The sequence below is a fragment of the Dermacentor albipictus genome, chromosome 2, assembly GCF_038994185.2.
Source record: "Dermacentor albipictus isolate Rhodes 1998 colony chromosome 2, USDA_Dalb.pri_finalv2, whole genome shotgun sequence".
NCBI lineage: Eukaryota > Metazoa > Arthropoda > Arachnida > Ixodida > Ixodidae > Dermacentor > Dermacentor albipictus.
This window is the reverse complement of record NC_091822.1, coordinates 128723543-128858469: the sequence shown is the minus strand read 5'-3', so window position 1 is coordinate 128858469 and position 134927 is coordinate 128723543. Positions and strand designations below refer to the sequence as shown.

Here is a 134927-nt window from a genome sequence, read left to right as displayed (position 1 = left end):
CTGAGTATTTACATTTTTTGTTTGCTTACGAGACATTCATTGCTCACTGGGTTATGAGCCATTGATGATGACAGCTTTCGAAATGCTGTTCTGCATTTTGCAAGTGTAATTAGAAAGAATTTAAGCACTGTTCGTTTCACTTTGCTGAATGCTTGTCCCCTCTGCCTTACGGGGCCATGAGGCATTGCATTCTTCGCTTGCTTGTGGGAGCATGAATACTTACGGGGGTATGAGCCATTGATGATGATAGTTTCGTTCACGGAAAACAAAAGGCGGGGATTCCTAGCCATATACGTCTTCGCTGTAATATCATCTCACGCATACATGACATGTATGTGATTCTTATCCCGTCATGACATTTACATTATCATATATATCCACCTCAAGGAACAACCACGAATGCATCATGACCACGCACATGTCATGTATGTCATATGCATGTCATGTATGCCATATGCATGTCATGCATGTCCGCAAAGTTGATGACCGGTACACAGTAACCTTACCGCAGAAGGATAACCAGGAACATATTTTGAATAACAGCAGCGAAACAACTGTCAATCTTTTCAGAGGCTCATGAGGAGGCTGTACAAACTAAGTTTTGATTCAGCATTACGATAGCGCTTTACGACAGTACTTGCTTCTGGGACATGCTGAGGCTGTACCTAAAGTGACTTCTGATTAGTGAGTTGTCTATTATATGCCACACCTAGAGGCAATGGGGGAAGACTCATTGACAAGAAAGTTAATAGTGGTTTTCGATGCGTCATGCTATACCAGATATTTTTTGTCTCTCAGCGACTGCTTCAAAAGAGGATTGAATCTCAATCCAGAACCACTGTACATCTACTTTGGGTTTAACGGCTCCCGATCACCTTAAACACTAATATAGAGAAAGTATCCCAACAGATGCGCATACAAGAACCGGATTGGTATGCATTCCGGTTTCTCTCGTATGACAGAATACTAACCGGACAACATTATTGAGTGCCAAATGATCCGAGTGCCATTTGGATGAACGCCCAGTTCTTTTCTTCCGATGCCGAGACTACATCATCCCTTGGACACCGTCATGAAGAAAACGAAGAGGCTTGCAAGTGATTTTCAAATTGGATTGCACGTAGATGATTTACTTATAGGAGCAGACAGGGCTTTGACGAAGGTCTCGAGATATAAAAAAGACTGAAGGCGATTATGGAGCACGTAGGAGTAGGCCTTCGCAAATGGACAATAAACAACCACACACTGCAAATAGTTTTTACTACAATAAAGAATGCGTAAAAGGATCATCCAACAAAGCTGCAGTTGTAAGCATGCACCGGGACACAGAGATTGACTACTTTCATTGTTCTTCAAATAATCCTATTCTCTTTCTGATCACCGTTAAGAGAAGCAAAAGCGCAGATTGCTAAGAACTTCGTCTAGGAAGTTAAACACCCTCGGCATTTTTTCACCTTTTAGCGCAACATCCAAGCTGTTATTTCAGAGCTTGTGGTCATTGAGAGTAACGTGTTATATTTAGTTGCCAGATGGCGTTGAAAAAAGATAAAACAAGTAGCATGGTGATTTAGTTCACCTCTGCTGAAATTAGGCACGGCGTTGCATGAGGAAGCCGCTTCAAGGATATCTCACATCGCCTCAAGTGTACATTTTCGTTGACGCCAGCTCAAGAGCTTAATATGGAGCTTGTACTTACATGAGGGCAGTCGATCGCTGCAGTTATGCTGTGGCAGCATTCACTGTGGCAAGCCACGTGCAGAACCCATGAAGTACTTAACGCTACCAAAGCTCGAACTCCTGGATGCCGTTACAGGAGCTCTGCTGCTTAAGCAATTAAGCATTTTAGTCGCAAAGATTGGGGGTTATTCCTGATTCTTTCTGCTGCAGAAACGTAATTGCGGCATCCAGACTAATTGGTACTTACTCCGAAAGCTTGCTTGATTTCTTTATCACAAATAGTTCGGACGGATATATGCAGTCTGGTGTAATTCAAGAAAACATAGGAGACCACTTGCCCGTGTACATAATGTAAAAGGTCAATCGCGTATTTTGGAAGTCTCATCGTACTGAGCCATTTCAGATTCAAATAATTAATCAGAAATCTCTAGAAAGAAAACGCGAAGTTTTATTCCACTCGAAACACGCCATTCAATCTGCGCGAAAGAAAAACCCAGATAGCGCACAAGGGAACGCACGGGAGAAAAGTGCCGATGTAAGGCCTTTTTCTTTCTTTTTTTAATGCAAAACGTGCGTCCTATACCGAATGCGATAACTTTGTGGGCGATTTTTATTTCTATGATATTGCCAGGGCACCGATTTCGCAGCTGCTCCAGGGTTGGGTAAGAACAATAATACAATTATTCTCCGAAGGCGTTGACGTGTTTCTGCTTGGCAAGTATCGCAGAAAGTATCCCCTTTCAGCAAAGTTTTGCCGATCCTATGAAACAATGAGCTCTGCGTTGTTATTTCCGATAACTATGGCGGGTTTGCCACTCTCCTGTTTAGCTTGCACAGTGCAAAGGCTCACAGTGACATAAGCTTGGTTCTTCGCACCTGTGCCGGCGTGACCCTAACCAGAGGAAGTTCCAGAGCGAATTATCTATGCTGCAATATAAATTTACATGTCTTGGAAAAACGCTTTGATCCAAGCGAGACGGTGGGTTGCGAATGGCTGTTTTCGGCTGACTCATAAACGTGAAGTTCCATTCCGTGCCATTCTTTAGGAAAAAGAACGTTTGCAAGAAAATTGGAATTATTCCTCAATAAAAGCGAAGCTAGTAACGGCTGACCATCTTCTGATTCATTATTCCCAAGAAGTTCTAGAATTCTTCAAGCTCAATCAAGAATGAAAGTTGCTCACATTCGTAGCGGACATACAATATCTTTATTACTCGCTTCCACATAACTGAATATTAACTGCCTTAACAAAAGCACTGTTATACTTGGTGAGCTAAAATGACAGGACTGAGCTTGTTTAAGGACTCGAAGTTTCCTGAATCTAGCGCAGTTACACCTAACGTCAACGTACTTGGAGTGGAACAAGAGCACTTATCCCCGAAACAAATTTGTGCCGATCATGCCACGCAGCGCACCTTTGTTAAGCGACTTCTAACAAATGTAAGTAGGCCTTTGAAACAGCAGTTGGAAGGCACCCATGTTTTAAGAAAATAACGTCAGTTATGTGGATTAATTTATAGCGGCATTGCAGTGTGACCCCGCTTCTTTTATTAATGGCTCATCACAAATGGCACATAATTTTCATGAGTGCATCTCGCCTCTTGTGGCGTAAAGCATGAAATGACAAAAAAGAGCTCCATCCCTGACCTCGACCTTAGACTTCTTTTTTTCCACTGGCCCTGTGCGCTGGTTTTATTAACTAGGCACGCACAAACGACTGCGGTCATTCTCGACAGCAGATATTCAATTTCTAAAAGCGGGAATTCTTATAGTTTGCTTCTCCAACGAATTATACCGTTATTGCATTACGCAGTGTGCTCCAGCTTCATTGCACAGGCATTATGCCAGAGGTCCTCTTGCTTTCTCGATGTTTTCCTTGCATCAGAAGCTGAGGTAATCTGCAGGTGAAAGAATGGCACCGAGGAAGTCACCGTAGCTGTAGAACAACCAACACATAATCCCAAAATGGTCGCTGCAATTCTGTTCAAACATCTAGTAGCACATGGGCTAAAGAAGCTAGGCTAGCGCATAAGTGTTCGGTTTTTGTTTCCGGCCCCCTGCACAAACTTTCCATGCTTACAGGGAGAAGCATCCCAACCAAGAAACAAAGATGTGACGTGCAGCATGTGACGTGACCATGTGACGTGAAGCACCCTAATCGGTACGTGGAATTCGCTCAAGGGATCGTGTATAGAAATGTCTCGAGCTGTGGCGCTTGCTATGTGGACCAGACGGGCAGGTGCCTAAATGATGAGTGCATGAGCAGGCGAACAACACCCCAAAGAAACGGCAGCTTTTTAGCCCGCCATTGCCGCTCACGTGGCAGCGCACCCGTGTTCCAGCACACAATGGTCATGCTCCGACATAGAGATCATCGCACTCGCATCATTCCCGAAGCAACCAGCAGAGCGTTTGACATAAGCTCTTGCCTATTTAAGCCATCATTCACCCAATCGCAAAAGGAGTCGGCGTTTCTTCAGAATGCCATCCCGCACTGCACGCGATTGTGATAATCTGCCGACTCTTTTCCTTAGCACTTTGTTCTTGTTACTAAATTTGATGCGATCTTCTTGCAGATCTCTGAACTCTCCTGCCTTTATTTTATTATATAAATGCCTGTTTTCCAGCAATAAATTTAACTTTTAGTAAGCACTTCTTCGTGTCTGTTTTATGTCTTCCTGTCGTCTCTCGCACTGCACCACTTATTAGACTTTTTCGCTCCTATTCTTCTGACCAAGCTCTTGTTTTATTAGAAAAGAGCTAAAAAATTCCAAACTTTATTTCGTTGTATCTACATGTTTCCCGTTCTGAGCTCAAAGCTGAGAATGCAGTAAGCTGCAGGCCAGATGTTATGTCTCACAGACAAGTGTTTTTTTTATTAAATGCGTATTATCTTGCATGTTCATCGAGCTGTTGCCGAAAAAGCAGCGAAGGGCAGCTGTGCGTATTGCTGAAGATTCCATTCGTCGAACAATTGTGAGCTTTCGCCACGAAGCGAAAGTATTGCCGCAGAATTTACATTCACCCCTGGAAAGAACGTAAAGAAAAGGCAGGCCACTTTTATATCACTTCGATTTTCACGACGTCTACCACTGGTGCGTATCTTTTTGAGGATGCTCACAATTCGACCTAATTAACACAGTTATTCAGATGACAGCCAAGTCCCGGTGTCGTGAGGCCTTGTTAGCACACGTTATATGACATGTATACTATAACAGACTAGGGTTAATTACTTTCATGAACATAATACGCCATGCGTCACAAGAACATTCCTTAAGCAATCTCAGGGTAGCTCAAATTTGATTACTCTCAGTTGAACTTCGAATATGGACACCGCTTGCACATGGAGAACTTCAGAAATACGTCACTATTTTAACTGAGCATAATGTTTGGAAGTTCCTACTCAAAGACTCCATACATATGCCCCTAAGTTATCGTATTCAAAAGTCAAAACTTAAAATCTGGAACAATAATGATTTCCAGCATAAGCCGCACATCCATTATATCTCTATATGAATGCACCATTGTCTGTCGGCTTCATGTGGTCGTAATACCAAAAGAAAGATACACAAACTCAGTGCCCTTGTGAAAATTTATGCGGAGCTATGCAAAGATGGTAATACAATGCTACACAACTAAGTGAGATTCATACCATTGTGTTCATTTTCATCCTATGCCACGTGTAACTCTTGCGATCCTAACGGTTATGCACCGCACAGGCTACACCAATTATATCATGCAACGTGTATTCCTATGCAATACTCTACATCGCTAGCAAATTATGCTCAAATTCAAACACTAAAGCAGATATGCCCCATGTGAGTCGTCTAGCGACGCTGTAACAACGACGAAAGAAATTTTTGGTGCCTGCGGTCGATGACTTCGAAATACAATGAAGTATTCTATGCCCTTTGTATCAAAATATAACTGCCCATACTGAAGTGTTAGCCTGGAATGCGGCCATACCCACTGGTACATACGTAAAGGCTCAAGACTGAGTTCGTGAATATATAACAAATTTAAGAACATAACGGAGGCCCTTGGTTATGACGCGCTATTCCGGTAAAAGCTCCGTGTACTCTAGAGATAGCTGAGAGCCTACGATTTATATGCAGGATCTGTCTTATTACTTATCCTTCTATATTAAGGAACAGAGGACCGCGCACAGGCACCAAATTGGTAGTAAGCAGGCAGTTCTACATATTTAAGTCACATTGCTGGAGCATGTCTGGTGTCGCCTAGTACGTCAGAAGCTGACGCCCTATCAGCGACGCACGGCAAGGACAGGCGTGGGGAGGAAGGAGAGGTTCGCTTTAAAAATCGAGCCCTTTCGTTCCATTTATTTTTCTCGCTTATTGCGTAATCTCACGTAATCTTGGACTGTAGCGCCGGCAGCGATTGTGCCTCCGCAATCAAAACTGATAGGCAGTTTATTGTTTCGTCCACTCCTAAAGATGCCCTCTCATGCAGTGCCAGCCACGATTGACGTAGGCGATCATGTACAAAAAGGCTAAAATTTCCCCGCAAGCGGTCGCTGAAGCATCGAAATTTTGTGCCTCATTTGAAGTGACCTTGTCCGTATCAAAGGCTCCCGTGTTCGTGTTTGTTATCGCCTCTACGATGATGATGTCAGTAAAGTTGTGTATGTGCTCACAAATCCGTAGATACTTAAAATCTCGCACCACAATTTTTGTATAGTGTTGCAAGTGGCATGCTCAGATTTTTCGCAGTACCGGCCGGCAGAATATTATCGCAATGCTAAACAACTGTTAAGGGTCTGTGGTGATTTAGATATGTTCAGTGTCGTTGTCTGCGTAATGTGAATCACAGATTTCTGTTTAGTTAGATCAATGCAGTTGTGTAATAAAATGACCCGATATGCATGAGTTTTACGTGGAACATGCTGCGCCCATAGGAGAAGCACTGTTAGAGACCAATAAACGAGAAGAAAGAGAAGCGTTGGGCCCCGTTTTTATTAATCATATAAGAAGCCAACAAAGACACCAAGAACCATATAGGGGAAATTACTTGTACTTACTTATCGAAGTAAAGAAATGATAAGTTTATGGAAATTGGCGCCGATTGCAGCTAATAGCTCTGATTCCTTAACGGATGACTTCGCGAAAATGATTGCACCTGAGCTCACATCGGCACAGGCCACGGACATACACTCCGGCTTGAATCGTACAGTGACATCTTTGATATCGGTGATAGGCCTTTAGGCCAAACTTCTGTTGTTCTTCACCGTATAAACACTGGAGACACGGATCCTATGCGTCGGCGCCCCTATCGGGTATTGCATGCTGAACGTCGAGTCATACAATCAGAAGTGGACAAAAATATGATTGTGAAAAATAAACATCGTACCTGGCGTTTTTGTGTTCATTATCGCCACTTAAACAAGATCACGCGAAAGGACGTCTGCCCATTACCACGCATCGATGACGCCTTGGACTGCTTGCACGGATAGGATAGGATACGAATAAACTATATTTGTCCAACGGTTATTGCTGTTGTCGCCCGGGGCGAGGCTGCCACGGGTCCATCGCCCGAGGAAAATCTTCCGAGACCCTCGGCAATGGCCCTGGCCCGCTGGGCGGCCCACTTCTCATGATCGGGTGCCTCGCTGACGAGGGTGGTTTGCCATCTCTCAGCGAGGCGGCCCTGCTTCAAAGGGTCCTGCAGTTGTCTTTCACTTCCCCTTGGTCCTTCTTCCTCATGGCGCTGGTATTCCCAAAGCACATGGGCCATATCGGCCCGCTCGTGCTGGCACCACGGGCAGCCGGGCGACGGGTGCAGTGCGGGCCACAGGCGGTGCAGGTGGTAGGGGTTGGTGAAAGTGCCCATCTGCAACCATCTCAGATCGAACGCCTGGGTCCTGTCCAGCCGCCCGTGGGGTTGTGGATATTTCCTTCGTTCTTCCCTGTAGTGGCCAAGCACCTCTCGGTACGTTGCCGGAAACTCCTCGGCATCGCAGTCGGCGTCCCCGTGGTCCCCAGCTCCGTCCGTCGCGATTTGGGTTGTGTTGGTAACGACAGCGGCGGCTCCGGACAAACTGGCCGCCGCCGTCGCTGTCACTCCTCCACTCGGGACCCGCACAACAATGGCAGTGGCTGCCCTCTGGGGGACCGCGTCGCGGCGGGTAAGCTGCCTCGCAACGAGGTGGGCGCGCTCATTGTGCTTGGGTATGGTGTCGGCGCGTCTTCGGCCGTTAGCATTGTTGTTTTCGTTGTTGTCGCGGCTGTTGTTGTTGTTGTTGCCAAGCTGCCCGACGTGCGCAGGGAACCATTGGAGGGACTTGTTTGTAATCGTGCCATGTAATCTGCCATTTGTAATCTAGGACTGCCATGAAGAAACCGGGCGCCACCGCCGTCGGCCGACCATGTCGATGTTGCCGCTGTCGCTGCTGCCGTTTCTGCCGTAGTAGTAGTAGTGATGGTGGTGTTGGTAACTCCGGTTCGTCTCGCACATTCCGTTGTAGCGGCGGTGGTAGTCGACGTCCCTCGTCAGCACCAAAGTTATAGGCTGGCCGCGTGTACCTGGCTGCAACGACGCAGAGGACGCTTTATCACCTTCCGTGCTTCTCGGGGATTGCTACCGCCCTGCGGATTAGTCTTTGCGCGTCATACATCGGGTGCATTTTCTTCGCCATGTTTTCCGTCTTTATGGAATTCCTGACTTCCGGTAGCAGTGTTTGCATCAGCCCTCGCGCCTCGTGATATCGGATCTCGAGCAGGTCTAGGATTCGCCTTCCCCTTTTGGTGCTCGACAGCCTCTCCAGCTGCGCGATACTCTGTGCCTCGGCAATCTCCTCGAGCGTGTTGTGTACGCCCAGAGCTTTATACTTCTCGTCCATCGATCTTCGATCCGGCTACTGGCTGATTTTAGTTGATGAAATGGACCACGAGAAGACGGCCTTCATCACGCCTGATGGCTCATACGAGTCCAAATTAATTGCCCTTCGGACGATGCAATACTCCTGCGACATTTGAGCGTATGATGGACTCTCTTGTGCAGGGCTACAAATGGACCGGCTGCCTTTGTTACCTTGATAAAGTTACTGTTTTTTTTTTATCCCACGTTCGGCAGCCACTTTACCGGACTGACTGCAATTCTTGCTGTCTTCCGAAAAGCCGGCTTTGAACGGAACTCCACGAAGTGTCAATTCGGGCGCCATGAAACCTCATTGACGCGTCCGGCGTCCAACCAGATCCGGAAAAAGTTCGCGCCGTACGCAGTTTCCCTGTGCCACGTTCTGCCTCGGACGTGCGCTGCTTCGTCGGCCAGTGTTCTTACTTTCCCGCTTTTCGTCAAAAACATTGGCGACGTTGCTCGGTCTTTGACAGATCTTCTAAAGAAGAACACGCCATTCTCATGGGGCCCGGAGCAGACGGACGCGTTCGCCGCTCTCATCAGGTTTCTGACCACCCCTTCCATACTTGCTCCCTTTGATCCGTCTGCACCGACCGAAGTACACACTGACGCAAGCGGCTATGGCATCGGCGCTGTTCTCGCCCAACACAAGATGGTACCGAGGGCGTGATAGCTTACGCCAGCCGCCTGCAGTCACCTGCCGAGAGAAATTAATCGATCCCCGAGAGGGAGTGCTTGGCTTTAGTTTGGGCTGTCGCCAAGTTCCGGCCATATTTGTACGGCCACACATTTTCGGTCGTCAGAGACCATCACGCACTCTGCTGGCTGTCTTCCTTACGGGACCCGACTGGACGGCTTGGTCGCGGGGCTTTGCGGCTCCACGAATTTTTATTTAGTGTCCATTACAAGACTAAATACCAAGTGATAAATACCAGGCTCTGTAGCCGAGTACCATCCGTGCGGTATAACCGAGCTCAGATTGGTCAACCTTGACTGATCAAATAGGGCACCACAGTAGGTTAAATGAGGCGTACAACTCCTGCGGGACCCGCCGTGGTTGCTCAGTGGCTATGGTGTTAGAGTGCTGAGCCCGAGGGCGCGGGATCGGAACCCGGCCACGGCGGCCGCATTTCGATGGGGGCGAAATGCGAAAACACCCGTGTACTTAGAATTAGGTGCACGTTAATGAACCCCAGGTGGTCGAAATTTCCGGAGTCCCCCACTACGGCGTGCCTCATAATCAGAAAGTGGTTTTGTCACGTAAAACCCCATAATTAAATTTTATAATTCAACTACTGCGGGGACGGTAGAGTATCCGTCTCCCGTGCAAGGGGACCGTGGTTCAAATCCCGGTGCCGCGCAATTCTCCACCGGAAAATAAAAAAAACGTGTGTTGAGAAAATTGCACAAACAGGCCTGGAGTGCGGCCTGATCCCGGTGACCAGAACCGGTAAAGCACTCTCTCACCAGAGCAGGATTGGCCACCCTGATGAAGTACTTGGCCACAACCTCCCATATGAATACAATCAAACCCCGGCCCTCAGTCCCCAGCATCCGCGAAGCAACTTACCACGGCGGCGGTCAGATCTGTGACGCTGCAGAGGGTGCTAAGAATACCTGGCTCCGGACAGGCCGCCATTGGAATCTGAACCTGGCAACGTTTAACGTTAGAACGTTATCTAGTGAGGCTAGTCTAGCAGTGTTATTCGAGGAATTAGAGGGTAGCAAATGGGATATAATAGGGCTCAGTGAGGTTAGGAGGACAAAAGAAGCATATACAGTGCTAAAAAGCGGGCACGTACTGTGCTACCGGGGCTTAGCGGAGAGACGAGAACTAGGAGTCGGATTCCTGATTAATAAGGAAATAGCTGGTAACATACAGGAATTCTATAGCATTATCGAGAGGGTGGCAGGTCTTGTTGTGAAACTTAATAAGAGGTACAAATTGAAGGTGGTACAAGTCCATGCCCCTACATGCAGTCATGATGATCAGGAAGTCGAAAGCTTCTATGAAGACGTGGAATTGGCGATGGGTAAAGTCTAAACAAAATGCACATTACTGATGGGCGACTTCAATGTCAAGGTAGGCAAGAAGCAGGCAGAGTCAGTGGGGGAATATGGCATAGGCACTAGGAATAGGAGGGGAGATTTATTAGTAGACTTTGCAGAACAGAATAATATGTGGATAATGAATACCTTTTTCCGCAAGCGGGTTAGCCGAAAGTGGACGTGGAGGAGGCCGAATGGTGAGACTATAAATGAAATCGACTTGATACTCTGCGCGAACCCTGGCATCATACAAGATGTAGACGTGCTCGGAAAGGTACGCTGCAGTGACCATAGGATGGTAAGAACTCGAATTAGCCTAGACTTGAGGAGGGAACGGGAGAAACTGGTACACAAGAAGCCAATCAATGAGTTAGCGGTAAGAGTGAAACTAGAGGAATTCCGGATCAAGCTACAGAACAGGTATTCGGCTTTAACTCAGGAAGAGGACCTTAGTGTTGAAGCAATGAACGACAATCTCATGGGCATCATTAAGGAGTGCGCAATAGAAGTCGGTGGTAACGCCGTTAGACAGGAAACCAGTAAGCTATCGCAGGAGACAAAAGATGTGATCAACAAACGCCAATGTATGAAAGCCTCTAACCCTACAGCTAGAATAGAACTGGCAGAACTTTCTAAGTTAATCAACAAGCGTAAGGTAGCGGACATCAGGAACTATAATATGGATAGAATTGAACAGGCGCTCAGGAACGGAGGAAGCCTAAAAACAGTGAAGAAGAAACTAGGAATAAGCAAGAATCAGATGTGTGCGTTGAGAGACAAAGCCGGCAATATCGTTACTAATATGGATGAGATAGTTCAAGTGGCTGAGTAGTTCTACAGAGATTTATATAGTACCAGTGGCACCCACGACGATCGTGGAAGAGAGAATAGCCTAGAGGAATTCGAAATCCCGCAGGTAACGCCAGAAAAAGTAAAGAAAGCCTTAGGAGCTATGCAAAGGGGGAAGGCAGCTGGGGAGGATCAGGTAACAGCAGATTTGTTGAAGGATGGTGGTCAGATTGTTCTAGAGAAACTGGCCACCCTGTATACGCAATGCCTCATAACCTCGAGTGTACCGGAATCTTGGAAGAAGGCTAATATAATCCTAATCCATACGAAAGGGGACGCCAAAGACTTGAAAAATTATAGACCGATCAGCTTACTGTCCGTTGCCTACAAAGTATTTGCTGAGGTAATAGCAAATAGAATCAGGAACACCTTAGACTTCTGTCAACCAAAGGACCAGGCAGGATTCCGTAAAGGCTACTCAACAATAGACCATATTCACACTATCAATCAGGTGATAGAAAAATGTGCACAATATAACCAACCCTAATACATAGCTTTCGTTGATTACGAGAAAGCGTTTGATTCAGTCGAAACTTCAGCAGTCATGGAGGCATTACGGAATCAGGGTGTAGATGAGCCATATGTAAAAATACTGGAAGATATCTATAGCGGCTCGACAGCCACCGCAGTCCTCCACAAAGAAAGCAACAAAATCCCAATAAAGAAAGGCGTCAGGCAGGGAGATACGATCTCTCCAGTGCTATTCATAGCATGTTTAGAGGAGGTATTCAGAGCCCTGGAGTGGTAAGAATTGGGGATAAAAGTTGAAGGAGAATACCTTAGCAACTTGCGATTCGCTGATGATATTGCCTTGCTTAGTAACTCAGGAGACCAATTGCAATGCATGCTCACTGACCTGGAGAGGCAAAGCAGAAGGGTGAGCCTGAAAGTTAATCTGCAGAAAACTAAAGTAATGTTTAACAGTCTCGGAAGAGAACAGCAGTTTACGATAGGTAGTGAGGCACTGGAAGTGGTAAGGGAATACATCTACTTAGGGCAGGTAGTGGCCACGGATCCGGATCATGAGACTAAAATAACCAAAAGAATAAGAATGGGCTGGGGTGCATTTGGCAGGCATTCTCAAATTATGAACAGCAGGTTGCCACTATTCCTCAAAAGGAAAGTGTATAACAGCTGTGTGTTACCAGTACTCACATATGGGGCAGAAACCTGGAGGCTTACGAAAAGGGTTCTGCTGAAATTGAGGACGACGCAACGAGCTATGGAAAGAAGAATGATCGGTGTAACGTTAAGGGATAAGAAAAGAGCAGATTGGGTGAGGCAACAAACGCGGGTAAATGACATCTTAGTTGAAATCAAGAAAAATAAATGGGCATGGGCCGGACATGTAATGAGGAGGGAAGATAACCGATGGTCATTAAGGGTTACGGACTGGATTTCAAGGGATGGAAAGCGTAGCAGGGCGTGGCAGAAAGTTAGGTGGGCGGATGACATTAAGACGTTTGCAGGGACAACATGGCCACAATTAGTACATGACCGGGGTAGTTGCAGAAGTATGGGAGAGGCCTTTGCCCTGCAGTGGGCGTAACTAGGCTGATGATGATGATGACAAGACTGGACGCCTGCACAAGCACGCTAAGTGCCTCCCGCGTCACCCCGTGGATTCTCCCAATCCTGTTGCGCATGATCCGGTGACCTGCGTGATATGCCTTGGACTGACATGACCGACATGCGCGCTGAAGAAGGCGACGCAGCGTTACAGTCGATTAACGCTTGAGTGCAATCTGGCAGCAACGACGGCATGTGCCGCTTGTTCGTGCTGCATGATGGCATCCTCTACCGCCGCAATATCAACCCTGATGGCCCGGGGTTTCGCCTTGTCCTTCCTCGTCATCTGCGACCCATCGTTCTCGAACAACTTCACGATGCACCGACGGCAGAACACCTTGGAGTTTTGCGTACATACGACCGTGTACGCCGCCGGTTCTTCGTAACGGGCCTCTACCGCTCTGTGCGTCATTATGTCGCAGCTTGCGAATTGTGTCAGCGCCGGAAGAAACCTCCCCTGGCACCTGTCGGACGAATCCATCCCATTAAAGTTCCCTCTAAACTTTTATTTTTCGCGTAGGCCTTGACCTGCTTGGCCCTTTTCCGACAACGACTAGAGGGAACAAGTGGATCGCCGTCGCTACTAATTACGCGACATGCTGCGCGATAACAAAGGCATTGCCGACTAGTTGCGCAATTGATGTGGCCGATTTTCTCCTCTACTACGTCATTCTCCACCACGGTGCACCTCGACAGTTACCTAGAGACCGCGGCCGCTCGACGTCCTCCGCTCTTGTGCCACTGAGCACAAGCTGTGCATCGCCTACCACCCATAAACGAACGATCTTACGGAACGTTTTAACCGAACAATCACAGAGATGCTGTCGATGTACGTCTCCAACAATCACCGCGACTGGGACGCCACGCTGGCTTACAGGACGTTGGCGTATAGCTCGTCCCGACGTGACACCGCAGGATTTTCACCCTTTTATCTCTTGTGTGGTCGCGAGCCCACGCTGCCGTTTGATATCATCCTCCCTCCTGTGCCACGTGTTACAAATGAGTACGCTCGTGAAGTCATCCGTCGCACTCAGGTGGCATGTCAAGTCGCCCGATCTCGTTTATTAGCATCGCAGCATATACAGAAAGAGCGTTACGACCGCTTCCATCGCGATATTAAGTTCGCACCAGGTGCGTGGGCACTCCTGTGGTCACAATATTGTCGGGTTGCCTTTCCCAGAAGCTTCTCTCTCGTTACACAGGGCCTTATGAAGTCCTACGCCAACTTAACGGCGTAAATTACGAGATTTCACCGCTACACTTTGATGAATCCTCAAGTCAGACGCCTGTTGACGCCATGGACGTTTCGCGGCTAAAGCCATACTTCACTCGTAATTTTCGCCTGCCATGGGCCGACACGGCGCTTCGCCAGCCAGGGGTCCTGTTACGGAAGGATGAAAGATGAAAGAGGAAGAAGATCGGAGACGCTGGCGGCTGCATGTTGTTGGCGGTCAGTCATCTTAACTCCTGTGACTCTTCCTCGATATATATATTCTAAACATACATAGTTTTCTGCACTCGCAACATCCCCGTAACAATTTTGTCTGTGCCGTTTATTTTTGATGAAGTGTTCGTGTGTTTCATGTGTGTTTTACAACACACATGAATTGGTTTCACATATACTTAATGGGTTATAAGTTCAAGCAATAAGTCCTTCGATATATTATCGAGCCCGCTGCCAGTCTTTTGTTATTGCCAGCAGTCTTGAAGCTTAGACATTATTTATCCACCTGCGCTAGAGCAGCTGCGTCATATAAAATTTTTTCAAGAAAATTGTGTTTGATTTGTAGTTACAGCTTCAAATATTCGATATTCATTTGTCCAATTACATGTAATATTCTTGGAAGCAGCTTAGGAGATGTAGGAGATATGACAGATGTTGTCAAGAGTAACTTACAACTTATTACTATTTTCGTAAACATAAAAGCATATAATCAGTGTATTTTGCGAGCACTCACCTGAGGGACTGAGGCTTGTGGAACACGAAAAGCTTTCAGAAGGTAAGTATTATGAACAAAATCTTTTCACGTGTTAAATTTTTCCGCATTTCACGTATTCAATATGTAGAAATCTTCCACTTGATTGCCAAATTATACAGATATGCTGCTTTGTAGACAGATTTCACTCTTATACCTGAATCATTGTTTATAATAAAATATTTTTCGCCATCATATTTTCTTATTATTTGTATTATTTCACCTCTCAGTCAGTCCTTGGGCCCTTCAAGCTCTTTTACACAACTTTCTTGCCAAGGAGGCCACCACCAAACGGGCCATGGAACGGAAAATCATAAGCGCAATGTGGACAGACACGAAGACGTTAGCATAGATTCCGTGCTTCAATATAAGCTCTATTCATTTTTTTTTCCTACCAGCCACTGGGAATTTGAAGGTCGAAAACAAAAATAAAATGTTCTCGATTGGCCGTACCACATTAATGTTAATGGCAAATTCTCTATGAACCCTTGAACAACTTCATTCCGTAAAGCTGCTGCACTGCTGCTGGTATTCAGCATTCTGTGTTTACGTCGCACTTAAGGAAATGGGCATGTTCGTATCTTAAATTTTCTTCTTAGGTATACATCATGGAGTATTGTAGTAAACGAGCATGTTTTTACCGTGTAATAAAGCTATAGATAGTGCAAACTGCTACAAATAAACATCACCCAATATTAAGAAGCTTAGTAGTTTTGCGACAATTTCTTGTCACCTAGCAACCACACATTCTTTTTTTCTTGCAGCTGTGCGCTCGCGTTTGTGAAACTTGCCAAGAAATGTGGAATTTTGCACAAACAAGTCGCGAAATTTAAAAATAAAGATATGTATTGAAAACATACGCCAGATGTTATACTTGGGTCATATGCCCAACCGAGTTGCATATCTCACATTTCGTGTTCTGCCATGCGCGCGAACACCTGTTTTCATATGAAAGTCCTGAAAGTTGTTTTCCGACTACATGGTAGAAATATTCGCGCGATGTATTTCCGCTCAAACATTACAATGACATTTGCTGACAAGCCACCAAAACGATATCTAATCGGCGTATTGTTGTGAACGTAGAATAGCCATTCCGTTGCATACACAAACTAGGCTGAGCGATTCTATAGCCAAGCAAGTGATGATACAGTTCCACCGGCGACTATTGTTCTCACTACGACCGGACATGTACACGACATCGCGATTCGGGTCACTTCGCGTGGTTCTCTAGTAGGCAGTCTACATCCCGAGCGACCAGAAGCTACACAAGTGGCGTAAGGCTCCGCGCTAACGCTAGCTTCAACTCGCAAGACACGCTATCTCGAACTTAGCTTCAATTTTCGTTCTTTGCGTTGGATGCAACCAAAGCTGTGATCTTCGTCGTTCTTGTATTTGCTGTCGTGCTAATGTAAGTAGCCCAGCAAATTTCCTTGCATGATTAAGGCGCATGTGTCCTCCGTCTGCACCCCTCCCCCATTTGGCTTTAATATCACCTTATATCGGTACAAGGTCTTCATCGAAAAAAATTTTTAATCCTTTAGCTCAAAATCCGAGGTCCAACTTGGCTCCTCTTAAACGACGGATGGCAGCGGAAGATAGATTATGAATAACGGAATAGTGGCGTTTCTTTTAAAATGGCGAACGTCTTTGGCTTATGTGGTTCCTATATCAGAAAAAAAGGCTTACGATCCTAATTGGAACCCCCCTACGAAAAAAAATTTAGGAGATTAAGCCAGACCTTGTAGTTTCGCATTTAATGTATATAAAGCTGCATTTCATCTTCATACGCTAACTCCTGATAAAGGAGAGGCGAATATAAACCTCACTTTTCTAGCCAAAAAGGTCACTAGCTTTGCCATCATGTCCTAATTGCATTAAAGTTCCCTATATTTAGCCCCATTAAACGAACTATACTATCGAAATGTCGAGATTCGGAATATCGATTGCATATCAGCGCACCAAACAAACGGATGAACACAAGCACTCTGTTTTATTTATTTTGCTTGCTACGCTGATTTACAATCAAAATACAATACTAACTCACCCCGTATTGTGCTGTTCATATAGGAGGTTGTGGCGAAGTACTGCACCAGGGTGGCCAATCCTGCTCTGGTGAGGGAGGGCGTTACCGGTTCTGGTCACCGGGATCAGGCCACACTCCAGGCCTGTTTATGCAATTTTATCAACACGCGGATTTTTTTTTTAATCCGGTGGAAAATTGCCGGCACCGGGATTCGAACCACGGACCTCTTGCACGCGAGGCGGGTGTTCTACCTCTACGCCACCGCTGCACGTCTGCCCCGTAGGTGAGTACTGGTAAGACACATAATAGCTGTGTCTTACCAGTACTCACCTACGGGGCAGAAACGTGGAGGCTTACGAAAAGGATTCTACTTAAATTAAGGACGACGCAACGAGCTATGGAAAGAAGAATGATAGGTGTAACGTTAAAGGATAAGAAAAGAGCAGATTGGTTGAGGGAACAAACGCGAGTTAATGACATCTTAGTTGAAATCAAGAAAAAGAAATGGGCATGGGCAGGACACGTAATGAGGAGGGAAGATAACCGATCGTCATTAAGAGTTACAGAATGGATTCCAAGGGAAGGGAAGCGTAGCAGAGGGCGGCAGAAAGTTAGGTGGGTGGATGAGATTAAGAAGTTTGCAGGGACGGCATGGCCACATCTAGTACATGACCGGGGTTGTTGGAGAAATATGGGAGAGGCCTTTGCCCTGCAGTGGGCGTAACCAGGCTGATGATGATGATGACTAACTCACCCAAACCGCCACTTTCTTTAGAGTTCACCAAATGACGTAGCATAATTCTTGCCGCTGCGTGAGTCAGCCCGCTTACGGTCTCCTGAATCAGATCGGAAAGCTGTTGCCTCCTCGCCTAATGCTCTAATGAACGCTTGTAAGCGCACCTATACTGAAACTGCAAAAGGAAAGGTACAAAGAATGAGACTACGAATGCAAATATTGAATTGTACTTGGAAACCAACCCTATTCGGTTCACTCGTCTCAGCAAAGGCACCAACCAGCCTTCGATAAATTTTCGCAGCTCTTTTCAGCCAACCATTTTCTACAAACAAACAGCGCCGACGGTACTCGCATTAAGTGAAACAATGTTGGCTTGATAATTGCATAGGGGCTGACGGGCAGCGTTTTAGTCAGCCCTTAATTGTATGACGATTGCTACAAATTTATTAATAGGCGTTACCATTTAAACGAGAAAGAAAATTGTGCAGATTCGTTCACAAGGCGAATCAGTGCTGAGCAAAGCATCGAATTTACAGTTATTGTCGCTATATATGTCTGCGTATATGACCCTATCGGTGGAGCATCTGGCTATAAGCTAAAAGGTGCTTGTTCTAATCTCACCTCTGCAAAGTTTTCTCTTTTATTGAAGAGGCCCCAAACCAGGTTGGAGTCTGACCTGATTTGAGGCCTCTTTAATTAAATAAAGAACAAAAGCAAACGGCAAAATACTGCAGTAACTAGGATCCCATATGACCTCAGACGTGAGCCTCACAACTGCAGTGCTGTGCAAATGGACAAAAAATGTGTTGCGTTAGAACTCGCATGCCTACAACCGACCCACCACTGATCGGGGTTCGCACAACCAACTAGAAATATGGTGGTGTTAGCGTGGAGCTTGAGGCCGCCCGTGAGAATCAGTGTAACTATTCACTCCTCATCAGCTCCGCGCGGAACAACACTCAGTGCCACACAATCTTGTATAGCGATGCCTTCCACTCCATTATATCCAACTCTGATGCTCCAGCATTCCCGGCCAACTGGTCCAAATGATAACGCAGGCGGAACGTCGCTCCCACGCGAAATTCGCGAAAGGGCACGTCACCAGAAAAGGCGCCGCTGCAAGATTACGGTCCTAATACTCCACCTGCCGGTTTCTGCAGGTGATCAACATGTTTAATTAAGACATATGGTTTACGTCTTAGTGCGACCGTTAATTGGTTGCCCCGTATTCAGCTATACTTCCTGATCTCAAGTGCTGCGAGTATACTGTGTGCGCATTGAGTGCAGCCGAAATTGGAAGATAACGTGCCGACCAGAAGACCGCAATACAAGTAGCCATTAGAGGAAGTAATAAAACTTAAGCAGCTGATTGTCTGGCTCATTAGCCATGAGAATAACCACGAAACACGGGTTAGTGCTCATTGCCAGCTTGAGGATATCTACATCCGGGTGCCTGCGGAAGGCACCCGCAAGGGCGTGCATGGCTCTAGACAACTGTGACTCTCACTCCGTCCTGCCGGAAGCGTCGAAACCGCTTCGAAGTATTCAAAACCAAAAGGCATTTCAAATTCCATTTGAAGTCCAGTAGCAATGAAATCTGAGTTAGGCTAGGTTGGTTATAAATGGCTAGCGCACATGTATGTGCTATCATAGCAATATTAGCACAGATATGAGACTGGTAATTGTCAGATTTTTTTTATTATCACAACCAGAAAATATCACTTGAGGAGACGGTGCATAAAAATCGCAGTGTGCAGATATGAGGGAAGCCCCAAAAGTAGCCTCAATATTCTGAATTTCTTAATGTTTTAAATTTTGAGTTATTTCAGCGAGTGAGTAACGTTTTTATGAATTGCAGTGTCGATAACGTCGGTTTTTCTAGCTTAGCTTAATGCAGCAGAGATAAATGGCTGACAGCCTATTTATCTCTAGCGCAGTTCTGTCCAGTGGCAACGCGCTCAAACCTCTACAGATACACGTGGAGGTCGTTGCGTCATTCATCGAACAGCGGCAGTAACTTCTGGGGATTGAAGCAGGTTTGGCTTCGTGACGTTACCGGAGCAGTTGGGGCCGATGTCTGACTCTTCGCTCCTTCTTGAAGCTTGAGCTTCAGCTGCAAGATTTGTAGCTGTCTTGCGTCGACTAACCGCTGACTTTCTGCTGCTTCTTTGGCTGCTTTTCGTTCAGCTGCTCGTTCGTCCCGCTGCCTAGCCTGTTCTCTTTCCATCCGCTCACGCAATTCAGCGCCAGACAAGCCTAGCTGTGTTGCAGTGGAGGCTAACTTGTCTAGTCCACATCGGTCGTCTAGAGTTGCATGTATACACCCGAATGCTGGTCTCCGCGTTTGGGTTATTACTGGTACAACCTGGCATTCGCGTGTATACACGCAACACTAGACGACCGGTCTATACACGCCACATTAGACGACAAAATTATTAAAGATTGCATGTGGAAGAGAGTACAATTGTCAACCTTTAACTAACTTACTCAATGAGGCGGGCGTAATACTTCTGTGAGCAATCAGAATACTCGATTGAATAATGAATTTAATTTGACTCATTCACTTTTAAATAAATACTTACTGCATACATTAAAATTTACGAATTCTGGCTGGTGATCTAGCAAGGCGTGTCTACTTGTAACGAATCCTCACAATAATACCAGCTTCGAGACATCTTTTTGATATCGGCCGCTTGGGGCGCTACTTGGCACGTGCACAGAAAAGCTGAATACTGTCATTGTAGAGAAAGCCAACCCCGTTATGTTGCTCATGCCGCAAACAATATTTCGCTAACTTTCCCATGCCAGGGTATTACAAGTGCATTTGGTTTTCGTAATATATACCTCCGTGCGTAACAGTCACAACATATCAAAAACGCCTTACACTGGTGGCGTGTACCAGTGGCGTAGCGAGAAATTTCGCTTGGGGGGGGGGGGGGGGGGGGGCTCACGTTGCAGCTTGACCTCCTCCATAAGAGGAAGTTTTATCTCGGATGCTCCTATCTAAATACATGTAGAAGGTGAATTAGTCCTTCTCGGCAACCACTGCACAAAATTTGATGAGGTTTGGTGCATTTAAAAGAAAAACGTAAATTCTACTGTCTTGAGGTTCCGAATTTTTCATTTAGGTTGTCAATTTTTTATTCAAGTTTGGCACAAATCACAAATTTTCAGTAAACGAAACTATCTCGTTTAGAACTCTGTAACTCAACAATGAAAAATAATGTCACAATTCTGTGAATCACACATAATAGTACATCTGCAGCGGAAAAATTTGATATGTTACAAATGAATCTGAATTTAGCATTACCGAAGTATGGCTTTTGCAAAACCCTTGTGCACCACGTAACTAATTCACGTAAGGTACAAATTGACATACTGAATTTGTCCGCTTTGACTCTTATAATAGATGCCGTTTGAAAAACCGCGATATCTGTTTTTGATGAAAAGCTTTTAGTTTGTAAACGTCGTGCTTCCATTTTTTTTTTGCCCATTAAAATTTTTCAAAATATTTTAAACAAAATTCAGGCCCTAAATCGAACTCCGCTTCCAACAGATACTAGAAGCTAGCTTTCTCAAGTTCAACAAATTTGAATAAATATGATCCAGAGGTTATCTCAGAAAAGCGTTTGTGCGTTTTACATTTATTTGAATGGGCCGCGTCGGAGTTGGGCCCGAGCTAAAGCTTCCACTTAAACAATTTGTCGAGAGATCAAATACATGAATAATAACTGCATTTCCATTGCCAAAGATGCTGCAAATGAATTCTTCAACGCTAAGCACTGTCAAAACAAGTAATATATGTATTTTTTAATAAAAAGATATACTCGTATGTGCCAGAAATTGTGCTCAGAATAACAGATATTAATGCTTTCATGTTTTTGTCTATTTAATAAGTAAAGAAAATATCACGCGATTCTCAGAACTATATCAGTTCGAAACCAGCAAAGCAGGGAATTCCACTCATATGAAAAATGTAAAGTCCATGAAATGAACAAGTTGAGGACAAGCATGTTAATGAAACTCTGTCAATCAACAACCTTGTTAATATTTTTTTACATATGTAATGGCCAGTGAAAAATCTCAATGACGCTGTCATTTATTCCAATGTATTACGCAGGAGCAGCTGTGATGGGTCGTGTATCGTGAGTAATTGCACCGAAATTATTGTCGCAACAGAGAGCACCTATGCAAAGCCGTTCTGCAAGATATACGAGGACGAGTCAAATTAAAGTGAGCCAATGCAAATATGTGACAAACGGGGTATTTCATTTAAAAGTAGCATCCATGAGCATTTAGACATTTATCCCTTTGACTAACGAGTCGAGTGATTCCCGTCTCATAAAACTCTTTAGGTTGCTGCTTCAACACATCCGCAACTGACTCTTTCACGTCATCGTTCGACACGAATCTGTTTCTTTTACGCTGTTTTTTTTTCATTTGCCCCAGAATGTGAAAGTTCCAAGGCAACAGGTCTTAGCTGTATGGCGCATGTTGCAGCGTTTCCCACTTGAACTTTGCCAGTTTTGTATTAACCACATCGACGACGTGGGGACGGGCATTGCGGAAAAATTAAAAATTAAATTATGCGGTTTTATGTGTCAAAACCACTTTATTATTATGAGGCATGCCGTACTGGAAAACTCCGGAAGTTTCGACCACCTTGGTTTTTTTAACGCGCACCTAAATCTAAGTACACGGGTGTTTTCGCATTTCGTCCCCATCTAAGTGCGGCCGCCGTGGCCGGGATTCGATTCCGCGACCTCGTGCTCAGCAGGCCAACACCATAGCCAGGTCGTGGAACAAGATGACCCCATTCGTCAATTTTCCACGCCGTTTGTTCTTAATTGCGACACGCAGCCGATCCGGCGTTTCACAATATCGGAAACGATTGATAGTCTCTCCGGCTTTAGAAAATTCTATCAGTAATGACCCCTAATTATCGAAAAGAAATAGTAATTACACAACACCTTTCCGGCGGATATGACGGCCTTTGCTTTCTTTGGGGGCGATGAATTCGAATGATTTCACTGTAAGCTTTGCCGTCGTGTTTCAGGCTCGTAGTAGTGACACCATGGTTCGTCCTCGATCACAAATGCACACAAGAAGCCGTCACCCTCATTGTGATACCACATCAGATGAGTCAAGGCAGCGCAGAACCTTCTTCTGGCGGTGGTTCAAAATCTTGGGCATCCATTGCGCACACAAGAGCCGATGACCAAGATGGTAATGAATTATGGTGTGAACCGAACCGCGAATGATGTTCACATGCTCTGCCAGTTCATCGATGTTTATCCTCCGTTCTTGTCTCATCAGCTTATCAACTTTTGCGCTTGTGTTGGGGGTGATTGCACGATGGCTTTGGCCCCGTCTTGGATCGTCTTTGGAACTTTCACGTCCTTTTTCAACCGTTTGCTCCAATGCTTCACAGTGGCCAATGAAATGCAATGTTCAGTGTACACGGCAGCCATACGGCGAATAATTTCCATTTGGGGAACACCTTCAGCTGTCTAAACATTCACGGCACTCCGCTGCTCAACTTCTGAAGCGTTCATTACGTCACGCAAGCATGTTATATCCAGTCTATGAGAGCATTGTAGAGCATTTACCCTCACATCTGCGTGTCACTTTTGTAAATGAAAGATGCCTGTGTTCTACGCGCATGCCTTGCAGATAATGAACCAAACCATTATTGCGCGGGGTGGGTAGACTCACTTTCATTTAACTCACCCTTGTTCATTAGAAATGCGAAGATACAATGGAATATTCAAATGCTTGATAAAGGCCAAAAAAGTGTCACTGGAAAGAAAGTTCACTGCACGTATACACAAAACCTCGCAACAAGATATTTAAATATACGTATAAGTCTCCAATAAATCTAAGTATATAAGAAAAAGTCCCTGTATATAATGCGTCAAACAAGGCAAATAAACATGTAGTGCAATCACAGATTCACAGAATCCTAGATGCCACCCCCGTTCGATCCACTCCATCCGATGTATCACGTGCGACGGATGGCGGCGCGCTTGCTCCCTGCTTTTCTCCTTAGCGCACGCAAGACTGAGCCACCATCGTCGGCTCACCCATTCCACCCCCCCCACGTTTTCACTAGCGCATACAGCATGCGGCGCGCGGTCACGGCGTTATTGCGCTGAGACTTCATACGAAACTTGAGGGCGACGGCGACAGCACGAATGCGCCTGAAGTCATCATATAATTGCTATCACAATAATATACTAATAGTATCCGGCAACCGAAGCGTGCCGTGGCCGATTACTTTCCGCAATAGAAGTAACAAACTGTCACGATGCGACAATTCACTACGCCGCAACAATGTATCTATTTTTTTTTTCTTTTGTGGGGCGGGGGCACCGAAATAAAGTAAATAAACGCAAAGGAGAGTATGTTGTCCACAATCCGATGCCTAATTTAGACACTTAATGTGGCTACTGAATGAATACCGAAGAAAACGTGAGACGCTTGGTCCACCGAGAACCATACGCATAGAGCTCGGTCTTTTACACCGGCGAGACAAAACTTTCCGAGAAGTTGCGCTCAAGCGAACACGGTGTAATCCGTCAAGTCTTCACAGTGATGGCGCTGAGCGACCATTGTTTATTTTTCTTTTCTGCTAGCAAGAAGGCGTCGGAAATTCTGCCAGGCGAAAATTCACTCGGCCAGAGAAAACAACACGCGTACCGAAGTACGCCGCGCGGTGGTTTCGGGGCAGCACAAGAAAAACGCATGCGCTCTGGCTGGTTCTGGCAGCCCGCGGGTATAGGGTAGCGCGAACGAAAAAAAAAATTTTAAGAAGCTCAATGTGTCCTCACGAATAAAAGTCAAAGTAGAAAAAATAAATAAGAACGTAGTTGCCCTGGCTGGCTTTAGTGTCGTGACATGGATGCTTTGGCGTAGGTGAAAAATAATGTTGATATTTTTTTTATGCGACACAACTGCGACGGCACAAATGAACCACTTTAACGCTTCGTCGCATCGTATCTCGCTGCGTGTTTTGTCAACTTGTCTGATAGTGTGTTGATTTGGCTTGTCTCGTTGTATGTTCCGATCTAAGATTATATAGTCAATGCACCTTTGGCGTCAAATGTTTATACCAACATTAAGCCCACAATGTTCCGGAATTGAAAATCTAAAGCACGACTTTGGAAATATCAATGCACCTTTCGCATCAAAAGTTTATTAAAACTTTATACCCATAAAGTGTCAGAATTGAAATCCAAGCGCTCCCAATTTCGCGGCCTCAGTGAGATGCCGCGGCGAGCTCGGCCGCCACGCCCTTGGAAATTTGTGCTCGGATGGAGCTCCTTGCGTTACGGTATGTGACTCCCGGTGCATGGGTGTCACCGCGAAATCCAGCCCGATTTCGCAATGTTCGCGCTAAAATGTTTTTTCGAGCGGGAAAAGGACATTCTAGACAAAATCGGGCATGATTTCCGGCGCCGGGGGTTGTTTTGGCCGGCGGCGCATGGACACTACGAAAAAATTTCGGGGGCGGCTGAAGACCCATAAGACCCCCCCCCCCCTCCCATGGCTACGCCTCTGGCGTGTACGTACTTATTTCCGTGGGTATTACACAGCGCTTCTACATAATAACCTCAAGGGTAACTGCTTCAGTTGTGTAGAAACAAAAGGCATTTCTCGGGAGTCATTTATTACAAGTTTAGCAATAATAGTGCGAAAACTGCATATTAATGCTTTCCTAAGAAATTGCAGTGGCAATGTCACTGAAATCTTGGGAAACATGCATTCATTTCGCGCAAACCCTGAGCCCATCTATTCTTAACAGCTTACGCAGCTGCAGCTATGGCATTGGACGTCTGCCGTATTATGTAACCTAGGTAGGACATTTCATATTCATCGCTTTAAAAATATACGTGGTTGCAAGAGAAAACGCAGGAGCGCGATCGCGGGTGTTACATCACCCCGAAGCACAAGCTTGTCATCTTGGAGGTCTCTCTTTAAAGCATTAACTTTTCTTAGATCGTTCGTCAGCTTTGTGCCGTCGGCGCCGTCCGCAACATAGACCTTGGCAGCACGCTAGAATGTGATATCTGCTATCCCCGTTTTCTCTTTATTTCCCACCGCCCTCGTCCTGACTCTGAATGTTAGACCAAACATTATTCGTTCCATCGAACTTTGCGCAGCCTTTAACTTGTCTCGAGCTTCTTTGTTAACCTCCAAGTTTCTACCCCGTATGTTAGCACGGGTAGCATGCAATGACTGTGCACTTTTTCTTTACAATGGACAGTATTAGGCTCACAGCCAAGATTTGGTAATGCCTGCCTTATGCACTCCAGCCCATTTCTATTCTTCTGTAAATTTCTTTCTCATGATCAGGGTACCCTGTTACTAATTGACTTAGCATAGTCCTGCACAGACTCTAGGGGCAGACCAGCGATTACTGAACTCGTGTTACCTTTCGAGACTATTGAACATAATCTTTGTCTTCTGCATGTTAATGTTCAACCCTACCCTTACACTTTCTCGGTTAAGGTCATCAAACAATTTTGAAGTTCACCCCAGCGTAGCTGAATAGAACATGGTCATACGCAAACCGAAGGTTGTTGAGAAATTCGCCGTTGATACCGACCCCCAATTGTTCCCAGTCTAAAAGCTTGAACAATTCTAAGGATGCCGCGAATGGCGTCGGAAAAATGTTGCCTTCTTGCTTCACTTCTTTTTTATATGTATTTTTCCAATTTTTTTGTGGAAAATAAAGGTAGCAGTGGAATCTTTGAAGATATTTCCCAAATAAATTCTGGTATGCCCCCTGCACTTCTTGCTGGCGCAATGCCTCCATCACCACTGGTATCTCTACTAAATCAAATCTATTTTCATAGCCTAACGGTCGTGATAACGTGCTAAAAAAAGAAATTGAGAAGAGCGGTTTAGGGCTGTTGAATGATGAGTCAGTGGCATTCGCACGGCATTTTGTTTCCTGCAGCTGCTTAGACCTCACAGTGCTCTACCTTCTAGGTGGAGAAGAATGGAGAACAAATATGGAAACGCAAGGCAGGGGCCCCTTTCTTGTCCTAATAAGACCCTATCCTAATACGAAATTCTCGCTTCTGTGTTTTGTCTCAAAATCAGGCTACAAAGATAACACCTCGGCAGGCATTTTGGTCCTACATTACTAGCCAAGCTTAAACGGTCACTGACGCAGATAACGGTCTATCTCTCATTCAAGGCTGCATAAACCGCTTTTCCAAGCTTGCTAAAATTTCTGAAGACAATGCTGGTACAAATTGTGAATTAAATCGGCTTTAACACATGCTTTAAAAAGCTGAGAGAAAATATAGATTCGCAGGTCTTCTTGAGGATCACAGAGACTTGCGAAAATACTCATGATAGCATGAGTCGGTAACTACTAAAACCAGATAGGAATTCTACTCTTCACTTACAGCACCAAGATCTGAAGCAAAATTATGGAAGTTTCTGCTCTAGTGGGCCTGTAACGCTGCAACATCGATTCAGGACCGCATCTTTAGCTCACAAAGTGTCTGAAGCAGGCATCGCGGAATAATTCTGGCAGTTAATTGCACACCCAGGTACAGCATTGAAAACCCCCCATTCATAAATTCTGTAAAGCAGTTTAAAACATATGTGAGCTCTTTCATCGGTCGGTAACAACCCGAACTAAATCAACTATTTGAACTATCTCAAGAACACACTTGGGTCTCGCCTTCAGAAAGCTGCAGCACGACATAACGGGCTTACTTACGCTGCCTCGAGCAATCTGTCCCGTGGGCACGAATATTTTATTGAACATACCTAATGGCCTCTGTACAACAGAATGGCTCCCTACATCTTGTCAAACTGGACCGACAGTTCCTGTAGGTAAACATGCCAAGTCTCCGCTATCTATAGATTTATTTCGACCTCTGAATCTTGTGAGCTACCTGTGTAAACCAGTGGAGAAGTTGACAGATGTGAGACTGCAGTGGTGGCCAAAATTAAAGGAGTACTGACTGAAAGCGTGGCAGGTTTCCGCATCTACCAAAGTACACTGAATTTATTATAGAAAAAGCAGGGAATGAAGATGCGGCTTGATCACCGCTGCTGTGTTTCTGTGCATTTGTAATCATCATCAGCCTATTTTCATGTTCACTGTAGGACAAAAGCCTCTCCCTGCGATCTCCAATTACCCCTGTAGCGTGCCAACTGATTCCAACTAGCGCCTGCGAATTTCCTAATTTCGTCACCCCACCTAGTTTTCGCCTCCCTCGACTGCGCTTCCCTTCACTTGGCACCCATTCTTTAACTCTAATGGTCCACCGATTCTCAATCCTGCGTATGACATGGCCTGCCCACCATTTTTCTCTTAAAGGCAACTATAATATCGGCTATCCCCATTTGCTCTCTGATCCATACCGCTCTCTCCCTGTCTCTTAGAGTTACGCCTAACATTTTTCGTTCGGTCGCTCTTTGCGTGGTCTTTAACTTGTTCTCGAGCTGTTTTTGTCAAACCTCAAGTTTTCGCCCTATACGTTAGCACTGGTAGAATGCAGTCATTGTACACATTTCTTTGCAATGATAGCGGTAAGCTCCCAGTGAAGATCTGGCAATACTGTCGTGTGCACTCCTCCCATTTTTATTTTTCTGTAAATTTCGTCTGTTGATCAGGGTCACCCGTGGGTAATAGACCTAGGTAAACTTACTCCTTAACTCTTGTTCCCTTGCTCGGCTATTGATCATTATTTTTGTCTTCTGCCCAAGTTTGCCGAATCCAAGGACATGGCTTGACCTTCGCCCAAGTTTTATTCTGCATATTAGTCTTCAGCCACAATCTTACACTTCCTCAATTAGGGTGCTCAATCATTTGTTGTAATTCATCCCCCAGTGTTGCTGAGCAGAACAATGTCGTCTGCAAACCGAAGCTTGCTGAAATATTCGCCTTTGGTCTTCACTCCTAAATCATCCCAGTTTAATCATTTGAATACCACTTCCAAGCATACAGTGAATAGCATTGGAGAGATTGTGTCTCCTTGACTGACCCCTTTCTTTAAAGTTAGCTTTCTACGTTTCTTGTGGAGAACCAAAGTAGCTGTGAAATCCTTGTAGATATTTTCCAAGATATTCACGTATGGCTCCTGTACTCCTTGATTACGAAAGACCTCTATGACTGTTGGTATCTCTACTCAATCAAATGCCTTTTGATAATCTGTGAAAGCCATATAGGAAGTTTGATTGTACTCTGCAGATTTTTCGATTACCTGATTGATGCCATAGATGTGATTTATTGTAGACTATCCCTTCGTGAAGCCAGCCTGCTTTCTTGGTTGACTGAAGTGTTACCCTTATTATATTGCAAATTATTGTGGTGAATAGTTTATAGAATACTGAAAGTGAGCTAATGGTCGTATAATTTTCCGATTCCTTCAGGACTGCTTTTTTGTAGATTAGTAGAATATTGGCATTCTTCCAGTTCTCTGGGACCCTTGAAGTCGATAGACAGTTCATATGAAAGGCCGCCTGTTTTTAAACATTATGTATGCTCCATCTTTGTATAAATCCACTGTTATTCCATCCTCCGCCGCTCTTCCCCAGGTAATGTCTTGCAAGGACCTTTTAACTTCATCGTTAGTTATAGAAGGAACCTTTGTATCCTGTCCATTACTACTTGAAATGAAGGCAGCGTTGCTGCTCTGGGTATTGTGGAGGTCAGTATGGAGGTATTTCGCTGCTTTCACTATATCTTTGAAATTGCTTATGTAGCGAAGAGATTGTAGAAGAGGCGCTAGTGGGTTCAGCGCTACTGGCTCTAAACGCTAGTGGGTCGAGCGCTCCTGCTCAGCAACGGCTCTCGTGTTTGGAAGCTGTGACTGCCCTGCCCGTCGACGTTGCGCTGCTCCCGAGCTCTGCCAAATAAACCCCTTTAGAATTGGTGGAGTGTGCGGGGTAACCTCAGACGATCATCCTGGAACTCCGGTCCCGTACCCTACCATCTACCATGCCCCAAGACGCCTCCCAGCAAACGCCTCCTCCTGCACCCACTGCGTGTCCCGGGGTGCCTCGTCATCGCGACCCTCCTATCTACACTGGAGCGGACGACACTGACGTGGACGAATGGCTCACGGCGTACGACAGGGTAGGTGACCATACCAAGTGGGATGAAGCAGCCAAATTGAGCCATGTTCTGTTCTACCTCGCTGGAGTGGCCAGCCTGTGGTATAACAACCATGAAGCGGAGTTCCAGACATGGTCGGAATTTAAGACTTCCCTCGCCGATGTATTTGGTCGCCCTGCTGTTCGCAAGCTGCGTGCCGAGCAACGTTGGCGAGAACGAGCTCAACAGCCAGGCGAAACATTCACCAGTTATATCGAAGATGACCTGGATCTATGCAGGAAAGTCGATTCGACCATGGCGGAGTCTGATCGAATCCGAAACATACTGAAGGGCATAGAAGACGGCGCCTTTAACATGTTGCTGGCCAAAAGTCCACGCTCTGTGGCTGAAATTGTCACACTGTGCCATAGCTATGAACTCCGCAGGCAGCGGTCACTGACCCGTCGATCTCTACCGCGTGACGAACACCTCGCTGGTTTGGCTGCCATGTCCAACCAGGCAGCGTTGCTCGCAGAAATGAAGGCGTTCGTCCGCGAGGAAGTTGCCCGGCAACTCTCGTTGATGGATTTTGCACAGCCGCAGTCGGTACACGCGCCTACGCCAAGTTTTGCGCCTCCGCTTCGCCGCGTCATAGCGCAAGAACTGCACGAGGTTTTGCCTGAGCACCACCAGCGTGTTCCTGCGGCTGCGCCTCACAGCTACGCCGAAGTCATGGCCAGGCCCCAACAGATCCCGACGGCTGTGCCACTCAGCTACGCGGAAGTCGTCACCCAGCCTCAACAACTCCCTCAACGGGGACCTCTCACGTACGCCGAAGTCCTCGCTATGCTCCGACAACAGCCTGCTATGCAATCACTTCACCAGGCGCCACGTCCAACGCGTCCTTCCACATGGATGGGACCTGCCGCAACGACTCGGTGGCGTGCAGCGGACAATCGACCAATATGTTTTGCGTGCGGCTATGCAGGCCACGTCGCACGCTACTGTAGTCGCGTGCAGTCGCCTAGCGCTACACCTTATGGGGCAAGTTCTATGGTGGGTTCTCCGCGCCCTTATTACGACGACGAACCTCGGGCTGCGTCACCACCATTCCGCCGGTCCGCCAACATCCGCCGCTCAACTTCTCCACGCCGACGCTCCCCATCACCGATGCGGCCTCGTCCCGAAGCTCGGGATGAGGAAAACTAATTGTCGCACTCCATGAGGCAAGGGCTGCGACGCTGTCGAAACGCGGAAGTCCTCAACGTAGCCCGACCAATGTGATAGACGTGTTAGTGGACGGTGTGCGCACATATGCCCTCGTGGATACCGGAGCCGCTGTATCAGTTATGGACGCAAAGCTTTGTCGCTTCCTTCGAAAGGTTACGACGCCCATTGCTGGATTCGCCCCCCGCATAGCAGGCGCACAGCGTATTCACCCGATTGCGGCGTGCACCGCTCGTGTTCTCATCGAGGACGTTGTATACGCCGTCGAATTTATTGTGATTTCCTCGTGCTCCCACGAAGTTATCCTGGGGTGGGACTTTCTCGCCCGCCACGATGCCGTCATTCATTGCGCACGGGCTGAACTAGAACTGTCGCCGATCGCACATATGACGCTTGCCGATAATGCTTCTTTTGCAAACAAACTACTCGTCAGGCACGACACCAATGTTCCTCCCAACTCATCAGTGATTGTATCAATGCAATGCAGCAGCCTCTCTGACGCCATCGCACTACTTTCTCCATCAGGCCGCTTTTACACTCGAAAGCGTCTACTGCTGCCTTTTGCGACTGTGAACGTCAAACAGCGCTCCACAGCTATTTTTGTTACTGTTACTGTTACTGTTATTTTTGCTACTGGCTCTAAACGCTAGTGGGTCGAGCGCTCCTGCTCAGCAATGGCTCTCGTGTTTGGAAGCTGTGACTGCCCTGCCCGTCGACGTTGCGCTTCTCCCGAGCTCTGCCAAATAAACACCTTTAGACTTATGATATTTCCCTGCTTATCTTTTAGTGCATACATCTTGGTTTGTCCTATGCCAAGTATCTTTCTCACTCATTTCAGACTGCGTCCAATTTTACGGCTTCTTCAGTCTTTCTCAAGTTATTATTTCGAGTATCCATCACTTTCTCCTTGTAGATTAGTTTTGACAGTTCCGTGAAGTCTTTCTGATCTCATGTGTTGGACACTTTCATGCTTTGTCGTTTCTTTATAACTTCCTTTGTTGCTTAGGAGTGCTTACCTGCGAGTTTTCTTGGAGCCTTACCTCCCACTTCAACTGCAGCTTCTGAAGCCAGCCTAGTCACGGTTTCGTTCAGTGCCTCTATGTCATCATATCTCTGTTCTAAAGGTGCATGTTTGTTCTGCTTGGCCTACTTTCACAGAGAAGCTGTATACGTCTACTGTCCAAGAAAATTTTCGCGTCGTTGTAAGAAAAAAACTCCCCATAGTGGGCCGATCTCGGAGAAAGTGCAATACCGGCCCGACCCGCGGCAGAGGTGAAGCATGCGCGAAGCACTCCCCATACGTGGGCCGATCCCGAAAATGGTGCAATGCCGGGCCGACCCGCGGCGGAGGTGCACTTCGCCAGTAAGGGGTCCACATACACAGCTTCGCTGGTCATCCTTCTTCCCAGACTGGATGAGCACTAAGATATCTTGGTTTGCTTTTACCTTTACTGCGTGTAGGCTGTCCTGCTTCTTCTTGACTAATTTTACTCCTGCTTTCTTAATATTGAGGGAAATTCTAGACCTAACTAACCTATGATCACTGCAATTTACCCTACCTAACACTTCTACATGCTGCACTATGCTGGGATCGGCAGAGAGTATGAACTTGTTTCTCTATTAGGGCTTTTCCACGTACGCTTTCTGTGGCTACGCTTTCTGAAGAAAGTATTCGTTATTCGGAGCCTATTCTTTTCCGCGAATTCTACCCACATCTTTAGTGTTCCTAAAATCGCTGCCATAGCTGCCAAATGCTTGTTCACCAGCCTGCTTTTCCCCAGTTTTTCATTGAACCCACCCATGACTAAAGTATACTGACTTTGCACTTTTCCCATCGCTAAGCCAACATTTCGTAAAACTGTTCTATTTCTCGATCATCGTGGCTGCAGGTTGAAGTGTAGGCTTGTACTACTTTTATTCTACACCCCTTATTCAGGTTTATAACGACTCCTGCTACCCTGTCATTATTGCTGTAGAATTCGTCAACGTTGCCCGCTATGTCGTTATGAATTAGGAATCTTGCCCCGTTTTCTCTCTTATGTCGAAGTCCTCTGCAGCGAAGGAGGTGGCCATTAGACAGCACTGTATAAGCCTCTCCAGTTCTTCTAACGTCCCTAAAGCCAATAAACTTCCACGCAATAGCTCATAATTCCTCAACGAGTCCTGCTAAGCTAGCGTCACTCGAGAGGGCTCGTGTGTTAGATGTTTCCAGGTGCAGTTTTCACTGGCGACCTGTCCAGGTCCAGAGATTCTTAGCACCCTCGGCCGCGTCACAGGTCTAACCGCCTGCTTGGTAAGGTGCTCCGCAGCCACTGGGGACTGAAAGCCATGGGTTAGTTGTAAGAGTCATGTGGAAGGTAGTAGCCGAATACTGCACCAGGGAGGCCAATTCCTGTCCTGGTGGGGGAGTGTATGTTCAAGCGAAGTGAGAATGTGACACAATATGTATGACAGGTCGAACACTTAGATGGATCGCTGAGCTCTAAAGGGACAGTAAAATCTTTATAGAAAGTCTGATTAAAATAGCAAGGAACAAGTAAGGAAAAGTGTTCTGCAAGGAAATGTACTTCTCAGTCCATTTCTTTCTAACAATGTAATGGCTGAGTTGGCCCATATATTGCCTAACTTGCGCTATTCTCTTAGCCCAGACGACTTGTGCATTTAGCATCTGGCCTCAGTACTCGCTGAAATTCAGCAGGGCCTACAAGAGGGCTAGAGTTTCTTAATGAGGTATTAATAAGTAAAGGCATGGGCCTTTCAAATAAAGAGAAACTGCTCCTCTTCCTTTTGCAAGTACTTCTGTTTAGAACATGACTTTCAGCTCCGGGTGCTTGTGCGTCTACAGAAATGTCTGAGCACTGTTTTTTACAGGCGGCTGTCATGGGTTCCGCGCGTAAAAACACTAGAGGAGAAAGTGAATTCGCTTACATTATAAAATTCGTTTGCTGCTTTGCTAGAATCAAGGTGCGACGACACCAGCCTTAATATGTGTTCACTAGGTCATTATTAGACGAAAGGATAGCCTGTTAGGCTCCTGTGCTTTACAGGCAATGTCGAACCCTAAAAGAGACACATCAATGACTATTCTCAAGAAGCCTCCGAATATTCATGAGGGGACCCCGGGCATCTGGAAGAGCGTTGGTTATTGCCGACTCTCACCGGTTCGCTTTTCAGACGCTAAGATTTGCCAGAACATGTCACCACTTTTGTTTAGCAACTCTGCATGCCAATCATTCTCTTTGTAAAGTCAATCACGATCGAGATGGGGCTCTCAGGTATGAGATAATAGTTCAGTACCGAAATCTGTTCATGAATACTGGCCAACATATGTATCGTACCTCAGTGGCTACTCCAAATTACAAAAATCATCACTTCCATTCCCTAGCTCACATGTGCGACATGTCAGTAATTACGATCAGACGGGTAACCTTGTCACACCTCTACACTGCATACAGGAACCGTATTCAAGTCTTCTCGGATCATTCGTGTAAGAATGGGAGCTATGCATCGGTGTCCCTTGTACCACCGTATTATACACGAAGAACCTTCGCACAGTGTTATTAAACATCTACGACGACAAAGCTCCTTGCTATACTTCCCGAATTACGCTTCATATGTTCATACAGGATAATTTCGATGCCTAATTCTGAGTGATATGGAAGCTCCACTATCCTGAATAGTGAATATCAGCTTGGGGAAACTAAACAGTGCAATATTATACGAAATACAAAAGGCTTGCGCTACAGCAGAGGGTCTTCTACATTATATCGTGTTCCAGTGGGTACCAAGTCTTTGCTAATCACAGGAAGCGTTACTGTAGGTGACATAACGCGCGAAGCCCGCCATAATGCAGCACTAACGCTACTGCCCCAAGCGGTGAGTGATACGCTTTGTACTTTAATCAAGCTCTGTGGTCGAATGTCCAGAGAAACTTGCTTCACAAATGATGCAGAAAGCTGCACATTATATGCGCAAAACCATAGCATGCAATTCACCATACCTTCAAAAACAAGCCGCTCCAGAGAAACAACTCCTAGGCTTCGAATAGGTACAGTCTATGCTAAATGTTTCTTGTACAAGACAAAAAGACTGACAGTGCTATGTGCTCTTGTGAGGAGGCTGGAGAAGACATAAAACATGTGCCCTTAGATTCGGAAGGATCATGTTACTCGTGGTAAGAAGCTTTTTGAGAAGAAACCTGCTCTGTGTAATGGACCAGTGTCAGTAGCTAAAATACCGCTTGCATGACCATCAGAATGATTGCAACACAGCGCAGCATGTACGTTCGTACAAGTTGTTCAACAATCGTTACTATCTAAAAGGTAATAAATTTAGTTACTGTAACTTTGGTGGAGACGTATTTGCCACGGTGACTTACTTTTTCAACAACTTCATATATACGTTTTTCACATATTCGCTCATATTATCGCAATTATGTGCTTCTTTTGTGTGTGCTTTCGTGCGCTCCGTTTTTCCCCAACGAAGGCCGTTGGGCGTGAGCCAACATGAACCCCCTAACGTTTGTGAAGTGCTCATATACACTTGTTTTCACTCTGCGTATGTGGACTTCAGAACTGTTGCCACAACAGTACTTTTGCTGTTCTTTGTAAGGAGATTTTTTTCAGCTCATCGGTGCATTAAGAGAATACCCGTAGGTGGAGGCATCTAATAGGAAAGAACATCTCCTTATGCGCAGTTAATAAAAAAATATATAATAATGATGCCGTGTGGGGGAAAACACGTGCTAGAAAAAAAAAGCTCTTGGTGCAACTAATGTTCTGGTCTGAGCACGTACAAATCATATTGAACATATTCGACAATCCAGGTATTATTACCGTCGATAATTGAAGTTCGTAAACATATATGTACTATAAAACAATCTGCAGCTAATGCAGAAAACATTATATATGGCCCTACCAACGTACACATTGCAATTTTTTATCCCCTGTGTTGTTAGCAGCTCAATTTTTGTTTAATGTTCTTAAGCAATGCTTTTGTGATGCGCAACAAACGACCAGGGGCGCTATAACGTAAAACTATTCCAAACTTTTCTATTCCAATTCTGCTATCAGCCCTCCGCGATTGGTCAAAAACTTTTTTCGACCACCCTCCACTTCACCTGTCTGTCACGCGACGTTACAAAAATCGCAATACCTCCCCATCTGATATGATGTGTGCACACTGATTATGCATGATTTGACAGAAAAAAGAAAACAGTTATTTCTGATTCGACCCCTTTTCGCCATTAGCCCTCGGCTATTGGTGAAAAGTTTTCGGGCTGCACCCACTTCACCTGCCTGTCACGCGACGTCACAAAACCGCACGAACTCACCGCGTCAAAGTGACGTGTACGCAATAAAGATGCATTAATATGCCGAACAAAACTGAATTTTTTTCGGAATAGCCGCAGGCTGCCCCGTTCCGAAAGGAATAAAAGATAGCTGCCGCCGATCGCTGAGACGCTGGCTACTCGCACCTGCCGGAGAGCATGGGTGTATTTGCGTATAATAAAACTTCTTGCGTGACCGTGTAACGTTTTCAAGCACTTTCGGCACGTTTACTACCTCATTCTGCCAACTCTTCTTTGCTGAGGGTCAATTTTAGCGTCATTCTTAAGCTTCCGTTGCATGCCGCCGCGATTTTCGACCAGCCACCACAAGCTAAGTAAGGGAAAGCCGACCAATCGGAGACGCCAGCACCACCCTCTTCATCCGGTTATCGGTTTTCAGTGCAGTGGCTCGGCCCCATCGAATCCCTCTCCACTTGAGCGTTCTCCTCGCTTCTTGTGAGCCAATTAGATACAACAAGCCGCTCAGTGTAGGCAATGTTATTCGTTTTTCAAGCAAACAAAAGGGACGTCCTATGAACGAGGAGAGCGTTTGATTGGTCTGTTCAGACAACCCTATGGGTGACCGCCCGGTGCTTGCGTCGGTGGTTACGCAAATTTGACGTCAGGAAATTGGAATAGAAACATATTGGAATAGTTTTACGTTATAGGGCCCCAGGACTATCATTTTTCAAGGGGCTGTTCAGTTGTTCAAGGTACTTTGAAGTGACTTCACCGAATTACAGTGTTTTATGTGATGCAAACAAATATCTCACAAGGACACTTCGTTTTCATTCTTTTACCATTTGGCCATCGCACTCCATGTGAAAGCTTTCCTCCATTATACCTAGCAGTCAGAATTTATTCGGGCTTTGCTCCAGAGTCCAATTATTTATTTTACTATTTGCAGCGAAAATACACGGTGCCTGCGTTCACGTCTGCACTGCAGTTATACCTGTGTTAAAATATTGAGTTCATTTATGTAAATGATTCATTTGATACTGTAGGTAAAGCATGATATCGTATGACTTTCATACGAAAAGCCCTCGAAGCCTGCTGCCTAAACAATGCCCAGATTATAAAATATTTCAGGCCACTACTTTATCTTCGGAGCTTCAGGCGGGCACCTATTGTCAACAGCCTGCAAGGACAATAACTGGTTGCTGTGACATTATATTCTTGGTGCGGCGCTCTATAAATGCCCATCGCAGACGCACCGGACTCAAATGCCATCCTTACCTTATTGACCATTGAATTTCCAGCTGGAACTCTACCTCAGCACTACAGAAGACTCGCCGCTATTGGCCGTACAATGTCTGTGTTCAAGGCATTGCCCTTCATCTTCGTTATAGTGACACTGGCAATTATGTAAGTCAAGGTGCAACTAATGTTGCGTAGTTAGATCTGAAAATAGGAAATGTGCATGCATTTTTTTTAATGGTAGCTATCTGCAGGATTCCCTTCTCGTTCTGAAGTTATTCCGTTCCCTCATCGTGCGCATGTACCCCACAGCGCTGAGTGAGGCGTTAAGTTACTTGCGTTTCTTGCGATTTCTGTAAGAAGTTGAGCCACTTTTGGCTTGTGTTGAGCCACATGGCTTGTTTTTCGTATGGACAATTCAATATCTGAGAGACACTAACTATCATCTTTTTTACGTTTTTTTACTGGTGCTGCCCCTACATTTGCAACAACAGAAATGTATTCGTTGTTCCCGGCTTTCATTACTCTGCTTACTGTACATATACGCAAATTCTGCTGTCAATGTACAACAGTTTGCACCAAGAGGCTCCTTCACATCTCAAACGTTCATGCAGCGACTCTGACTTTGTTATGCATCTGCGCCTAATCTCATTGCTTTACTGAGCGTGCTTCCGCACTTTTGAGCAGTTACGACATTGATGCTTAATGGGTTATTTTCCACGCCTTTGCCTTTATTCTTCACATTTTGCTTTAAGGTAATCTCGAAAAATTGTTTTCTTACATTTTACTAAGTTTGCCTTGCTTTCTTCCGCACCTAACTTAAACGTTTCTGTTTTCTCCGCTTGTACGTAAATTCTGCATCATTGTTTATTGAACTATAGTTTCATCTTAAAAACCCGGTGACCCCAAGTATCTACTCGTGCTTTCTTTTTGTCACTAGTTTACTTCAGAATTTTATAGTTGTAATTTAGCCAATTTATAACCAGTGGCCTTGATAGGGAGAAATAGCAATGATTCCCTTAAAGGCTTAAGAAGTGTAGCTGCCACAGTAATAACATTTCGTTCACGATGTTACAGCTTCCATGTAGCTTGATGGCAGAAAGTACTTCTGATTAGTACTTCTGATGAAGTACTAATATACATAGCTTCAACGATATTAATTGTTCAGCCATGCTCCTTAATGCTGTGAATCGGGTTAATAGTTCCGCAAAAATGTTGGCCCTGGATGCGTGGCCCATTGCCCTAACAAGAAATTCGGACAGAAACCTTCCTAGATTATTTTTTAAACCCACTGATAGCTTTCTCACATTACCCTACTGCCGATCTCTTTGCCATCTTGTTGAAGGTGAGCGTAGGCCCCCTCCTCCTCTAGACCAGCCGTGGCTGCACATGGCACTGCTTTCTCGGCTGAGCGAATATGCGGCTACTGCGCCCTATCTTGTAGGCAATACACGGCGGTTGATATCCATTTCGGGTGGCCAGAGGTGGGTATTGGCTTGACATGCGCTATCTTCTCGCGCACCTAGTACTGAAGGTATCATAATCTCAAGTTTTGGGGACGCATTGAAGTGACTGGCAGCAAGAAGCGTTCACTCCCCTCTGTTTGCGCACCTCCATCCCGCCAGCGTTGTGACTGCGACTGTTCGCGGTCTGCTGTGCCGGGGAAAAAGGGTACAAAAGCAACCGTCGGACCAACTTGGGTCACTGGGTATGTGGCAACGTGTACCTATGTGCTGCTATTCAATGAATCTCTTTGACTCTGACATAGGCCACAGAGGAAGCTGCATTGAGAATCTGACACTCCGTATTACTGTTCTCCAACGAACCCCCTTGTCGGCGACTTGGAGCACACTGGATATGCGTAACTCGCTCTGTGTCGCTTTTCAATGAACGACTTTGATACAAGCTTAGGTCACGGGGTATGTTCCACTATGTGTTTGTCGGTTTTCAATGAGGAGGAGCAAAGAGGAATAGACAGAAAGACAGGGAGGTTAGCCAGTTCTCAGACTGGCTGGATACCCTGTGCTGGGGGAAGGGGGTAAGGGTAATCAAATATATTATTTAAAAATGTTACAAAAAAGGGGGGGAAGAAGAGCACAAAAGAAAGAGGAAAAGTAAAGGAGGATACGGCGTAGCGTGTGCAGTAAGAAGCGCGAGTGAGCCCGGCTGCATACACGTTTTGGCACTGGAAATACGGTGTGCCGCTACTTTGCTTCAATGCTAATCGCGTTAGCGTCGACATTCATCGTGAAAGCGGTCCTGCCGGATTTCCTGGTAGCGACTATTTTTCCAAACAAAGTAAAAAAAAATCATAGTGCTAAAGAGACGAAGCCATAGACACACTGCACTGGACAAGCGCTGAACTCAAGACTTGCATGTTGAAACAACAATCAGGTCGGTGATTGAGATTACGCTGTTATCCTTGGCTTTTTCCGACAATAATTTTTCACCATTATTTTAGCTTTTTCGTTTGAAATCAACTTGTCAGAAAAAAGCGCCTTCCTAAGCCCTATTTTTCCTACGACTTTTTATATTCATTCACCTTTGACTCGCATGACACCACACCTCCGTTCTCCCCGGAACAGGCCATCCGACACTACTGGTTCTAAAGCAACCGTGATGGTTTTCTGCACAATACTGTCGTGCGGCAATCATATAGACTATAAACAAAGTGTATGTCAAATATAAAGTTTAACTGTTTGTCAGCGCACACAGTAGACTCCCGTTAAGACTAACTCGAAGAGACTGTGAAAATATGGTCGTCTTATCAGAAGTTAATCTTAACAGAAGTGTTCCGCAGTACTATGAATCTGCAATGCCTGATGCACACAAATCCACGACACAAAATAGCAAATTAAGCAGTAATAAAACTAAATAACAGACATTATATTATACTTTTCTTGGCTTTCCGGTAAACAAAGCATTGCTTTAGGCATGTTTAACGGACAATAAATATAAACCCTGAATAACTCTGTACTAACAAAGCATTCTTTCACAAATACTCTCGCGAACAATGTTCTAATGGGTATATTACTCAGACAGAAAATTATGCTCAGGTACATTTCTCTTTAATTTCGCCTCGAGCACCTAACGCCGGTTCATCAACGTGGCATCATAGATTCGAAATATTTTTTCATGTTTGGTTCACAGCAACTTGGCACAAGCTTTTATTGCTTGGCAAGTTCCCTCATTGGCTCTTTTAGATTAGTGCATCTTTCATAATTAGTGATAAAAAAATTGACTAGGCACGAACAGACACCTTCAAAATTCTTGACGTGATAGAAAGCTGGTGCAAGAACTTCAAGGTGGTCTTGCCACCCGTGTTTAGTTTTTGAACCTCTTGTGGCTTACCAAGCCCCGTGGTATGAGCGACTTTTAGCACAATGTAGAATGGCAATTCGCTAATGCAGTGGAAGGTATTCCTCATTGTATTGTCCTTTTAAGTAGTTGAGTTATCGATGCTTGCCGGTGCTGTGACACACGAAAGTCGCAGTTTCGCTCGAAAGGCGAAGTATCGATTGCTATAGCAAATAATTAGAAAGCCACACAAAGTAAGAATAGTAGCTTTATTGACCGTATAATATCCTAAACATTCGCTTAATAAATAAATTACCAAGCATGGTCTCACCAGCACACAGGAAAACATTGGCACATCTCACTCGACGAGCCCGGACACTAGCTGTGTAAACGCTGCCGTTAGGAAAATCGGCAGCAGCAGCGAGCGAATTGACCTTCGTGCTGCCTAGCGCGTCAACGCAAACTATTAGCGGCGAGAACACAGCGCACACTAAGCTATGAGCGCCCGGCGAAGGTAGACTCTGTACTCATCGCAGATCGCTTTCAAGATAGGACCGGCGCGACTGCGCGCGGCCGCGACATTCGATACAGCCGCCGGAGTTGAACACCCCGCCTCCTGCCCTTGGCGCCTTATTAGCGACGGAAGGCAGCGCGCTTACTCCTCACTTTCCTCCCTTGCATTCGAGAGATTAAGCCGCCATCGTCCTCTCACCGTCGCACGCTTTAATTCGCACATGCAAAATACGGCGCGCGACGACGATGTTATCACCCTTGGGCTTCACACGGAACATCACAGCGACGCCGGCGGCGACGGCAGAAGTGCACCTGCGGTGTCGATATAATTTCTATAGCATGAAAAAGCGCGAACATGAACTACGGGTGCCGACGCCGCCTTCAAGTTGGCGCACCCGCCCGCCGTGACGTCACAGATGTTGATGTCGTCTGGCTTAGCCTAGTTAAGCTTCTATCGGTAAAGATTGAGTGTGCATTGCTTTATAAAGAAGCCAAAGAGTGAATCTGGAAAGTATCAAAAACTAAAGCTTGGCAACAACGGCCGAAATGCGAAAGAATAATTTGCAATCTACAACGTAAGACTGACAAGCAATCCTGCGGTTTCGGAGTGACATTGAATAAATGAAACTTTGACCGTCATTCTTTCTTCTAATAATCAACCGACATGGAAATCAATGAACTTAGAGTTGTTCAAGGATACTTTATAGATCTAAGCTAATGCGCTGTTTCACTTTAGTGTCCCTTTAATTATGATTTCCACGTTGTCAGCCGTGTATGTTTCAACGTCATCCTTGACGCTGGCGTACCTGTTCACAGCTACGGTGCATGCTCACAGAAACATGTTCATGGTGCACGTTCACAGAAGCATGCACCATATGGTTTTCCGGTGATTAGCAGAATTGCTTCGTTCCAACTCAACCAATCTGTGCCTCTCGCTGAGCCGAGTAGCAACCGTCAGTGAAGAAAGCAGAGGTGCTGCTTATCCGAATGAGTGGTACGTGTTAAACTGACTTTTTCGAATTGGCTCCATGTGAACTCAACCAAATCTTCACGCATTGTTCCCAATAGCCGAAAATTTCGCTTAACCAGCCTCCTTTTAACGGGTGCCTATTGACTATTGTTTTTCCCACAGGTACAGGCACACCCACAGCCAGCTTCTGCAGCACTGCAACCAGCCAGTAAGCATTTTTTTATATATTTCTGTTACTTCCAAGCGTCGTCTACAGAAAAGTCGTGCCCAGAGAAAAAGTTGACTCGGCATCCCCACCATATGAAAGTAGATGTGCAACGAAGCTGTTCAAAAGCCCCACTAAAACTGCTGAGGGGGGTGTGCAATGCTTTATGTCTTTAGAGTAATGGTAGTAATGCTATTTTAGAGTAATCGTAGTAATGGAAGTAATGGTAATTTTGACAGCATGTCACCACCGAAAGCGGTGCTGCGACGGCATTAAAATCAATTGCTAGGCTGGTTATTTACATACAAAAGGCTGGAGACGTCACTACCCACGTCGCAAGCTGTCATCCCCACGGCAGCTTGCCAACGGTAACTTTTACCGGGAAGTGTATTAGGGGAGCGCTACATGCTTCGCATTGTTATCAAGAGCGCCTTAACTTCAATTATGTGCTTCGGATGCTTGTTTCGAGCTTGTTCTTTATTGAAACGTATGCTGTTCGGTACGTTGCATCCGTGATTCCAAAGAATGTATGCACTGTTCACTTTCCTGAATGCGTGTAGCCTTTGCCTTACGGGGCTTTGCTTACGGTGGTATGAACTCGCTTGCTTACTTGCTATATGAACTATTGTTCTGCCCTTAACTGTTGCCGAAATCGGCCCACCTTTGTTTTCTGTCGACGTTACGCCTCGAAGAAATCCCGGAACCCTAGTGATAGAACGCTTCGCTGTAAAACAGGCAAAATGGCACTATGGAGCATGCGGGCTTATGAACATACCTATGAGGGATACCGTCTTGGTGTCTCCTGATCAGTTCAGACTAGCAATGTGCCCCGATATTCAAGCACACGAGTGTTGTTTTATAGCGTCCATATGTAGGAATGCTGCCGCAGCGGCCAGGAATTTAATGTGAGACCCCGTGACCAGAGCACAGCGCTACAGCCGCTGAGCTACCGCAGTCGGTGGTAAAGTAAGTCTAGCATCCCTCTGTCTCCTGTCCGCTACTTGCGTAGCTAGCAAGGTCTTACTGCGTAACAGCAACTGATCATCAAGAGTTAATCTATTCACGTGCTTATAGCTTTCAAGTTTTTGTGTGCCACATCAATACTTTTTTTAGGCATTAGGCACGCCAATCTAATTGCTGTCTTAATTTTGCTGTATTAAAGAGGGGCAAAGAAGAAGATGTAAAGATAGAGCGCTGGCAAGATGCAAAGTATGGGAGAGCAAGGCGTGCTATAGGTTAAATCACGATATTTGCAAAATTTTTCAGAACATCCTTGCGTTAAAACTTCATAACTTTCTTGCCTGATTGAAATTAGATTTTCATAACTAAAATGCAAAATATATATTCTTTGAAGCGGCCGTGAACTAGCGCTCGCTCTATCACAGGTACAATTACCATCGAAGTACCTGACAGAGTTCGGAACTTGGTTGCTTATTCCCTGGTAGGTATCGCCGACTCATTCGTCCGTAATGTAACCACCAAAGGTAGCCACAATGTTAAGCTGAAATGCTTTAGCAGCGAACTTTAGCACCGGCGAGCTAGCGGTGAGCTGGAAGCAAGGCATTTTCGTACAGCAGATGTTCAGTGAGCACGGCGCCCTTCTCAAGCGCAAATACGATATGATAATCGGCGTGTCGGATGAAATCTGACGTGAGTGGGAAATCGAAGTTGGTTCACCAGCAACGAAGGCCAAAATAGTGGCGCAAATTGCAAACACTGCACATCCATCGTCTGATACCAGTCTTCATTCGATGTGACGAAGTCTGCTTCCCCATATAAGCTACTATCGGTACCACTATCCACATCACCATCATTATCATCACCAACCTAGTTTTATGTCCACTGCATGACGAATGCCTCTTCTAGCGAACTCCAATTATCCCTGTCTCGCAGTAGCTGTTTCCAATTTGCATCTGCAATTTTACTCATTTCACCACCCACCCTTATTTTCAGCCGTCCTCGACTTCATGTCCCTTCCCTTGGCACACATTCTGTAATTCTAACGCTCCACCAATGACGCTATACGAGTATTTAATTCGTTACAAAGAGTCAGTCACAAAGGCTTAGTGCGCTTATCGACGAAGCTGGCAATGACATGGAAACGGCTGATTGCATCGCTGATCCGCCAACAAGTTGTGGTTGGTTCCACCTAAGAACTTACGAATATAAAGCTTTCCGTATTTCCGTATGTCTGTCCTATGACAACTTGTTTGCCGGTGCATTCTTCGTCACTGTAGTTATTTTAATGCATGGGAGATTGAAGGACTCAGTGTAACTCCTCGACGGTGGCAGGATGTTTTTACACTACGGTATCTTATTAATATATATATATATATATATATATATATATATATATATATATATATATATATATATATATATATATATATATATATATATATACACCGCACTCTCGAGTCCAGATATGAGATCGATTCCCGCTGCTTTATTACATCATATGTGGCCTTCCGCAAGGCTCAGTGTTGTCGCTTGTTCTTTTTAACATAGCCACGCATCGTCTCTCGTATCATCTCGCAATAATAGAAAGGTTGCCTCATTCAACATACGCAGACTATCGGGCTACGAGAGGGTCACTTGGTGTGCAGCAAGATGTCATCCAAGCAGCTCTACATGCAATACAGTGTCATCTTTCAGCACTCCAGATCTCTCCTTCCCCGACAAAATCGCAGTATATTGTGATTGGTCCAATAATGGCAAGGGGAGAAGTAGCAGTCATAATGAATGTGCCGTAAATACAAGGAAGCCTGATAGAAAAAGTACGAGTAAAAGTAAATCCTACGAATGATCATATTGAACACAGGCAACCACACAGCGTGCCTTCACGACACAGTGAGCAACTGCCGAGCAAGAGAAGGGATCCTCCAAAGACTCACCTGCCGTAAGTGGAGCCTCAGAGAAGACACCCTCGTTATCATGGAAAACCTCATCACATATAGAATTCAGTACTGCTTCCCTTACACGCGAACCACGGCAATGATGCGCTGTTGCTTCGAAGCAGCTCATCGTCAAAGTATACGTATGGCCTATGGTTTACCGAAGCACATTCCAAACCGCGTGCTTTCCTCGGAGGCACAAATTGACACACTTGAACTGGGTGAGGGCGCAGGATGTGCTCAGATGCTGCGGCTAGCCGCTACGTCTTCAGGACGAAGAATACTCGCCCAGGTCGATCGGAATCCACAAGTTTGTTTTCTCCCAACACCTTCGGCGCCACGGCTGCCCGTGATGGCGGCTATTGTTAACCTCCTTCCAACCAAGTGGAGGAAATGAACAAAGTTGGAGGCTTTAACATCATCGCAGAGCCATTCTTAGCGATTATACGTTCAACGCAATAACAGCGATGCCGCTGTTTCACAGAGTGGCGTCAGTACAGCCTGGATGAATAGCGACGGTGGCAATACGGCAATGCGGCAAGAACTACTCATAGCACACTATTAAGTTTGACAGGTGCAGAGCTACAAGCGATTTTGGAGGTTGTCCAAGTAGCCAGAAATGGTTCCCTCGAGCATCGCAGCCCTCTACAGGTAGTAAACATGGATGCGTAAGACGCCTCGCGTGAACTAAGCAAGAGTGACGCACACCCTCTGGCATCCGCCTTCCAAGACGAAGCTGTAGTTCTGCGGCACAAGTGAACTGAGCTGCGCATTCATTCGACACCGAGTCGTATGGGCGCAGCAGAGGATGTGCGAGCGAATGTGCTAGCGCGGGGAGCAAATTTACAACCCCTCATTCTCCTTGCCCCGCTTCCGCTGCAGCCCGATCAGCAGAACATGTGGACCCTGTCAATGCTCACCTGCAGCTCCGACAGCATAGAAAGTTTTCTCTACAAGAACTTTGGCCCGAATGACATGACCTCCTCCCTCCTATGCGTCCACGCCGGGAACGCGTAGCACTCCGCCGTCTGCCCACCGGCACGGCAGTCATGCCTGCTTTCAAAGCCCAATACGTTGACAAGTCGCTTGACCCAACCTGTGGAACTTTCGACACGGGTGTGCCAGCTACAGCACACCATCTGCTATGGATAAGTCCTGGCCTGTCCTCACTGCGAGGAATCGGCCTTGCTGGGCCACAGAGCTCGGTCATTGCTCTAAAGGCTGGATTCTTCCAAGAGGGACGCCTGCACACAGCAAAGCTATATTGACCCTTTTCGTGAAGCACTCTGCTCTAGCGAAACGAGGTGGCGCTTTCGGCGGTGCGCCGCACGTTGCCTCAGCGAAAGCGCACGAGTACAAAACCATTACCTCTTCTGCCCTACTTCTGTGCGATCAGCTTTCGAAATAAAACTGGGTTTTCGCTAACGTGCTGTGTTCCAGTCACGCTGAAAAACTGGAGCGGTGGAGGGAAGATGTGTGTAGTAGGTGGCTGCAACATTTGTGACGGGCATATTAATGAACGGAACAAATCTGTGTGCCCAAGTTCACGCACCACTGCTACATAAGTAGTGCCTGTGTTTCCGGGTCTTCGCGGTGCACGGCTTCACTCGAGGATAAACAGAGTTCACTCACTCGCCAGCCTTGTAGCGCTAACTTCCATGAAAATTACTTCAGCATCGAAATGTCTGCGTGATTGAGCACCACTCGTTGTGCGGTGACAAAGGGAGTAGCGCTGCTTCTTGGCATAAGTAAGTTTCTCGCACGTGTTCTGCACACATCCACCCCAACTCTGACGCAAGCTTACAACCGCTCTATCACCAACGTATCAAGAATAAGTGAGTGGGCGCACACTTGAACCAATGCGCCGAAGCATGGATGACGGTGACTACACCGACAGCACACTACTGCCCGAAGCTGAACGTCTCGTAACGGTCCGCACAGTAAGCGAGTGACTAGCAATAATACGTATTTGCTACAAGCTATTACGACCTACAGAATATCTACGTTACAAGCCTTGTGCCCAGCAAGAACTAACCTGTCGCAACTGCGCACACCAGCAAGCAATCAGACAGAAGATAATAATCAGACAGTAACAACCCGTGGAACTTTACTGAGTCAGAAACCTAAGAAGGTGCTGCTTAAAAGTGTTAGCTAAGTAAAGTACGAAGAGCTAAACACACTGATACTGATTCAATAATTAAACGGAGTGTTAATATAGCTTGGAATATATTTTCATACAACATACATACATACAACCGTTGTCTAGTTCCTTTCTAGCCCTTGAAGATGAAGCACACGATATATTGGTTTCACTTACTGCTCGCAAAGTGCACTTCTCTGTACGATGCATCTTTTGCATGCTCTTTCGGAACATCTATGCTCAATATTTAGTATAGTGATTAGCATTGCTTGTAAAATTGACGCACGATTTCCATATATCATCCATATGTAACCTCTTTAACGCCATCTTGGCCCCCTGGGTACGGGCCCTAAATTAGTTTTGTTGATTCGGGTTGGTGACAACACTGAACCCTATTGGTACCTGCCGGGGAAGGGCAATTCCTTGGTTAGATCGGGAGAAAGCTTTACTTAAACATGTTCAGTGGATAGTTTTCTGTGGCGTCATCGTACGAATAAATGAGACTTTCAGAAAATCTACTGTTCTACGACATTAAGCAGAAAAATGGCTCAAGGGCAACCATGGTGAATCATTTTTTGACATTCAATGATTGCCACAAGCTGCCGTGAGTCACAGTCCTTCTTTTCGAAATAGCGCAATAAAAAATCCTATAGTACCGACATCATATTCACAGCCTTCTTGAGCTAAGCGCTGACCTTCAAACCTCTGCACAAGGCACCGCCGATCTTCATCTAAACCAGATTCTGCATGGCGAATTCCTCCAATGTGGGGCTTCTGAAAGCATAACAGCCACTAATCAAAGCTAAGAGCAAAAACTTGGCAAACTACGGTTGAACCTTGATATACTGACCACAACAAAGAAGATGAAAAAGAATTAAAACTAATTATGAAGTTTTACGGGCCAAAAACATTATACGATTATAAGGCCAGCCACAGTGGGAATAACTACGGAATAATTTTGGCCACCTGGGGTTCATCAAAATCAAAGTACATGAGTGTATTTGCATTTCACCCGCATCGAAATGTGCCTGCGACACCTGGGATCGAACCCGTCACTTCGAACCATAACAAGAAAGGTGGGTAAAAAAATTAAAGCAGGCTGACTATGACAAAAAAATAATGCATCAAATTCACCTAGCACTCTGTTTTCAAAGAAATATGCTCAGCTAGAATCTGCAAGGTGGGGGCCATTTCATTAAAAAAAAATTAACGCTTGCAATTCACAAAGCTTACTTACTTTGCAGAATGACGCCATTGGGCAGATGATAATTTCCAACCAAATGGCAGTTCGGGATAGTTAGGGTGCTATAACGTAAAACTACTCCAAACTTTTCGATTCCAATTCTGCAATCAGACCACCGCGATTGGTGAAAAATTTTTGGAACCACCCCCACGTCACCTGTCTGTCACGCGACGTCACGAAAACCGCGATAGCTCCCTATCTGATATGACGTCTATACACTGATTATGCATGATCGGACCGAACAAAGGAAAAATAGTTATTTCTGATTCGCCGCCTTTTGTCCATCAGCTCTCTGCTATTGCTCAAAAGTTTTTGGTCTGCACACAGTCCACCTGCCTCTCACGCGACGTCACAAAACCGCGAAGACTTACCGCGTCAAAGTAATGCGTAGGCGTTAAAGGTGCATTCATATGCAGAACAAAACTGAATTTTCTTCCGAATAGCCGCAGGCTGCCCCGCTCTGAAAGGAATAAAAGGTGGCCGCCACCGATCGCTCCGGCATCGGCTACTCGCCCCCGCCGGAGAGCATGGGTTTATTTGCGTGTAAAAAACTTTTTGCATGGCCGTGTAACATTTTCTAGAACTTTTGGCACGTTTACGACCTCGTTCTGCCAACTCTTCTTTGCTGAGGATCCGTTTTAGCGTCATTCTTAAGCTTCCGCTGCATGCCGCCGCGATCGTCAACGAGCCACCGCAAGCTAAGTAAGAGAGAGCGAACCAATCGCAGGCGCCGGCACCACGCTCTTCATCCGGTTATCGATATTCAGTGCACTGGCTCGGCCCCGTCGAATCCCTCTCCACTTGAGCATGCTCCTCGCCTCTTGTGAGCCAATTAGATAAGACAAGCCGCTCAGTGCACGCAATGTTATTCGTTTTTCAAGCAAACAAAATAGACCTCCTATGAACGAGGAGAGCGTTTGATTAGTCTTTTCAGACAACCCTGCGGGTTACCGCCCGATGCTTGCGTAGGCGGCTACGTAAATTTGACATCAGGAGATTGGAATAAAAACATATTGGAATAGTCTTACGTTATACGGCTCTTAGTCAACGTAGATGTTTCGGTTGTTTGGAGCACAAGTATCAAGTCAGGGGTTTAGAATACGAAAGTATAAAAGGAGTAAACATTTTCAGTTGAATTGGATATGCACAACTCGGGTTATTAGTCATGGGCAACTGGACATGTGCCACTGTATATGTTCTCGAACAGACAACTTGGGCCGCTGGACACATGCGACTGGGCATATACCGCTGGCTATGTGTCCCACCGGACAACTTTCTTTGCTGGGCGCGTGAAACTGTGCATGTGACACAAGCATGAAAACGTTCTTGGCCAACTCTGCAGAATTGGTCTGCGCCACTGGGTAGGCGTCCGGATAGAGAAGCAGAACAAGAAGCAAGAACTGATGAAGTCGGCAGCAAAAAATGGGAGAAGTCAGCTACACAGAAACGAAAAAAGTCGGCATTAAAATCACTCGAGTGGGGAGAAAACAGTGAAGCGAACACAATGTGACCAGATTGTGCATCGAGCATACGCTCTTAGACAACATTGCTTCCGTGCCAATTGCAATAATGTGGATATTCATCGTGAGATTGGCTCCTGCCGCATTTTCTTCACTAAATTGCGAAGTATTTTGGAATTATCAGGAATGAGCAAAGAAATCGCGTCATATGAGTTGCCATCAAGAGCGCCAACTTTCACTTTATTCGTTCTCTAAGAGGCAGAATCATATATGACGTCTGAAATTCATCCCTTGTGTTCCGCATACGGTGATTTTTTGATCGTAGCTGCTTCTGGTTGATTTCTTTTTAATTATTTCAATCGCTGCACTTTGATCACTCGTGAAAATACTTGTGTTGTCCTTGTCTGAACTCAGCCTCTACGTCTAAATTATTTGCATTGCATCCACATCGTTGATACGTGAGGTGGACCAGAAAACACAGGGTGGAGGTGCTCGTCTACCTAGTGCATTGCTCCCATTGAACAAATCAACTTGTTCCTAAGTTTTACGCAAGTCTTCTGCGACTCTCCACGATGATATATATGATAACTGTGGTTTCCTTATAACGGGCAAAAGATTTACTCCTGATAAAAAGGATGCAACAGTCGCTCACTCTCTACCACTTATTCTTCATTTGTTGTTTTATATTGAATAATGAATAGCTCTGTGGTATTAAGGTATGGCGTCTCTAGTTCCTAGAGTATACGTTGTGCACATAAATTTCATGATTGTAATCTGTATCAAAATTGCGCGCTGCTCTGGGTTTATTTTCTGTTTACGTCGTCTCAGTTCCTACATGCTATTTCGCAACAAATGTGCTTTGCATACAAGCGTGATTAGCTTTAACAACTTGGTTCGCAGGAGACTCACCCTCTCTATTTAGATACTTTCCTGATACCTGTAGATACTTTCCTGATACATGTAGTCACTCAATGTAATCATGTAGTCACTACTTTCCTGATACCTGTAGTCACTAATGTTGGACAGCGGTATTCGTGTATTGTAGTCGTTTTGCGGGGGAAGGCCTCACAAATAAATTGGCCCTTGCCTAGCTGAGGGGCTGCTTACGGGTCCGAAGCAGAGGTAAAATAAGTGCCAACAGGAATGCGTACCTCTTTCCTTTCTTTTTTCTTCTGCTACATACATTTTTTTTTCATGGCATACCTCGGCGCAGCCACATGGAAAGTTTACTGCATGGAGTCAATTTTTGTTTCCGGAAATTCCGTGTGTTGTTCAAGCATTGTCTTTTGTTTGCCGTAAGTATTTCATTTTTTATATATTTTACTTGTCTATGCAGTGTACCATTTACCAGAATAACAGCCGGACTCCTTGCCCGGATGGATGCCAATGCGCCCACAAGACCACCGGAAAGCATTACGGACCTGGATTTTGCTGGAAACTATGAAGCCATTGGGAACGCTCACTGTTCCTCCGATGCTCCGGAGTTGAAGAAGAAATAAGACTACTCTTCCTTTTGCAATAAATATACAAGTGACCAGCTTTTCATGACCAAACAATAGACTGGCATAACGTATCGTACGGTATTTACGTAAATGTATTATAAATTCCTACAAACTTTAGGGAATACCATCCGGATTGCTTTACGTCGCCAGAATACATCTCGAAATAATTCGAGAATCAACTAAATAAGTAAGTATTCAAATTAAACTAATAAGCTATATGACAGAAGGCTTTCAATTGATCCTAGATAACGCAAAACTTAAAGCCCGGTGCCCCTGGAATTCAGAATTGCTTTCAGATACAGAAAATTCTGATGTTGCTAAGTTCTGCAGCTGAATGAATTCCGGCCAATTTTACACAAAAACATCAAAATTAAATTGTTTATGGGGAAAACTGGCACACCATTAGCAGGTGCACTTGAGTGACTCTTTGCACCTCACCGTCAGGCGAGCATGAAGAGATCGAAATCACAGCTTGATAAAGACGTACAGTCCCTGCTCGCCCGGCGGTGGAGCATAAGCGGTCCTGTTACCCATCGGCGGCTTTTTACGGGTGTGTCACTTACGTGCTTAGGTATTTCAGTTTCGGCTCTATGCGCTAAATTGGCCGGAATTTTTTAGGCTGCAGAACTTAGCCACATCAACTTTCCTGCATGTCTGAAAACAGTTATGAACACCTCGGGTGACGGGCTCAAGGTATTGCATTAAAGAATCTGGCTGGTTTTGTTACGTTTCGTGTAATTAACGTACTTACCGGTCTAATTACTACTCCAAGTCATTTTGATATTCACGCCTTTGTGGTAAAAGCAATCCCAATAAAATTGCCTAATTTTCGCACTTACCTGACTGTCAAGGAACTTGGCACGTGTTTTACAGCGAAGCTGTTAGCCTCCCCCTAGTTCGTCAGGATTTATCGCGGTGCGTCCGCACGGGAAAAAAAACCTTCAGCGATTAAAAAACACCAACAGCGATTGGAGTAAAAATTGCATAAATTCTTTGCTCACACGCATACAACATGCAGCCCGGCAATAGTTTCTATAAGGAACAAGCACAAAACAAGCACCCAAACCATATCAGTGATGATAAGGCACTCCTGATAAGAATTGTAAGCACGTAGTGCTTCCAGCATACGTTTCCCAGTAAAGATTACTGTTGGGCAAGCTGGTGGCGAGTGACGTCACTAGTTTACTATATATAAGAGAACCAGCCTAGCAACTGATTATTTGTTGTTGCAGCACTGCTAAGGGTGGTAGGCAACGCCTAGTTAGGACTCCCAAGGAGCAGAGTGAAACGAGGAGCAGCAAAGGGAAAAGAAACGGCAATACGACAAGAGGCGTCGTGCTGTCAAATCTACCGTTACTCTGAAGCAATGAAGCCTGACGGCACAGCCAATGAGGCGGAGGTGGCGCCACGTGATGAGTGTATAAAGCGAGTGTATCACGTAAAAAATTACACGCAATATCTCCTGTGGGAATCATCTAAATGATGCCTAAGCATTTGCTGCTAATCACCTCCTGTTTCGTCGTTGTATCTTGCTATATTTGGTATAAGTGCGAGAAACACCGCGAAAGAATCATGAAACAAAGTGCGGTCGCAACACCAAAATTGCGACGCAGACCACACGAACAACTTGTCTTCGAAATTAGAGAACTAATCTATGGACCCTTTCATTTTACAAGCATAGGCCCTGGACGACTCATTGACGTAGCTCGCTAAAGTTAGCGAGCAAGAAAGGCATTGGCTTCGATATCGAGTAGCAGTAGTGCGTTAAAATCTGAGGCCGCCGATTTCTAGCACTTTTCCTTTGTTCATAGCAACCATTTTACAAGGGAATATTGACGTGAGCTACGCGAAAATTTTACATATTAGCCTTGAGGCGCAATTCGCATGTCTTTTATCTCAAAACTCAAAAATAGACTTTCCGCACAACGAAATAACTTAGAAATGCGCTTTGTGTTCCAACGTAGTAGAATGGTAAGGCCCGTGACCGGAAGTTTCTTGGGGCCGGACTCTCGCTGCTGTTGTGGCGCAGGTGAAACCGTCTATACCTTGGCTGATAAAGAACACCACGGGACACTTCAGTGACTTCCAAGTACCTGCAGTGTCATAGGTACATCGAGCACGCCGAAAGCGCTGCTCGATCAGCTCTCTAAGGCCACAAAGAGGAGTCGACACAGTTTATGAAGGACAGATTCTGCTAGAAAACTTCGAATGCTCTCCCAGAATATCACATTGTCCATGTGGAACACACGAAATTTTCAAAGCAACCGGCTGTACCACCTGGGCTCTTTTCTCCGCTTTCGTATCTCAGCTAGACTCTGCCGACGACAACCTACCCTGCATTGGCGAGTATGCCGAGGAGTGGCCTTAGCAAAGTCTTTCGCTTGCCGAATTGGATGGACCAACGACGAGTCGTATGATGACTGTGGTAAAGAGGAGATTTTTCAGTACCTTCTCCGTGACTGTCCTCGCTACAGTTTACAGGGACTATCACTTGCAATTGCGATAGCGCACTGTGACCAAATATTTTTAACAGAGGAAGATTTTCAATTCCGACATCATAAGCCATCGCAGCGGAGGGCGACGAGGGCTCTGTTGCAGTTTTTAAAGACAACAGACTTGGCCACGTGGCTGTAGCCTGATGTTTACAGTGAACAAGGAGCTACTGTGTTGTGCGCTGATTGTATGCAGTGATAGTGACAGATCATGATTGCATATCTGTGCTCCCTTTCTTTCTCTATCTTTATTTTCCTGTCACTTCGCCTCCCCTTCCCTCTCTCCGCAGCCTAGGATAGCAAACTGGATCTCCTCTCTGATTAACGTCCTTACATTTTCCCTTTCTTCTGACGCTCTCCTAAATGAGCCCAGCATGAGGCGACGAAGAAGAGGCGAGTAGTAGCAATGTCGACTCATGTTATAAATAACTCCCAGAGGATGTGGCCTTGGGATGAAAGGATAAGAGAAATATTGTATATGAAGCAGCAAATACATGCAACATTTATTGTATACACTGTCTCTTAATCGGTTCTTCTTGTTGCGTTTTTTCTTTATCTTCAAATTCTTTGGTTGTGCGCTTGCATGATGCCGCTGCTACGTGGAGGATGAGCACTTGCCTGTGCGTGCTGTACTACGTGACGTAATTGAACAATGTGAACGAATTCTTGGGTTTTTAAGTGCCAAAACCACGATTTCATTATGAGGACCTCCGTAGTGGCGGCTCCGGGTTAATTTTCACCACCAGGCGAATGTTTACGTGCTCCCAATGCACGGGACACGGGCGTATTTGCATTTCACCCCCATCGAAATGCAGCCTCCATGGCCGGGGTTCGATGCCGCGACCTCGTGCTTCGAAGCGCAATACCACAGCCGCTAAGCCACCGCGGTGGGTAATCTATTAGTGTCACGTTTGACAGAACTCGTGCGTACACTGCCTTCAGCGCTGAATGCCTACCCATGGGATGAAGCCTGATTACTGGTAGAGCACAACGGGTGACTTCTCGAAGCAGGGACTCCTGTAGTGAGTGGTCGACGTCGGGGAAAACGCCGATTCTTTTCATTGGCCCATGTTGTTCCAATATATGGACGGCTTCCCCACAAAGAATCGCCTGACGCGGAAGTGCTCTTGTAATGTGGGCGTTCCTTGCTCCCAACGTTTTCCTTGGCTTTCCACCGAACATTGGGGATGCAATAAGGTAACAATTGTTTCAAGTTCATTAGTCAAACGATTGCGCTTGAACGTCGACATAATTATACTTTTTCTGGCCGGCACGATCCCCACAAGTGTACCGACTGTCGACATCGACTCTAACAGGACGCTGTTGTCGCTGTCCGTAGATAGAGTATTGCTCTTACGTCGTCTCTTATAATGGCACTCTATTTGGGAATCGTCTTTGTTCGACGACTTTCGAAGACGTCCATGTCGGACCCCGGTAGCCAATCGACTGCCGCGTATTCAAGGGAGGAATATTGAAGGCTCGGTGGTACGTCGGCAAATGTGTTTCTCTGGAAGGGTTTTCAATCGGATTGTTGCTTAAGCATTACAGCAGGAAGGGTTGAAGAAGAAATGGGGAATGGTGAAGTAGTACGTGTCTTATGCTACAAAAACAAAGGGAGTTTGGGGAACGAAAAGAGGTATGGGGTCTTTCGAAGAAAAATGGACGCGATTTTCATCGCGCTGCTGCTCCTTGGCTCCTTCAGTATTTCAATTTATCTCGGAATTCCACAGTTGTCATGATGTGTCTTCAGTAAAAACGTATTCGCCAGATTAAAGAGGTTTTTGTGTTTATGGTCGATATATAGCCAACAGTGCTACTTTTATGCGTATATATGTATATATATATAATCATATAGTCATATCATAAGAAGCCAACAAACACTGACACCAAGGGGGAAATTACTTGTGTTTAATAAATTAAATATTGAAACGATTAATTAATGGAAATATAAAGTGGATGAAAAAACAACTTGCCGCAGGTGGGAACCGAACCCACAACGATTATTTCACTTTATTAAACACAAGTAATTTCCCCTATGTGGTCCTTGGTGTCAGTGTTTGTTGGCTTCTCATGATGTGACTAATAAAAATCGGGCCCATCGGTTAACCCCCTTTCTTCTCGTTTTATATATATATATCTATATATGTGTGTGTGTGTGTGTGTGTGTGTGTGTGTGTGTGTGTGTGTGTGTGTGTGTGTGTGTGTGTGTGTGTGTGTGTGTGTGTGTGTGTGTGTGTGTGTGTGTGTGTGTGTGTGTGTGTGTGTGTGTGTGTGTGTGTGTGTGTGTGTGTGTGTGTGTGTGTGTTACGGGGATCATGACGAAAGGCGTCTGCGGTAAAGAAAGTCTTATTCAAGACGAGAGGAGGAGTTAGACAGGACGGGGCGCTGTTTTGAGACGAGCATCGAAACGAATATATAATCACGGATGGTAATATGTATCCTGCAGTCTTCAGCTAACTCGCCCAGGAAAAAACTCTACTGGAAATCTTTAAATTTCATGACCTATAACATCCAAATCCGGAAGATTTCCTGTTATAGGCTGTCAGAAGTGGGTGCAATACTTTTATTTCTTGTTTGTGGACAGTATAAGCCTGCTTCTCTCAGGGGCCGTTTGAAGGTATCACTCTTTTACAATTTGAAGGATTATCTAGGCATTTGCTTATGAAAAAAATTCCATTGAAACTTGAAGCCTCTGCCTCAAATGTATACAAAATTTTGGAATAAACTAAAATTGTTGAGGGTGAAAAAGAAAGTTCAGTGAGATCGCATTCCCCTTAAGCAGGCGAAATGTTTAATTTACGTGTACCTACACGGAGTTTCCTAGGGGTAAGGTTTGGGGAAGTTGGTATTGCATTATAAAACTGTTACAGCACAATATAGAAAGGAAGAAACAAGCCGAGCTGGCCAGATGAACGAACAGATCACTGTGTAATACAGCGCTGTGTTCTTTCATCTGGCCGGCTTGTTTCTTCCTTTCTATGTTGTGCTGTACCAGTTTTATAATACAAGGAGTCTGTTTTCTTGTTGTTTTTTTTTTACTAGAAACTGAGTGAAACCATTTACCTTACTATTCCCTCCTCAGCCAGCTACAAGTGAAGGAAATACAGTGTACTTGCGGTAGAAGCAGGTAAACTACAATATAGTGATGCCTGGGAGCCCCCGCCTGCCACACTTCATTATTATAGTGCAGACTTGTAATGTTCTTATCAGCTCAGAGCCGCCAAGTGTTGATATAGAGCGACAGGTGTGCGGGAAAATGGAAAGGCATAGAGGTTAACTATGTTATGTCCAGTTTGCTAGCCTTCACGTGGAAAGGGGTTGGGCGAGCAAAAGAGAGATGTAAAACATTGCGTATAAGTCGTAGAGAGCCGCCGGGACTCTAAGCGGGAGGGGAGTGCTCAGTCCTGGAGGGGGGGAGGGGGGGCGGTATACTGTAAGAGTCCACCTAATGGACTGTGCATTTCGGCCGCTGCTGATTGGACGCAGCTGTATGAGAGAGGAGGAGACGAGTGGCCCTAGCCAATCAGCAGCGGCCGAAGTGGACAGTCCACTAGGTGGACTCTTACAGAATACCTCCCCCCCTCCCCAGGCATCCAGGAGCCATGGCTGCCCAGTGCGCTATCCCGACCAGGTCGAGCTGGCTCTGCGAGTCGACGATGGACAGCTGTTCATTCTCTGACCACATCTTTCAACAGAAGACGTCCTCTAACAGCTCAAAGATCTCCTGGCAACGTCACACACAACAGAGCAGGCACAATATTGGCTTTAGACGTCAAAGGGGCCTCCACACCCTGCACACCCTGGTCAGCAGGGTCTGCACACCCTGCTAGCTGCTATGTTCGTTTGTGCAAGAAAAGTTTGAAAGCGCTGCAATCACGACGCTCAGGCGGGCATGTCACGTGGCATTCTTTTTTTATTTCGCCGGCATCTGCAATAAGCAGGAAAAGGGTAATACCTAATAGATAGACAGTTAGAAACTGTTTAATCAAACGCTTTGCTAAGTGCTCTACAACTTTCTCATTAGAATTCCTTGCCTAACTTCGTTGCTTCACATGTTGAATAATTATTCTTGACTAATTATACACAATAATAAGCAGAATACAAAAACTTACGGCATGCAATATTCAGCAAGATGCATTTGGTCGCGTCGTCTTCTAGTGCATCGGCAAATTTTTTAAACTCTGGCTAATGTTAGCTGGGACACCCTGCATACCACAGCGGCGTAGTAAGCGGCGAGTTCGGATTCCGGAGATGAAGTGATGTGTGAAGCCTTGAACATGAACAGGTCCCACCTCGCATGTAAACATGAATTCGGTTTTTATTTGATTCGGCCTGATTCGGCCGTCTATAGAATATGCTTGTATCGTGTTTTTATGCCGCAAGTTAGAACACACACAAAAGGAAGACAAGTAAAGACAACATGGGCGGCGTTTGTATGTGTTCTAACTTGCGGCAAAATACATGCCGTTTAGCAAGCACCAGCTAGGCCAACAAGCAGTTCTGTTGCTTGTATCGTATGGCATCCTCACCTGACAGGTCTTACTAGTATGCTCGAAATGGTACAGAACAAGGCCGCGCGGTTTCTCACATCATCCTATTCACATTGCATAAGCTTTCGTCACTAAATGCCGAACTTAATCTATTTACACTTGTCATGCGCAGGCAACAAACTCCGCTATCGTTTTTTTTTTACTCACTTTACCATAGCAGCAACACATCGTTAAACTAATCGCACATTTTTCCAGCCCCTCATACTTCAACGCGTCTCGATCACGCGCACAAAATATAGCCCATTTTTGCCCGGACGAAGGAGTACCAAATTCGCCTTTTGCATTGTATATAAGCGAATGGAACTCCCAACCATCCAACATCGCCGAGATGTCAGATCCTTCAATATCTCACTCAGTGCTTCTGGGCCATTTACAAAATGAAAAACATTGCTAACCCGTATCTGCCTTGCCTGTCTTCTTTTTATATACAGTCCTTGTGCGCTATATGTATGCAGTGTTCTTTGCAACGTATGTATGATCAATGTTTTAAGGGCTATTTAAGAAAATGTTCTATACTCGTCTTCAACGTGTTTGATTGATTTTTCTTTTTAACTATGCTATTGTGGCCACCTTCGTTCAAATCAATTTGCTGTTTCTTATTTCTTGTTTTGTTGTTAGTATTTTTGTCTTCGATTTGTATTGCTTATAAATGATAATTATGTACTCACCTGAAATCTCCCCTATATAATGCCCACTAGGGCCTTTAGGGTATTGAAATAAATAAAATAAATAAATAAATTTGAAATATGCAAATATGTATGTCGATGTAAATGCAAACGCGTCATCACCGCAGGCTCTGGCATAGCAACTGTTTGATGTCTGTCACAGTTATTAAGAAAGACTCGCAGTGCTTGCCGAATACCTTTATGACCCCCTATATTTTATAAATAAATAAGCGCTAATTTGATTTTTGTTGGTAACCTTGCACACCATGTGCTCTAAGCGAAATGCTTGAAATTCCTCAAACCCGCGAAAAAATATAATCGACCTAACATCTTTGCAAATCGTTTTTTTCTGCGCAATAGCCCATCCACGTTTCGACCATTTCCCCTGACTGCCCCATTTCACACTTCAAAGATCATTTCGAGCGCTCTTTTCGCAGCGAAAGTCTGTAGCGCTCATGTCTGTGGGTTATGGCATTAATATGCGAGGAAGATGTTCTACGGGGCCAGGAAGGTTACTTGGCCTTCTTTTTGTCCCATTAACAGCGTCTGCCGCTTAAGAACTGCAAATGTACCATTAGTAGCGCTATAAATTCTTTTTGCTGTTTTTTGATACGTTTACGGAGCAAAGGAAAACATGTTCCTTTCATAGCATTTTTGAGAAACACCAGACATAGTACGGCAAATCAGTTCTGCGGGAGGCCGCAAGGTGGAGAAATAATCACGAAAGGGAACATTTGGCATTCGCCCAACTGTAGCACAAAGTTACGAAGGAAACCTGTACAGGTTTCTCGGAGAGAAAACTTCGCAGTTGAAGAAAAATTCGTTCTGATCCGGGGATAGAACCCGGGACCAGTGCCTTTACGGGACAGTCGCTCTGCCATCAGTGCTAACCAGGAGGCCAGCAGATTGCAGCGCGAGACCAAATTAATCGGCACGTTGAAGCAAAGGAGCACGAAATATGGCTAATAGCTGTTCGGCCCACTTGCTCCCGATCTTAACGTAGCTGCTGACGACATCGAAGGAGAAAGCAATCAAGTTTTAATGTTTTTTTTTTTACACGAACTCTTACTTTCTCTACTTTATGTAGCTCAATATTATTTGGCTCACATATTCACGGAAGCCTTGCCAACAGATCGACAATGCTTTCTTATTATGTCCAAAAGTGTTGCAAGGCCTATTCAAAAAGCTTTGTTCTGCGCCATTTGTAACACATATCTGTTAGGAGTGAAAAGGCATTCGTAAAAGCAATGTTTACTCTCAGTGGACCCAGTAAGTTTCTTCACGTCGAATAAGATCAAGTAAATGTCTTATTTTCATGTTTGGTTCCTAACCATGCCGACACCAGTTAGTGAAACCTCATGAATTCTACTTTCTTAGCGCAATGGTACAACTAATAACGCTCCATTCTCGACAACGGAATTGAAACGTACTCGTCTTCTTCATGTGCTGCGTGGACAACTTCGTCAGCGCATTTATTGCCCTAGGTACCACAGTGCCCCAATAGTCATTGAAATAAAGTATGCTGTAGCTCCTGCCAACCATCAATCCGCAGTGGATACCAATCACCGACACTGGTTGCTCATAAAGGACGGAATGGAGGGCCGACAAAACAGATTGTAGCGCCACAGTCGAACTGAAGAATATAGCCCAGCGATTGGGTTGCTTGTTGAGCAACATAATAGGCTGCGCTGCATTGCGCAACAAGTTCGAACATTGTCGATGTCGTTGAGTAAAAGGTCCTGTGCTTATTGCAAGTCCTTCTCGACGGAATAACCTAGTGGACCTCATCAGACAGTTGAATCAATCCGGTTTAATGACACCAAAACAAGTTCGACTGTGCTGCGCCATCCACAAGAAGCTTATCAGAGTTAGCAGCTCAAATTGATATAACAAAAAGCAGTGAATTCTTGAATTTGCCGGAGTTTGCCGGAGTTATTCTTGCCGCACGGCTACTCCATTGCATTTTTAACGTTGCACAGACAATTGCTTACAGCCACCAAGAAAGTCATTTACATAGGATACTCTTCGTGGCGTAACTTAAAGCAATCTAGGACGCACATTGGCGTAATTTCGAGGTCACTAGTGTGAGAAAAGTGACCTTTCACCGAAGCTATTATTCCGTAAAAAAGAAGTCGTCTGCGAAAGAGATCGACTGTGAAAGAGAGTGACCCCCGATATTCCTTTAAATTTTATTTTTGCTTCAGCAAGCGACGAAGCATATCCAAGTACTCTTCCCACAGTACTTACACTCGCACTAAGGAATTGAACATATCACAATTATTTGCTGGATACAGCATGCAATATTATGCAACAGCGCTTTCGACTTGCGAGGACTGTGATCACTGAATTTCACAACATGCACCACATTATACAGGTGAGGAAATGAAGAAAAGTTTCTAAAGGTTATTTTCAAAGGCGCATTTGAATGCTAAGCTTCGGCGACGCACCGCAGCGAAAGACAGGGCCGAAAAGAAATAGGACGAACGCTCAACTATATGTTGCTGATTTTAGAAGAGAATGCGGGAATGCATGGACACACGTGCACCATTCTTCAGGAGTGTGAACCATTAGTAGGGACAACGAAACCTCGCACATAATACAAACTTGCGAACGAAGTCGCAGACGTGCACACATGAACACTTGAAAATACACAGGCCTACATTTCACTGCGCAACAAGTTTTTAGGTGGGAACCATGGAGAGAACAGCTAGGAAACTCGCAGAAGCAATCCATTGTCAAGAAAATTAAAGGACATGCATATACCTGAGGTATATACCCAATATACCTGAAAGCTGCAAGTAAAGTGCCTAAAGGTACGTCCAATGTATCTAGTTGATGAAGTGTAACGGCAGATCCTTGAGGAGAAACTGTTCCTCAAACGTCCCACAGAGCTTCAAACATCCTTCAGAGTACAATGTTTACAATTGTCATAGAGCTGTCCATCATATGCGCATACCTTGCCGCCACCACGTGTGCTAAGCTAAATCCTACGCAAACAAAATGGCGAGATGGCAGCAAGCAGTGCGTCCTCAATAAGAATCCACAGCCACCATTATTAGACCCTCGGGTTTTGCATTGCGGCGCGTTTACTCAGCTGTTTTTACATGGGCCCTCGTGCAAAAAACAAGCGCAATGAGGTTGCCTAGCCACATGACTTCTTTTAAAATACACTTATAGAACACATTTTACGTCATTATTTCTTGACAATGGAAGAGCCAATTCTTAACAAAAGAAGTTCTGCTAAATCAACTGTGTGTGTAAATAGTAGCATGCCGGTGCCATTACTATCTGTGGTTCGTAAACTGACTACCTGTATTAGTCGCATACACCACCTATTTGGAGTAGTAAATGCAGCTACCGGAGCCGTTACTAACTACCCCAAAGAGATTCTTAGTCAACATTGTGTCAAGCAGTTACTGGTTTTTTGTTACTAACTGATGCAACCCTTTACTAACAGTAAACATTAGCTTTTACCACCTGAAGTTATTTACTAGGCTTATATTTATATATTTGCAAGAATGGCTTTTACACCGAAGAGCCCTTAATGTGGCACTACTTGCTGAATGTGACATGACTTGTATTCTCGGTAACAACAAACGATAATCATCATGCAGTAATCAAGTACACAGAATTAAATACAAAGGTAGAACAAAAATCTTTGGGGATACCTGCACTAGTGCAATCAGTATAACTGAAGCTTTAGTTGGTGTTCACGACGCACAGCCTTCCTTGGAGACAATCTGCAAGTACAGCGCACAACAAAACTGGAGACGCTTTCAGCAGGAATCATCTCGCTCAACATAAACGAGTGATGCTCCAACAGCAAAGACTCGGTCGACTGGAACCAGATTCTAAAACGCACATTTACCAACGAACTAAACTCGCCCTGCACAAAATACTGATCAAAGCATACTTACTTACTTCCTTAAGTAAGTATGCTTACTTAAGTAAGCATACTTCGACTCTGTCTCATCCCTGCGTACCTGCGTTGGCCCGCTCCTCGTTTACGAGCAAGCATATACTCGCGGTCCAGGCCATCGTCCATCGCGCATCGATGGTTATCTGTGCTTTACAGTACTGGATAAAATCTTCATTGCGCTGCTCAATCACAGGCACCATTGGCGCAGCCGGAGTAGGGGAAGGGTTGAGCCCCCTCCCCGAAATTTTCTGACGAAACACCCCCCCCCCCCTACCTATACCACAGAATAGAAATTTTCAGCAGGTGGGCTCCGAAAGGGCGACATGGATGAAAGTGAAAGCTTGAATGTGAAATCAAAGTGAGTGCTAGTGGCAGTCCGAAGGGGGAGGAGGGGGTTGTCATGTCACCCTACGCAAAACTTAAGTTTTTCCAGTTTCCCGGCAACCGCTGTCGTGTTTATAGTAGGAGCATTTCCTTGCCCTCTCCTGTCACCTTTTCCCTATTCCCTCCCCTTGCATGGGCACTCCGAGCGAACAGTGGCAAGGCTATTATTCACTCGCTTTGCGACAGCGTTGATTCTACCCATTCTCTGCCTCCTCATTCTACCACTCTATCTAGCTCCCGTTTTGGGTATAGAGAAAGGTAAGCGCTGCAATTTCTGCAGTGGTTCTGCGGGAGGTCACGGATAATTACAACTGTCAAGAAGCTAATGTGGCGATCGACATGGTGCAAAGGTCCAAACGAATTTCTCGCATGTTCTTTCCTCTCTGCCACTCTCCTTCCATGTATATACACACTCTGAACCATTCCTGACGCGGGCAAACTTTCTAAAAGAAAGGTGTGCTTAAAGGAACGCTGATTTTCGCACGGCAAAATATATCAAGGACACTGGTGCTGGGCCAGGGAAGCTAAGGAACCGCCTCAACTAACACGCGAGTTTGCAGGTAGGAGAATGGCCTCAAAGTCCACGCACACAGATAAACAAACCGTTGAATGTTGAGGAGTGTGACAGTCACTAACGAAGAAGAATGTTAAGAATGGGAGTGCCATGATGGGTATATGGAGAGACGGACGCGCATAGTAGGCGTCAAGGACAAAGTTCGTGGGTAATTATGTACATAGGGTGAGCGTCTCGTCACTGCCCCATCGCTCAACACCAGACAGCCTTGGCCAGTCGCCTAGATGAGGTTCACCTACCACGTGGTAACACGTGCTGCTTGCTGTGGAGAGCCCACCTCACTAAACGTCTCGGCAATTTTCAGAATAGACGGGTGTCAGCAGACACGACGCTTTGAAATCTCTCTGAGCTACTGGCCCTTATTTTACTGCGGGCAACGGATGCCATAATTTTGACAAAGCATTCTAAGCAGGAAGCAGCCCTGCTTCGGACTGTCTGCTTCATAAGTTCCCGAGTGTGATGAATAGATGACAATATGCGTCGCGTTGTGACTACAATACCATGATCACAAGTTAATTCCAAACAGCTTTTCAATTAAGACGGACGGCAGGTCACCAAAAGTGAGTGAAACTTGCATCATATATGATACCATCGAAGTTATAGCGCAAGGCTTCGTTCCTTTATTTTAAAATCTAGAATGATACACCATGGCCACAACGCCGGAAGCGTGACTGAGTGCTAGGAAATTTGCAAGATAGTGCCCGCCCTCTCCCGTACGTAGCTGTGGCCGGTGCCACTCACTAGAAGGTCTGGCTGGAATACAACGGCGAACTCCACCGTTACCTGCGCTGCGACTAGTCTGGCCTGCAAACGAGAAGAAACACGATAGTGCGCGGTCTGGTTTTTGTATGGCCCCATTTTTTGCGCAGTTCGTTTTTCCAAGTCATGTACCAGCTAGGTCATCGGCATATAGAATATGAAAGCGCTAATTTGCAAACGAATTTTTTTAATACCGTCATTTTCTATATACCATAAGGATAATAGCATATTTCGACGTGAGAGAGAGAAAGAGAGACGCAAATGAGCAAAAGGCAGGAAGGTTAACCAGAGTTAAAGCCTCCCGTTTGCTACCCTGCCCTAGAGGAAGACGATGCAAATGTGCATCCTCGTTGTTAAGGCATTCTTGTCCGTTTAGGTTTAGTGCAAGGTGTTTTTCTTTGCGTGGTGTAAAACCTCCCTGTATATATATATATATATATTAGGGGTGTGCGAATATTGAAATTTTCGAATACGAATCGAATACGAATAAGGCAAAAAACTGTCTTCGATTACCCAATCGAATATCGAATATGTACGTACGTAGTATTAAAGAGTTGCAAAATGTGGTAACAATAGCTTTATAACGCTTGTTAAAAATATTGCATTTTACAAGGCTGCTGCAGGTTAAAAAGGCACTCATTACAGATAATGCGCTCAGCTAATGACAGGTAATGCTCTCAGTCAAGTAATGCACTTTTTAGTGATTATCATGAAGGAAAACTAACTGATCAACATGTTCGGAAAGTAAACGCGCTGTATGCACTGTGACAACAATTCAAACGGTAGAAAAGACTTTCACTTGGAACTGAGGTGGCAGCGATGGCGAAGTACTTGTGGAAGAGTGTACTTAAAAGCGGGTACGTGAAGCGGCAATGGACTGCTACCACTCACAAGGATCCTTGCCCCTTTCGAGAAGATGCTTTTCCGTATAGTCTGTAACTTCCCTCTTAGAGGCAGATACCAAATGTGCGTTCTCCTTGTTCATCACTAGACCGTCAAAAGCTTTCCATACACTGGACACCAGCGGACGCGAACTCGACGCTGGCATGGCAGCGTCCTCACTGGATTCTACGCCAGCTGCGCGGAGCTCCCTTGTTGCAATGTCTTTCAGCCAGATAATCTAACCAGATGCCTGATGTACTGTGTCCTTAAAGCTTGTATCAAGAAACAAGGCCAGATTGACCACTTCGTCAAATTCTCACTCAGCGAAACGAGTCTTGACAGATTTTGGGAGATTGTTAGCAAACGCTGAGTTGCCTTTGCAATCTTCGAGGCAATGCAGCATTCCAAAAATAATTGTAATTTGACAGGACAATGAGGGGTACACTGTAAAAAATTTCCGTAATTTTACGGGGGATTTCTGTCATTATACGGAGAACTGCAGATAAAAATACGGAAAGTATGTCATATTTCAAAAATACGGCAAAATCTGCCGTTAATATACGGAAAGTGCTCTCCGTATTCAGCTTTACGGACATTTTCACTGTAATCATATTACGGCTATACACTGTTTTGGACGAAACAGAGAGAATTCCGTATTTTTGTTATGTGAACATCCGTATATTGTGAGAAAATTTAAGCTGTCTGAATGAGCGCTCGTACTCATAAAGTTTCAGCTAACAATACATTATTGAACACGCAAACTGTACGCATTATAAAGTTGCGTACAAAATGTGAGAGCTAGCCTTCTACCAAAAGCTGCAATAACAGATCGTATAAATATATATACGCATCTTCTATTCCGGTCGCAGTTTGCCGCGCATATGGGCTTTGTAACGCTGATCATATGCGCAAATATATGCGTGTTCTCGCAATGTTCTCAAATTAAGCGCTTTGTAGTTAATAACACAGCATATATGTTTAAGTGAATGAAGAGCCTGGGACATATGTGCATACGTAAACAAGCTTGCGGCACTCAGGTGCTGGTGCACTGGGAATGACATTGGTGCTCTGTACGCCAAAAATTGTGCGCACTCTAAATCAGTACCGAAACGCAGGGAGTGGTATAATGACCGTAACTGCGTTTACATTTGGCAATAAATGGTCTCGAAGGGGACTGGCGGCCTATAGATCCAAGTATAACGGTAGGAGGAAATTTTCGAATGCGGCAAGCAATTAACCCAAGTGTCAAAGGGCACTGCTGAACTGCAATGTAGTTGGTTGAACTCATTCCCATGATATTTACAAAATATCTCGTCTCTGACAATAACTGCCCATTCATTGAGACAAATCGATTACGCATAATCTTCGCTGTTCATGTGTTAATTCTTGCGATAACATGTAATCGCAAACATTTGGCGCTTCATCTTGAAACAAGACCGGTAAGCGCGCTCGTTCTTGTACGGTAGAATAAAGAACGCGAACACGCACCGACATGTGTGTAAACTACTGGAAGGTGACTGAAGATGAAGGACCTATTACCGTGCTAGTACTGTGTATACTGTCAAAAAGAAGAAAAAAATAATACGGAAAGAAAGAATGCCCAGTGTCGAGATGTAACGATTCAAGCTTTATTTCTTTTTGACCTAGAATGCAACACCATTAGTTCCATGTGCTTTATGCATGGGTAATGTTATGACACAACTCATTATTTACCCGTTCATTACATGCACCAACCAGCCCAGATTATCACTGTACTAGAGCTTATGGACGCATCGCAGTGCACTGCTTTGCACTTCATTGTAGCACAGGGGTTTGCTATCGCCAGTAGCGAATGCTTTGGTTGACCTCCCTGCCTTTCTGCTTTTTGAATTCTCTCTCCCTTTGTATAAAACGCACTAACTTGTGGGAGAGAAAGCGTTCTCCTCTTTTAGAATTCAATTAATTGTCAAGCAATTATATTGCAGTTCCAGTAACTAGAGCACAAATGCGAAAACGAAACCGATTCTGTTCGGTTCTCCGCGCTCAGAGTGCGGCACCAGGGGGCAGCGCGTGCTGCGCGTCCGTTGGAGTGGCAGACGGAGCTGCACATGTGTAGTCAGCCGGCATTTTTCGAGTCGTGTTGTAAATGTTGGTAATTCGCCGTAAATATCTCTTGATTCGTGCTCAAGAGTGGAGCAAGACCGCAAGGAAGAGAGTTTGATGCATCGGGAGCGAAGAACAGAAACGATGGATGGTTACGCTGCTTGGGTCTCGGCACGTTCGAATTGGCAAAGTTCCGAATTTGTCGCTGTGTTGTGTACGCTTGTGCGCTCGTCATTTGCCGTCATCGCGCGGAGATATTTGCGCTGGATGTCTTTCACTTCGTGTGCAAAACTCTGCACGCTGCGGCATCGAAGAAGTTTTCCTGTGTTTGGGTGCACGTATGCGCTTGGACACGGATAGCCTGCTTGCTCTCAACGGGTGTTCAACAGTCCACGCGCGCTCGTAACTTGCTCATGAGGTAAGCCCATTTTAATCTTATTTGGTTTGCATAACGTAGATGTTAAAATGATGTGTGGTAAGCCGGTGTCGCGAACAGAAATATTGTTTCAAAAGACCACTATGCAACGTCTTAGGGCAAAAATGACGCATGAATGGGGAAAGGGATCAATCACCCTATCTTTTCAGATCGATTCCAGTCGTAGCGCGATTGGCTCGATCGCAATTTCCGTGAGGTACTTCTAACCTTTTGTTTACTCGCGTTAAAAGCGTAGAATAAAACTGCGTTCAGTTGAGCTCTTGTATTGACGCTTGTATTGGCTTGAGAGCATACTGTATCCGATACAAGAACTTTAAAATACGGAAATAAATGTTCGAGGCAATAGCAGTCGCTCACTACCTGTGATCGTTACTTTCTTGCTTGGGTGCACGCAAGCAGTAAACGGGGTATCAGTGCGAAAAAATTTGGACATACAAGAGAAGCGAATGGTATCATCATAGACTCTTTTATTTGACGAATAATTCAGTTGTGTTACTAAAGCGGAGAGTGGATATGCATGAAAGTCAGATTGTATTGATACTCAGCAAAAACAAGGTAACTTATCATTACTAATCAATCCTTTTCTTTTACTGAAAGGCAAGTTGCTGTTGTGCTGGAGCTGAGAAGAGGTCTGCTGCCTGCAATGGGTCCATCTCTCCCAAGTTATTGCAGTATTGTAGCTCTCAAGGTGAGTGGATTTTTTTTTCTCTTAGCCATTTGCCACCTGAATCATGACCGTTTACTTAGCTGTGTAGGTGATCACTGTTAGTGACATTGGAGTGCTGGTGGACCAGCACTCATTTATGATTGCAATGCGTATGACAGGGTGCAGCTGTGGCAGTATGCAAATGTGTTAATCTATAAGCCAAATTAGGTTCTTTGAGGTAATATGTTAATATATTGATGACATTGGATTGTGGTCTAGCAGGCAAAAATGCTAAACAAGAAGAAATTTTAATTTGCACTTGGTAAGATGTGCAAGCAATTCAGGCTGTTATACATGAAATGGGACATTTGTAGATGTCTTCTACAGTGCTGCAGTCCTGAATTGCTTCAGAGTTGAGTGATACCACTATAATTTCTCTGTAGAGCATGCAGCACAGTTTAGCATTGGGGGAGGCTGGCGTCAACAGGCGTCTACTTACTGTGAAGTTCAAATGAGGTGTTACTGTTAGGGTGACTATATATAATTTATGGTTTAATTCTAATCTTTGTGTCAGGCAGACATAGTTTACCCAGTGGGTAAACAATAGAGATGTAATATCTATGTATACAAGTATTACCCATTCATTTATGCCATTTAGACAATGGCAGAAATGCGTGGGTAATACTTGTGTACATAGACAATACATCACTATTGTTTAACGAAGCGGTGCCCCTGCATGCTAAATTTTACAGGGCTATTATTAAGTAATGTCAGCTTTTGTTGTAACATTAAGCCACCTTTTATATTATTACAGATTACCACCATTGTGCACCATCATAGTGTGATATTTACACTAAATGTATTTGACTTTGCTATAAAACCCTGCACAGCGGTGCATCATGAAATTTTTTTTTTATTGTTTCTGGCCTCAGAATGCACTTCACGTTATATTCTTGTTTGCAACAAGACTATAATGCAGGTTTCTCTCCTTATGTGTTGTGGCACTTCAAACTGCGGTGAGCTAAACCACTGGGCAGCAATACTGGATACGCTACTGTGTGTGGAGCTGTCTTCAAACACACACAAGGAATACATCATTGCTTTTTTAGCACAAAACAACGGACACAAGAAAGACGACAGAACAAGGCGCTACTCTCAACTGACATCACTTTATTGTGTCCCTCCTTTATAGACAGCAGAATCTAGAAGAACATGCGCTGTGAACACCCATGTGCAGGAACCACCAACATCTGATCAAAAAAGCACACTCATGCGACAGAATCCAAAAAAAACCATATTGAGCACTGTACAAGGTTAACTCTTTCGTTACCGCGAGAAAATGGCCGTTTTTCATAGGTCTCGGAAGAAATTTTTTTGCCAGTACAAATAATATTCCAGAACACGTTGCAGCATGCCAAATTGCACATAATGAAATGCTCTTTCCAAAAACATAAGTTACAAAGCAAACAATTTATTAGGGAACATACAAAAAATTCGGAAAAGTGCCATTTTTGTGGCGAGTTGATAAAAACAAGAAAGAAAAGGCACAATATCTACATACACATTATTTAGAAAGAAAATTTAGAATATACATTTTGAAGATCAATGACTCAGGAATACTGTCTAAAAAAATTAATTCTCTGTACCGCGCCGTTCTTCAGCTACATAAAAAAAACTAAAGGCCGGGAACAGCTTCAGCGCTCGTGCCATGCGGTGAAGCAGTTGCGCGTTTTCGTGAGGCACAGGTGCACTTCGCAGTTTTCGCAGAAAACGTTTGTCTTTTGTTCGATTTTGCGTTCCTGATAGCACATCCTGCAGTTTCGCCTTTTCGGCATCTTTTGCGGATGGTGCGGCACTTCTTTTGGGACAGGATGTACTCTGGGAACCTCTTCATCATCAAGCTCGAGCAGCTGTTGGGTGAGCTCCATCCGAAAAGAAAGTTGGTCGAAGTGGGCGCTCCTCTGCAATTCCGGTGTTGAGAGGTGTTGCTGGCGGTGCTCTTGAAAAAGAATGAAGCTATTCACAACAGCCATGTCAATACAATGAAAGAAGAGCGTCTTCCACCACCTCACGCACTTCATCAAAACGTTATAGGATGCAATCAGCTGATCGGACTTATCAACTCCAAGCATCCCGGAATTATAGTCGTCAATCAGCACCGGCTTTTCGATTGGGATGATAGTCCACACGCCGCCTCTTCTCTCTTTCCTTGTGGCTGTAACATGCCTGTTGGCAGTGTGCGCTGTTGACATCATGTGAACAACCTTCCTGTCCTTCCATTGCAAATACAGGATGTTGTTCCGTCGGAGCCACCGAACATCACCTCTCTTTGCCTTTTTCTCCCATGACACGTCCTTCAATTCAGATGGGAAGCACCGACGATCTTTACGTGTCGTGCCACAAGCGAGGGTTTTTGCGATTTAGCAGGTGAGCAAAGAGAGACGCAGATGTGTAAAAGTTGTCCATGTAGATGACATATCCTTGATTGAGGTATTTATCGCACAGTTGTGTCACCACATCAAATGCTAGTCCACTTGTACTAGCTGTTTCCCGTTTGCCTGCGTACACATAAAATTGAACGGAATAGCCAGTCTGCGAATCAGCAAGCACCCACAATTTATATCCCCACTTTACAATTTTGTCCCGCATGTATTGCCGAATACCCGATCTTCCTTTCGATTTGACCATTCTTTCATCCACAGAGAGGTTCCGCGCAGGTTGAAAAAGTTCTGCTGATGTAGTGTTCACGTGTTGCAGAAGCCACAATACGCGGTGCAGCCTGCCGTGCGTAGCTACAGTAGTCGCCTCCGGATCAGTGACACTTAGGAAGCGCAGAAGTGCAGAAAACCGTCTCCTTGGCATAACGTTCCGAGGAAGAAGCCCTGAAAAAAGCCTACTGGTATTCCAGTAAAGGTGGATGCGTGCCACGTTCACAATGCCCATATAAATGAGCAGTCCAATGAACTTCACTAGTTCGTTGGGAGTCACTTCCTTCCACGACCCATCTCTTTCAGCATAGCTTGGAAGCTCCAAAATATGCATCCAAGCATATTTATTCGTGTTCTTGCAGATAGTATTTATTACTTCTGCGGTGAAGAACAGGAGGAAAAAATCGCGCGCCGTTGTAAAGCGTCTTGCGCTGCTCCGAAGTGCTGGGCCGAGATGTGCTCCGGGCGGCCTTGTTGGCGTGAACTGAAGTTTCTTCACAGCCGGTGGCAGCACATCCTGGCCTAGCGACGTACGGACCCTGCAGATAGCAAGAATAGCTCTAAGCTTGTGCACAAAGGTCGGCAGATAAGCGCGCGCGACGCCGGTGACTGCTCAAGGCCGTAAAGGTAACTCACCGGTGAGCAGCTGCGGATGTCCCGGGCTGACTCGAAACATCGTCGCCGTCAGAGCTTGAAGCAGAAGTACTGTCATCTTCGGACTCGAAGCTCGGATCCTCGTCACTAAAATCAGGTGCGGGTGAAGAATACTTTCGAGCAGAACGCTTTCCGCGCGGCGCAGTTGCGTCCGACGACGACGCCATGGCAGAGACCGGAGCGACTGGCGTTGTTGCGATAGTAACACCGGATGCGGCCCTCTGGCGGATTTAACAAGAGAAGCGAAACCAAAACTGCTGCAAACTGGCTGTAAAGGCTAGGTATACATGTTGGACATGCGGCGGACCTTCAGGAATGCGTTTTCGTGGAATAAAACCACCCGGACTCCAAGTCAAAGCTCACCAGTGAATAGCTGGCGTCATTTTCGGGTAATTATCCCCACTCAACGCCGCCAGATAACAAAGCCGACAATATGATTCAATATTTGACTTGCTGGGAGCCTTTTGATCACAAAAATTTGACGCTAATGCTGAATTACCACGAGTGGCAGTATTTTTTCTCAAGCGCGGCCGCCACGCCCCCTTTTGCAACAACACGCGCACATTAGTTCTCAAAAAGGCGCATCAAAAATCAGAACGTCGCCAGAGCGGGAAAATTTAAACTGGTTCTACAAGTGCACTGCCTAGACTAACCACTGGATGGCGCTAGCTGCACGAGAAACGATTCCAACATGTCGAAATCGGCCGTTTAAAGCATCGATCACCGGTGATCGATTTGAATAGGCGTGGTAACGAAAGAGTTAAAGAAAGCACACTAATGCACTGTGACCCCAATGACTGTATGAAGAAAACTTCCGATAACTCTCTGGCGGTGGTATCACGGCTCTTTTTCAAAATCATAGCATCATGGAACATTGCGAACCTAAGCGATCCATACCAACAGGCACAGGTTCCCATTTGGCTCAACATTGTAAAATATGGAAGTGCAAAGCCATGTTTCGTGATACTACGATTTTGAAAAAGTGTTGTGATACCACTGCCCGAGAGTTATCGGAAGCTTTCTTCATGCAGTCATTGGGGTCACAGTGCATTAGTGTGCCTTCTTTAACCTTGTGCAGTGCTCAATATGGTTTTTTGGATCTCGTCGCATGAGTACACTCTTGTGATTGGTTGTTGGTGGTCTCTGCACATGGTGCTCACTGCGCATGTTCTAGATTCTACTATTTATAAAGGAGCGACGCAATAAAGTGATGTCAGTTGAGTGTAGCGCCTTGTGCTGGCCGTCTTTCTTGTGTCCATTGTTTTGCGCTTAACAAAGTATTTATGGATTCACACCAACTAGCCCGCCTACACACTGTGTTGCGGGCACTTCTGAAGTACTGTCTGTCCAATAACCTTGGTGGCATGGAAGCGCCGTCCACTTCTATGCGTTGCTTTCTGTTTCATTGTGGCATCACATCACATTATAATAATGTGTGTGTACTTTTTCCAAGAGACCCATATTCCTATCCTTGTGTTATATTTGCTGTCGCATTATTTATATGCAAATGACCAGTGCTCCAAGCTCCATTTTATCGCAAAGTAAACTACTGGTACCTAAACAGTTCTGTATATCAGAAAACCAAAGCTGAACTGCCGAACAGTACCAAGCGGCAGCCTTAGTGCAGTGTCAAGTGCTCAGATTTTATTGGTCATGCAGAGGTGCACAGGATAGCTCTTTATTACTTGCTGAATAGTTAAGCTGTGTGAAAACTGAGTATTTATGTAGCTTCACCCACATGCTATTGGCCATTGCTCCTGCCCTCATCAAATGTGGAAGATTATCACGGCATTTCCTATTCTCTTTTTCCTTATTACAGTGTGATTACTGCATGCGTAAGTAGGAAACGGGTCACATAGGCAATCAAAAGCCAACAATGTGTAAACTTGGAACATTGATTGTACAGTTTGATGACCCAGAATAAGTAGAAATACACCATAAATGATTGACAATTAACTTTTACTTGACACAGGGCTAAAGCATACAGTAAGCATACTGTAAGCATAATGTATGCTCATACGGTGTCACATCAATTTAAATTTTAGTGTAGCTTTACAGTGTGCGCTTCTATTGTTGCATTCTGTCAGAGGAATGGTAATGTTTCGCGCGTATAGCAACTAGACTGTCTATATACAGTAGTAAAAATGTGGGAACTGTATTTCTTAATGATTTGATAGAATATGTAGCACAATAAAGCCATACAATCAACGCACAGTGATGTGACTTTCTCTGCACATGTTGCAGGTTCAAAAAAAGTATGGTGGAAGCTGTTGCCAAGGTTCTGACCAGAAAAGACAGCCAGTATAAAAGGGTCCACGCCACTGATCTCTACTACAGGGAATGAACAGCTCATCGAGCACCCTCGATTGAAGCCGGCCTTGTCCCGGAAGTTGGTGCTTCACAACTTTGCGGCAGCACTTTGTTGCACGGGTGTGTGGCATTTCTTCCCCTAACATGCCTGCCTGATGTGCCATAAACTACCCAAGCAGTGTTTCGAGGTGTCCAGAATTTTTCCATTGTAGTGTCTACAGTGTCGCTAACATAAGTGGCGTGCAATGGAAACACTGGTAAATCAGAAAAAACTTGATGTAAAAGAACACTATCGTATACGGGTTCGGATTGCCATAAAAGTGCTTACCAGACATCTAGAGACCTCCTAAAATGTGAAAAACCACAAAGAAAAGTTTTTCGGGAGCAATATTATCTGATTGCACGCACTAGTTAGTCCACCATATGCCCTGCTTCCAGGACAAGCAACTGCATGACATCGCATTTCCACTGGCTTCACCTGCATCCGGTGCGGTGTGCTGCATCCAGCGAAACATGTTAGAAATCAGTGGTGCACAGTGTTTTCTGTCCCCTTTCTCGACGCCTACTGAAGACATGTTAAACTGTTTCCAAAGCAGACAAACAGAGGGAAAGGGCTCTGAACACATTGCATTTTAAAGTGGCTGGTACTGGGTAACGCAAGTACTGTGGCATAGTAGATTTGCACCAGGCAACCTGGGCACCCAAAAAGGCTGCTGTTTACTTGCAAATGGCCAACATATTGTGAGCATGTTGAAGTTCTTTTTTTATTCTCATCGCTTATTTAGCTAATGGAGACAGCTTTCACAACTGAAGAAGCCTTGGAAGCATGAAACACTTCAAAAAACCAGCTTCAATATATCGTGTCTGCATCACAATTTCATGGCTGCATGAGTGAACCCTCTGGTTAACATGTAAGAGAGTTCATGATGTTTGCCATGCATTATCCACTTTACAGGTCAACCCTGTCTTGAGATTTAAGCTGATGTTGCGTTTAGAGAAATTATGGCCGAGAGCCAGCTTTTGAGAATACAGATTGAGCTTGACAGATTAAACGCCAGAACAAGTCGTTGAGGATTTCAGATCAAGTATCTTCAAAGGCCAGTTCATTTAGTGGTGTTAATATTCTGCTCGAAGTTGTTGATTGTTACGTTCATATGGTGCCCAAGCATTGCGGTAACAACTTCACTTGGAGTACATAGCAAGGGTGTATTCGATGTAAGCTGCTCGCTTTTTTTCTGTTTTCAAAAACTGGTTTCTTGTTCAGTTTAAATTTTCAAATTTTGCATTTTTTATTAGGTGTTGTGTCCTGTTTCCTTTTCCTGCAGCTTCTTAGTTAAACATCTGAATAGTGAACACAACTTGACCTTTTGCTTGATTGTCTAGATTACATGCCCTCGATGCAAAACAATTTCACTTCAAAACTGCTTGTACCATACTGAAAGAATAACTTGAAGCAGCCATAGCCACCAATGACACGCAAGAGATGATTATGAAAATTTAAATTTGGTTTTTTATCTACAGGGTGTCTTAACTATCATGCACCAAGATTTAGAAATATGTAAATGCGATGTAACTAGACAAAATGAAGGTAATGTTTGCCATCGCTTGGAGATACTCTGATAATATTGTGCATTCTGCCTAATTACATAATTCTTAATTAGTTATTAAATATCTCAAATAATTAAATGAAATCTGTCAATGAAAAGTTGTAGAGCAACATGAAAGCCTCCTGATACACTTTTTTGTTACTGTTACTCATTGTGCGCTACATAAAAGTGCTTTTCCAAGGAATAAGCCTGCGAATACACATAAAGTGTCTTGAGTGGCCAGTCATGTGTCAGTTTTGTGGTGCAAAGCCACGAATACAACTTAAATGGGTTCTTTTAAGAAAAAGACTTAGCAAATTATCTTTCTTTGTGCAGCCTGTGGAGACAAGGTTTCTTAGACATGGCCATGGCTGTCAAGGAAGATGCCGAGGCCACAGGCAGTTCTTCCAGTGACCGTGAAAAGGTCCCCTGGGGCACAAGTCTGGTTTGGCACCCCGACCTTTCTCCTGCAGCTTTTCTGACTACTTAGTTAACCAGGTGGGTCAATGATGGCAAAAGGAAAGAAGAATCAACAGCATCAAACGCAGAACTTGCTCAAGCTCAATGCATTTTTGGTGTGAAGTTTTTCCCTTATCATTTATCAAAAAACGGGTAATAAGTATATGATATGGTCTTCATACGGACACCTCTTTCCCACAGAGAATTAGCAGTAAAAAAAGCAGCTTATGAAGGCTTGAATATTAGCTAGGATGATGTGGCATAGATAGGATAATGATTATGAATGTTTCTAATGAAGGTAGTGGTAGTAGAGTGAATAATCAGAGTTTATATATAGATGGAAAAACATTTCATTCCAATGCCAGAATTTTAAATCATCCCAAATAATTCTTGCATTTTATAGTCTTCATTTTATAGTTCTTGATGCCTGCTTCTTGCTGACATCATTCTTATGCTGCATAATTCACCTGTTATAAGTTCCCTATTTTTCCTGTTCAAGCAACTTTACATTCATCATAAGAAACCTCGTAGATGAGTTCCAGAAACTTGCTGATGAGATTAAGGGGCGGCGTGTACCCCAGGCTTAGATATGCATTCAAGAGCCTCATATCTTGCAAATGTTAGAAATACTCCTGCTAAGCAAGTTCTTGGTGTCATACAAGGTTATTTGCGAATACGAATTTGCCTAAATTTAGAAAACAGTCAATATAAAACATGTCAAGCGATATCGCTGACGATAGACACACATTCCAACTGAACTAAATACAAATAAATATAGCACCAAATGCAGAATCATTGGCATGATGCCATTCTTTCAGTGGAATAAAATCTGTCCTGCATTGTAAATCTGGAATGCTTTATAATCCAGACTACTAAATACTTATGAGGGTTGTGACGTAAAATATGCATGTATTTATTCCTCGTTTTTTTTACTTTAGGACCCGATAACGCTTAAACAGCAGTGAAAGAACTGAGATCACAGTACCTAATACTTTATATTGCTCCAGAAAACCGTTTCTCTGCCGATCGCAGCATTCGACACTAAAAAGAAGGCACATAACACTTAGGGTGGTGCTATTCACTTTGATTGTTTGGGAACGAAACCCATAATGTACATGTTATGGCCCTACGTGTCATTACGTTTGAACAACAAAAAGGTAGGGGGTTTGCGTTTTGATAAACTGCGTGGAGGTTTTCACTGTGTGCAATTAAAATTAGGAACCTTCCCAGCTCATACTAAATGCATTCTCCAAAGCTTTAGGTTATACAGGTGCACTACTTTACACGGAACACACTCTTTTCCCTCGTCACGGCTCACACTCTTAGGCAGAGTTACACCCCTTGAAGTGCCCCTTCTTCCACACAACGATAATTGTCATCTGCCTTTATGCATTTCCTTTCTTTAACGCTGCGAGCCCTGTGCTTTCCAGTAACGAACGGCATGCGCGTTATCAGCATGATAGCATTCCTGACAGCAAAGTAGCGGGCGTGGCGTTTTCAAGAAAGGAAACGCATCAAGGCAGATAACGATTATTGTTGTGTGGCAGAAGGGGCACTCCAAAGGGTGTAACTTTGCCTGAGAGTGCAGGTGGTGATTCAGATTCTTCAAAGGTGTTTCATTGTATGGGATGGCACATCGCGCTTCACTTATTTGCAGAATATTGCATTCCAATTGTGTCATATGAGAAATCCATTTGAGAGCTTTAGCTTGCCCTAAATTTATTACAGCTGTGTACTGGTAAACTGGCCGCAGCTTGCAGTGCTTGTGGAAAAACAATTGTAACTGCCATATTATATGTCACTGCTAGTGCACAGGCATCGTCAGTAGCAATGGTTAGGGTACACTTGTTTCTTCTATTCTGCAGTATGCATCCTCCACCAGAAAGTAGTTTTTTTCGTCTTCCTCTTCTACCATATTGGAATGTGAAATGGGGTGTAATTTGTAGGATATACTCTTGCATAAACTTCATGAGCATTTATTCTTGTCTGTGCCACAGATCATTGTTGCTACCACTGTAAAAGCAGGGTGCCTGTTTACAGCACCCGTAGGGAACAATCTGTTAATCTTTAACGAACAGTAAGGATAATGAATAATCGAATAATTTTTAGTAATTTTCAACAAATTTAGCACTCTTTGCTTTCCACTATGGTGTTTTTCAAACTCTAATGTTGGCACAAGGTTTGAGTGCAGGGTGTCATTTTGTGTGAAAGAGTACACTTGTGCGCATAACACCTCATCGTCAACATTCTGCTGCACAGAATGTCATTAGCTTTCGTATGCATTGGTCACTATCTCACAAACCGGTTGCTCCTTTGTTAGTTGGAATGTAGCATTTATGTAAAGCGCATTTGGGGTGCGATCTTGTACGCGTTCAAAAATAGAACGGAGGCGGTCCGTTCCACCGAGCTGCACACGGTTGGTCAGTTTGAACGGTGAAGAACGCCATGACGTCAATCGTGAAGTGATATCTGCTGTCAATCATTCCGTGTTGTCTGCTATCGGACGAACGCAACGGAACGGACCGCCAATTTCGCGACGGAAAGAACGGACCGCCTCCGTTCGAGTTTGGAACGCGTACAAGATCGCACCCTTGATGTTCTAACAAAAAGCATTGTGCCCTCTTATCCCCTAATTCTCCTCACTTGATGCCTAGTGTTGTAATAGCATGGTTGACACCATGAGAGTCAGTGTGGTGAATAATTGTGTCTGGTGGAGTAGGGGGTGTACGTTAACTTAAGCAACTTTTCCAGATGACTTGAATCAGTATTGTGGAATGCTGTTTTTTTTTTCAATCACTGTTACCAAGTTTCACTTTGGTTGTGGCAACAAGTATAATGTAGTTCGCTAGCACTCCAGCCAACACATATAATGTGCAGGCATCTGTGTTGAAAAAAAGACCAGCTAATGGTTTGCCAGGAGCTAAGGTCCATTTAGACCATTAAATTTTGAACTACCGGTGGAAATAACTGGTGAATGAAAGCACACCCAGGAGAACTGACCATAATATTTTCTTTCATTATAACACTGCTGAAGCTTTGAACTGCATTTGAACTGGCTTGTTTAAAAAATGACCCGTTTCCTTGTTCAAGTAAGACAAAGGTTCCACAGGAAGACAGAAACTTGAAGCCATCAACAGCAGCATGAATATAAACAGCGCTCGACGTTTTGCAATCTTGCACCTGGTTATATTATCCATCCCATTTTTTTCCACAGGCTGTTCTTTACTGTTTTATGGTCATACCCAGTTTAATTTTAATGTCCCTATTTTTTAATATTTGGTTAATAGATATTTTCTTCATCGGCTTTCAACAAAATATATATTCATAATGTGCCTTCATTTACCATTTGCAGTGATCTTAACCAGATGCATCTTGATACAAAACTTATTTTCCTTAATTCTTCGTTTTCCTTTTCCAAAAGTGCAAACTGTTTATCTTGATACCTATTTTGTCTTCTGGGAAGATTTGGTCTACTGGATTAATGAATGCCTACATGTGTATATCGTTTTCTGTTTTGGTCACCCCTACTCTTGGCAAGTACTGACAGCATTGCTCATACCCGCTCCATCACAATCACCACTGCTAAGCACACCCTTCCTTCCTTTATTTTAACACTTTGGCTTCTCTTGACCTATTATATGCACCAGTTGCTTCTCCCCCAATGAGGCTAGGGGCCAGTGAGATATGCACAATCCAAAACAACACAGCCAAAGAAAACATTTGCTACCCTAATGACAAGCACCTATGTCGAAATGTTGGCTACAGCAACATCCCTTGTTCCAACAATGTTGATCTACTTACATGTTTTTCTAACACAGAAGTTACTGCTTTGTCGTGTTCTGTGATTATACTTTTTTGCCGCTTTCTTTAGGATGGATATTCACGAATACTATTTGTTTCTCCTAACAGCAGCAAGTTTATCCTTGCAAGCGTTTGGAGTCGAGAATAACTTTCACCAGGAAGAAGTGCAAGACGAGTGATTGAAGAAAATAAAGTTGCTTCTGTGATCTAAGAACTTGAGGACTGAAATGTTGCACCTTTTTGTATATATGCTATGCAGTGCATTCATATCACAAAGTGCAAAGTGTTTTATCTCTGCAGCCATGTCAGTGTGTTGGCAAGACAATTTTCTCAATGGTGACCTGCTGCTTTGATTATGCGCTGCCTTCATGACATCTGCATTAAAGGAGCTGTACTATCGTGGACAAAAGAACCCTGGAAGTGCGAGCATTGACCAAATTGCATTTCTGCTCAAGACCGCTGAAAACAGTGGGTCACGTATGCACATTCCGAACGCAGATGGTGGCACGGCTGATCCCAGCAAATAGCACACCAATAAAATTCGGTCGACTCTCGCACGTCCTGGGCAATTTTCTCCCCGATGGCACATTCTTCGAATAATGGATATGCTCTGCAAGATGAGATACGGGAAGCACCTGTACTTCAACGGATATAGTACAGATTTAGCATACGAAGTCTTTCGTTTTCTGAATACGGCAAGCACCTGCTTTTTAACGGTTATAGTACAGATTCAGCATACAGTGTGTTCCGTTTTCTGAATACGAGAAGCACCGTACTTTTAACGGTTATAGTACAGATTCAGAATACAGAGTCTTCCGTTTTCTAGATACAGAAGCACTCGTATCTTGTACTACGGTCTCTTTTTTTACAGTTGTCCGTTCTACGGAAATGACCGTTCTTAATTTACGGAAGAGTGTTCGGTCACAAATTACCAGCAAATTTTCTGTAAAGTAAGGCAATTTTTTTTTACAGTGTACTTTTCAGCACTTAAGATCACAGTTGCGTCAAATAAGGTCTTCGATGCCTCCAAAAACTCCACTGCGTCTCTTCACTTTGCAGAGTTAAAGGTATCCAAGCTCGTGTCCGAAAAAATGAGTTCAAGTCTGATGGACTCTTAGAGTTCAAGGAGCCTTGAGAGGATGAGGTACTGACTGTTCCATCTTGTGTCAACATCCTACACAACACAGAGCACGTTTTTGTTCAGCTACATCTGCAGATCGATCGGTCTTTTGTGTGCACTAGGGCTATGCTTGTAGTTCCCTACAATCGCTTTAGCCTTCTTGCAGAGTGTGTTGATTGCCGGAGTACACGACTTTTCACTGCTGATCACTAGGTGCAGAGTGTGCGCAAAGCAGGCTCGCTGGAGCCAAGGCAGTCTCCTGGCAGCCGCTCAGATATTGCAGCCGCTCGGATATTGCGGCCACTTGGATATTGCGGCCGCTGTTCGTCACGATGTACTTCACGCAGTTGATTGGTATCTCCCAGTCGGTGCATAGCTGCTCCATTGACGCAGCTATGTTCTCAGCCGTGTGACTCTCCGGCATATGTCGCGTGTTCAAAGTCGACTTTTTCCTGTTGAACTTCACCGCAGGAAAATGACACGTGAGGCTTACAAACCCCTCGTTGGCACGCGACGTCCAGATATCGCTCGTAATAGCGAGAGTGCTTGTTCCATGTTCAAGTACTTTTCGCAGCTCGTGTCCTACCTTTGCTGTTGTGTCGTCGTACATGCGCGGGACGAGCACACGCGACAATTTTGTTCGAGGTGGCTGACTGTAGCACGACTCTACAGCTGCTTCGACCAGTGCTTTAAACTGATGCAGCAGAAATGGTGAAGAAATGAATGGCTGCCACATTCTGGGGAAGTGCGTTTTCTTTCTTCTGAGACAATGACTGCTGTCTCTGCTGAAGTATATCGTCCAGTGTCGGTTGATTCTTCAACGGAGGATTTGCAGTGGCCTCGTTTTTGTACTCTTCCATCAACAAAAGGTGCTGCTTCATCTGATTTTGAATAGTAGTGGTCATTCCCGTTGGTATTTCAAGAGTATGTTCGCGCGACTTGCACCGAGCTGTCGACGGCGAGAGCTTTGTGTAGTGCCGCCAAAGGAGACTTATTGCGGCTTTCTTTTCTTGCTTGCTCGGTGGCTCATCATCCGCAGTTGATGCCATTCTTGGAGAACACGCCCCATCGGGGGCTGTATCAGCACTCAGATAGTTGCAAATAGCGCAGTGGCGAAGTTAGCGCGTTTTGCGTTTGTCTCAAGAAGAAGAAGCGTAGCAGGTAGCAGAGAGCCGGCGATTACATGAGAAAAGCGGGAACACAAGGCGGGGGTCGGCGATGGCGATGCAACGTTCTCCTCGGGCATATTTATTTCTTTTTAATTTCCAATCATCTAAAGATTGTCCAGGTAACACTTTGGGGGTACATATTTCATCGCATATAGTTACAGAGTCTTAAAGGACATCATATATGGTTAGGAAAGAACCATAGAATAAAGCTTGGTAAAAATAAACTGAAACTGATCGTGTCTCACGGGCGTCATGCAGATAGACTGAAACAGAGCATACAAATAATGAGCCGGTCATGCGAAGTTCTCAATGAATAAACATGTTCTGAGGAGAATGCGGAGCAAGCATATAATTCGTTACTTGTTCAATTATTCCGCCTGTCAGAATATTCGCCGTTTCTACCGTTATTGGGCCATATTCGAATATTCGGGAATTTCCGAATATATATATATATATATATATATATATATATATATTTGCACTGAGTACGAAAATAATTGGGCGGATGCCATTTTGCGCATTGAGATCCCGTGGACGTAGGCATTAGTCTGTAGTCGTCTGAATGTTACTGCCTCCTCCCTGCTTAGCTTGGGAAGTGGCGAGGGGTAAATTTTTGGGTCTAATCTCATCTAGTGTTGCAAGACACCGGTACATTTCTTGGGGACATCGTCTCTGCAAGGCATGTTTGGCAGGAAAGATTGTTGTTGTTGTTGTTGTTGTTGTTGTTGTTGTTGTTGTTGTTGTTGTTGTTGTTGAGCTTCACCTTGTGTTTAAATCCCCGTTGAGCTTAGGCAGCTAGACAATCAGGCGCCAAACAGTTAGGAGGTTGAAAGAAAGCATCACTTTAAAGGGAGGCAACGTAACCGTAACTAAACCAAGACGTTTTTCTTCTAAGATTTGGCGCTTCAGTCAACCACACCATGGCTAATGCTGCTATCATTTTGTTCGTCGAGCACCACTGCGACATAGACGAAGCATGAACGCAATAGGCTGACGAACCACTTGTTCTCCCTCGCACTGCAGTGGACGGCGCAATCTTGAACCAGCGGCGAGGGGCTAGAAAATTAGTGTGACGTCATCTTTTCATCTAATGATAGTAATCCAAGATTTAAATGTTAATGAACCACAGAGTTTCGATATTGGTATACTTACCTATGTCCCATCACTGCATCCGGTAGCATAACTCCTTTTTGACCAACGATGTCCAGCCAGAGAAAGATGCGCACATGTCCCAAATTCTCTCTGATTGTCTCTCTGATTTTCTTTTTCCTTTTCTTTCTCCATGTCGCCGTAGCCGTGGAGTTCATCTGATTGTTCTCAGCAGCAGAAAGCCATAATTGCTGGCCTACAATGCCGAGCTGCACAAAAAGACGACAAAGCGCGCTGACACCACGTGGGCGCACGCGGCAGGTGCTTTACGTGGAAGCAGATGAAGAAGAAGCCCTGCGCGATACGGTGTCCACCAGACAGCTGCTTCGATGCCCAACCTGAAAAGGAGCTCCGAACACAAAGGCAAGTCACACCTGATGCGCCACCACTGTCAAGATTCTTTGCTATACCTTAAGGTGTTCTTTCGGAAGCGAAACATGGAGGCTGATCTACAATTCGCAAGAAATAAGGACGAACTGTCGTAACTCATCTGACGATCCGCATGACATGCATCAACGTAGCATTTCATATGCTGAACGCGGCCAAACATTGGAGAATTTTATATTAATTGACGCCCGGCACCGTTGATGCTCAATGGTGACTTCATTCAGCCTTTGCAATTATGTCCCATTCAGAAACGCACCTCTCGCTGAATCTATGAAAGGTGTATTCACTCTGCTTTCAGCGTGATAGGAGAGCGGAAAAGGAAATAGGAGGGTATATGATTCACCATGTCGTGATGCACAGTCCAGGGAATGGTCCACCAGAAAAAGACCAAAGTGAAAGGAAGGCAAAGGATGATATGTTGTGATGAGATGAATTTACAGTTGTGGAGCTGAACCGGCTAACGCAAGACAGTGTGATTTAAGATTCGCTGGGAGCAGCGTTCATCCTGGAACGGACATGAATCAGGCTATTGATGATAATAATAATGAGCACATTGTCCCTTGCGAAGCACTTAAGCGTCTTGTTGAACTCATACACATAAAGCGCCCACCTTTAGAAGGGAACCACACTGTGACCCGACGATGATTAGGCACTAATCAAGCGTTCTGCACAGGGCCCACACAAAGTGATTTCGCGTGTTCCCGTGCGCTACGTATGCTCGCATTCTAGTGAACGTTTTGTGGTTATTCTTCAAACTATCAGCCTTAGAAATCTCTCCGTATGCGGCTAGCATTAAAAAAGAAGGTCGTTGCTGTCGTAGGAGAGACATTGCTTAAGTGCAGGCTGGCATGTTTGTGCAACATTTCTTTATGTAATCTCATCCGTAAATGAGATTCGCCATATTTCACTACAAAATATCCGATCTGTTTGACTCTCATACTCGCTACACGTTAACTGACGTAACTTCAGGGCAGTTGGAAGGTGCCATATCGCCGCCGCTGCGCAGGGCGATCTGGATTCAGGGAGCGACGATGTTGTAGCTTCCCCTCACGTCGAATATGCTTGAGCATGCCCTACGAGTGTCACAACGTACATGATACAATTGGCAGCATGGTCGCCAAGCTCACCACTTGTAATATCGTTTTCTACAAAGGTAATAAATGGCAGCGCGAACTGTCATCTCAGTGCCTTTGTGACGCCCTTTGTGAAGCTCAAGGGGACAATACGTTGTTGCTTCTCTTCGCAGGGTACCAACATGACTTCCGAAACATTGGCTACCTGATGCCTTTGTACCTGTTGCCACTGCTGTTTTACGGGACACACGTGAGCGCACATAGCCACTAAATGCTGTGGAAGTCACTTGTCATTGAGAATAGTGCAGTTTACCTCGACTGTGACGCAAACAAATATCAATAACGGCAGCAGGCTGATATATAGGTTTTAACGTGCGAAAGCCGCAATTCGGCCTTGACCGACGCCGTGGATGAGTGCTACAGATCAATTCTGATCAACAAAGATTATATTTTGCATTTACTGTTTGCTTTCAATTTAGTAAATGAATGGTACTATGGAGGTAGCGCTCATACTCATAGTAATGGAACAAATTAAGAACGTTGACGGAGGAAGAAGAAACGGAGCAGTTGTCCTGTTCCTTTCTCGCCTGTAAACGTGTATTGTTTGTTTGAATTTTCACAATTAGGTCGGTGAGCATAAAAATCAATATGTATTTCCAATATTCCCTGGAAAGCACGCCACTTTGAAAGTGAGAGCAACCACCACTGTCAGTCACCTAGCTACTGCGAAATAATAATTTACGATTCTCTGCCAAGTGATAAGCGTCAACTGCTCCTTATCAAAAACAGTTGGCTAAAATCATTTCATGGTGCAAAGACCACTGTTATTGCTACGGGCTGCGTCAAGCCATTTTACATTGCGATGCGTAGTTGATGCAGCCGTACTTCTTCGCAGGGTTCCCGGTCCCTCTACTGTGTGATTTTGGTCATGAGCTGGTGGATATTCGGTCCTTTGCCCAAGGTGGCCAACGCCTTCCTGTTGCTGTGCTGCCCCGCACTCCTCCAGGTCGCCGACCCGGAGCGCCTGGCTGCCAGCTTCTTCTCGGTACTGCGTTAGCATTGTATGCGAATAGCAGTTAATGCCGCTTACCTCACCGATGCTGTACCTCGATGTTGCCTCGTGTGCTCCATCGCGCCTCAAGAAAATACGGCCCGAGGGAGACGCTGCAGCAGTGTTCGAAGCGACGCAACTCGACAGCTTGAATGGCTCGTCCTGAGAACATTCTGACACACCGATGTCGGAGAAAATTGTCGTTTTTAAAGCTGCTCCATGCTAATGTCGCCAAATATGCCATGCGCCCGACGAGGCGAGCGCTTGTCGTGCAGCCTGGACTCCCAAGCAGCGGGCGGTGTGCCTTGAGTATCTGGGAATTCTGACATCGTGGGAGTGCGTGGTGGGCGTAGTCGAGGGGTACATTACTTCCCCATGCACCTCACTCAGTGTAACGTGAGCAGCACAATACTTTTGCCGAGGGTTTCTCGTCTGTCTCACCTTGCGCACCATTGGGGTGCAACACCTGCAACGCCGCTGGCGACGCTCATCACGCTGGCGTTGTGAGACGCCTGGTAACTGATAAGGCACTGTTCCTTCTGCCCAGCTGTAGTTGCCTTGCGCGTGCGTTGCTCCATGATGTAGCAGCCGCATATAGTAAGAACGCCATCCGAGGAGTCCAAGCTCAACCTTAAAAACCCTGCTATAATTGTCGATGCTGTGGCCTTACGGCCAAAACTGCCCATTTATGTGATAATTTGAGAAACGCGTTTCAAAGTGCTTTGACACGCTTAAAACACCAAGTAACGCAATATTTTCCTGAAGAATTTAGATTTCATACACAGCTCTTTTCGCACGTAAAAAAAATATCAATGTACTCGATGGTAGAGTGCTTTAGCCATCCACTACCAATTTACCTTTGCTTAGCTATTGTCCCTGTCATCTGCCTGCTTTCCGTGTAACAGCTATCTTGGGTCATAGGTACATATAGACCGTCTTAGTGAGAACACTCAAAACTTGCATGTGGCGGAATGGTTCTGGCATTCTAAATCTCAGTACATTACATACTACAGAACTATTTTCTTGACCAGCTGTCCTGACCGTTTATTTCTTTGAGAATGCTTATATATCCGACCTTAGTCGCTCACGTCGAAAGCAATGACGAGAATAAATACACGGACGGAAAAACGACATGGTGCGTATGCTGCCTTTTGTTCATTACAAAAAACTCATGATCCTCCGTTCTTTTCCGCAGCCAGCGAAAGCAAAGACTGCTATTTAAGACAGTTAGCAATATGCTTGTGAGAGTCGCCAAATGTGGAGGACACCGGCTGCTCTGCTGCAAAAGTTGGCGTGCTCAATTTATGTAGCCAAGGCCCTTCACATGTCCCAGTGAAGCGTGATGCAAACATCTTTGGCAAACATTTTGTGCTATTGCGGCAAGCTTATTGGAAGGATATTTTGTAGTTATTCATATTTAGCCGTCCAAATTAGCGCACGCTCAAGGTCCTCCTTCCATCGGCGTGTTCATTTTCGGTATTGTTTGCATTTAAGCTTATCGTAGCGTTAGAACGAAGTAAGTTCTAGATTAGGCCTGCGCTATGGAGACGTTGGTTGCTTCTCAATCGCACGCGTTCCTAACCCAGGCGGAGGTGCTGGAGGCCACGCTGCTGCTCCTCCTGTCGACCGCTGACCGTGAGGTTCGCTCCCGGCTAGCGCCGTGGCTCGGCCTGCGTTCCCAAGCCGAAGGAATGCGGCTGCGCTTCCTCTTCCCCGCCGTGTGCCTGGGCACCTTCGCTCTGGCCACGTGCGTCTCAGCGGCTCTGATCACCGTCGTGCTCTTCGCGATCGTGGACCACGCGCTGCGTTCCCTGGAGGTGCGTGTTTACTGCACGCATCGAGCACTCTCCGAAACCCGCAACGCCTTTGGTCGTATATTATGCGTTGCATATTGCAATCACTTAGTTCAGCCCTTGGGCGCGGCCGGGCAGCCACCATTTAACCACGTGACGCGACGTCACGACAGCCGGAGGATAAGCTGCACCCCAACTCGCGCGGTCGCGCGCGACCGCAGCCACCACCTGACTCCCGCTCCTCCCGCTAGGGGCGCTGCGCCGGCGCGTGACGTCACGGAGGAAGAGCTGGGCCCCAACTCGCGCGGCCGCGCGCGGCCGCTGCCACCACCTGACTCCCGCTCCTCCCGCTAGGGGCGCTGCGCCAGCACGTGACGTCACGGAGGAGAAGCTGGGCCCCAACTGGCGCGGTCGCGCGCGGCCGCATATCGCGCGGCCGCGCAATATGCAATGCATTCTTGGCTTAACCAAGCTAAGCCTGGCCATTTTTTTTACTTACCAATTCTATACAGCCTTGTAAAGTAACTATACATCAGCTGACTATAAGTTGGTTTCTGTTATCGGTTGCTTTTCTGCCGAATCACTTGTAAAATCTTTTGACTTCCTTGCCGTGAACACGTCGGCAATCGCACGCGTCCCGCCTTCCTTGGAGATCCTGCCAATAGCGCTCGCCTCACAGCCATTTCTCGAATACGAATTCCTCCCGACTCGAACGCAGCACGCGGCAGCACAGCGGAAGAAAGCCCAAGTCATTCTGTCACCTGAAGATGCTGCGATGATACCCCGCGAAATGGGCTAACTCGCTCGCCAGCCCTCCCCGCGGTTGCTCCGTGTTGCCCACTAACACCACTACCTCAGAAATGCTACTTAGAGCACCATACAGCCTTGAACATTCTTTTGAATAGAAACTGGTCAGAAAAAAAATAACTCGCCATTCCGGCCATTAGAAATTGCATGTCCAGCGAACCTGTTGAAAACCACTGATACAACAGCTGAGGAGTGTACGCAATGCTTTATCGTTTGTTTTATAGTAATGGTAGCAATACCATTACTATTAATGGTATTACCATTAGTATTAATGTCAGCAATGGAACTAACGGTAATTTTGACAACACGCCGCAGCCCATATAGTGGTGCTGCAACAGCATTGAAATCAGTTGCTGAGCTGGCTATTTTATATACGAAAAGCTAGGGACGTCTCTCCCCCAGTTGCAAGCTGGTGTCGCAGTGGCAGCTTGTGCAGTAGTCTGTGCAGGGAAACGCATGTGGGCTGCGCTGCGTGCTATGCATTGTTATCAAGAGCGCCTTATCACCAGTTATGTGGTTGGGACGCTTGTTTTGAGCTTGTTCTTTTTTTAAACATATGCTGTTTTGTATGCTTTTTGCATGATTCGAAAGAATGCATGCACTATTACTGCGCTCAGTACTCGTAGCCTCTGCCCAACGGGAGTACGATCCATTGCTCTGCCCTGCACTGACGCAGATCGACCCACCATTGCTCTCTGTCGACGTTACCCCACGAAGAAATCCCGGGATCTTAGCCATAGAAAGCTTCACTGTAATTTAACTTTGTTACCTACCTCTATACAATGCCAAAATAAAAGCCACTCTTACCCCAAGAAGACGCTTGCTAAGCCAGAAAAGACGCAAAGTCGAAAGACGGGTGGCTAAGCCGCCTTCAAGCTCCCGCACCATCTCGCCGTGACGTCATAGCTATTAACGTTTTCTCGGCCTGTAATATTTTTTTTATCGGCGAAGTCAAACAAATTGTATTCTAAGCCAAAGTATCAACCGAGAAAGTTACAAGAATATCTGCTATGCCACAGCGGCCCAAATAATTGAAAAAAAAAGAAGTTGAAATCCAAGACGCCTCCCTATCGCACAGGCACTATGGTCCTGGCGAAAAATTCCAACAAGCTAACTTCACCTTCATTTTCTCTTCTAATACTAAAAAAATTAACGCCATTGCGTAATGGACGACAACATATCTAACAGCTAAGTCTATCAAAATGGCTATCCGATATTGCTCAGCACAACTAGAGTTTACTAGATTTGGAGAGTGGGTCCAACGAGGGCTCCGCGCTGAGGCATTTTTTATTGAAAATCCAGAGGGCGCCACCATCGCCTTCTTCTGGAGGCCACGCCCCCGCGCGCGGCGGAGGCCGCGGCGGCGCCGGCCGGAGAGCGTGCCCAACAAAAAAAAAAAAAAGCACGGCCGCGGTCGAGCGCCGCGTTGCAGTTGCGTTCGAGGATGACTGTGCCTGGATTAGCCGGAGCCACGAAGTCAGATGGATGGCGTTTTCAGTCTGCTTTCCTCTTTAAACCTTATGTGCGTGTTTCACTGTGTCAAGAGATAACGAAATGCAGGGCTCATATTCCGAAGAAATGGGGATCATGTGCAGTGGATGAGGTACAGGAATTAAAATGAACTGTGTGGCATAATAAGGGGTCAAATAAGAATTGGTAAACCTTTGTTTTCTTCCTTCGTAAGGTCGATATATTGAATGCTAACAATTTCCCCGATGCCCTAATAACGGCACCAATTTCACATTTAGGGAGAATGTGGGTCACGTACATTATTTGTTACGTGCAGCACTTTTTTTGCGTGTGTAGGATGACTGTGTGTTTGGAAAATATTTACGCAATAGCCATTTTTTCCGTATTTTTATGCCACCTGCACCCGAGACGCACTTGCTTTTCGAGGTCCCCTCGGTAAATAATGCAAAACGCATTGTTTATACTAGATTGAAATATCAAATGCGGTAAAAATAGGGGAACATTATGGCGGGTACGCATATGAAATTAGATGTGTCTCGGTGACGTGCGGCCTTAGCTAAATATTGCATAATCAAGGGCTTCAAGGCGTGTTCGAGAAGGCCACGTTTCAAAGGGTCAATCATACAGGCGATGTTTCAATTAAACTATCTGGTTTAAATGCAGGCAACTGATATTACTAATGCAACAGCTTGAAAGTAGCCGCTCTGATGAAAGCTGGGCTGTTTTTATGCAAGGTCGAGTAAGTTTGCTATTCCTTTTTTATTTCTGATCTTGTAGAGTAAGTCTGTTTTTCTTTTTGTATTTTTTTCTCTTCTTATTACGCGTCCTGCAACGCGCTCATTCTCACCAGCAATCGTGCCACGCGGTGAGCATGATTTTTTCGGGAACTAATGCGGTCATATATACAATTATTATATCAAAATATGCAGTTATCACTATTATAATTATTGACATAATTTTGGTATAAGAGGTTGTATAATAAGCCATGCAATTCGACCATTTCCTGGAAACACGAAAATGTTCTCACAGATCCAGCACAAAAAGACAATGACAAAAGCGCTGAAATCAAAGACGAGGTATGATACTTTATTTACAAGTTCTGCTATTTACAAGGATGCACTAAAAACAATATTAAACTCTTCGAAAAACTAAAAGCCTTCAGATAGCTTAGAAATCGTCCTTTAAAAATGTGCAGGGCATAAAACAAACTATAAGGCGGGAGTAGATTGATCTATATACGATCCGTCTACCGTGAAACAATAAAATCTGAAAGAAAGAACATGAACAGACGAGCATATTCCTCATGAGGAAAATCATTTGTCGAGTAGCCACGTCTTCGCGAGACACTGTACTTACCGATGCTTTATACACTGACGCACTGGAATCAGACTGAACAAATCTAACAGAACGCATAGGCGCATGTGCGGAAACATGAGCCTCTATTTAATCCTGCTTAGCTTTAGGTGCTTCGCCCTCTCTCTCCTTGATGTGTTTTCACTGTTGATTCCCTTAACTAAAAAGTGAAGGCGAGTGAGCACGTAGAAAGAAACTAGCTTAATGCTTACTTCTTCTTTGTGGTCTGGACAGCCGACAGCATTCGAGTTCAGAAAATTTGTTTTTACCAGAGAGAGGATATCGGAGATACTCTCTGTGTGCAGCTCTGAAAGGCTGAAACATTCACTAAACAAGTTTTCAAGGGCGGCAATGAACTTATAGAGCTCCCGGGAGGGGTATAGAAGTCCACCCCAGTCGCACTGTTCCGTAAATTGTGAGGGTAGCCGCTCAGCTGTGGCGACAGATTTCTCAAAGAGAAGTACATCTTTGCATTCCGAGCATGCTAGCTTTAAGACACACTTCCTCGCCACATACCCTGCAGTGTAATAAATTAGCCTCGAGTCGCTTTTCTCCACAATCACACCAGCGTGCTCCACAGGTTCAGCTGGCATTGCGGCAATCGAGCTTTCAACCTCGTCTAGCTTACCCTGGGAAAGAAGTGCGTTGATCCTCTTGGTCATTGAATCAGAACCTTGTTTGTCATGGACGGTCACAAGAGCGCTTAATATGTCAGGATTTGCATTGCAACTATCGACACTGCGGGCCAAGGTATAGAAGGACAGACAATTGACCGTAATTAGGAACTCATCTGGAGAAGGGTGGGCGTTGCAGCCACTTGACTGGCGAACGATGCCGAACAAGTGCTCTACTGGATCGGTGCTAAGCCGTGAAGTCATTAAATATTTGAACCCAAGGCTCTCTGTGAGGTACTTCAACAATGAAAGGGTACTGGCTATCGTGACCCTTAAACCTGTTGCAGTGGATTCACTTAGAAAGTGACGCTTGTTGGGATCACACGCTTCCCACTTGTCGAGGTAGTCCAGAAATTCAGTCAAAAATGCAGCATCAGAGGAAGCTGGCCTGAGTGCTTTGACGCGATATCTTGATGTCATCACGGTGATCAGTCTGTTGATCTTCCTGGTTAAGAAATTGAAGGAATGCACGTCAGAACTGTGCTCATGTGTTTTTTTAATTACGTTATGTAAATGAAGTATGAATGGTCACTCACGCGAACAACTCTTGCGTTGCTTCAATTCGGCCGCATCTTTTCTCAATTTCTTCCTTGTAAAAGGCCAGGCCCCTCAGGATATGTGATCCGAAAAGTTGGAAGGCGTACGTAACTCGCATCTTCTCAAACGAGTTTGGATCCAGGTGTGTCTCAGTCAACTTTGGCATTACTTTAAGTGTCCGTACGCTGCAGTCCCGTAGATATGCTTCCCGAACTGGCCGCACGGATACCTAGAAATATAAAATACGAACAATGCAATTATTTCATGAGTACAACCTTTTCTTTCGTCTGTGTGAAACGGGAGTCACGAACGTACCATTCCCTTTGGTGTTGCAAAGCCATTCTTGAGTAACCCGTTTCGCAGGCATTTAAGCAGATGGGGAAAATCGGAGATGAAGTGCAGTTTCCTCTTTTCGTTGACAGGGTGCTGTATAGCACACTTTATTTCTTTAGAAGACGCGGAAACTCCAGCTAGTCTCCACATCTTCCGGTTCCAAGAGGCCCCGTCACACGTGATGTGATCAACGAACAAGTCTGCCTGTTCAACTAGGATCACTGCTTCAAGAAGAATTTTCAGCAGCATATCTCCTTTAACATTTCCTTTGGTAGCAAAAACGCCAACAATCTGGCTCCATTTTCCTGCGAATGGAACAAACATAATGATCATCCCGTGATCACACTGCTGGTACCGGTCCTCGGGCCTTGTGAATTCTCCGAGGTTAACAAAATCTTGAATTTGTCCAGAGGCCGTCACACTGAAGTGCTCTGATAACTTCATTTCGTCTACCAACAATCCACCATGTTTCTCGAGGTCTGTCATGCTGCTGGCTTTTTTCTTTAGGATGCCCAATGCTTTGACATTAAAACCGAACGTCGACCGATATGACTTCATGTACCTTTTCAGAGTGGTCTTGCTGGGCATTACGAGGATCTCGTTCTTTCTGATGTGCTGATAAAGTCGAGGGCTTTTCAGTTTAATCAGGATACATTCAAGTATCCATTCCTGATTGTAGCACATGCCCTTCCTACTGGCTCTTTTTGAAGCTTGGAAGCATGCGCGAACACTGGCCTGCTGCTTTTGCGGTAACGATGAAATTCTTTCCTCCAGTAGTTCCACCGCCACACTCGCATTCTTAGCCCTCATTTCTTCGAGACGACCTGCAATATCAAGTAGCCTTGCCGCCATTCGTTTGTTTTTCTGACTAAGGGACCGCACTTTTGTGGAGGCTTTGTTTCTTTGTTCCTTGCGTTTTACATAGCTTCTTCTCGTCAGTATGATCTTTCTCAGGTACTTGCATGACATGCACGCAGAACCTGGAAGTTAAAGAAAGACATTTAGAATCGCTTAACATGGGTGCATGGGCGCGTATATAGGTACTCATGCTCACTGGTACACATGCTCATATGTGCTCATATGTACTCATACTCACTGTCTAGAGGCAAGCCATGTGCTTTCGAAAAAGTTTTTTTCTGAGAGAGTTGGTGCATGGCTGTGTTAGGAAGAGCTGCGTGTATGAAAGGACGAACACAGGATATGACCACGCACACACACACACACACACGCACGCACGCACACACACACGCACACACACACATTATATATATATATATATATATATATATATATATATATATATATATATATATATATACCGCTTCCAAACCAATAACACCAGTTGATAATTGCGCTCTTTCCATCTACCTCGTTCCTTCCCTCTGTTCGTCCTCTTACACGCGCAACTGTCCCGAACATAGCCATGTACTGTTCGTGAATAGTCGCATTGAGGGTCATACGAATTCGTTCTTTGGCTAGATCTTGCCGACGATTAGCTAATTTCAAAATGTACGTGCAAGCAACACCTCAAACAATTTTTGTATATATTCACCTGCTTGATTTACTGCTCCTGTGCACTTGGTACTGAAGACAAGGTCATCTGAATGGGAGATTTGCTGCTGGAGTGTCTTCGTAAGGGCTACCTTTGTGAAATCGTTCGGTTTCCCTGCACCTCTACAAGGATGGAGGGAGTCTGCGGCGTACAGGACCTTCTTTGCATCATCAACATTGTCGCATATTGTTTCGGACACTTGCTTCTTCCGAACATATGTCCGACAAATGACCACACTTGGATCAGGCCCGTAATTCATGAGCACGGTCTTTTCAATGCTGACGACTTCAGTATCACGGCTGAGGGAGGCCGAAACATAAGCAATTCCATCGTAATTACAAAACTTGTGGATTGCCCAGTGCTCGGTTGGCGGGAGGACATCCCCGAGCTCAAATGCCTTGTCTTCGAGCTCGCGCAGCTTTCCATTTTCATATGACTCCAATGTACGTGATGGTTCAGCTCTTAGCTGGGGCGTTCTCTTTGGTGGTAGGCCTTCATCTATTGTTTGTGAGGCCGGTCTCTTTCGCGTGGCCTGTTTGTGTGGGGGCTGCTCGTTGTGACACTCTAAAAGAGACGGCAAGATTGTGGGTACGGCATCAGGCCGCAGTGCAGGCTTTCCACGCTTCACAGATACTTCTTGGCCGTCAATGATATGAACATAATGTCTCAGTATGTACTCTGCCTCAAAGTGCCGCTCACAAATTGCGTCGGTAGCTTCCAAGGGCTGATCGGTGCGGTGAAGATTGCGCTCCCACACTCGGCGCCTTTCTTCATCTTTCGGGACGCCGAAGAGCGAGAGCTTGGCCTCACCTTTCAACCTACTGTATGCGGATTCACAACCCGCTACGCAACAGTAGTTCTTTCGCCGGGATGTACTAGTTGTGGTCATCCTCTCATATTTCAAACACTCTGCCGAGTTACCAGACAAACCATAGACTTGCGCGCGGGCCGTCTGCGCGCGTGTACATCGTGCAGACGGCATCGTTTGACAGAAGCGACGAACCTCCAGTCATGACGAAGCAGTAATTTTATTGAATTCTCTCTTTTTTTTACATACTAAGTACAAAAATCAACTATGGAGAAAATGCCGAAATAAACAATAAACACAAGCACGACGGCGTGTTCAGGAGACGCGGCGCGTCGAGCAGGCGACAGCTGGGCGCCGCCGTAGCCTCCGTCGGTAGGCGTGGTTCCGCCGGGCCGCCGAGGCACCGGATTGGCCGGAACATCAGAAGAAGGCGACTGCAGCGCCGCCGCAAATTTCAATGTTTTTTGCTTCACCCTCTCCGCTTGTCCGGGCCTCCGTTGGACCCACTCCCCCATTCTAGTACACTCTAGCACAACCTAACCTCGTGTTAAGTACTGGACGAGCGTGGCAGACTCAGCGCCTGATGCCAGTATATTTGTTCCGGGCCGACCACCAGGAGGCGCACTTGGACACCCGTGTGTCCGGCGAGTCAGTTCCCTTGATCGCCGACGACACGGAGCATCTCGGAATGCTGCTGCATCACGCGGCCCCATCTCCGCACTCTACTGCGGGCCCTCCCACGCCGCACCTCATGGTCGACCACCCGCTCAACAAGTACTCGCCATCCCGACTGCTGGAACGTCCGACAAGTGCCAAGGCTGCGAGGCCCGCAACCAGCTCTGGATACAGCGGGGAAAAGATGCCACTGGGAACGATGCCTGGGCCACAGGCCTCTCGCGACAATGCGGTACGCGTTTAGTAACACGAACTGGAAACGAAATGGAAGAGCTACGACGTGCGCGCGCGCGTGTGCGTGCGTGTGTGTGTGCTTGTGTGTGTGTGTATGTGTGTGTGTGTGTGTCTTCGCGTGCGTGCATGTGTGCGTGTGTATGTGTGAGCGTGTGCGTGCGTGTGTGCGTGTATTTGTGCGTGTGCGTGCGTGCGTGCGCTTGTGTGAGTGTGTGTGTGCGCGCTTGCTTGCTTGCTTGCGTGCGTGCGTGTGCGCGCGCTTGCGTGCGTGTGTGTGTGCGTGTGTGTGTGTTAGTCTTCTGATTTCACGATTAAATTTTTACTCTATAATGATCTCTGTTATTCAATTATATTTCTCAGTAAGCAACTACATGTAACCAGTTTATCTTCGGAACACGCTCTCGTGGTCACTCGCGTCGGCCAACGCGCCCGCCTCGTGGATGGGCCGGTTTGCACAGGCAAGCCTCACTTTTGCATGACACTCTTGGAGGCCCTCTTAGGCCGCATCCATAGGCGTAGCAGTTGCTACTCAATACTTCGCTTAGCGCAGTCTGATTTCTTTGGTAGAGACAACTGCTTGGCCCTTCAACGTACGTGTACACTCATTTATGTATGCATGACACGTGGCTTACAAGCACCTAATGATTGTAACACAAACAGTCTATGGACGCCTGAATGATAAAAAGGTATATTTTTGTTACATTACCGATTTGGCCACCTTTCATAGCAACGTGAACTTCTTCTGGTGCCCCTTATAATTCTTCGATTTAAGTCTCAATGGCTAGCGAGTGAAAGAGGCACAAGGTCGCGGGCTCGATCCCGGTCGTGGTGGCCTCATTCCTATGGGGGCATAATGCAAAAGTGTTCATGTACCGTGCAAAATGGTCCGTGCAATGAGCGCACGCTAAAGAACCACAGGTGGACAAAATTATTTCCGGGGTCCCCCACTACAGTGTGCCTCACAATCAGATCGTGCTTCTGAGTCGTAAAAACCCCAGAACATATTTTTTTATGGTTCCAGTACCTGTATCAGCGAAAGCTGCGCGGAAATACTTCTAGTGCTGCATTTGTCAGCAAAATACGGTACGCAGAACGCGCTGAGTGCATGACACCGCGGTGCTTGCCACTCGCGCACCTGTCCTTTTGCAGGTTACTCGTTTTCCTTAAAAGCGTAGTTTCAGTGCCCCACTTTCCTTCCCTTAAAATCAACAGCGCGAGTCATATCTTTCGCAGAAGCAAGAACCACAGAGCTGCCGCGCAGTTCTCCTGCCGCTTCGTTAAGCACTGAGAAACTTTGTGCACTAAATCACACCAAAAGGCTACATTTGTCGGAGCTCCTTCACTCATTCCTTGCTTTCAATAAGGTTGTCAACTAAAGATGCCGCCAATTTTTCATGGATATGCGCCTTCCCGAGTCATGCGTGATGCATGTTCCCCCTCGGGTGACACGTGACGCGCTTATAGCAGTGACGCATCACTTTACTGCACGTGTCAAGCTCCCTTCTCCAGTTCTTTCACAACGTGCTACCTAGAACCAGGCACATTGTTAGGTTCCTACTAAAACACTTTTGCACTAAACCGTTATGATATGTTTCTTTCCCTCTCTCAGTAATATCTCCACAGATTGATTGATTGATTGATTGATTGATTGATTGCGCGCATATCTGTGCCCGAAGAGCGCTCCATCCCTCATGACCACGTCGTACCCCTCATGTGCAGAGGGTACCTTTGACGGCCACCGACCTTGCGAGTCGAGAGCCTTCCTACGTGCCCTGTGAGGAGCCGGTCAAGGACGGCACCCTCGCGCCTCAAGTCAGCTCGCAGATTTCCGGTGCCAGCTCGGTGTTGGCAGAGCCACGACGCCACGAACCCCCGCTCTCCACCGAAGCCAGCAACCGGTAGTGTGTCACCGTTAAATGACTAGCGGGAAAGCTGCTGATATCACTTACGCTAGCCGCAGTGCGACATCCTGATGAGCATGAGTAAGCTGCACAGAATTCTAGCGTGCTCTGGTATAATATAATACCACAACTTATCTGAAAAACACTTTAGAAACACTGTGCTGGCTTTCTGTATCAATTCTTGTTCAATCATGCATTCTTACCAAATTCTCTGAAGGGACTAAGCGTAGGTTTCATTTAGGTTCTGTGTGCTGCCATTTGGCTCACGGTGAGCTCAAGGTGATGCGCTTCCTCTTCGGGTTTGCGACAGGCGCTGCAGTTCCTTTCAATCAGCTGTTTTGAGGGCGCTGCTTCATGATGCGGGTGGGAGCGCACTCACGTGGTATTTTTCATACTTCGTGAAGTTTATTTGCCAGCCGGAAAAAAAAATTTTTACGCAATTAGTATGTCGCTGAAAACACCGCAGTTGGATGTCACTTTGGGGACAAATGCCTCATTAACACTTTGAAAATTAGGACAGTACTTCTCAAATTCGATAATTAGTTGCAATTACCGAATTAAATCTTAGTAACAAAATAATTACTGGCGGCTACCCCACTGTACTGAAAACAATATGCGGTAGGTTTTCTTCGAGTAGCGCAACTGTTCTTTTTTTAAGCCTTGGTGCATGGTAGTTGGGGAACACTATAACTCACTCAGTAACTGAAATGAGGCCAAGTCGGATTCGCTCGAAATAAGAAACAACAGCAGTCATGCGCAGCAGCGCTTATACTCGGACTCACAGAAAAAAAATAAAAGGAGAGAGAGACAGAGGCTGCAGTTTCACCGGAAATTCGAAGCAGTATTAGTGATAGCCAGCTATGCGACAATTACACGAAGGAGCATTACACCTCCGAGAGGACTCAGGCTGTGAAATTTGTCTCCTACTACGAGGTCTTGTATACGCTCATATAACGCCGTCACTTCAACTCTCTATTCTTCGAGGTCACAAGAAGTCCTTCAAGTGTAATGCATACATATATATATATATATATATTGCCACATCCTATATGGTCGCCGCGGGTATGTGCCAGGCGATGAGAACGACGCTGAAGTGGCGCGCGAGTGGAAAAACAGAGACGACGACGACGTCGCGTTGACTGCTCTCATAAAAGTGCTTTTACACGTCCTCTACGCCGGCTTCCCCGTCTCCTAATAGGTTGCGACACTGGTGGAGGTGCGGGGTAGGATTGTCTCATGCTCGGCACCCCTTCGCGGAGCCATACCTCGAAAGCGGAATCACCTTCGTTCATCGAAACTCCTGTTCACCGGTACAGTCGCCGCCTGCTAGGCCTGACGCCCGAGTTCAACCCTTTGCAGGACCCTGCTGGAACGCGTCAACCTACTTCCGCCATGGCTACTGCAACTCCATCGCAGGTGACGCTGCAGAATCCTAAGATACCAGAAAGTTTTCACGGCGACGCTTTTGAGGATGTCCAAGATTGGCTTGACCAATTTGAGCGTGTCGCCACTTATAATGACTGGGGCTCCCAGCAAAAGCTGTCTAATGTCTATTTTGCGCTTCAAGACAGTGCGCGGACGTGGTTTGTGAACCGGGAGAGAAATTTGACCACGTGGGATGCCTTCCGCACCCAGCTGCTAGACACGTTCACTAGTAGCGACAGAAGAGACAACGCACAGCGCCTACTTGAATCTCGTATTCAAAAACCAAACGAGAGCGTTGCCATGTTTGCAGAAGATATGGCCCGCCTTTTCCGCAGAGCAGACCCTGAGATGGCCGAAGAAAAGAAGTTGCGCTATCTCTTGCGCGGAGTGAAGGAGGAACTGTTTGCCGGGCTCGTGAGGAACCCACCGACGACAGTGGCCGAATTTACCAAGGAGGCTACCGCTATAGAACGGGCACTACAGCAACGGTACCACCAATATGATCGCAAGAGCTCGCCGGTGAATGCTTCCATTCTACCTGAGAGCTGCAGCACGTCTCTACGTGAAGTCATCAGAGAGATTGTGCGAGAGGAGATCCGGCAGCTCGGGATCTCTCCCATGGCACCAGCGGTGCCTTCTGTCGCTGATATCGTTCGGCAGGAAGTTCGAGAGGCCTTTTCGTCGCCCGACTGGCAGGCGGTGCCGCGACGATTGACCTACGCGGAAGCTGTCTGCCGTCCACCTCCTGCCACTTCGATGTTGCTGACACCGTCGCCCACTACGACGCAGCCATCACCGCCATCCCCGACGCCCTATTTTCGACAGTCACAGCCGCCGCCAACTATGCCGTATCGCCGCCAGTCGATCGCTGCGCCTCGTTTCTACAGTGAATCCTCTGCCGGCTACCCGCTTCGAAAGACTGATTTGTGGCGCACCCCTGACCGCCGGCCGCTATGCTTTCATTGCGGCGAAGCAGGACATGTTTACCGCGCGTGCCACTACCGCGCGGCTGGGTATCCAAAATTTACCAGCTGCAGTTACCCTGTGTCTGATGCTGCACGTAGCCGCGACGGAAATTCTACAAACTTTCGGCCAGAAGGTTCAACGACGCCTCGATCGCGTTCCCCCTCTCCTGCTCGTTACACCCCACCGACCCGTCGCGATTTTTCTGACGCCTCTAGGGGCAGGTCCCCTAGCCCGCGCCGGGGAAACTAGACGCAGCGACCTCCGGGGGTGAGGTTGCAAACCGGCTAGCTACCCAAGAGCCCCCATCTCCGACGATCGACGACTCTACAACTCCGACGACTCCAACCACACCTCCTGTAACCGACGCCGTCAGCGCCGATCTTGTCGTTTCCATTGACGGCCACCAAGTGGCCGCTCTCGTCGATACTGGTTCGCATTTTTCGATAATCAGTCAAAAGCTGGCCGACAGGCTGCGAAAAGTGAAGACGCCGTGGACCGGGCCCAACATCAGAACTGCCGGTGGCCAGTTGATGACGCCGATTGGCAAATGCACAGCCAGAATAGTAATCGCCGGTGCAACCTTCGTCGCCACCCTCGTCATTCTCTTTGAGTGTTGTAAAGAACTTATATTGGGGATGGATTTTTTGAGAGAGTATGGTGCAGTGATCAATGTCCGTGACCTCGTTGTCACATTTTCTACGAGTTCAGACGACGTCGACCCCGCGGAGCACCAGCGACCCCGCTTACGTACCGCCGACGACGACGTCACGCTTCCGCCGCGAAGCTGTTCCCTCGTGCCTGTCATCTGCGACAACTTCAACACTGGCACTGGCGTCGCTGAACACATCGACGCACTGGTACTGCGTCAAGGCGTTTCCATCGCCAGGGCCGTAATTAACGTACGTGACGGACGTGCTGAACTCCTGCTGACGAATTTTACCGGGGAACGTCGACACATTGTTAAAGGCACGGCTGTTGCTTACTTCGACGAATTTACATCAATACAGGACTGCCTCTCAGTGGAGCACGCGACGTTCACTGGGGCTATGCCTGCCCCTGTGGTCGATATCAGTCCCACCTTATCGCCCGTCGAACGCAGCAGCCTTCTTGAGCTCATCGATGAGTTTAAGAGCTGCTTCTCATCCACGTCACGAGTTAGCCAGACGCCGCTCACTAAGCACCGTATTATCACCGAAGCCGACGCCAGACCAATTCGGCAGAACCCTTATCGTGTAGCACCAAAAGAGCGCGAGGCAATCCAAACACAAGTGAAGACGATGCTTGACGACGGCGTTATTCGGCCATCTAAGAGTCCTTGGGCATCGCCTGTCGTATTGGTGAAAAAGAAGGATGGTAGCCTGCGCTTCTGCGTCGACTACCGAAAACTCAACCTGATCACAAAGAAAGACGTTTATCCGCTACCGCGTATCGACGATTCACTGGACAGGCTACGAAACGCACGTTACTTTTCGTCGATGGATTTGAAAAGCGGCTACTGGCAAATAGAAGTTGATGAGAGAGACCGTGAGAAGACCGCTTTTGTTACGCCCGACGGACTTTATGAATTTCAGGTGCTCCCCTTCGGTTTGTGTTCTGCGCCGGCAACGTTTCAACGACTCATGGACACTGTACTCTCAGGCCTCAAATGGCAAACCTGTCTGGTCTACCTCGACGACGTGATTGTTTTCTCCGTAACGTTCGAGGAACACTTACGAAGACTAAAGATGGTCTTCGAAGCGATACGCTCAGCTGGTCTAACTTTAAAACCTGAAAAGTGCCATTTTGGCTTTGAAGAACTTCAATTTCTCGGTCACGTTGTTAGTCGTGAAGGTGTCCGACCTGACCCTGATAAAATATCTGCCGTTGCTAATTTCCCAACGCCATCAGATAAAAAGGCCGTGCGACGTTTTCTCGGCCTTTGCGCCTACTACCGACGGTTTATTGCGGAATTTTCGCGCATCGCATGGCCATTGACCCATCTTACCAGAGAAGATGTCCCCTTTGTCTGGGGCGAAGACCAGCAACGGGCTTTTGATGACCTACGGCAACGGCTGCAGGCGCCTCCCGTCCTCGCACACTTTGATGAAGACGTTCCTACGATTCTTCATACCGACGCTAGTAATGTCGGCCTTGGCGCAGTGCTTGTACAGCGGCAGGACGGCACCGAAAGAGTGATTGCTTACGCCAGCAGGACGCTATCCAGGACGGAGGCTAACTACTCCACTACAGAAAAAGAATGTCTCGCTCTGGTGTGGGCCGTCCTGAAATTTCGGCCATATTTGTATGGTCGGAGTTTCACCGTTGTCAGTGATCATCATGCACTTTGCTGGCTGACTAATTTAAAAGATCCAACTGGTCGGCTTGCGCGCTGGAGTCTTCGGCTCCAAGAGTTCGACTTCACGGTTGTGTACAAATCGGGGAAACGACACACCGACGCCGACTGCCTCTCTCGGTCCCCTGTTGAGACTGCAGTCCACGACGATGATGACGCGGGTTTTCTAGGCGTGCTAGATACTGTCGACGTTTCCCGCCACCAACGCGAGGACGCAGAACTGGTTCCTCTTTTCAATTACTTAGAGGGAAAAACAAGCAGCGTGCCGAGGTTATTCGCGAGAGGGCTGCCTTCGTTTTGCTTACGCCACGACGTTCTCTATAAAAAGAACTTTTCACCTAATGGCAGCAGCTACCTACTCGTCATTCCCGCATCTCTTCGCGACGAAGTCCTACATGCCTGTCACAACGAGCCGACCGCTGGTCACTTGGGATACACCCGCACATTGGCAAGAATAAGGCTAAAGTACTATTGGCCAAGACTTGCGTCGATCGTGAAACGTTACACACAGACATGCCTAGATTGCCAGCGCCGCAAAGCCCTACCCGGCAAGCCAGCTGGACTGCTGCATCCTGTTCAGATACCGCAAGCGCCATTCGAACAAATTGGCATGGACCTTTTAGGTCCATTTCCACTGTCTACTGCCGGCAATAGATGGATAATCGTCGTCACTGATTATCTTACTCGATACGCCGAAACAGGTGCTATCCAACGTGGAACAGCAGCCGAAGCAGCGCGATTTTTCGTCGAGGCCGTCGTCCTAAGGCATGGTGCTCCCGCAGTGGTCATAACAGATAGAGGATCTGCGTTCACGGCTGCGCTTCTGGATACCGTGTTGCGACTGAGTGGTACCACTCACCGAAAGACCACGGCTTATCATCCCCAAACCAATGGGCTGACAGAACGTCTGAATAAGACACTGGCAGACATGATGAGTATGTACATCGACGTCGACCACAAGAACTGGGACGAGATTTTACCATACGTTACATTTGCGTATAACACGGCTCGCCAAGAGACCACACGCGTGACGCCTTTCAACCTCGTTTACGGACGCGAAGTGACAACAATGTTGGACGCAATGCTGCCACACGAGTGCGGTGACGACGAGACTGGTGCCGACGAGTTTACGCAACGCGCAGAGGAAGCCAGGCAGCTTGCGCGTTTGCGAATCCAAGAACGACAGGACTACGATGCCCGACACTACAATCTTCGGCACAGACCCGTCACATACAACGTCGGTGACCAGGTGTGGATCTGGACTCCGATTCGTCGGCGGGGGCTGTCTGAGAAGCTCCTGCGAAGATACTTCGGCCCGTACACAGTTCTGCGCCGCATCAGCGATGTGAATTATGAAGTTGTCCCCGACAGCCATAACTGCTCCAAACGCCGGCGGCATCTGCCCGAGGTTGTGCACGTGCTTCGTATGAAGCCCTACATTTCTTCGTGACCTCCACTTTGCACCGTCTGTGCACAGCCTTCGGCGGTTAGTGCATCGGGACGATGCCTTTTTTTTCAAAGGGGGGGCAAATGCCACATCCTATATGGTCGCCGCGGGTATGTGCCAGGCGATGAGAACGACGCTGAAGTGGCGCGCGAGTGGAAAAACAGAGACGACGACGACGTCGCGTTGACTGCTCTCATAAAAGTGCTTTTACACGTCCTCTACGCCGGCTTCCCCGTCTCCTAATAGGTTGCGACAATATATATATATATATATATATATATATATATATATATAGGGGCTTCGGAAAGCTGGTCGGGTCCCAGGCGCGGTCCCCCTGGAAGAATGAAAACTCTCCGCCTATGGCCGGGAATACTGTGACCCTGCGCAATGCAGCATAGTGCCAAATGCACTGAGGTGCGCCACAGTTGGTTTGTATCTACAGCACTGCAAGCACCCCTGTGCGCACGATACGCAAAATGTAGCCTACACCGGCCTCTGTCCCAAATGCAGCAGCTCCACGACAGTTGCAGCGACCGACGCCAGCGGACGCGCGAGTGGCCGCGTGATAAGCCTGCAGCCGGTCCGCTCCCGCTCCGGCCACTCCGGCCACGATGACGCTGTCTGCCACAAGACGAGCACCTCGTTTGGTACGAATCAGCCCGACACTCCGTTTCGCCACGCGCTCGCGTGTGCAAATTGCTTATGCAAATTAACCGGACGTTCTCCTGTGCGGCTACTTCTCTTGCGTAAGTTGTCTATTAACACGGAATCGAACAAATTTTAGTGGCAATGTACGAGTGGAAGCGGTTTAATGAATACTCGTTAGCTTCTCTCCTGTGTCGCAGATGTCGCGTCTCTGTCATGGTTAGTTTTCTTTCATTTAGTAGGTATACATGACTGCGCAGGCATGCTTCGTTACATTTCCGTCACTATGTACATCAGTTCCCGCACAGAGCGTGCTTCTCATCCGCGTCACTGGAGTACGTTGCCAGAAGACCTTTCAGACACTGAATACGTATTCTTCGAATTGAGGTTTGGGAGTGCGTTTAGAAATGAACAACTCTGAAACGCATGAGAAAACAAGGCGCCGTTGGTACACATGTATACTCACAGCTGCACTGCAGCCTGAAATTTAAAAAAAAAAAAATATTCTCCACACAATGAATTCACCACACGCAAATGCAGACGGCATGTCAGAGACATTTCTATTCCGTAACTATGCGCAGGCCACCACTACGGCATGGACGACCAGTCAATAGGAGCAGAGCACAGGCACAGGTAAGAAAAAAGCAAGTTCTCATATAGTAAGATCGTGGTAAATAAGTTGCGCGCTCCCACACAATTTCGTACGAATTAGTTGCAAAATAAATTGCGAGCTGCTTAAGATTATGCTAGGTTCGATTTCCTTCGCACTTATGCCGCTGCTAACCATCATCATCAACAGCAGCAGCAGCATATTTTTACGTCCACATCCGGACGATGGCCTCTCCCAGCGATCTCCGCTTCCCTCTGTCTCACGACAGCTTTTACCTGCAGAATTCCTAAATTCATCACAGCATGCAAAGCCCTCTGCCACCCCCGACTGCGCTTCCCTTCTCAGCGCAGCCATTCTTTAACTATAAGATACCAGAACTTCTCTAGCGTACTCAATACATGTCCTGCCCAACTCCAATTCTTCCTCTTAATGTGACTTGGAATATCGGTCACCCCGATTTTGCTCTCTAATGCACATTGCTGATTCCCTGCACCTGGATATTACGCCTTTCATTTTTTGTTCCCGCGCTCGCTGTACGGTCCTTAACTTCGTCTCAAGCTCCTTTGTTAAATCTTGGACTCCACACCCCCCTATACATGCAATACCGGTGGAATGCAATAACTGCACAATTCTTTTTGAGAACACCGGTAAGCTGATGGTCATTACTTGGCCTGCCGCTGCTAATATATTAAACTTAGCCCCACAGCACAAGCCATGCGAGTCAGTCAATCTGCGTAGCATTCGTACACGCATTTCGGCAAGCATATTGAACTTTTGGGCCAACTGGCTGCGGACTCTCCTACACCAAATACGTGAGAGTCAAGTTTCCCAAACATTTCTTTGCCTTACACAATGAAACATGGACAAGAGCCGAGAAACATGGGCAGACAGGACGAAGCCCGAACCATCAACATTGTTCTCAGAAACGCCGCTCACTAACTGCACAGGTTAGCGTTAAAATTATGGAGTTTAATGTCCCAAAGCTGCACAATGAGGGACTCCGTAGTGTTGGACTTCGCATTAATTTCAACCCCCTGAGGTTTCCTGATTGCACCTAAAGTCCAGTACACGAGTCGTACACATGGTGTAGGCACTGTGAACGACTCCGGTGGACGCACCCAAGCCAGAAGAGAGGCGACAATGTCCGCTGCGTTGAGACCGGAGGTCTTTACGCACCTCTTGATGCACGGTATGAAGGTGAAGTCTGGTAGAGGCGCCTTTGTGAACACAAGCGACTATTAAGAACGTTGCTCAGGGCATGCTCTAAATGCTGCAACAATATTCTTGACATAAACGTGCACTCAGAAACGTTTGTTTCCTGCATCGCAACGAAGCGGGTAGCGGGAATTGCAGCAAGCTGCGGATTTTAGGAGGCATGAGGGTGTATTGATTACACGTGGAACAAAGTTGTCCAACAGGAGCAAAGTTGCCCAGCACAGACGCCTGGCTGTCGAGACTTATGAAGAATACAACGAGTGTCTTCTACGTTGCAGGACAGCCAATGTGACCCGGTGGAGATCGATGTAATTCGGAGTGAAACACGATACCATTAACATGCGAAATAAGCGAATAATAAATGTGAGGAAGCTAAAGAATAAAGAAACATGATCAACACTTAATAGTTGAATTATTTGTGTAAACATGTATTCCGCCGACCTTGTCTTCTTTAGCGTCGAACATGGATGACTGTTTCCTTTTTTTTCCCTCAAAAAGTTCCGCCGCGGTGTTTCGTTCTGTTGACCTCGCGATCTCCTGTGGTGCTCACCAGAAAAAAAAAGCTCAGTGCCCTTCCACTTTGTGAAGAAAAATGACCAGCGAAGCTGTGTATGTGTGGCCCCTTATGGCGACCTGCACCTCCGCCGCGGGTCGGCCCGGCATTGCACTATAATAAAATTGCACTATCTTCCAGATAGGCGCACGTATAGGGGTGTTAATAACGCCTGCCTCACCACCACCGTGGGTCGGCCCGGTATTGCACTATCTCTGGGATCGGCCCACGTATGTGAAGTTTTTTTTTTTTTTTTGCTTACAACGGCACGAAAACTTTCTTGGACGGTAGAGGCGTACAGCTTGGCTGTGAAAACGGTCATGTCAATAGTTCTGAACCACAACTGCTGATGAGAGATTTGTGTAGTAGCTTGCGCGAGAGAAAATGGCTTCCATCTACGCTACGTGGTAAAGTCTTGTCTCGTCGCGAGCGCAGGAAGTACGGGGAGATCCGCACAGCTTTCCTCGTGGGACCGGTCATGATGGCCGTGGTGGGGAACGTGATCGGCTTCCGGACAATGCCGTCCCGCTTGGAAATGGCGCTGGAAGAGACAAGACAGTGAGTAATTTGGGTGTTTAGCCGCATTTTCTACGCTGTAAACATTACCTGTAAATACAGAGAAAAATTTACAGAAACTGTCTTAGTGCTCCGTGACAGAAACCTGCTTAAATAAGAAATAAAAATATTCTGCTCTTCTTGATCTCCAGCGTACAAATCGAGTCGAAACTGAAATACAACCATCCAAAATTATTGTAACTGCATGAAGAAACTCTTTGTGGCACGATTTACCGCACGCAATGTTAGAGCTGCCCCGTGCTCTTTGTCACACGTGGCTCCATGAAATAGCTGGTTCCTTCGTCTATAGAAAAACAAGTGATGAAATGAAATTAGATTGAACGATTTTCAGTTGAGAACACTTTCGCTATTTTGCCAGTCAGCGACAGTACTCAAACGAATATCTGACTTTCTACTGCAGTTTCCTTTTGCATCGAAAAAGCGTTCAATTGTATTTGCATTTTGAAGATACGCACACCTGTTCAATGTGCACTTCGCAATATCTGGACCACTATGAAATAATACACATTGCATAACACAGCTAGCATAATACCTCATGCACGCCGCACACTGAGTATTGTGCTATTGTGTGCTGTTTATTTACTTCGCTTACCTGGCTTTTAAAGGGGACGTACTTTTTTTGTTCTTCCTTATTTACGTGTGCGTGCGATCCATGGCAAGCGGCACCTGATCTATAGCCTAGAAAATTGACTCTCATGCTATTATAACAACTAGAGGAAAACTTAAGTTGCTGGTTTTCTTGGCCTAGTGCGCATAAGCAATTCTATTAATATTCTTGCTTTCATATTTATCGACCAAAGGACCTTCTGATGTAAAATAAAACAAGAACTCTAATCACATCACCTCCACTTCAGCTCACGCCTCCACATCATTAGGATTTCTGCGCCGCAACCTAAGAACTGCGCCTTCAGCATTAAGACAACTATCTTACATAACTATTGTACGGCCACAAATTGAGTACGCCTCATGTATATGGTCTCCTCATCAAAAATAGCTCATCGAACTCCTGGAGAGCATCCAGAATAGAGCGATCCGTTTCATTTCGAAAATGATAGTAACCAGTCAAGTGTAACCCAAATAAAAGTCGATCTTTCGTTGCAACCACTAAGTACACGCCATGATATTGCCCTTATATTATTATTTCATAGGTTCATTCACACAGCTGGCCTAACCTTATCAAACCAGAAGAAAGCGTCCTCGACGTCACAAAGACTGAACAATCAGTTCAGCTACACTCGAATTAATGGCAACACACACGCTTTTAATTTTTCAGCTTTGCCCCGTGCGGTCCGTTTATGGAACGCTCTACCAGATAACATCTCTTACCAATCTAAACACAGTGCATTTCGAGATCTTCTAATCGGTCAATATGCTGTTTCAACGGTCTAATACGGCTTGCCTTTTAATTTCTTTCCTGCATTTTTCTGCACGTCAATAAAAGAATTTCAGGGATCCTAATTTTTTACTATACTTACTATACGGTGCACATGCAAAAACGTTTATAAAGTTATTATGCTATTATGTTATTGTATTTACCGTTCATTGTTATTGCTCTACATATTGTTAGTTGCTAATGTCGTATTAATTTTCCATATTGCGTGCATGTTCCTTTCATTATACTGATGTTTCGTTTTCGCGATACCATACTATTATTTTACCGTATTCCCCCCCTTACACAATTCCTTCTCGAAGGCCTGTGAGGTACACGTAAATAAAATAAAATAAAAATAAAATAAGATATTCTACATTGTCCTGAACTACAAATTCTTTCTTTTCGGCCACTGAGAGAAAAGTGTTGACCATATTTTACAGCAGCATAATAAAACTGAGTAAAATAAAAAGATGGAGACACACCAGAGCGCTAGGTGTGACATTTCTCTTTTTGCCCTACAATTAAATATTGTCAGCTTTTACCGCAGAGCCTAACTCTTGTTTAACATAAACTGCATATTCACAGGATACTTGTTACTTTAAATCGTTCTGTGAGGCACGATACCAATTTCAAACGGGGCAAAAGTTTACTGGAAAATCGAGGCTAGAAGTGATAAACAGGCGCCGAAAACCGGAATATCGGCTGCAACCAACGTTTCGGCAAACGTAATTTTCTTTGTCAGGGTGCTAACTGCCCTTACGAAGAGAAATGCCCTTGTCAAAACGTTGGCTTCAGGTACAATCCTGGTTTACACACTACTCATCACGACAGAAAATTGTCTTTACATAGCAAATTTCTGTACAGTGGAACAGAAAAAAGAACGTGAAATGACATAAAATATAAACAAACAGCATAAGTTTGTCTGTTCCTTGGAATGGATCATTGTTTTACACATACACCCATTAGAAAAAAATATACAGACCACAGGGTCGCCAAAAAAATTAAATTTCTTTGTAATTACCACGCATAACCTGAAATTTACGAGCACACTACAAAGTTCGCAATTCCAAGTTTCGACTGCAGTCGTCAACTTCAAGTTACATTCATAGGCAGAAGAAAAAATCGGCTTTGACGCGCAATCCCTGGTCCGTATACTTTTGTTCACGGCTGTACATCTTCTGTAATATAAAACGGAAAATCTTATTAAAGTAACAGAAAGTTTAAAACAGAAAATACTTTTTCTGCCAGATAAAACAGGCAACTGTCATTAAAGACAAAATTTCCGATCATGTAAAACAGAACAACAGTTGTTAAATAAAAAGAGCTTAACAGAAATTTTCTGACTGTGGCAACTGCCAGAAAATTTCTGCTTCTTCTGAGAAAATATTTTTTACAACGTAGGTTACAAGCAATGGCATTGCATTTGTGACGTGCATCAAAATAATACGCGGCTAATCAGTAACTGTTTAGATAAATGCGGCGTAAAGGGAAAGAAAGGTAGGGACACAAAAGCAACACGTTTCTTTGGACTGATTTGTTTTTGCACGAACAGACCATTGTATGGTGGGAGGGGGGGGGGGGGTGATCGAACAGAAAGCGCATCTTCTCTTCGGACTGTTGTACCCTGTGAGTATAAAGTAAACATGCTACCACTGGTGCACTGCTTTCGAGCGTGGCCATACGTATTCACATCAATCCCAGGAGCATCATGGGCATCACGGCGGCGCCCAGAGGACTCTCATTCAACAGGCCTATAGAGTCCATTGCGCTGCAAACTTATGAGAGCAGAGAAACAAGAAGGGATAGAGACTCAACAGGATGAAACGGAGAATGGAGGATCACAACTAACGAGATTATTTATGAGCCAGTTCTAAAAAAGAAATTATTGACAACACCTGGCAAACATTTTTTTTTTTTACTTCGCGTCTCAGGAAACAATATTAAGGGCGCTATGACGTAAAACTATTCCAAATTTTTCTATTAAAACGGTGCAATCAGCTCTCCATGTTTGGGAAAAAAAATTTCGGGCCATCCCCCTCGCCCCACTTCGCCTGTCTTTCACGCAACGTCACGAAAACCGCGAAAATGCCACATCTGATATCATGTGCGGACACTGATTACGCATGATTAGACCAATCGAAAGAAAAGTAATTATTTCTCATTCGACGCCTTTTTCGCCATAGTACTCTCATCATCATAAGCCTGGCTACGCCCACTGCAGGGCAAAGGCCTCTCCCATACTCCTCTAACTATCCCGGGCATGTGCTAATTGTGGCCATGTTGTCCCTGCAACATTCTTCATCTCATCCGCCAACCTAACTTTCTGCCGCCCCCTGCTACGTTTCCCTTCTCTTGGAATCCAGTCCATAACCCTTAGTGACCATTGGTTATATTCCCTCCTCATTACATGTCCTGCCCATGCCCATTTCTTTTTCTTGATTTCAACCAAGATGTCATTAACTAGCGTTTGTTCCCTCACCCAATCTGCTCTCTTCTTATCCCACTTAACGTTACACCCATCATTCTTCTTTTTATAGCTCGTTGCGTCGTCCTCAGTTTAAGTAGAACCCTTTTCTTAAGCCTCCAGGTTTATGCCCCGTAGGTGAGTACTGGTAACGCACAGCTGTTATGCACTTTTTTTTAGGGATAATGGCACCCTGTTGTTCATGATCTGAGAATGCCTGCCATACGCACCCCAACCCATTCTTATTCTTCTGATTATTTCAGTCTCATGATGCGGATCCACGGTCACTACCTGCCCTAAGTAGAGGTATTCCTTTACCAGTTCCAGTGCTTCGCTACCTATCGTACACTGCTGTTCTTTTCCGAGACTGTTAAACATTACTTCAGTTTTCTGCAGATTAATTTTTAGACCCACCCTTCTGCTTTGCCTCTCCTGGTCAGTGAGCATGCATTGCAATTGGTCCCCTGAGTTACAAAGCAAGGCAATATCATCAGCGAATCTCAACTTACTAAGGTACTCTCCATTAACTCTTATCCCCAATTCTTCCCAATCCAGGTCTCTGAATACCTCCTGTAAACACGCTGTGAATAGCATTGGAGAGATCGTATTTCTCTGCCTGACGCCCTTCTTTATTGGAATTTTGTTGCTTCCTTTATGGAGGACTACGGTGGCTGGGGAGCCGCTATAGATATCTTTCAGTATTCAGTACTCTGCCATTAACCAAACGTTTTCGGGGAGCGCCCACTTCGCCTGTCTGTCACGCGATGTTTGAAAACCACGCAAACTCATAGCGTCAAAGTGACGTGTTCGCGTTAAAGACATAATTATAGGCCGAACAAACTGAATAGCCGTAACCTGCCCCATTCCGAAAGAAACAGAAGATGGTTGCCCGTCAATTGCTCAGGTGCTAGCTACTGGGAGTGGCCGCGGAGCTTGTATTTGCGTATGATAAGCATTTTTCCGTGGTACTATAACGTTACCGAGCCCTTTCGGCACGTATGCGACATCACTTTGCCAACTATTCTGTGCTGAGGATCCGTCCTGGAGGCATCTTTAACGTTCCGTTGCATGCACGCCACCGAGATTTTCGACCAGCCACCGCGAGCTAAGTAAGGGGACGCGGATCAAACACAGACACCGGCACCACCCTCTTCAACCTGTTATCTATACATTCACTGTGCTGGCTCGGCCCCATAGAATCCCTCTCCACTTAAGCGTGCTCCTCGCCTCTACTCAGCCAATTAGATAAAAACCGCTCAGTGTAGGCAAAGGTATTCGCTTTGAAAGCAAAAAAAAAGTGACATCCTATAAAGGAGGAGCGTGTTTGATTGGACTTTTCAAACGACGCTGCGGGTTACCGCCCTATGCTTGCGGCGGAAGTAAATTTGACGTCAGGAGATTGTTTGTTGTAACAACCAGATTCGAATTGTTTTACGTTATAGGGCCCTATGATGTCTTCTTGACTGATTCGTCGCCTTCGTATACAAAAGCCGCTTACAGTAACTTAAGCGTAATTGTATTTTCGGCTCTATCGTGGAATTCGCAGATTTAAGGCTTGCTTCGTCGCGTTTGTTAAGTCTTTGTACTTATAATGAATGGAGAAAACTTGAATCATCGATCCGCGCACGTCCAGAATTTTGTTTACTGTTTATATATTTTCTTGCATTCAATTGATCAAGCCGAACACGTAACAACTAGCACTTGCGTCTTAACCGCTAACAACGCAGCACCTGTCAGACCTCGCTTCTCCACTAAAAAGAAGGTGTTCTTTTTCTTTTGTCGTTGTTGTTTTTCTTTGTTTGCTTGCTCGCTTGCTTGTTTGTTTATGTTTACTTAATTTGTTCCATTTAGGAACCACTACGCCGTATGAACAGCGTGTACTGGCCAATGCGCTTTTAAAAGTCAAATGTCTCTGATACACCGCGTATTGCACAAATTGTATGCTATGAAGGCTGATGATGACTGCAGCGTCTAGAAGAGAAGGATAGTGTGACACATGGGGTGCTTCAAGGTCACTGCTAGTTCAGCGAACGCACGCGTAAGGCCATACTCTATCGAGTCTGGAATGTGTGGAGTCTGATGTGGGATTCTCACACCGTACTCTTGGGACAAAGGAACGACAACACACAGTAGTGCAAACAATCACAAGGGCATTTATTGCACCTTTCATAGATCAATGCCTGCTAGCCGAGTTGCTATCCACAAAACATGCCGATGGGCGCGCGACAAATCTAGAAGTCCGACTCACCGCGTCCTCGCGAGCGAATATGTTCGCCCCATGCTGGATCCCAACGCCTGGTCGTTCGCGTGTATAGTCACGCGAATCGTGGCGCGTTCGAAGGCGGCCAGGCGAGACGGTCTCGCCGAAGCATCGGTCGGCGCCCGCGCGGGAGACGTCCCCGCCGTGCGCCGACCCGCCGGGAAAGAGGGTCGCTGCAAGCGCGGCACGTCCGTGCTGCTTGCTGTCTCGAACCCAAGAGAGAGCGCCTTGTCTCTCCCGCACCCAAGTAACCCCGCAGCAGCGCAACGCTAGCGCCATCTCTCGCACTGCGCCTGTACCACTCGGACCGCCGCGTGCGCGGCGAAGCCGCACTACAGGAGACGCGCTATGCGGGAAAAACATCAGGGGAGGCGCGACGGTCACGCATCCCCACAAATGTCAGAAACTGTAAACTATAGACCAGATTTTTGAGAGCCTCGCAGCGCTAGAGGCGGCGAGTATCAGCCGCGCCGCTACCTTCCATAGCGGGTGCTGCCTCCTGGTGGGGGCTAAAGTCCCTTTAGTGAGGGCTGTGGGGATTACGGTGGACGGAAGAAAGTGGCGTCAGTCGCTTTGAGTGTTCGCAAGTTGGTTTCTTTTCCTTTTTTTCTTTTTTTTTGAGGTGTTCTTGCCGCGGGATGTACAAAGTTTATTCGTCCGGACGGCATTGTGCGGTCATGAGCTGCAACAACCACCAGTGAAAGAGGCGGCTCCTCATGCAAAAAGCCCTGCGATCGACGTTCACAGAGGCACAAGAGCATTGTGCTTGTGTGGTGCGTATCCGCCGAAATGTTTCCTGCGGTGCCAGAGAAACGGCACTATAGGACAGGGTGTTTTAAATGGAAAATAGTTCGTGCCCAGCAATGGCTTGCTCGGTGGGTATTCGTTTCGTCGTCGTAAAATACGCGATAGTGTGTGTTTTGCCTACCCACGCTGCGGGCCTGCGATAGCAACATAAAAGAGCAGTTTACTGCCTCGCGGTGTCTTTATTTTGGGCCTCCTGAGTTGATTTTCCTTGCGGCAAGCGCACGGACGTCAAACAGTGCCGAAACCGCGTTTTGAACGACAGAACGGTAAGCGCAAGCGTGCGTTCGTCCACTTCTTAACTTGGGCAGCAATGTTCCGTTATGGCAAATGAACAAGACTGCATGGAACTTCACGGTTTTCGTCTCCTGTGTTCTTCATGCGCATGAATGAGCCGCATTCGAGTAGTCGTGACCACGTGACCACGAATAGAGAAAGCAGCACACGACTAACGTGCGTAGAAACAGGGCTGCAGGGCTTTCGGAATCAGCCATCGCAGGCGACTGACAACCGCAAACGCCTGCGGCTCGCTGCCGCACGCGCCATTCCCGCAGTCCTTGCACCATCATTCAACACCATAACGAAAACATGGCGGCCGCCAACAGGTGCGGAAATTTTTGGTCTATATACACACGTGGACATCAAGGGGTGTCATGCAAATGAAGCTGTAGGGGGCCAGCATAAGCCTATCGAATAAATAGCTTGCCCGAAGGAGTCCATTCTTGACAATTTACAATTTCTGATGTTTACAATTTCCTAGTGTGTACTGCAGCCTTGGTTTACGAACGTTCACCTTCCACCTGCCATCTTGAGGCAGCCGGCGTGGCTGGGATTCGATCCTGCTCCCGTGCGATATACTTAAGGCACAAGATTGCCTTTTGAGTACAACAGTCCGAGCGACACCCTATAGCTTGTCCACCTCTCTCCTCTCTCCCAGCAGCCATATTGAGCACGCGCCCGAACTAACCCTGTGGTTGTGGGCATTGCTGACGTTCCCGGGAGTGATGGGCGTGGTGTTATTCTGCTGCGGATACTTCTACGTGGCAAACCTGCAGCGCCAGTGAGTACAAGAATGCGATCACTTCTTCATTCATAGCGCAGGCTCCAAAAATGTTTATAATCCAGGGGACGCATTCTCGAACAATCGCTTTTGGCGATAGTACCGCTTTTGCATGACGTAGTGCTCAAACAGTAAATATGCGCGCGCTGAAATTGATGTCGCCGAAAGTGACCGTCCGAGAATGCGTCCCCAGATGTTCAACGTGCTGCCACCATCAACAATGCCGTACTTCTGTTGTCATTTGTGCATGTCAACCCCGCCAGAGAAAGAACGAAGCTTTCACGTAACCACTAATGTGCAGGATTGTGTTAGACGCATAACATGCTATAAAGTATAAACGCTGCGGACAGAACAGACTGCTCAATGGCAAGTTAAGTGCATTAGCGCATCCTGGATAGTTCAGAGGTCGGCCACCAGTTGCGCTGGAAGTGTTACTGACACGTTACGCACCTGAAGGTAGACTTACCTATGCTCCCCGAGGTCGCGCACGTTCCTTGGTCTACGGTGCATTTGTCAAGGTCGAGTTTCGTTTCGATGAAGTTAGAGCATCCTACAAGTAAATTGACAATAAGGAGACTGTCAAAATTAATGCTTTGTCAGGGAATAGTGACAGAGTCATGCCCATTGTATGAATACCTTTTGGCGGTGGAGCTCGTTTCCTTGATCCGCAGCGTCTGATATCACGCTGAGGCCATAGTTCCGAACGATGTACGGTCAGTCGTTCTCCCAAATCGATCACTTTGTTGGCAACTGTTGCCGTCAGAGGCTCCAGCTGTCAATAATTCGCAATCGTATAATTCATCCATGGCGTCGCCTTGCAGCGAGAATGGGTGGCGCACGCCCGACGATCACGCGAACGAACACGCTTCACACGGCCATCGCGCGACCTTCCGTCGTCCCAAGTACGTATACACAGTTTAGTAGAACTTGTTGTTGGGCGAGTTGGTAGGTATTAGCGAACATTGTTTAACTGCGCGAGCAAACGAACCACAAAGACAGCGAGGGACAAGGACTGCGCCCGTCCTTGTCCCTCGCTGTCTTTGTGGTTCGTTTGCTCGCGCAGTTAAACAATGTTCGCTACGTATACACAAGCGCGGTTTCCTGTAACTGTATTTTGTTAACCTCTTGAGTAGCATCGTGGAATCACGAGCGATTGCTGCAGTCAGAGGTCTTACTGCAGTTCTCGTGTAATATTTGATGTTGTTTTTAGCATTACAAAAAAAAATTAAGTCGCCTGTGGCATATCGCACGCATATACGTGTTGAGGTAGATTATGCTCGAAAACTCGGACAATGCTGGCACAATAAAAAAATGCACAGCTGATTTTTTTAAAAGAAAAGTTCACTACTGGACTTTCTAACTAATTAGTATAGGGTACGTATTCCAACTGAAGATTCATTTGAAACGAATTTAGAAACTAGCATCAGTTTTGACATGCGCGCCCTCAAACTTGCGACTAAAATGTACTGTACTTCCATCATCATCATCATCATCATCATCAGCCTGGTTACGCTCACTGCAGAGAAAAGGCCTCTCCCATACTTCTCCAACTACCCCAATCACTGTACTTCCACTTACCTTATTTAACAAAATGCCTTTTCACGCACTGAAGCTCGAAAATAGCTGAAGCAGCACAGTATTTCGTCGCACATTTCGGGGATGGGTTTTTTTTTTTTGGACAAATGTCATTCCCGATATTCGCTTCAAGTAGAGATTTCTTAGAAACTCACCTGCTACAATTCTAAATGGCAATGTGTACGTTAAGTAAGTAATCTAAATTGGAATTCGGGAAATAGCGGTAATTATTTGACTATTGATTATTATTTATCACCCAACTTGTGTTGACCTCTTGTGGTAGTCCAACTCCAGAAGTAAAATTCTGTTACATGTCCCAGATGACATTTAAATATTCTGTAAAGCATCACGCGCGAGCGACCCTTACAGCTCAATCAGTGAGTCTTTACTGTGCCTAACGTTATTTCTCTCCTTTTCTATACAGCATGCCTTTGAATCGTTTTTGTGTACACTATTAGCAGTGTATAATTTTTTTATTGATACTCTATCTACTGATCAAGTTCCGCGATTACTAGACTGTCGTCTTTACCATGCCCATCGATTAAATATTGACACGTGTACTTATCTTTATCGGGCAACCACGTTTCGCCGCTTAACAACTGTAATCGCACAGCGAGGGACGCGCCTGCATGTATCCGACGTTCCTGGAAAGTTATCGACGCTTCTATCCGCTGTCTGTTGTCGCCGAACCTTGTGTTATCTGATTTCATCGCTTGACACGAATGGTGTAGAACTTTGTAGAAGGCATGCGGGTCCCAACGATTAATCTGGAACATTCGATGACTGCTGTATAAAAGCCGACGCGCTTGACCCGCTGATCAGATTTTCGACGATCGCCGAGCGTGTTCGCCGCTTTCGTTGTGCTATAAGTGTAGCCTGTTTTGTGGGCACAGGTTCGCCCAATAAAAGCTAGTTTTGTATTCCACCGTACTGCTTCTTTCTTCACCGTCACTACCACGTGACAATATTAATAAAAGGAAGAAGTCGGTAAGGAAGTGAAGCAGTCAGTGATATACCTACAATCCGAGTGGCCTTCTGTAAACCAACCATAACAGTTTTGACCTCTCATGTTTTGCTTCAGCCTACCTAAGCGAACTTTCAAATAGCACTCCGCCTTCTGAAAAATAATGCCTCCTTTTTAGTAGAATGTTTCGTGCGAGCTTCGACCCTCGTATTTTGCGATTATTGTTGTCCGAAGAGATTAAAAATTTTAACATCCCATTAGTATATATTTAAACGCTCGGGCAACGCGTCAAGGATGGCGAGCTAGATGGCAAATTTGAGCTAGTCGCCCGAAGTTCATGTTAAGGTGTATTGAAGGGCAAATATAGACAGGAGGGTAGTATACGCACATGAAACTTGGAAAAGTGTTTGCCCCGCCTTGTTCACGTTATCTAAGCTCCTGTCTCTGCCGCTGCGCTTCAAAAAGAAATTTAAAGGATACGTTAAATTGAAAAATAACTCGACCTAAACATTAAAGCGCCTTCACAAAATACAAAAAAATGCCATCCTTACAATGTGTGGAGGCTTGATAAGTGATAAAAGATGCAAGGATAGAAATACGGGGGGGGGGGGGGGGGGGGCGTCGCCATCGTGCGGTGCCCGCATCGGCTCGCAGGGACGTCACGGGTTCTGACGACGCCCTGCACGGGCCTAGGGCCCTATAACGTAAAACTATTCCAATATGTTTCTATTCCAATTTCCTGACGTCAAATTTGCGTAACCACCGACGGAAGCACCGGGCGGTCACCCATAGGGCTGTCTAAACAGACCAATCAAACTCTCTCCTCGTTCATAGGAGGTCCCTTTTGTTTGCTTGAAAAACGAATAACATTGCCTACACTGAGCGGCTTGTTGTATCTAATTGGCTGACAAGAGGCGAAGAGAACACTCAAGTGGAGAGGGATTCACTAGGGCAGAGCCAGTGCACTGAAAACCGATAACCGGATGAAGAGGGTGGTGCCGGCGTCTGCGATTGGTCGGCTTTCCCTTACTTAGCTTGGTGGCTGGTCGAAAATCGCGGCGGCATGCAACGGAAGCTTAAGAATGACGCTAAAATTGACTCTCAGCAAAGAACAGTTGGCAGAATGAGGTATTAAACGTGTAGAAAGTGCTTAAAAACGTTAGATGGTCATGCAAGAAGTTTTATTATACGTAAATACACCCATGCTCTCCGGCAGGTGCGAGTAGCCAGCGTCTCAGCGATCGGCAGCAGCTATCTTTTATTCCTTTCGGAACGGGGCAGCCTGCGGCTATTCCGAAAAAAATTCAGTTTTGTTCGGCATATTAATGCATCTTTATCGCGTACACGTCACTTTGACGCGGTGAGTTGGTGCGGTTTTGTGACGTCGCGTGACAGGCAGGTGAAGTGGGTGCAGCCCGAAAACATTTTACCAATAGCCGAGGGCTAATGGCGAAAAGGGGTCGAATCAGAAATAACTGTTTTTCTTTTTTCTGTCAAATCATGCATAATGAGTGTGCACGCATCATATCAGATGGGGAGGTATTGCGGTTTTTGTAACGTCGCGTGACAGACAGGTGAAATGGGGGGGTGGTCGAAAAAAGTTTTTGACCAATCGCGGAGGGCTGATAGCAGAATTGGAATAGAAAATTTTGGAATAGTTTTACGTTATAGCGCCCCTAGTTAATTTTCTATCGGTCCAAATATGCACTACATTCAGTTCTCAAAGAGCCAAAGACAAAACTTTTGCTTTCAACAAAACTATCAAGGGCATTTGCCGAGAGCCCCAACAGCCCAAGTACGAACGAAAAAAAAAAAAACACACTTGGAAATGTGTGACTTCACACTCACGTGGAGGTGGTGAGGTTTCGGCGCGACATTTCAAAAGCTAAATGTCACCATTTTTCACTCTTAACGATCTGCCGACATTTAGCACGAAATGCACGAAAGCGGAATCTTTAAATCACACCTTTGTGAGTCTACGCTGATCCAGCGTTTCTCTTTATAGTGTCCCTTTATAGCGTGACGCGCTAGCCATCGCATTGTGCCATTTTACATTCTCGCCAACGCGGCTGATGTAGTGCTTTTTACTGCACCCTGCCTGCCATCGGGGCGCAGGAAGGGAAAGTACCTGTTCCTCATCTACCTCGCTACGTACGGCGTCATCCTCGCCTACGTGGTCGCCCTGAATACGCACGCAACGTGAGTCTGTCCTTCTTACTCATTCAGGACACAATTATGTCATCTTTATCGCTTCGTTCACAGCCAACAATATAGCCTTGGTTGGATTCCCTTTTCGATCACGACGGTTCTTGAACATTAAGGTGGCCCTCGTCTGTACGTGGGTTTCTGCAGTAACGGTTCAAAAGTATTGAAGGACGCGTTACAACACTGGCCACAGACGGCTTAATAGGCAGCAGAGAGGGCAGGCATCATTTTATATATTTTGTTTCGACTGTGACGCTGTAAAGCCGGCAAACTGTAAAGTTTCGTGATGACTGACACCATCGATGTCAAGGACGATGCAGCCTACTTTGCTGTCCAAGCAAGACGGCGGCAGAATAGCCCAATTGGAAGCTAGAGCGAACTTCGCCTGCCTGAAGCTTGCTCTCAGGTAAACGTAGCCGCGTTTTCTAAAATCGCGAAGATGCGTTCAAAACTTGGTATCGAAGCTGCCTTATACGTCGAGTAACACGACGATCGTGTTTACCGCCAGAGAAAGACCAAGAAAGACACCAGAGAGGACAGAGAGGTTTCGGCTGCCACCGACGGCAAGTTGTTCTTTCAACCACTTTCATTTGCCTTTAGCTTGTCATTTTTACACTGTAATTATTAACTACGAACAATTTCCCCTGTTTTTCTTGTCTGCATTATCTACTGCTACAACATGTGTTGTGGCTAACGGAAATCGGTCCCCCTCAGTTCCCCTCCCTCTCATTCAACCTAATGGAAGTATGATTGATGCATTCTGAAGCTGTGTTGTTTATACGATGTGTTTCCATTAGTTCGCGTGCAGTCTGGCATTTGCCCTCACCTGAATAGTGATCTCCCGTAAACGTGGTTCCCAATGCTGTCGTTCATGTTTCTCTCAGTGCCCTCTCTTTCTTGAGAGGTAAACATGTCACGCAGGAAATACCATCTGAGGCAAGCGCAACTTCCTCTAAAAGTTAAGAGTAGACTCGCTTCAATACTGGAAACAATGAACCCATTGAGATGTATTGGAAAGTGCGGCCAGCTCGGCTGAGCTGGTAGCTCGATGGCCAACTGCAGTAAAATCTTAGGCCACGTTAAAAAAGCGTACTTCAAATGGCGTAATTATAAAGCAGGCCCCCGTGCACAATTTCGGTTTGAAATATACGAGTGGGTGCGCCATGAAAACTTCGCAAAAGTTGAAGTTCCTGACATTGTAGTGACATTGTATTTCCTGCTAAGTTTTCCCGCGTTAACTTAAGCTCCTGGACCTCGAATCAACTCCGCCATCCTAACCCCCCCCCCCCCAAAAAAAATATCCTGACAAACATCACAGCGCCCTAAATAATTATCTATGATAACGTTTTTAAGAACCGCTTTCGGTTTGAGCTCAAAGGAGGCGTATTTGTCGTGACGCCATGTCACAGAAGGTGCTCACGTGAGATCTGGAAATCGCAACCTTCTCGCACCCACTGCGGTTCTCTCGGTCGCCGGCCATACGGTTACATCGGACCGCACGACGAGCAGCATAGCAGATGACCCAGCAAGTTTGCATTGTCCTGTTGAACTTAACACAAGGCTGAGAAAATTGCTATAATCTAGCTGTCTGTAATATAGAGAGTATCAGTACAATTCGAGACTTTGCGTACATAACGTAAAGAATGACCTATTAACGTGTAAACAAGGGCGCTATAACGCAAAACTATTCCAAACTTTTCTATTCCATTTCTGCTATCAGCCCTCCACGATTGGTCAAAAACTTTTTTCGACCACGCCCACTTCACGTGTCTGTCAAGCGACGTAACGAAAACCGCGATACCTCCCCGTCTGATATTATGTGTACTCACTGATTATGCATGATTTGAGAGAAAAAAGAAACAGTTATTTCTGATTCAACCCTTTTTCGCCATTAGCGCTCGGCTATTGGTAAAAAGTTTTCGGGCTGCACCCACTTCACCTGCCTGTCTCGCGACGTCACAAAACCACACAAACTCAGGCGTCAAAGTGACGTGTACGCGATAAAGATGCATTAATATGCCAAACAAAACTGAATTTTCTTCGGAATAGCCGCAGGCTGCCCCGTTCCGAAAAGAATAAAAGATGGCCGCCGCCGATCGCTGAGACGCTGGCGACTGGCACCTGCCGGAGAGCATGGGTGCAGTTGCGCAAATAAAACTTCTTGCGTGGCCGTGTAACGTTTTCGAGCCTTTTCGGCACGTTTACCACGTCATTCTGCCAACTCTTCTTTGATGAAGGTCAGTTTTAGCGTTATTCTTAAGCTTCCGTTGCATGCCGGCATGATTCTCGACCAGCCACCACAAGCTAAGTAAGGGAAAGCCGACCAATCGCAGACGCCGGCACCACCCTCTTCATCCGGTTATCGATTTTCAGTGCACTGGCTCTGCCCCAGTGAATCCCTCTCCACTTGAGCGTTCTCCTCGCTTCTTGTCAGCCAATTAGATACGACAAGCGGCTCAGTGTAAGCAATGTTATTCGTTTTTCAAGCAAACAAAAGTGACCTCCTATGAAGGAGGAGAGCGTTTAATTGGTCTGTTCAGACAACGCTGCGGGTGACCGCCCGGTGCTTGCGTCGGTGGTTACGCAAATTTGACGTCAGGAGAATGGAATAGAAACATATTGGAATAGTTTTACGTTATAGGGCCCCAAGAGTTATCATTAACGAAGAACTGTACGCATTGCCAAACGTTCTTTTATCTCGCTTCCATGTAATTTTTTTCGTGTGAGTGTGTGGCGACAATATTTTGTCGCGTCCATCGAAAGCCGACTGAAGCCTTGTTGGCTGAGCACCCACCAGCGTCATCTTAGCTTTCTCCCTGTAAATGAAGCGCACGCGCGGAAGTTACTGTCGTCGGTTGAGAGTTCTTATTGCTATTTGGGTTCTGCAGTTCCTGAAGAACTGTATTGCACTATTATTTTGTTTCCTTTTCCTCCATAGCTGCTTTAGACTTCTTGTAACTGTATTTAGAGTCTACACCTGTCGCGATTTCTCACGCCAGAGGAATATCTGTTTACGGAATATGAACGTAGCGTCGCCGTTCATCCACATACACCCTTTGTCGTCTCTTTGCTTTGTAGCTTGCTTGTTTTTTCGCTCGTTTGTTTTGCTGTTCTTTCGCCCCCACTGCAGCGCCTCCGACAATGCCCTGCTTTTCTTACCTGCAAAGGTACGTGTGGACTCTGGCGACGCTGGTCGTGATAGCATCCAGTGTGTCGCAGCGATTCGGCGATCGCCACGCCTTCGAGCGACACCATCTGATCGAGAGTATGCCCTGGGGCGTCATCTGCGTCCTCGGCGGAGCGCAGCTCATCACGCACGTTACCGTGGTACGGGGCGCGCTACAATGCTGAATCCTCGCGTTGATTCTTCCCCAGTTGGTCGATCAGTTGGCCTAGTGCACATGTCCATTTCCTCTGCTGCTGAAGTGCTGAGTGGTTCAAGGCGCCTGTCTCTTTCTGACACGCGCCCCAGCTCAGCCAATCAGAACTTCAGCAGCAGACGAAATGGACATGTGCACTAGGTGGACACTTACAGAACAGCTCCTGCCCCACCACTCCTGGTGGTGGTGCAAGGAACTTAGCGACGCGCTCGGAGTGCGCCTTCCACTGCGATTGGTTGACCTATTCGGCTAGACAACAACCACGCCGCAGCACCCATGGTCGCGAGAACCCGGCGAAGTTTGCAAAGAAAAGCTTCGCTTTTAAACTGTACAGTCGCGAGCAAAAGTGTGGGGACGAAAGGTGCCGCGATTTGTTTGTTTTTTTCGCTGCCTACGCTTTCCGGCTGAAATCAAGAGCGCACGCATATGTGCGCGTGTTTGACCCATACAGTGTATAAAACCAATTCCAGGCCATGGAGCTGCTCTAGAAAATTTCAATTTTTTGTTGATGCCATGGTCTTCACACTGTTGCTCGCCACTGTATGTTCTCTTTGCGTAAGCACCAAGCAGCTCTAGGAAAGTCATCAGCTGGCGTCGACCAATCCAGAACTGCATCCACAAGAATACCAAGGCGTAACAAGGGCGTATGTAAAAAAAAGACCCTCCGTGGTTGCTTAGTGGCTTTAGCTTTGCGCTGCTAAGCACAAGTTCGGGCCATAAAAAAATTATATGATTTTACGTGCTAAAACCACGATCTGATTCTGAGGCAGGCCGTAGTGAGGGACTCCAGAGCAATTTGGACCACTTGGGGTTTTTTAACGGGCACATAAATTTAAGCACACGGGCTGTTTCACATTTCGCCCCCATGGAAATTCGGCCGCCATGGCCGGGATTTGACCCCGCGACCTCACACTCAGCAGCCCAACACCACAGCCATTAAGCAACCACAGCGGGTCAAGTTCGTGCGATCAAATCCCGACCACGGCAGCCGCATTTCGATGAGGCGAAATGCAAAAACGCCCGTGTACCACGCGTTGGGTGCACGTGTGGTCGAAATTTATTCGGCACGCCATAGTGTCAAAATGACACTACGGCGTGCCGCATAATCAGATCGTGGTTTTGGCACGTAAAGCCCCAGAATTCATTCTCTTAAGTATACAAAGTTCGCAGTACATTCAGACGTACAACAGGTTCGGTAAACCGTACGAATGCAGCCGACTATTTACATACTCGGCGCGTCATGGAGAGCCCTGCAAGAGAGCCGTTTAAAGGTGCACAGGGCGTGTGGCGGGGGCATTCGCACTAGATTTCAAGATTAAACTAAGACGAAATAGCGCGAACTCAGCCTACTACACAGAAAGAAAGCGCCAGTCCTGTCCTCGTTCATAAATGGGTTTCTGAATTCGCGTTATGTTTATCTTGATATGGATGTACTAAACTATGTCTTTAAGAAGTAAACGGGAACGCATGTTACGAAGTGTGTACAGGAGATAAGTGCAATTAGCATTGAGCACCGCCTCGGCGCCGAGTGCGTTCGTTTGTCTGTGCTGCGCATGTGTGGATCTTCATATGCGGTTCTTTTTTTCGCGATACCTGACTGCGTGCACTTGCGTGTTGGTCTAGTGCCACTCATCTTCCACACTTCGTACGTGTCTTCGCCTGCCAGTGATCTGTGTACACGGAGGAAAGAAAAACACTACGAGGGAGCATGACGTCATGCAGCTAACTTCGGCAAGCCAATCTCCTCTGATGTCACGCGTCCTTTCCTGTGGGGCCCACTTGCGCGCTGACTATTGGGAAATGCCTTTTTCAAGCATTATTTGATTCGTGGTAGCCTTTAGCGATGCCCTATGGTCACGGTCAGTTCTCGTCAACCACACTCCGCTCTGCTGTCCCCCATGCTCCTCTCGCACTCGGCGGCTAGAAGTTGCCGCTGACCTATATCTTGGTGAGGGTTTATTTCCCAGGATGTTTTATAATTATTGTGACTATAGGAGTCAACGTGATCACTCGACACTCCCTTCAAGTCTTTTTGCTTCCTCCATAATCCATATATATATAAATTTATATATATATATATATATATATATATATATATATATGCATACACGCTTAGCCACTGTCCCCTGTAACTTCTTCTTCACATATAACGTCCAGACGCATCGTCTTGCAGTCGACTAAAAGAGCATCGAAACGGCCGCGTTTATTCGTTGTTCTTTTTGCCTCCTCTGTGTGTGCGTGTGTGTGTGCAGGAAGGCCGGCTGGTGGAGCACCTGTTCGAGCTGGTGAGCCGAAGCTTCTGGCGCAACAACTCGCGCGTCACCAACCAGGTGCTGCTCACCGGCCTCTCTAGTGTGCTCGCCGAGGCTGTGGGCGTGGCGCCGCTGTGTCGACTCCTGATGCCCATAATCGTCACCATCGTGCGTTGATCAAACGGTCTTCTTAACTATCGTATGCCATCGTCTGCGCAGCGAAAGCTAAAGGGAACAAAAAATTGTTCTCATAACAACCCACAAGCACTTGATGCAAGGTCACTGTATACGCCCAGTCGTATACAGAGCCACATATCGGTCCTACCTTGTGCCTATATTGGCCTGGCTTCGGGCAGTTCGCCTGACTTCCTAGTGATTCCTAGTGGAAGTGGCGAAATCCTAGTGATTCTTACGCCACTGCCGACACTTGGGGCCTTGCCTACAATTATTGCGCAGCCTGACCACGCAGGTGCGCAACGACCACGTAAATTGACCTGAGCAAAAGAAGGAAAGCAGTGGCACACACATGTTTCACTGAACTTTCACGTTAAAATGACACTGCAGAGAAAACTAACTTGAGCTATATTTATATAAATTATCATTCTGCAATACCGAAAGAGTGCGCCCTTACTGTGAAAAGAGGTCTGTTAGCCAGAAAAGACTCAAAAAAGAAAAAAAAACGGGTGGTGACTCTGCTTTCAACTTTCCACAACCTCCTTGCCGTGACGTCATACATTTTGACGGCGTTTGCACGGATTTAATTTTTAATTGGAAAGATAGACTACATTGTATCCTAAAGGAGTCAAAGACCATATTCAGCAAGTTTGAACAACTTTTACTAAACCACAACGGCCCCAATAGGAAAAAAAAAATTGCAATCAGCGACATCAGACTGACGTATTTGAGCTGTGGTTCTGTCGCATAATTCGCAAAAATGTAATTTTCACTTCCATTTTCTTATAATATTTAGCCTCGCATCTCGAAATTACCGAAGATAGAGTACTTAGAGGGGCCCTGAACCACCCCTCGGGCTTCATGAAATAACATTGTGCGCGGGTAGCATACGCCGCTGTGAACATCTCAGCCAGGTTTTGCTCTCGTACGCGGTTCGTGTAGCTCGAAAGCGGAGTGCGAAGTCACCTTTCTTATCAAACTCTATCTCTTCAACAGAAGCCTGCTCCTCACTCTCTTCTGGAAGCATTATTTCGTAATAAAGCGGATTCCCATATGCGGCTGCTATGGTCAGCTGCAGTCTCCTACGTAGTGTAGATACCGCGGTCGCGGCGGGGTGCCGCCATGGGTCCACCAGTTAAGCGCACTGCGGCTCGCTTAAGACAACTGCGTTCGGCTTGCGTTTATAACGCGTAGTAGGCACCAAAGTCGGAAGTCATGATGTCTGCGTTAACATCCAAAATGAAATTTGACCTATGCGCGACGGTGACATTTAGAACACGGAGAGTTCTGGGGGCGCCCCTCTCCGCCGTAGTTTTCGCAAGACGAGGTGTTGAAGAAGGAACGGGAGCACAGCGGAAGCTGTGCTCCCGTTCCTTCTTCATTGAGGTACTTCTTGAGGTATTCATTGAGGTACGCATTGAGGTACGCATTGAGGTACGCATTGAGGTACTTCTTGCAGCTAGGTATTTCTGAAATGGCCTATTTTCACTTCAAATGCCTTTCTTTACTTCGATGAAAAGTGATTCAGGGCCCCTCTTAAACAATCCTTTTAATGTATGAACTGATTCATTGCTCCTCTTTAGTGTCCCTCTAGGTTTTTCGTTTTCATATTCCGGGCAACCTTCTTGTATAGCTTAGAAATCTGTGCATGTATCCTGAATTCGTTTTACGCTGTACCTTGTTTTGCCTCAATATGACATGCAAATTTCTCTGCAAAACCTCAAGGACCTCCACAATCGCAGGCCTCGGAGTCAAGCACGCGCCAGCTGTACTACCTAGTTCCGGTGTCCGTGGCGCTGTCCAGCAACATGCTGAGCCCGGTGTCACTGCCACTCGCCTTGCTGCACGGTGCGCGCAACATTTCATTGCAGCAGCTGGTAAGTGCGCGCTAGCCTGCGCACTCGGCGTCGCGTCTGTCGTTACCGTCAAGTCTCTGCTGTAAGTGTTAGAAACACGTCTGTAAGAGAGCCTGTACGTATATTTATTTCCATCTACGGAATAATTGAATGCATGAGACATAGACTTGAGCAACACCGCACTGGTGATGCCACGTTGCAGTAAAGGGTTCCATCGCAGCACACGTATTTGTTATTGCAACGACAGGTTATATATTACCGGAACAAAGGCGCCAGTACCGTTATGCATAGTGGACTCTGCTTTCATTCCACGAGGACCGAATACAATTCAAAAACGATTCCCGCACTTTTTTGCCGTTGAACAAAACTCTACAAAGTGCTGCTACATCTGCAGTTTTTCAGTAAAGCATAAACTGCAGCATTTACACGATATATATTTAAGAAGAAGCGTTAGCTCGGGTGCTCCTATATAATTACATATAAAATGGGAATTCGTTTTTCTCGGCAACCACTCCACCAAATTTGACCGGGTGTACAGCATTTTAAAGAAAAACTTAAATTCTAGTGACTGTTGGTTTCGAATATTTCATTTAGGTCGTCAATATTTTATTGAATATTGGCAAAAATCGCATATTTTCAGAAATTGAAACTATAAAGTTTACAATTCTGTAACTTAGCAATGAAAAATGGTATCACAATTCTGTGAATTGCATCTAATAGTACATCTAAAACGGAGAAAATGGATACGTTGCACACGGATCTCAAGAATTGGTATTATATAAATACAGCTTTTGCAGAACCCTTGAGCACAACGTAACAAATTCACGTAAAATATGACTTGGCATAACAAATATGTCCGCTATGAATGTTCTAATAGATGCCCTTTACAGAACCACCATATCTATTCTTGATGCAAAGCTAATAATTTGTAAACCTCGTGCTTCTATTTGATGGGGGCGAAATGCGAAAACACCCATGTACTTAGATTTAGGTGCACGTTAAAGAACCCCACGTGGTTGAAATTTCCGGAGTCCTCCACTACGGTGTGCCTCATAATAAGAAAGTGTTTTTGGCACATAAAACACTATAATTCAATTCGTGCTTCTATTTTAGTTTTCCGAACTTTCGAATTTCTAAAAATGTTTTAAACAAAATTCATGCCCTAAATCGAAATTCCGCTTGCAACAGTCACTATAATTTAACTTTGTCTCTCAAGTGCAACAACTTTCATTCATATAGCTCAAGGGGTTCTGAGAAAAAAGTTTCTGCGTTTTACATGTAATTGAATAGGCCGCGTCGAAGTTGGGTCCGAGCTAAAGCTTCCTCTTAACGCAACCACTTGCAAATGGTCAAGCGCATGTCCTGTGTTCTGTTTGCATGTACCTGTCATAAGTGGTGATGCTGAAGGTGAATCAATACCAACTCGCCCAATTAGCAATCGTCTTTTTTTTTCATTTCCAGAGACGATTGACGAACGATCGTAAATGTAAGCGAATAGCCGAACCGTTTAGAAGACCACTCGCTTTATTAAGGTAATGATGAGTTTGAAGGCGCATACTTGTTTCAGTGAAGATATTTAGATAATTTTTCTTGTTTCACCACGTAACTCCGTAAAGAACATAATCGTTAACCAGCACATATATAGTTGTAGTATAGGCGGCTATGCATATAAGCCTATTCCCCATGCATGTGTTGTCTCCAGCGGGGCATGCGCCGGCGTGGAAGGCGGCAGCTCTCCTTCTCTCCCGTAGCGACCACAGGGAAAGCAGGTGGCGGAAGGAAAGAATAGTTGTCCTTCCCGAGAAATCCACCCCAGCAGCTAAACCTTCAGACGTCGGAAAGCTCTCGCACGCATAGAGCGGTTTATAGCCTGTATGCGATTCATGCGGTGCCATGCTGAACATTGTAGAATTTGGCCATGTTGTGGAATTTGGTATTGACGCCATTTTTCAGCCACCCAGAGGCTGATGTTGACCTCTCTAATGGGCTGAAAATGTGACCATTACCTAATTGGACTACGTGACAGAAATTGACAATGTCCTGAGTAGCACTCCATGGATATTGATATGGATACGACTAAACTTCATCCTTCTTGCTTCATACGCCTTCGTGGCTTTGAAAACTGGGGCCCTATAACGTAAAATTATTCTAATCTTTGTTTGTTCCAATCCCCTGACGGCAAATTTGCGAAACGGCTGACGCAAGCTTCGGGCGGTAACTCGCATCATATGCACCGTCCAATCAAATGCTCTCCTCAATTACATGAGATCCCTTTTGTTTCCTTTCAAAGCAAGTAGCATTGCCTACTTTGACAGATTTTTCTTATCTGATTGGCTGGCAACAGGCGAGGAGCACGCATAAGTGGAGAGGGTTTTGGTAGGACCGAGCTAGCGCAGTGAAAACAAGTAACCTGATGAGAGGGTTGTGCCGGCCGCTTGGACCGCTTCCCCTTTCTTAGCTTGACGTCGCTGGTCGAAAATCGCGGCGTCGGGCAATGGAAGGTTAAAAATGCCGCTAAAGGAAACCTTCATCGAAAAAGAGTTGCCAGATTGATGCCGTATACGTGTCGAAAGAGCTTGGCAACGTTACATTGCCACACACAAAAAAAAATTGTTGTACTCAAATCCTACCGGGCGTCTCCGAGTAGCCAGTGCTAGAGCGATCGGCGGGTAGACGTCCTCTATATTCTTTCGGAATGGGGCTGTTTCCCGCTATTCCAAAAAGAAATTAGTTTTTCTCGACATATAACCCATCTTTAATGCGTGTACGCCACTTTGACGCGGTGAGCGTTGGTGGTTTCGTGACGTCCCATGACCGACAGGCGAAGTGGGCGCAGCCCGAAAATATATTTGCCAATCATGGAAGTCTAAGGTCGAAAAAGTTGTAGAATCGGAAATATTCTTTTTCTTTTTTGTTTGGTTCAATCGTGCTTCATCGGTTCGTACACGCCCTATCAGAGAAGTTTTCCCGGTTTCTGCCCCATCGTTTGACAGGCAGGTGAAGTGAAGGTGGCCGGAAAAAAATGGATCAATTGTGGAGAACTTATTGCAGAAATGCAACAAAAACAGTTTGGAATACCTTTACGTTTATCACCCCTGATCATTTTCAGCAAAATGTTCATTATAAAAGCGGCATCTTGCATATGATTATGGACATGTGCCTTGAGTTTTATTGACTTGTGTATATAGAGAAATACTACTTCGTAGAAATTTAGGTCAATGAAGGCAAGTATTTGTAGCAAAAATGTGTAGTAACTAGAGCCACTAGAATTTCTGAAGTGCACAAGCACGAAGATCAAACGAATTCATGTACCGTAGCCATAATATCCGGGATAGCTGAACAACCGCAGCGCCATCTATAGAGTGCACGATCTAGCAATGTTCGCAGGAAACTACGCGCGCGCGACAGCACCTGTATCTCGAAAGGCTATAATAGTTGACTTGGGCAGCGAACGTATACCCCGCAACTATACATGGTTTGTGTGAGAGTACGCCCCTTTCGCATGGGCGCTTTTTACTCTCTCTTTCTTTTAATCCCATCTCCCACACCCTGCTGGCGCTGAGCCGTGCTCCCGCATGGTTTGCAGAAGATAGTGCCAGCCTTTCCTTCTTTTCAACAAGAACCACTTCTCTCTCTGTATCGTCAGAGAAAGTCCGAGAACCACAGAAACGGGGGCAGAAGCGCCAAGAAACAGCTATTCTCATTAATGCATATACTAACAGCAATTCATATGAGCTGGTCTAAGTGCGTACTTCGCGGTGCTTCACGCTGCAAATCACGCCAAGTTAGTCACGCCGAATTACCGTGCTGTAAACCATTCTGTCCCGCAAAAAAATGACGCGTACGCTAAGCAGGAAAGTGCAATACCACCGCGAGACCGATTCGGCGATGCAGTGTGGCTAGAGCTTTGTAGCGTTTCAGCATGCCCGTAGACGTGTCTATTTTTTTTTTTTGCAATAGCGTAATAGCGAAGACGCAGACGGCGTGAGCCGCAGCTCTCGTGGTACCATCTTTTGATGCTGTGCAACTACAGCGCACAGAAGCATTTGGGCAACAATCAAGCTGTACACAGAAGTTGCTCGTATAAAGGGATTGGCAACAATTAGCGTGCGGTATAGCTCTTTTGTTACGAAACATTTTTCTAGTTCGCTGTAATTTAAGAAAGAAATCAAAGGAGTTCGTGCAAGTGCAGCGTTGCAGCTGCCGTCCCACGCACAGGCTAAATCTCTCTGTGCTTCTGCAGGCCAATACTTCTTTTTTTGTTATTTATTGAGCAACGCCACCTTGGTTTCATACTTTGTAAAGTAAAAGAATATTTTCGCACGAGCACTCAATGGTCCAAAAGTGAAGGCAACAACAGGATAGTTTGTGCACCGAGACTTATATAAGAGAGTGCATTGCTACACGATTGTCATCGTTATTATTTTGATGTCGTCGGTACCTAACTGCAGATTGACTTTAAATATCAACGTGAACATTGGAGGGCGGCAGCTCCTAGCGAGGGTAAGGGTAGCGTTAACGCAGTAGTGGTTGGAATCCCATACGCATACGGTACGGGCGTCACTTACGCATCATGCACACAATTAACCACCACTTGATTCCTACCCGCGCGCGAACATGCTTAGGTGCCTAATACCCGCGACGTGTTGCTGTGGGACGCTAAGCCCTACAATTATGCTATACCAATGTGATGCGTCATTTTATTTTTACGTATCACTCCTTCGAGGATAATTGTAAAAAAAAAAATTCTGTCTGTCTTGTCTCGCAGGCATTTGTAGGACTGGCCGGCAAATCCATCCTGTTGGCAATGGTGCTGGTGTCGGTCAACACAACGGGCAACTACTTCTTCAGATGGCACGACCCTACCGCCGTGTCGCACCCCATCAACCTATCCACGGCAGTCTTAAATCCTGGACCTTGCTGAGAGAGCGACATTTTATTTCTCCTGGCTACGCCCCGGACGAATCGACGTCCTATCAGCTCAAGAAGTTGGCGTGCTTGTATAGAACAAAACTGTAGATACGCACAAGGACACTTGCGCAAGTTCGTCTTCACTTTCTCCGTGGTGGCGTTTGGATCGCGTCAATTTTTCACCGACGCTCCCTTTCGCAGCGCAAATGTGGCAGGCCAATATATAAGCCTATACGTATATGCGCTATGTAGGGTATTTTTTCCCGCAGATGCGCGGGTCATTGTGATCGCAAGACTTCTCTGCTTTAAATGATTCGTGAAAACATGCGTATTGTGCGAATTCTAAGGAATGTTGCCATCGTTTGTTTTATTTTTCTTTATAAGGGTTTTCCTAAATGAAAATATAATTTGCGCATTAGCGGCACACATGTGTATACCGCTGCTTTCTCTGTATCTTTTCTACAATTTTCAGTTCCCTGAAATGCGGCTTGGCAACCAAGTCAATTCACATCCATTTCTCCTCTTCCGCAACATTTCTTGACAACGTGCCTCATTCTGGTGACACGACGCACCGTTATTGCTTAAGTGCTTATGGTGTTGGGCTGCTGAGCACGAGGTCGCGAGATTGAATCCCGGCCACGGCGGCCGCATTGCGAGGGGGGTAAAATGCGAAAACACCCCTACGATTATATTTAAGTGCACGTTAAAGAACCCCAGATGGTCCAAGTTCTTCCGGAGTCCCCCACTAAGGTGTGCCTCATTATCATAGATTAATTTTGGTACGGTAAAATTCCATAATTTAGTTCTGGTGACATACCCACAAACAGTCCCCTTTGACCTGCGATGTTTTGGTTTATCCAGCTCGGCAGTGTCTTAGCTTCACCCAATATAGGCCTGTGAGAAACAAACAAAAAATCATTTTCATCAAAATCATCATTACACAGAGAGTTATCTTTTGCGTTATTATTTGCCTGCATTCAATCGTGTAAATTAATAGGGAAAAAGGGCAGGAGCAGCGCCGTTTGAAAAAATGTTCTATCTAGAAAGAATGTTGCGTACAAGAGACCCCGAAATGCGCGGGAGTTACTGTGCACC

At 45.8% G+C, this 134927-nt stretch overlaps 2 protein-coding genes and 1 long non-coding RNA gene across 8 annotated transcripts; 2 read left to right on the top strand and 1 right to left on the bottom strand.

Annotated features, from left to right (window-relative positions):
- Positions 1–37582: 37582 nt before the first annotated feature.
- On the top strand, positions 37583–51847 carry LOC135897404 (uncharacterized). Its single transcript, XR_010563035.1, has 3 exons — positions 37583–37737; positions 42512–42557; positions 51628–51847. It is a non-coding gene; the product is annotated as an uncharacterized lncRNA (long non-coding RNA).
- A 16250-nt stretch (positions 51848–68097) lies between these two features.
- Positions 68098–134258, top strand: LOC135897376 (uncharacterized). 6 transcript variants are annotated; one of them, XM_065425980.2, is made up of 20 exons: positions 68098–68518; positions 69134–69224; positions 74789–74974; positions 76777–76938; positions 84284–84501; positions 85772–85848; positions 86494–86643; positions 88236–88466; positions 96593–96883; positions 98605–98783; positions 105467–105603; positions 106183–106234; positions 108415–108537; positions 116396–116515; positions 117337–117417; positions 121170–121253; positions 124427–124586; positions 126892–127059; positions 128808–128942; positions 133690–134258. In XM_065425980.2, the coding sequence occupies exons 5-20, from the start codon at positions 84468–84470 to the stop codon at positions 133843–133845; spliced, it is 2178 nt and encodes a 725-aa protein (XP_065282052.1). In that variant the 5' UTR covers positions 68098–68518; positions 69134–69224; positions 74789–74974; positions 76777–76938; positions 84284–84467; the 3' UTR covers positions 133846–134258. The 6 variants fall into 6 exon arrangements, with proteins under 6 accessions (XP_065282052.1, XP_065282055.1, XP_065282051.1 ...); XM_065425983.2 differs by having other exon boundaries at positions 116393–116515; positions 126892–126924; XM_065425979.2 differs by having other exon boundaries at positions 116393–116515.
- LOC135897390 (piggyBac transposable element-derived protein 4-like) lies at positions 70519–73302 on the bottom strand. The gene is made up of 2 exons (XM_065426000.2): positions 72527–73302; positions 70519–72429 (listed from the first exon to the last, which is right to left on the bottom strand). Exons 1-2 carry the CDS (start codon positions 72709–72711, stop codon positions 71568–71570), a joined length of 1047 nt encoding a protein of 348 aa, XP_065282072.1. The 5' UTR covers positions 72712–73302; the 3' UTR covers positions 70519–71567.
- Positions 134259–134927: the final 669 nt, after the last annotated feature.

Excerpts from the sequence above, each read along its gene's own strand:
- LOC135897390 (XM_065426000.2), bottom strand. The coding sequence starts at position 72,711 with ATGGCGTCGTCGTCGGACGCAACTGCGCCGCGCGGAAAGCGTTCTGCT. Across the intron at positions 72,430-72,526 it reads ACATCCGCAGCTGCTCACCG|GGTCCGTACGTCGCTAGGCC; the intron begins GTGAGTTACCTT and ends TGCTATCTGCAG.
- LOC135897376 (XM_065425979.2), top strand. The coding sequence starts at position 84,468 with ATGCCCAACCTGAAAAGGAGCTCCGAACACAAAG. Across the intron at positions 117,418-121,169 it reads GCGACCTTCCGTCGTCCCAA|GAAGGGAAAGTACCTGTTCC; the intron begins GTACGTATACAC and ends ATCGGGGCGCAG. Across the intron at positions 128,943-133,689 it reads ACATTTCATTGCAGCAGCTG|GCATTTGTAGGACTGGCCGG; the intron begins GTAAGTGCGCGC and ends CTTGTCTCGCAG.